This window comes from Colias philodice, chromosome 18 (genome assembly GCF_061535455.1).
Source record: "Colias philodice isolate Cphi_HAF_F1 chromosome 18, ilColPhil1 Martin Lab GWU primary, whole genome shotgun sequence".
In the NCBI taxonomy this organism is placed as follows: domain Eukaryota; kingdom Metazoa; phylum Arthropoda; class Insecta; order Lepidoptera; family Pieridae; genus Colias; species Colias philodice.
The window spans coordinates 10,015,158-10,159,336 of NC_143103.1; the positions used below are offsets into that span (position 1 = coordinate 10,015,158).

A 144,179-nucleotide genomic window follows, 5' to 3' on the forward strand; every position below is an offset into this window, starting at 1 on the left:
GCAAATAATGTATGTTTAAATGTGTATCGTTCCAGGAAACGCAACAACAAACGCTCGACGAAGCGTTGCAAATGAACGACCGCTTTGCAGTCCATACTGCACTATTAGACATTTTGGTAGACACCAGCAAGCCCCAGGAACTGGTGCAGCTGGTTGAGCTGATGCTGCGGAAGTACCGCCTCCAGGGGGTCTACGGGGTGTGTGGAACAGCGTGTTATAAGGCCGGGCTTGTGGATAAAGCCAGATATGTGATGCAGAAGGGCATAGCGACCCTGGAGAAGAAACAACGTGAGTATTGAATTTGCTGATAAGTGTAATTATTAATCAATATTTCATTTTTAAGTAATACTAGTGGTCCGCCCCGGCTTCGCCCGTGGTACATATTTATCCTATGTCCTTCTCCTGGCTCTAATCTACCTCCCTGCCAATTTTCAGCTAAATCGGTTCAGCCGTTCTTGAGTTATAAATGGAGTAACTAACACGACTTTCTTTTATATATATAGATTTGTGCGTCCGATGAAAGCTAGCAATATATTTAATGGACAGCTGGATTACAAATTAAAACTTAATAAGTATAAAAGCTTTTAGTATAGAGCTTTGATAAAATTTTATTTAATGCACTGATAACTTGCGTCTAACGCATTTAGTAAGCTTATCAAACCTAGAGCTGCGTTGAGGTATTGCTTTTGCAGTTGATACTCGCACTGTATTCCTACGTAAACAAATTATGTCAATGCAAAATGCTAATGCGCGTTTATACTAAAAACGCACAGAATACGCGTTGACGTTTGTTGACGCGAAAAATTTGCCATGTGGTTAGTTCATAATATTAAAATAGAAATATAAATAGTATAGAAAACATGTTCATCAAAAACGTGTTTTATTGGCGATAAAAAATATGCCATGATCTCAAATACATTTTTATCTATTCCAGATGTCGAGTTGCTAGTGCGTTTCGCGCAGCTCGAGCGTTTGTTCGGCTCTCGGGAACGCAGTGAAGCGCTGTTCGAGCAAGTGCTCGGCGCGTACCCGGCGCGCGTCGACGTCGCCGCTGCGTACGTGGACGCGTTGGTGAAGAGCGGTGACGCGGCGCATGTGCGGTGAGTGTGCGTTTTAGTAGTTGAATTTATTGTGTTCTTTAGTTTTTCAGTAAGATGTTTCGTTCGTTTGTTTGACCAGTAATTTTTGTTATATTGGAGTAATTTGCTGTCTCTATTATCTATACTATAATATTATAAAGCTGAAGAATTTGTTTGTTTGTTTGTTTGAACGCGCTAATCTCGGGAACTACTGGTCCGATTTGAAAAATTCTGTCGGTGTTAGATAGCCCATTTATCGAGGAAGGTTATAGGCTATATATCATCACGCTACGACCAACAGTAATGGGGCCACGGGGGTGAAACCGCGCGGAGCAGCTAGTTATAGATATATTTCGATATTCTTGATTTTGTGATATGAAAGTTTTAAATAAAATATGATATGTTTAGGTTGTAAACTGATAGATGTGAATATTACATTAAATATAAATTGTGGTGCGTGATAAAATCGTTTTCAAAATTTTGAAACATGAAAAAGATACAAGGCTTTGTAGCTACAATAAATAATATGAATATTTCTCTTTCACAGACAAGTTTTAGAACGACTGACGTCGCACAAGTTGCCAGCGCGCAAAATGAAAGTGTTGTTCAAGAAATGGATCGAAGTTGAAGAAAAGTTTGGAAATAAGGATCAAGTGGAGCTAATACGACAGAGAGCCGCAGAATATGTGGAAAAAGCAAAGTTTTAGAAAATAAAACAATGTTCACATAATTATTCTTTTATTTATCGTATATTACATCGTAAAATATGATCTATCAGTAAAGTTATTACAAAATGAACATCACTTATACAAGCGTATTTTGCTTAACGGATAATCATGGTGGGTTAAAATTAACATAAAAAAAAGTTAAGCCTTACAAAATATAATAAATAAAATAAACAGCTAACATAATACAAAAACATTGTCGACATAACCTATAAATACTTGAACATAAACGTTTTACTGGACTTGATAGTAGTTTCAGATACATTCTGAGGTTTAGGCATGGGGGGCGGCGGGGGTGCTGCTGTATCGCTTTTAATTGATGTTTGCTTTTGAGCAATAATTATGCCTGATTCCACCGCTGTGTGTACGACAGTTCCGTAAATCGAAACTGGAGCACATAAAGTATAACCTAATTTAGCGTAAAAATCTTCTTGACCTTTGGTAGATAAATGCAGCATTTTCAAGTTCAGTACCTTTTTACAATACAGCTCAACTTGCCTCATTAAAAAGGAACCAAGTTTCTTGCCTCGCATATCTTTTTTTATTACTACAGTCTCTATAAAACAACTGTGAGGAATACTCGGCAAACGAGTCAACTTAGCGTGACCTAACAAGTGTAATTGATTATCAATTAATATTAAACTAGTCGGCAGTTTGTCGCAAGATGCAGTTAAAGACATCATTCTAGCAGTTCTGCTTCTTGGCCATTCTTCATTTATCATCTCACAGCATGCCTCTAAAAATTCTGGGTGTTTATGAAGAGTTAATACTTTCAAATTTTCGTAATCCATTTTTGTCCTGAAATGAGAAAGATTTTGGCATATATCTATACATCTATACAAATATTATAAAGAGGAAAGGTTTGATTTTTTGTTTGTTTGTTTGTTTGTATGAATTGAATAGGCTCCGAAACTACTTGGCAGATTTGAAAAATTCTTTCACTGTTGGAAAGCTACATCATTTCTGAGTGACATAGGCTAGGTTTTATCCCGGAAATCCCACGGGAACGGGAACTATGCGGGTTTTTTTTTGAAAACGCGGGCGAAGCCGCAGGCGGAAAGCTAGTATACTATAATCTATACTAATATTATAAAGAGGAAAGGTTTGTATGTATGTATGTATGGTTTTCACGCATAAACTACTGGACCGATTTTGATGAAATTTGGCACAGACAATCTTTAGACCCTGAGAAAGAACATAGGCTACCTTTTATTGCGAAATATGTACCACGGGCGAAGCCGGGGCGGACCGCTAGTTTTATATAAAATAACTGATGAGAGATAGCATTAATATTGGATATAACAGAACGACTTTATGCAGTAGTCATATTTCAAAAAGTCTGTTTTAAAGTGATTTTTAAACATAATATAATATTATGTCCAATACATCTTAATCTTAATACTATTATAAAGGCGAAAGTTTGTAAGGATTTATGGATGTATAAATGTATGGATGTATGGATGTTTGTTACTCTTTCACGTAAAAACTACTGAACCGATTACAATGAAATTTAGCACACATATAGAGGGTAACTTGGATTAACACATAGGATAGGTTTTATCCCGGAAATCCCACGGGAACGGGAACTATGCGGGTTTTCCTTTGAAAACGCGGGCGAAGCCGCGGGCGGAAATCTAGTCTATAATATAAAAATGAATCGCAAAATGTGTTGGTAAGCGCATAACTCGAGAACGGGTGGACCGATTTTGATAATTCTTTTTTTATTATGTTCCTTGAAGTACCAGGATGGTTCTTATGTAGAGAAAACATAAATATGTACCACGGGCGAAGCCGGGGCGGACCGCTAGTATATTATAAATGTGATTATAAACATTGTGGTCCAATACCAGTTTAGAAATGTAATCAAAAATCAAAATATATTTTAGATCTGTATTTAATGTTATGTTACGTCATTGTCACCTGTCATACGTAATTGTCAAAATTGTGATAAAAAATCTGAACTTGTTTACTATTATTTTGTTTGTATTTCAATAAATATACTATCATACTTTAAATTTAATTCTTAAAGTAACGTACCTTAAACACTTCTTTCTAATCTCTGTAAGAGTCGCTAAATATATTTAGCATAGTTCATTTGTATTTTCTTTTCGGACGAAGATACTACACGTACGTTCCATGCTTGTAAATTTTCAAACTAACCTAACCTAATTATAGCTGTCAAGGTAAAGTGAGAAGTTTAAAAATTTATTTTCACTGATATTGTAACGATTATGGAAGAAGACGATGGCATTCCAACTCTATCAGCGGAAACGTTCGCTGCTTTACAAGAGTTCTACGCGGAACAAGACAAACGACAAGAAATTTTAAACAAATTGGAAGCTGATAAAAAGTTGAATGAAAATATTATCTTTGAAGAGAATTGGGTAAACTGAACCTTTTGTAGATTAATTTAGTTGGTATTGAAAGTAATGTTTACTTAAAATATTATTTAATTACAGCAATTGAGTCAATTTTGGTACAATGAAGCAACTATTCAAGCTCTTGTCAAAGTTATTGAGAAATCGGTTCCAGAAGGCGGAAAAGTAGCCCTTATATCTTGCCCTACTCTATTTGTTCCAGCAAAACGACATATCGGAGACACAATCACGAGTATGTAAAATTTACCAAATATTATGCCTTGTACAATAAGTTTAGAAATAATATTATTTTTTTTTTCAGTATCCTTATTGGAATACGACAGAAGATTTGAAGTGCATGCACCAGACTACATATTTTACGATTACAACACACCTGACAAGCTACCACCAGGCTTGGAGCACTCCTTTGATCTTGTATTAGCTGACCCCCCATTTTTATCTGAAGAATGTATAACCAAGACTTCAGAAACTATAAAATTATTAGCCAAGGACAAAATTGTAGTGTGCACAGGAGCTATTATGCAGGAGCATGTAGAGAAGTTGTTAAATCTGAAGCTTTGTCAGTTCCGGCCTGAACATAGGAACAATTTAGCAAATGAATTTTCATGTTATGCCAATTTCAATTTGGATGATGTTTTAAGATAATGTTAATGTGTAAATGTATTTTAAGCTATGTCTGCCTAATTTAATTAGGCTGATACTTTTTCTTGTAAAACTGTAATAAACCAGTTATTATTTGTTACTCTGTAATAAACCAGTTATTATTTTTGTAGGTGCTGTGCTGACGCAGGATTTTCGGCCGCGTCGCACAGTCACATAGCGTCGCCCTCAGTTGTCCCGTAACTCTCGCCACCGACCCACGTATTGTAGTTAATAAAATTATATATGTAGTATATTTTTTGAATTTAAAGAATGGTTATATTGAAATATTTTATTCATATTTCTTGTGTGTTATAAAATTTTAATGATGACGTTTCATACATTGCATTGTTATTGTATTGTCATAGTGTAAGAGACGGGAACAATTTTAATTATATTTTCGTATATGATTTTATTTGCATGTTAATGTACTAGGTACATGATACCTTAATATTATACATTGCGTATTTTTTATTAATAATGTTATTTTACATTATAATGTTTGTGTGTATGTAATGTTATGTTGTTCGATCGTAGGACTTTATTAGATTGTATTGTTGGCAAATGGCCACAATGATGCCAAGAGAGGACATCATAACGTTACATCAAACACCATGGCTGCAGACTATAGTAATTTTTTATATTATGTTAAGTATATTTTTTAAAATAAATGTTCGTGTGTTTATAAAAATGTTTCACCGACTCTTGGACTAATCTTGTATTATGTTTCACATTGTTATCTTTTGTCTGTCAGCAGAATTGTTAGGGTTCGTTGTGCGAGTTAGTAATATAAATAAAGATAATTTAATTTGATTTTGTTTAAAAATGTTCCACATTTTTTTTGAAAAGGGGGGAATATTGTAGGTGCTGTGCTGACGCAGGATTTTCGGCCGCGTCGCACAGTCACATAGCGTCGCCCTCAGTTGTCCCGTAACTCTCGCCACCGACCCACGTATTGTAGTTAATAAAATTATATAGTATATTTTTGTGTAATTTAGAAGAAATATAAAATTTAATTGGCCGCTATCTTTAATTTCATCTCCCTACACACAGCTACACTAAAATTTTCATACAATTGCAGTTTTAATTTTCTTCCTTCCTAAAGTAAAAGCATATTGTGTAAATTCTGGTGTGGCAGGTGCCTTTCATTTGTTGTATTAAATTTACGACTCAAAGGCAATAGGTCTATAAGGCCTTAATCATATCCATTTTTATGGCTATTAAAAATATTTGATAAAATAGGATAAGGATTGAAATAAAAAGCAAACATGTAAAACATTCCATTTATTGTTCTTAACAAAACTATTTCAGCCGGTTAACACATCTACCAGCACCATTATCTTGAATAAATAGTTACTTCATAAATATTCTCCTCTAGACCAATCATGAAGGCAAAGTTTTTATTTAAATACACAAATAGACTTGTTAATAGATAATATGATATTTTCTACAACTACTCATAAATTTCCCAAACATTCAGATATAATTTATTTGAGATGAAACATGAAATCTTAAAATACATTTTTGAAATACGAAAATAGTTAAATGGTTTTTATTTCACTATGAGGATACATATTCTGTATTAACCAGCAATAATCTTAATGTAGAAAATTTTAATTAAAATATTAACTAAATAAAACAAAATAAAAAAATTATGTTAAAATATTCGACAAAAGAAAATAAAATAGGTAGGTAATAAAAAAAAAATTAACTAGATGCGTATTATAAATTTGCTTATAAATAAAATACATATTCAGTTCATTTACATTGTCGATTACCTTAACATAGTCTACAATTAAAAATTAATTGTAATAATTAATAAATTAAAGAATGGTAGATATTATGAATTTTCCTTAAAACTATATTGCGTTTTTGTGATGAATACCTATGTTTCGAAAGCAAGACTTTAAAGTTATAATACTAACCATCAAAACTAACTGTTTTTTTTTTTAATAATATTAGAAGCCATCTCAAATGGAGCATTTTGAGAATCTGGTGGTTAGAATTATAAAAATATAGTTTTATTATTATGTATCCATTTGCGTAAACATTTCACGCATATGAAAGCAAAAGTTGCACTCTTGGTAAGTTAAAAATCAATTGATAAAATATAATAGGTATGTGCTTAGTGCATTTTGTACTAAATATTATTAAAAATTAATGAGATAATAATATTCAATAATTATTTACAAATCAACCATTTGTTTGAAATCAATAAATATATCATATTGATCACATGAGACTATATAACCGAATATACCTAACCGTTTTCATCAATTCAAAGTTCAAGCAGTACAATATATGCATATATCACGACTACTTGGGATAAGACGATATCTAATAACGTTTATATTCTTAACTTTTATTAAATTCGGTTATTTATTTACCTAACTACAAGGCCATAGAAATTAAGCCATTTGATATTTCATGCATATTTTTTGTTCCACAGCTTATATATCTTTTAATTTTATATTTTTATTAAAGGCAACGCTAAATTGATCTATCGTAAATATAAATAAAAAAAATCTCGTTAAAAAAAACAAATATAACAGGTACGCTGCTTTTGTACCTACGCGGTATCGTTATATGGCAACATTATTAATAATTGCCGATTATTTGAATAGCATCGAAACAAGTTAAAATTTTAAATATCAAAGAAGTTTAAGTACTTATTTAGGACAGTCAAAATTTTAAAATAGAAGTTGATTCATCATATTAGAGTAGCTAAAACCAGTCCGTGTATAAAAGTAACTACTTTGATATTAAGTTTTTATAATATGTATAGAATATAGATTTATTTCCACAATAGTTGTGCCTTAGTTAGAATAAATATTCGACTTAAACCTGTAATACTATATGGTTTGAAATATATATCTATGAGGATAGAGCCATCTATTTCTTTATGGTATTGTCATATTGAACTATTGGTTGACTAAAATATATTTAATAGTGCCAGTGTTAGTACTAAAGAAAATCACAACCATGACACTAATAGCTTAACTATTCATTTGGGGTACGAAGCTTTCATACAAGCTTTTTTAGGCAAAAGCTTTTAATCTTTTTCAACACACGACACGACAAAATATCGTCACACCTTGTTACTGTTTTCTTTTTAAATCTTCTTTACCGCACTCAATTTTTTTATGACTGACAGTAATTTTTTTTTATTTGTACCTAGTTCTAAATAAAAATAGCGATTAGTTTATTTATTTATGCTGTATTTAATTTTTTTTTAGAAAATTAGGCGCTTGAATCTTGTCGTGTTGAATGCAAGCAAAAAATATTTACCATTCGGTAATGGTTTTCGACGTGATAGGCTTTTGATCTTAGGCTAGGCACTTAAACAGTTACTTTACTAAATATTAATCAATCTTTATAAAACAATCCAACAAAAAAATAATTTGAGAACAGAGACATGTAGTGTTACATTTTTTACACATTTTGTTAGTCACATTTATTCTTCTAGGTTGTATTTTCTGGTTCTTTTTTATTTTAAATACTACAATAATTTAGGTAGATGCAACTTGGCATGTTTTATGCAGATAAATAATTAATTAAGGACAAAAAAAAATGAAAAAAGCGAAGGGTTATTGATAGAAATTATTAAGTTGAAGTAGAACTAAGAAAAGACGTAGTAAGTAGGAAATTAATGAGATACGTGAAAAAAAAACGAATAGAGATTATATAAGTGCAAGTACTTACATGTTTTATAGAAGTACATTAAATATCAAATCAATCATTTTCTTATATGTATATCGATAACGATATGAGATGGCGTTACGGATAACTGATCATTGAAAAATCAACTTTAACATATTGAAAACTAAGATCAAAATCGAGTCCAAAGTTGCATCTACCTCAAGGAAAACTACAATTTTAATACCTAACTACGGATTTATAATTTCAGAGCTCGTCACGTGCAAAAATAGACTTTATTCTTGGGTGCTTTACAATTTATAACAATTAGGCTTTAGAAATCTAGACCCTAGTGGGAATTATGTTGCGTGAATTTTGGAAATCTCATATTATTATGTTGTTAACTCTTGGGTTTTTTGATATTTTTTTAAGTTAATATATATACTGTTTTTGTAACAATATTATGTTTAATGTTACGAAAACAGTGTATGTATGTAAAAGCATATCAGATTTTCATAACAACATGCTTCAATTTTTTTTTATTTAGCAGTCTAGATTCCTAAAACCTATCTCTCTATTAGTTCAGAGAGATTTAACACGAGTGCTTCGCACTACACATTCCAATGGATTGTCCCAAATTGATAAAAAAGACTAAAGGAAGACTTAACAATTCCACAAATATACAGAACACAAAAGTATTTCTAAGAAATATAAATAAATAAATTAGCTTAAAACGCGATAGCAGCTTCGATATTGGCTGCTTTTATTAAAAATCAGTTTATTCATTCATTATTATTCACTCTATACATAAACAATGTTCTTGTTTGAATATGCTAAAGATATTTTTCCAAGTCCTGTTTCCATAATAAAAATATTTTTTAGGGTACAAGCCCATTTTTAATTGAAAATACCTTAAAACATTTTCAACACAAACTAATTTTTTTTTAATAATATCCAATCAGATCTATTAATTTAGAAGATATATTTGTAAATACATGAACAAATAAACTGTTTCCCGCGTTCTTAAAAGTATATTTCGCAAAAATGGAATAGTAAAAACAGGGAATGCTCAAGTCAAATCAAGTTAAGGACATCCAAAGTTCATCCACATTATTGTACGCTTTTTACTTTACTGTTTCATGGGTGTTTATAGATCTAAATTAAAGATTTAAGAAGTCATTTGATTTGTTATTTTTTATTTTCTTCACAAAAAATTGGTAATTGTTTAAAATAGAGGTAAACACTGAAATGGATTTGATCAAAATTTACAAACATTAATAGACTTTGCCAATAGATAACCACATATTGAATGAGTTTAGTTTCATCAACAAAAATTATTAAATTTTAAGATATTTTTTGTAAAAAATAACCAAAAAAAATTTGGATAATGGGAAATAATGTTTTGTTTTCATAACCCACAACAGTTTTACATAAAGAGCGTCAATAATGCGACGAAGTTACAACAATAAAGGCACCCGATAATCGTCACTGCCGCCTGCGGGCCGGGGACTTATTTTAGGGGCACTTAGCGGACTTAAAGGGGCACTTAGCAGACTTAAAGGGGCACTTAGGGACATATAGGGGCACTTAGGGAACATAGACTTTAAGGGGTCTTCAGGGATTCGTATACATTTCTTGGATTTTATTGTCTTTCAACTTGCAAATCTTTATGATTTAAATTTGATATTTTGGTATTATAAGACATAATATGTCTGTGTTGCATCTTTGTTAGGAAACATCATTTTATACATAAAACTATATTCAATAAAGTATTTTTATATAATGTTTTATCTGTTGCACCCTAACATACAATGTGAATATCATTAAGAAATAGTCTCATATAATAAATAAACTTGCTATTTCTTATCAATTAAATCCACTTAAAAGTGTTCCCCTTAACTATAACACAATATTTCATCACTAAAATCTCTTCTTAAAATTGCACAATCTTCCTGAAGACAACATGTCTCCATAACACTGCTAATACTTTCTTTAACATATCATACCCTAACATTGTGAAATTATCATCTGACTGGTCTCATCAAACACTTCTCGTTAACACTTACGATTGGTCTCCATAACAATACTCCATATTAACATGGTCACTGAATCATCCCTTTAACGCTGTTGATCTTCCCCTTAACACAACTGAATTGTCACTTTTGTAACTTCCCCTTAACACTTTAACATCACTGAATTGTCCTCTAACACACTAGTACCGTCCCCTTAACACTTGTATCATCCCCTTAACATTTGTATCGTCCCTTTATACACTTTGCACTGTCCCCTTAACACTTATATATTGTCCCTTGTACACTTTGCACTGTCCCCTTAACACTTTCACACTTGTCCCCTGCCCCGCACGCCGCCCCTCACCGGCGGTCCCTCGCCCGCACATACAGGTACAGCAGCACTAGTGCCGCACACCGCGCCAGCAGCAGCAGTGCGGCCAGCAGCACGTGCGCGAGGCGGCGCAGGTCAGCGCACAGTGCGCCCGTCACGAGCTCGGCGCGCCATCATCCCGTGCCGCACTTGCCGCTCTCGAACACGCCCTACAACAGACAATATAAATTGTTTCATAAGTCAACTTATGACTTACTCATAACCAATGCATACCGCATTAGCATAAGTAAATACTTTTACAAAACACTAATAAAAATTGCACTGTAAAACATGATTTACGCTACATTTGTTTCCCCACTCAGGGAAATCATACTTTAAAGAAATTGCTCAAGTTCAAATCGGTCGCTAGTCCCAGTTTCTAGTCTCTTGGAATTCCATACAAAAAAAGCATCAATTTTTAACCATGCCAACTATTGCTTATTATCGTTGTTTTTGACGTGACAACGTCTTATAATTCGATAGAGCCGGCTGCACGCACGAAAAAACATGACTCATGCGGCGTTACCTCGCTCTGAGGCGTTCCATGGGCTTGAAGTGCAAGCGAGAGCGCGGAACGAGCGACAAAGAAGCACAATCGGACATTGCTCAGGGTCCCAAGACACAAGTATTTCACTTAGTTTGGGACCCACTGTCGTACATTAATTGTAAATCATATAATGGACAAATAAATTTATTTCATTTCATTATTTCATTTCATTGCCACGTTCAACTATCGTCAGTAAACCGACTTTACAGACAATCAATTTTTTTTTTATTTTTTTCCCTTATATGACCAGGACTCAGTAGTGGTCGCGGAAGAATTCGAAACAATATCCCCGGTCCCGGCCCTATCATTAAAGCGGCTCGACGGAACACAGTGATGTTTTAGTTGGTAAGAATCCAACATAACCCACGGCTCCTTCCCCAGGGGTTGTGGGCATCTATGCAAGATTTCCCCGGGGGTCGTGGGCATCTATGCAAGATTTCCCCAGGGGTCGTGGGCATCTATGCATGATTTCCCCGGGGGTCGTGGGCGTCTATGCGAGATTTCCCCAGGGGTCGTGGGCATCTATGCGAGATTTCCCCGGGGGTCGTGGGCATCTATGCAAGATTTCCCCGGGGGTCGTGGGCATCTATGCAAGATTTCCCCAGGGGTCGTGGGCATCTATGCAAGATTTCCCCGGGGGTCGTGGGCACCTATGCAAGATTTCCCCGGGGGTCGTGGGCATCTATGCGAGATTTCCCCAGGGGTCATGGGCATCTATGCGAGATTTCCCCAAGGATATGCTTTTATCAGTATCATTTTATCCCTTTTCCCTAGCTGACCTTGCGGAAGAACGGCGAGAAGGCCTGCAGCCTGTCGCGCGTGAGCGGCTCGCGGTGCAGCGGGCAGCGGCGGTCCAGCGCGCAGGTCGCCAGCAGCCGCCGCAGGAAGCTCTCCAGCTGCGGCCGTCTGCTGCGCGCCAGGCTCTCGGACGACCAGAGCGCGCGGGGCGGGAACGGGATCGCTGCCACCTGGGGCGGGATAACGGCCATTTTATTACTACATAGTATAAAACAAAGTCGCTTTCTCTGTCCCTATGTCCCTTTGTATGCTTAAATCTTTAAAACAACGCAACGGATTTTGATGCGTTTTTTTTAATAGATAGAGCGATTCAAGAGGAAGATTTAAGTATATAATTTATTAGGTTTTAGACAAAGCGGGTGAAGCCGCGGGCGGTTAACTAGTACATGAATATTTATGATACAGAAGTCTACTATTACAGAAAAACACCAGTAAACGTTAAATATGTATATTTCATAATAGCCAGACAGCTTACAGAAAAAGGTCAGACCAAACCAGCTGCTCACAAAAAAACATATTTTCGAAGTGAAACTTCTTTTGACGCGTTGACAGTAAAATTTCAAGGTCGCGTTATGGCAATACCGACACGTAAGTGGCGAAGATTTTAGTATCTTTGAATCTTGCCAAAGAAATTTGTGTTCGGCACACGTGTCAGAAGTGAAACTCACGTTTTACACGTTCTTCTTTTTAATTGTTTTCATCATCAATCTATGATAGACATTTCATCATCATCATCACCATCACGTAACTCACCTGCGCGCCATACGCCTTGCGCGCGGCCAGGTATAGATCCCGGAACCGGCGGTATCGGCGCAACAGCTGCCACGCGCAGTGCGGCCCGAGCCTAACGCGCACTTCGTACTCGTGGTGCGTGCCCGCACCTGCGCCACGTGTTACCCAACCAGGGACTGATATCACCTCCGCTGTGGATGAAAGCATCATCATCAAAAACATCATTATTATTTTTATCAACTGCAGTGGATATTTATTATTATTGATACTCACAGAAATCGATGGGATGGTGAAGACCCTCCAACGTGTAATCCTGAAAGCATAAAAATCATTAATTCACACTATTAACATTATTTTAAATGCAGCTGCATGAATTTGGTCGCATTCAAAAGTGGCGACTCTTATTTGCAAATTTTATCTGGGTATGAGAGCATGAAAGTTATCGGAAGCAAATAATATATGTAAAAATCATTCAAGTACATATAGATGTTTCTTCTTCTTCAAAAAAGCAAGTTTAAGTACACAATATTTTATCTGTCTACCCTATAAATTCACAAATTTACAACTACCCTCAACCACTTACCGGTATAACCAGCGGCGTGGGGCGGTCCCGTCTACGGTAATCTTCACGGTCGTGATCGCGGTCGTTGTCAAGGTCATGGTCGTGGTCAAGGTCACTTGCGTCGGGCGAAGCGAGCGCCCGTAGCGGGTCTGGCCATGACGGTTCGGATCCGAGCTCATCGTTCGACGTGGACACGTTGTCTGATGCTTCTACGCCGTCGCTGTCTTTTAGCCTGGAGATGTTTAATATCATTTTAATTATTCGCTTGGAATTTTTTTCTAACTTTTTACACACGATTGTCTCGAGTCTCATTATACCACGTTTAATCTATACTAATTTAATAAAGCTGAAGCGTTTGTTTGAACGCGCTAATCTCAGGAACTACTGGTTCGATTTGAAAAATTCTTTCGGTGTTTGATAGCCCATTTATCGAGGAAGGCTATATCATTATTCATTACGCTAAGACCAACATGAGCGGAGCCATCATTATTAAAATAAGGAATCAAATTTTTAATGATGCGATTCTTGACACATATTTCTACCCGCTTTTTATTAATAAATCACATCACCTGTGTCGCAGCGAGTCCTGCGCGAGCCCGTCGCCAGCCGTCTCAGTGCTGACATGCATGTCGCTCTCGCTGAGAGTCAGCGACGGCGTCTCCTGTATGGGCGTCACCATGATCGTGCGCCTGCTCTGCTGGTTGTCGAAGAACGAGTACTGCAGCGCCATCTCGAGGCGGACGTACTTCTTTTGGAGCTCTTGGAGTACCTAGAAAAAGAGTTGCTTGTTTGGTAGTGCTCAAATGTGACTAACTCGAAGGAACAAATAAAAATAGAGTTATTTTGTTTGGTAGTATTCAAATGTTACTGACTCGAAGGACCAAATAAGAATAGAGTCGTTTTGTTTGGTAGTGCTCAAATGCTTATGACTCGAAGGACCAAATAAAAAATGTTGTGTGGTTTTATGGAACCACGGTAAAAGTGAAACTGTTCGAACGGTTCCGAACACTGCTTTGTGTAGCGCATGTCGCGTGACGGTCGGCTGCCGAGTAGGTATACCTACTCGGCAGCCGCGATACACGCGACATGCGCTACACAGACCAAAAAGTTTGAGACGATGTAATAAAATTTTCACTTTAATAATAGTTATTTTGTTTGGTAGTGCTCAAATGTTTCTGACTCGAAGGACCAAATAATAATAGTTATTTTGTTTGGTAGTGCTCAAATTCTAATGACTCGAAGGATCAAATAAGAATAGTTATTTTGTTTGGTAGTGCTGAAATGTTTCTGACTCGAAGGACCAAATAATAATAGTTATTTTGTTTGGTAGTGCTCAAATGTTTCTGACTCGAAGGACCAAATAATAATAGTTATTTTGTTTGGTAGTGCTCAAATGTTTCTGACTCGAAGGACCAAATAATAATAGTTATTTTGTTTGGTAGTGCTCAAATTCTAATGACTCGAAGGATCAAATAAGAATAGAGTTGTTTTGTTTGGTAGTGCTCAAATGTTTCTGACTCGAAGGACCAAATACGAATAACGTACAACAAATTTGACTTTCTATTAAAACCGATACAGTGCTCGAAGGACCAAAACCGTATGTCGTAACATAGAAACGTGTGGAAAATGAGTTTTTACTTTTTATTCACACCGACAATGCAAGAAAGAAAAATAGTTAAATAATATAACAAAAATTCTTCTATTGAAGATTGAACTTTTATTGAAAATTGTTGCCTTATGTGGTTTTAACGTTTAATAACAATATTATTTTAAAGAGCTTGCTTATGAATTGGCATAAATATCTAACCTGTATCTGCCTATTCAGATCCTCCTTAGAGCAGTCGTTCTCCAGCGATGATATGACAAGCATCTTCTGCGACGCGATGCGGGAACAGAGCCGCTGCATCGCGCGCAACGCCTCTGCTTCTGTCACTTGTCGCCCGCGACGGTCACCTGCTGTTTTTGTTTACATACATTACATACATAAAAAAAATGTCTGCGTGTACTAGTGTACACACGTAAGAAGTGAAACTTCTTTATGACCTTATTTTAAAAAAAAATTACTATATGCAACTTTACAGAAATACGTCGAATCACGCGTAACGAAAAAATGTTACACTAAATTTTTTTCGAACGCCGATAAAGAAGTTTCACTTCAATAAAAAAAAAACTTTTTAAACTGATATCGAAAGTCCTTTACTTAATTTAAAATTTTAGGATATTTCCCGTTTTATTTTTAAAAAGTTAATAGTGTCATTTTACTCATTACGTAAAGTACTTTCGATATGAGTTTAAAGTTTTATTATATCTGTAATAGTTACGGAATAATCGCCTGTGCACACTTAACGATTACACCCTATATACATACAGTGGTGGTCGTTTAATTAGAAACACGTAACACGATGAAGTAGTCATCAAATTCATTTAACATTTATGTATTAACGTATTAGAGATTAAGTATTATTTCATATGTAATAGAACACCCGTTTATCTAGTTTTATAAGAAATTGCTTAATTTTAATCAAATGTTAGCTTAAATTAATAAAATTAAACAACTTTAAGTGAAGTCTGATTTCCGAGTATTTTCAGTCTGGACAACAAATTAGAAACAGCATGGTTAAAGGGTTCCAAAGTCTAAACCTGTTGAAATGCCACCAATATTTTTTCTTCTACACATATTTGCACCGTTTTTTAAACATTCTATCTAAAAGTTTCTGAAAATTAATTTACTTTGTAGTAAAAATGGGTAAAAGTAAGATTTGTGACCCATCAACAAGAAAAATGATTTTAAGCTCACATTTTGACAAAAACTAGAGTTACAGGAAAATTGAAAATCATTTAGAGTGTTCGATAAAAATATATTCAATGCTATAGTTTATTTAAAAGAGCATGGTACTTCCGATCAAGTGCCTAGAAAAGCTCGACCATGAAAAATCACTGCACGCGAGGATAGGCAAATGATTCTTTTGGCAAAGATGGATCCATTTAAAAGTTCAAATTCTATTATTAAATTAGGTTTTTTCCAAAGATGAACCTCGCAATGTGTCGATGAGATCGATTCGCAGGCAGTAAGTCGAGGCAAAATTTTTTGGGAGAGACGCCACAAAAGTACAGCTTCTTACTAGGCAGTACAGAGAACAACGATTTTCATTTACTAAGAAATATTACTAGTGGACAGTCCGCCAGTGAAAATGTTTTATTTTGGGATGAAACTAAAATTAATTTAATCAATTCTGATGGCAAATGGATACGCGCGTCGTTCAGTTAACCAGGCCTTAGATAATAAATAAACAGTTCAGCATGGCGGAGGAAACATTATAGTATGGGCATGTATGGGGTTGTTTTTAGACTGTTATAATCTTTATAGACAACAACGGCTTTACAACGTCGTGGCTTATATTGTATGAGATTTTAAGACGTTTGCAAAAACATATTTTCTAATAGAATTGGAACCATTAAATGGATCCATCTTTGCGAAAAGAATTATTTACCTATGCTCGCGAGCAGTGGTTTTTCATGGTCGAGCTTTTTTAGGGACTTAATCAGAAGTACCATGCTCTTTTAAACAAACGGTATCATTGAATATCTTTTTATCGAACACTCTAAATGATTTGCAATTTTCCTGTAACTCCAGTTTTTGTCAAAATGTAAACTTAAAATTATTTTTCTTGTTGATGGGTCACAAATCTTACTTTTACCCATTTGTACTGCAAAGCAAATTAATTTTCAGAAACTTTTAGATGGAATGTTTAAAAAACGGTACAAATATTTGTAGAAGAAAAAAATATTGGCGGCATTTCAACAGGTTTTGACTTTGGAACACTCGAACCGTGCTGTTTCTAATTTGTTGTCCAGACTGAAAATACTCGGAAATCAGACTTCACTTAAAGTTGTTTAATTTTATTAATGTAAGCTAACTTTTGATTAAAATTAAGCAATGTCTTGTAAAACTAGATAAACGGGTGATCTATTACATATGAAATAATGCTTAATCTCTAAAACGTTAATACACAAAAGTAAATAAATTTGATGACTACTTCATCCTGTTACGTGTTTCTAATTAAACGTCCACCACTGTAAGTACATAACCTTTAGTAGAAAATATCAACCATTTGAATACATAACATTCATAAAAATATCTTCATTATAAATATCTTATTTCTTACTAAAAAATATCTCCCCTTATGAGGATACACACTTGTAACACCACTAGTGTTAGTGTTCACTTAATATCAAGTGGCCCTTGCTTATACTGCCATGAAAAAAAAGGTTTTATATCTTCGATATTTTTCCTCTAAGACGTGCAATGATTACCTATATCACATTGTTAAGATAATAATATGTTGTCAACCCATCCCTTTGGATTACTGCTCAAATTATATGATATTTCTTGGTGAAATCTAGCAATAATAATTATTGTTCGAAGTAAAAGTAAGTATATATATCATACCTAATCTCCGTCTATATTTGGACCTCTGATGTCTCTCTTCTGGCGATCGTTCTATTGAGCTGGATGACTGCCCTTCCACTATTCTACTCGGCTGAAATTAAATGAAGTTGGATTAATAAGAAAACATAAATAATAATATTAAGGATTTTAATTGTTGCGATATTTTTTTTTTATTGAAATTTTTTATTGAACTTTAGGCGCATTGAGAGTAAAATTACAATTGCGTCATGACAATTCCGTCACATCACGGAGTAACGCCCCGATTTTGGTATCTTATAAATTTGCAAAAGAAGTTTCTCGGTACACACGATCTTTTTTTGACGTGACAACGTCTTATAATTCGATAGAGCCGCCTGCACGCACGAAAAAACATGACTCGTGCGGCGTTACCTCGCTCTGAGGCGTTCCGTGTAAGGCTTAAAGTGCAAGCGAGAGCGCGGAACGAGCGACAAAGAAGCACAATCGGACGTTGTCACGTTCAACTATCGTCAGTAAACCGACTTTATAGACAACCAATATTTTTATTTTTTATATATTACCTTATGATACTCCTCCGTGCTGGACATATCATCGCTATCATCCACGCTGGCGTTTAGTTTAAACCGGGGCAGTTCCTCACTGGGTAGCATGGAGCCCTCCGTTGTGGAGGGGCTCGGGAGGGTCGACTCTGAGGGCAGCTTGGGGGAGGAGGAGGCCGTGTGGAAGGTCGGGGAGGGGGGCGTGGGGGAGGTTAGGGAGGAGGGGAGCGGGTCGAGGCTGAGGCTGAGGCTGCGGGGGGAAATGTTTTTGTGATTATTCATAGAATACTATTAATTCATAATAATTTAGTTTGCCCTATAGTTGGTTTTAGGCTGACAACTTTTTTTGCAAAAAAAATGAGGTAGTTTCAAAAAATATATTTTCCTATGCTTACGAAAATTTAATTGTGTTTTAAGGTTTATTGAAACATCACATTTATTCTACTTCACAAGTTCTGTGAAGAATGAATGTGATGTATGTTGCGAAATCGTTAATTAGGAAACTATTATGTTAGTTAACATTGACATTAAAAATTCTTTATTCTATGTGCATGATGACGTAAAAATCCCCTATATATTACGAAAATTTAATTTAATTTCTTATCTCCTACGTAATTACTAAAAGTGACAAATAAATAAAACTAAATTTCCCTCACCTAAGTCGTTTAGCTCGATAATGCTCTCTCTCATCAGCCGAGAGCGGTTCGGGCGGATCTTCATCCTTAATTCTAAGTACTAGCTCAGATTTGCTGCGTTTTACACCTTCGATTGGTAAATAATCACCTTCGCCGTCTGTAAACATGCATTCTTATTTATTACTGTACACACCAATTTAAAGTGTTTTTTTATTTGTACACAAAAGCGGAATTAATAATAGTGCAAGAGGCTAATAAATTATTTCATAAAATATAACAATTTTACTACATTTTATGGTGATTTTTTTAATTATTGATAATATGTGGTATAGATGTCCTTATGGGTGGATAAAGTATTCTTCTTATTTGACAACTAATGTTTTCCCTTACTCTATTTCGCATTAGACAGGCTTTTTCTTGAATAGACAAAGACTTGTTTATCTTTTGACGTTAAATTTATTTATTTGACTGTACGCTAATCTTACCGGGATCAGCAAGTGCCTGTGTCAGTCCACGCTGTCTCGCAGCAAGCAGCGCTAATTCAGCTTGCAGCCGTTCCACCTTCACGCGCTGCGCCGCTACTGATGAAACTCTCGCTTGCAACTCTTGCTCTAGTGTTTCTAGTTCTTTACGCTGAAGAAAAAGAAGAATTTAAGGTTATAATTATTATAGAAAAAAAGGCTAGGATAGTTAGACAACTTCGAGCATGTCTAAACTAGCTGCTATAATGGACCATACACAAAAAAAACAATGGGCAGATAGAACGTAACAGTTAAATAACTAAAACAAAACATAAAAATATAGGATTGGAATTATTCTATCATTAAGAAAAATCTAAACAACACTTCTCTAACGGAAATACATCAAGCCGTTTACGCTAAAGAGCATTCCCAAGATACAAACATACCAACAAACACTGAAAAAACATAACCCTCCTTTGATGCAGTCGGATAAACATAAATAAGAAAATAGCTGTTTTTTTAAATAAACATAAAACAAAATAAATCGGTCAAAGGAGAAATCTATACAGGCAAATAAAAAACTATAATAATTACATATAACCGGGGACAGACCTAAAATTACACACACAAGAAAATTATTTAAAAACGATTTCGGAAGTCTAAAAAATCAATAAATCGTCTTTTTTCAATTTTCTATATAATTTATTACAAATAGAACTATCAAACTGACCAAAGTTCCACCATAAAAGTTTCATCTGACTATCACTATTCCAATGAAAGTGCCAATCAAAAACTCTACATAAGTCAAACACGGATATAATCATAATGCCACACAAGAAAATTATTTTCAAATACTGAAAAAAAAAAGACGTGAGGCCCTCAGGGACTGCCGCGGTAAAGCTATTGCATGCTAGGCCTTCAAGCCACACCTCCGCGCCCGTCGGAGTGGGGAGCGTGAGGTTTTTTCGTTACGGAATTTCTCGATTCGGTCCCCGCGCTCAAGGGCCGCGATAGAAGCTATGCAATAGCTTAAAAAAGCTTTCAATCACATTTCTTATATCTATGAATAAATAACAAAATCAAAGACACTTTTGAAGTAGATCTATTAATATTCTTTACGGACCAAAATGCCGCTCAAACCCTACTAGTATATAATCCTTACATGTCTATTGACGGTGTCGGTTATATTTCTTGCTGTTTTCGGCTCGCACTGCTGCAGCAGGTGCATGAGACACTCGGTGGACGTTTCGGATGCTGGACTGTCAGGGCTTGGCGTGTGGTTCTGTGAAAGATATTTTATTTTTGTTTTTGGTTGAAGTATTTCTCACTTCGGGTGTTTTAATATGGTGCGGATTTTGTTACGCACGCGGGATAGCCCCGTACTTGCAAGTGTCGTTCATATAAATATTTATTGTAATACGTAGAAAAAAACACGCGGGGGCTAGAAAAGATTCTGTTTTAGCAATAACAATTTTCTGCATGCTGGGCAATCCTGCGTGCGTGATAAAATCAACGCTATATCAAAAACACCCTTACACGCAAATTCGCTTTAAAAAAAATATTTTTCCAATTTCTTTAACGTTAACTTTGATTGAATATAGCCCATGAATAGAGTAACATTTTTTTACAATTCGCAGCAGTAGCTTTTGATAATAAATCATTTAAACAAACAAACAATTCATCTCTTTATCATCATCATCCCAATACATAGATGTCTGTAGTGGAAACCAGCAAGATAAAATAAATACGATTTATTGGAGTGTTTGAGTTGCTAATTTATAACACACGTAGTCAAACTTTTTAGACCTATGACGTGTCACGTGCCTCCACCGGTAAGAATTTTGTTAACTTCATGCAACTTTTAAATATCCCTTGTACAGAGAGGAGTCTCAAAAAATTTTGTTTTATTTGCTTGTTTAACACAATCAAAAATAATGACACTAAAAAATGTTGAAGCATTAATAATGCAGTTATGAGCATACTTAAATTAAGCAATAGGGTGCGTGTTGATAGGAATTATCGTTTTATATTTTCAATGAAAATATAGTTAATTAGTTAATAAAAAATAGCACTAATATTACATACAATCCAAACACTTAAATGATAAAAAAACAAATCAGTTTTTACCTATTTAACATTAGAATAGAACCAAAAACGCCATAAAAGATAATTCCAGATAATTATCAAGCACTAAACTACACGAAACCACAAACCTCATCAATCTGGCAGCCCTCCGCGAGCAGATCGCTGATGCTGTTCACCACGTACTCCTCCATCTCCCGCCTCTTCCCCCCCACCTGGCTCTCTAGCTCCACGATCATACTCTGCTCTTTCTCAATCTACGGGACACGGGGGTAGCAAAACAAAATAAATATGGCACTGGATTTTCTGAATTTTTTGAACTACCCTCAATTTATTATAAAAAAATCGAGTTTTATAATAGAGTAGCTTTATGCAATTCCAAATTGAATAAAAAGGTAATTAATAAATTGCATGATTGAAGTAAGTATTTAATTAAGGTGCCCGTATGCCGAGCACGCGTGTCAGAAGTGAAACTTCTTTGGCGAGATTCAAAAATTCCAAAATCGTCGCTTTACACCATGACGTGACGGTATTGCCATGACGCGACCTTGAAATTTTAAAACACACCTAAAGAAGTTTCACCTCAAAAATCTTCAAATCAATTTAAAAAAAGACTGATTCAGAAATCCAGTTTAAAATAATACAATATAAAATAGCGCGCGAATATTACCAAGTGTCAAGCGCTACCGCCTATGTGATACGATCGAATAGTAAACGATTGTGAGAAAATAAAACAACATCATTGTATGCGTGTTTATTGCATTTGTGGTACTAATGTTACTCGATCGAAACTCGATTGCAAATTTTTATTCAAATAGTATTGCAATACAATAACTTTTTAGTGAAAGTTTAATGTTTTCAGCTTAGATTATATACGTAAATGAGAAATAGGTTTTTGCATATTTCGAATGTGACATCTTAAAACACAGACAAAATTATAATAATTAAAACATTCTCTACGAGATATTTCATCAATTATCATAATAATGAGCTTAATATAAATTATGCAAATCTTTTATTTTCATTAACATAACGGTTAATTAAAAAGCTGCATGTATTAAAACAGTATTTATATTATTTTACTAAGTTATAAAACAAATCTCGTCCGAGATTTTACTACTGTTAAAAATATTAAAAGTATATATCGTTCGAGAAACCTTAGTACCACTGCATAATATATAGGACAATGACACGTATGATTGCAGCACTAATGGCATAAATCGAGATAAAAATGAAAGGGTTTAATTAGCTTGCGGAAACACACGCAATGTGATTTATTAATAATTGTACATACTTGCTGTGAAAATGCTTTTATTATACTTCATTACGATGATAAAATGTTTTATATTTGATAAGATAACTGTACTGGGTTCGATTCTCAAAAAAAAAGATTCAGTCTCATAGAAAAAACTGGTCACCTACTTGTCCGTAAAGAAAATCGGTCAGAGAAACTCATTTTGTCAAAACGACACCAGTTTTTATTCTTAAATAAAACATGTAGCTTAAAATTCGTGATAATTTTTTAGAGGCAATTTTTAGTTATATATTACATTTCTGTGTTATTAAAACTTAATAGATTATTTTATTAGTTTATCATAGATTGCGTCGGCTGCTATGGTATGAAATATTCTAGCTACGCTTTAAGCTGTATTTAAGAAAATGTATTAAAAAAATTGTTTAGCTAAGGAGAAGACATTGAAAATAGGATATTTTTCACTCATATACAAATACATATTTTATACTCACCATCTTCAAAATTTTAGGTGTCACGATTGCTGCGCGTTGTTATATAGGTACCTCTTGGTAAGTAGGCAGGTAGGATAGGTTTTGCTCTTGATAGTTGATCGCGGGGTCGCGGTTTCAAGCTGTCGGTCTCGACTGCTTCCAGTGGTTCACATAAAGCCCACCACTCACCCGGTCGGTCGCCGCTCTCGCCGCAGCAGCATGCCGCCGCGCCCTCGCGCTGAGGTCCCGCTGTCTCGTGCGCAGCGCGCGGCGCCGCAGCGTCCAGCCGCGCTCCAGTGCGCGCCAGTCGCCCGACAGCCGCCGGCACGCCGCTGCGTACTCGCGCTCCATCGCAGAACGCTCCTGCGACAATAAAAAGACGGGTTGCACTCCGGGAGTGCCGGCAGAAGTGAAAACTTGATTATTAACGTTGAGCATGTTTGATATCCATCCGTCTTACGCTTTTTCGATCAGGCCACGTGTCCTGACGCGAGTTTAAGATTTTATACCCATTACAGAAGAAGTGCTCAACGCCGCTAAAGAAGTTTTCACTTCAAAAATACATATTATGTTAAACTTTAACACGCGCTGTGTCTTCTAGAGGTTAATTATACCTTAATAATAAAACACAATTCGACTCAAGCGCTATCAAACTCGTTTCAACGTCAACCTAAATAGCTCGTCGCTTCGCTCCTCGCCTTTGAATTTCAACGCTAAAAACTACCTTCCTAAAATAACATAAAATAACAATAACCTAAAAAAAGCATGTATGCAGCCGAACACAAGCACAATGCGAAGCGATTGAAATCAAAAAATTTATTTATTTTTTTCACAATTTTTTTACATAATTTCATTTCAAAGATAACAAAATCATCGCCTTTCTACATAACCTAACGATATTGCCATGTCGCAACCTTAAAATTTTTAAAGTGAAACTTTTATTACATCGTCTCAAACTTTTTGGTCTGTGTAGCGCATGTCGCGTGTATCGCGGCTGCCGAGTAGGTATACCTATTACCTACTCGGCAGCCAACCGTCACGCGACATGCGCTACACAAAGCAGTGTTCGGAACCGTTCGAACAGTTTCACTTTTACCGTGGTTTCATAAAACCACACAACATTTTTATTCTCAACGCATCTAAATAAATTTCATTTTAATAAAGAAATTTTTTTCCAAAAAAAATTTAATAATATGTAGTTTTTTTTATTACTTACAAAAAATAACTATTTTACAAATAAATAAATACGATTGAATGTACAAAACACGTCATGAATTTTCTTTATTACATCCTTCGTCACGGTCAAGATGGCAGCTTCTCTCTTTTTTTTAATATTAAATACACCTTTGAACTTCTTTCCATAAATTATTTTTATATGGAATTTGTTCACTTTAACACAGTCCACCACGCACCTCATCCAACTGCTTCTGCTGCTTGACCAGCTCCTCCCGCTCGGCGTGCCATTTACGTTGCCGCTCCTGCTGCTGCAGCACGAACTGCTGTCTCTCTCTCTCCAACTCCGCTCGTTGGAGGGAAATACGCTCACACCGTATCTCGCTCTCTAGGTCCCTGTGAGGAAAAAAACGCAGAATTTAATGAAGCTTTCGACTCGGTATAACATCATGTATATTAAACCCCTTATTTTAAACCCCTTTCAATGAATATCGTGATAAATATTGTATTAATAACTTACTTGAACAAATAATTGAAGTAAATCACAACTGTTAAGTGAATCAAACCTTTATAAATATCAAAACAATACAAACAAAACTTTTGGTGTACCACAAGGTTCTATCATTGGTCCCTTACTATTTCTAATCTACAAAACTGACTTTTACTCTTTTTTATGACAAAATCATAACAAATACACTAGAATACTTACGAATACGTATTATTAAGGTTCTCCGTGCTAGCCGCGAGGTCGGTAGTGGACCACGAGAGGAGGGAGAGGCGAGAGAGGTTCATCATGGAAGCGCTGCCTTCTTGGCGTAGTTTGGCAGCTTCGGCTGGATCGTTGTAACGGAACATGTTCGTGCGGCCCAGGAGGAGGATGCAACCTGTGAAAGTTACATAAAAATTAATAAGATGATAAAGATAATAATAAAAGTTCTGGTTGTGATAAACCTTCAAAAAATTAGGAAACTTTGCTTCACTAATTTTTTAAGAGAAACTTCTTTATGCGCATTGACAGTAAAATTCGCGTCATGGCAATACCGTCACGTCATGGAGTAGGGCGACGATTTTTGTATCTATGAATCTTGCCAAAGAAGTTTCACTTCTGACAGGCGTGCGCGGCACACACGCTCATTCTTATGTTATTTCGGTGATAAAATGCCACTGACCCTGGCTCAGCTTGGCCGGGCGGTCGAGCAGCACGGTGTTGAGCCAGCACTGCGCGCCGCTGGCCGGCTCGATGGTGGCCACGCCGTCGTGCAGCGCCACCGTGCAGTGCAGCGGCAGCACGCCCGCGCCGCTCAGCACTATGTCCGGCGTGGGACTGTACTCCGAGCTGCCTATCACCGTTTCACCTTCCTGGTTGATAATGTACACGGTTAGTAGCTTGTCAAAAAATAATATTTATGACAACGGTAATTTTTTTTCAATAAACTTTGACATCACAGCTCGTCATATCACCAGACTGACTTGAAATGAAAAAAGGAAAAAATATTTATTTTTCTATTTGATAGCGTTTTTCTTTAAGAATAATAGGTGTTTGTAATAGGTAAAAAAAATGTGTGCGTGTACACACGAAAAGAAGTGAAACGGAAAAATGTCACGCGTAACGAAAAAATGTTACACTAAATTTTTTTCCACCCCGATAAAGAAGTTTCACTTCAAAAAAATGTTGAATTTTTTTTTATCAAATTTCAAATTTTATAAAACAATCACGCATTTTCAATATTATTATTGTCCAATCCACTAAATCCTGCCCATCTTCAAATGATACAGCGTGACGCCAGTAGATAACAGATGCGGCAGAATGCGGTATATCCACAGAACAGTAAAAACAAATAGAAGTGCTATAATGTCATAATTAGTATGAAAACCAGTGTCGCCAAACCCACACATTTAAACCGATAGTTATACAGTACACTACAAGTAAACTATGCCTTTGATTGGACAGCTTAATTTGAGTAAAAACTGACTTAGGTTATAAATTCAGCATTCCAATATGTACCCTAACGCACCATGTTACGGTTTATTTTAGTATAACATCCCTAGGTATATTAGCTGTTTTGTTTCTCTGTTCTCATTGCTCAGAAATTCCATATTCGAAAACATTCAGCTATTCCACAACAGAGGGCGTTAGTTTTCGATAGATATAACTTTGAACCTCAATACATAGAGATAAGGTTGAAATTTGTGTCACTCAACATTAATATTTATCTGATGCTATGTCTTGAGGGATGTCAGCCTTGTTATCGATAATTCACAAATAAATATTTTTTGTGTATTTTTTTTTTCTTTCTATTATATGAGTATAGTATAATGTGTCACATTTTGGAGTATGTTCATTACTACTAAGTACGTCCTTTTATATTATTATTATTAAATAAAAATCGGAATAGAATAGTATTAATCTATATTTACAAAATACAAACAGAAAATATGCATTATTTTAAATCTTGGAACTGCCGTAGGTTTGATGTATCGGTGGCCTTTGTAAGACTGCTTAGTGATGTTCGGCATCCAGTTAACTCGTCACGTTGTATTTATCCATTTCTCTTTTAAATTAGCCTCTTTGGGAAATCTTTAAATAATTTGGACAATTGAAAGCTAAGGAAAAATAAAATAAAATTTAATATTTATAATGTTTGTCTTTTCTTAAGTATCGATACTGTCGATATGCGCCACAAGAATCACTAAACCGACATTCGTTTGTTTATTGCAATAATATTCCAGAAAGTCTTGTTGGCTGTTCAATCTATAATAGTACTAATTTCTTATGGATTAAGGTTCATTTTGACTAGATATTCGTATATAATTTTGACAAATTACGACATGCGAAGTTATAACATAAAATATATGTAAAATAAATAAAAATAAGACTTACCGATGGTATGAAATGCCTCCATTCTCCTCCATTGCTGATATTATTTCGTCTGCTATCATTTTTGCACTCTAATACCGAACAACACGTCCTAATTAATGAATAAATATGGAAAAAAGGTTTGACAGCTGACAACCGACTCGAATATTTTTCTGCGCACAACTGAGAGCAAGTTAGGTGATCTTAACTTATTATTGACACGTGGGCCACGCCCACATCACACTTCTATTTGTTTTTACTGTTCTGTGGGTATATCCGAGTCGAGCACAACACCTAGGCCACTCTTGCGCAGACCCAGCGCCTTTTGCTCGTGTAATATCTATTATTTTCTGCATTTATATGTGTTTTATCCAACTTACCTTCAAATGATACACCGTGACACCGGTAGACAGGAGATTATCGTCTATCCCCACTAAATGCGGCATATCCGAGTCGAGCACAAAACCAAGACCACTCTTGCGCAACCCAAGTGCCTTCTGCTCGTGTAATATCTATTATTTTCTGCATTTATATGTGTTTTATCCAACCTACCTTCAAATGATACAACGTGACACCGGTAGACAGGAGATTATCGTCTATCCCCACTAAATGCGGCATATCCGAGTCGAGCACAAAACCAAGACCACTCTTGCGCAACCCAAGTGCCTTCTGCTCGTGTAATATCTATTATTTTCTGCATTTATATGTGTTTTATCCAACCTACCTTCAAATGATACAGCGTGACACCCGTAGACAGGAGATTATCGTCTATCCCCACTAAATGCGGCATATCCGAGTCGAGCACAACACCTAGGCCACTCTTGCGCAACCCAAGTGCCTTCTGCTCGTGTAATATCTGCTGCGTTTCCCGCCATTTCTCCGTCCATTTCTCTGTGAGCACTTTCTCTTGTGCTTCCTTGCGTTGGAGCGTCGCGAGAACTCCGGCTTCTGTTTCTACCGGTACCTGAAATAAATACATGTATTAGTTGGGTTAAAACCCCAGGGATAAAAATCCAGAAAATAAGAGTTTCGCACATAAACTTATTTTTATGATTTTTATTAAATGTCGCGATATATGGCAAGTGAAAAAATTAACATTTTAAAACTCAACCTACATTTAATATTCTAGGAAATTTTAATAAGTACATATTTAAAGTGATGCATAGAAATCTAAATAACAAGACACTAGAAGTCGTAAGCGTGCGTGACCTTGTCGCCACTCAGGTGATTTGCACATCACCAGTGCATTCGTCACTGTTCCGTTGCTCTGGAGACGTATGAGTGTATACATGGTGTGTTTCAGCAATTCCCATTGCGGAAATTCTTCCACAAGTTGTAATTATACTTATAAAGGAATAATATTTCATCGGAAATTATTTTTTTTAGAAATAATGCCGTTTTTCCTTAAAATTATAGAATATTTACAAGTATTACGAGTGTCACCATAGTAATCGAAATAACAATGAATGACACAGTCGACCATTCTTATTATCACGTTTGTTCGTATTGGAGCAAAAAGTCTCATATACTTAGGGATGTTATTCTAAAATAAACCGTAAATTCGTGCGTTAGGATACATATTCAAAAGCTTAATTTAATAGATAAGTTAGTTTTCACTAAAATCAAGCTGTCCAATAAAAGGCATAGTTTACTTGTGTGTACTGTTTAGCTTTCGGTTTGAATGTGTTGATTTTGGCGACAGCGGTTTTCATACGAATTATGACATTATAGCACTTCTATGTGTCTTGTTATTTAGATTTCTATGAAGTGATGTGACTGGTAGAACATTTTAAAATTCCCTTCCCAAGCGACACCTTTTTATAAAACTTTTTAACTTACCAGTTATGTACAACATATATTATTAAACTTTAGACTACCCCAAAACTACTTTAGACTATTTGTTTACTTACAGAATTGTGCGTTATTTGCGCGCGCAGCTTGTCAATCTCCTCGCGTAGTTCTCGTATGAGCTTAACATTGGGATCCTCGTTGATCGTGGGCTTATTGATTATGTTCTTGGCTCTGTTCGCGTAGCGTAAAGTAGATAGCGTCTCGCCATAGTTGCAGTCCGCTGGGGATATCTGGAATAAAATTAATTAACATAGATTTGGTATTATAGGTCAGGGTTATATGAGGTTAAACCCAATAAAGTTTTTCAGATATTATCACAGATCACAGAAACTAAAGGGAGATATGGTTAGGGGGCGGGGCCGGTGTCGCAGCAATATGCCCAAAAAAAGAACAAGCTGTAGCGTGTACATACGTACGTCACTTACAATCTAGTGTGCGAACGAATAGTCGCTCTCATATTTTTGTGTGATGACACGCACACAACGCGAAGTATTGTTTTGATTTTGTTTACTGCGGTTGTGTGCGTAAATTTGTAATGAGACACGGTTTCGTACTCAGCGCAAGCGATTGGCATCTCTCTAGATCTCTATGGATATTATCATGTGCTTTCCACCAGTGAAATGTTCATTAAATATAACCCAGAAGATTTTTACATTGTGCGCGATCACTACTGTTCCTGACGGTTCTACACCTTCTTATTAAATCTTCCAAATTAATCAATGATTAATTTCACATAGAAATTAAAAAAAAAAGATTAAGACTAGTATCGGATGCTGTACTTTACGAATAATAGTACTTAACAGATATTGAAATGCACAATGTATATATGCACTATACAGGACTTTTAATAAGAATACTTACCGCTGCAATCATAATCGTCTTAGAATTTCCACCGAGCGAATCCTTTAGCAGCCAAGTGAGGACGGAGTCACGATACGGTATGAACACTTTTTTATTGTTTTTCGGTGTGCGATCTGAAAAATAATTGAAAACATTATTTTACAAAAATATTATTTGTAGTGAAATTTTGGATATTTAAAAATTATATACAGATAGTAAATTGTGTAAATATTGAGTAATTATAATTTATGCGGTTACGCATACATGCTCTACGTGTCCGTGTGTACGCGCTTGCTTGTACGTGTATTTATGCGTGTGCGTAGGTGATTGTGTGCAGTGTGCACGCATATTATATGTACGTATAAATAACCACGTACGTGTGTGTGTACTGTGTATGCACGCGCGTTTTCTGTAGTATTTGTATGTGTGAGTTATCGTATATGTGTGCGTGGCTTTTTGCGCACACATGCGCTTACGTGCACGTGTATGTGCATGTGTGTATGTTTGCATGTGTGTGTGTATACGTACTGTCGGTCTGGCTGGACTCAGCTAACGCGGAGATGACGGATCCGAGCGTGACGAGCGACTTGTTAATGTGCGCGCCCTCCACAAGTCGCTGGCCTGTTGCACCCGTAGCGTCCGCACGCTCACTGGAAGCGTACAAATAACATATTAAATCACATATTAAGCAAATGTATAATTTTGATTACATAAAATTCAAAATTCAAATTCAAATTATATTTATTTGCAAGAATGTCGTTACAAATTATAGGTGTTATAATTACAATATTATGTGGCTAATACATTCTACTCATTGATTGGGTGTGCAAATATTAAAAAATAAAGTTGATTAGTCTAATTATTTAAATGTATTCTAATTATTTTCATTTGTTTCACAGGTATAGTCAATAATTAACTATACCTGAAGATGTTGTAACGAAACTGGTCATAGTTTTTGAAGTGAAACTTTAGGCGCGTTGAGAATAAAATTTCAAGGTCACGTCATGGTAATACCGTCACGTCATGGAGTAAGGCAACGATTGAGCAACTATGGGGTTTATTGCTGGTGCATCTCCGTAGATACTGCTTTCCGAATCGGTGGTAAATGTTAAAAATATGTACCTAATGACGTTTCAAAAGTGCTTCTAGAAGAAGTCTAATTGAATAAATAAATGTTTCAGTTTGAGTTTGATTTTGCTGTTTAAATTTTTCGAAAAAAGTTTCACTTCTGACACATGTTCTCGGCTTTTTTTCATAATTACCTGCCGGCCAGGTCGACGAGGTGCACTTTGGACACGGTCTCGCTGGGCATGTTGTTGTGCCGCAGGTAGCTCGCCTGCACGAACGTGACCGTGAATATCGCGTGCGAGCGGGACGACACGTCGTTCATTTGTGTACTTGCTGTTGTGCGCTGCAGGTTTCCGCGGTGCATGCACTCCTGTACGATGAGATGACAGGAATATTAGGAGATAATTAATTGAAGTGAAAACTTCTTTAGCGGCGTTGAGCAATTTTTCTGTAATGGGTATAAAATCTTAAACTCGCGTCAGGACACGTGACCTGATCGAAAAAGCGTAAGACGGATGGATAGCAAACATGTTCAACGTTAATAATCAAGTTTTCACTTCTGCCGGCACTCCCGGAGTGTAACCCGTCTTCTTTTTTACAGGATTGGGTTGGTAGGAAGCCCGCGAACCAGCAATAGAAACGTATATTTGCTGATGATGATGGGTCGGAAGGTCAATCCTTGTATCTACATATACATTTTTCATACGTTATGTGTAAAGTGTAAACTAACAAGTGTCAATGCATTTAATAAAACGACGGATTTCAGAACAAAATTTTATCACTTCGTCTTTTTTTTGACGACAACCAATTTTAACCCTTGGCATGCCTGGTAGGGTCTGTCAGACCCACACCAACTCACGAACCGTTGTAGTTCGTTTAAATTTGAATTTCGCGCCTCACCGTTTTTAGTAGCTGGCCGTTACTAACCGCGGAATGCCCTCCGCCCACTTCCTCAGCCCGAGGCGAGCTACGAGCGTAAAAGGATGTGCTTAAAGTGCGTGCGGGTCCCACAGACCCCACCAGGCATACGGCGTGACTTTATTTTGTAAGTATTTATTTTTCTTTTTTCTTATAAATATTGGAATTTGGCGTTAAATAATATTAGTTTGTACATTACATTATCCTATTTTATTGTTTTTTTCAGTTTAATCATGAATAAACAACTAACAGACGAGGATATAGCTAGTTTAATATTCTAAGAGTTGGATGAGGAAGACTTAGTTGCATTTGATTGAGGAGGAAGAAAATGATGCAGGCTCCACCTCTTCGGATACTGAAATGGAGGTGCCTCTGTCCATCCATTAGTACATTTGTGACACAATTAGTTGTCACATTTGTCTTGACCACTCGATTTTTCCATGCGCAAAGTGTTACCAAACCAAAGCTTTACAAAGTGTAAATGCAAGCGATGAAGACTAACTATTTTGTTATTTAGATTAAGTATATGATAGTGCCTTACATTGGATTAAAGTCTGATTATGATCTCATTACTTTCGATACTAATTATATGTTAAGAAAGTTATAGTCACGAAATGTTGCTTAAAAATGTGAGTTAAAGTTTAATTTCAAATATTTTTATAAAGTTGATTAATTTCTAATGTGATTTTTATTACTATCTCTTTTTTGCCCTTTAAGCATGCGTCTTGAATCATTATATCACTTACATAATAAAATTTATAGAAAAAAATACCATTTTAAAATCGGGGTCTGAGAGACCCACCAGGCATAGAGTGTAACTTATGCCCACCAGGCATGCCAAGGGTTAAATCGACACATCGAACACATTTATCGCATTTAAGAGCCTTAAAAAAAGAAAATAACACGATTACAAGAATTGTGACTCATTAACAAAATCAGATTGAAAGATAAGAAACACCCATAGACGCGACACAATATTAATTAAAGTATGACACAGAAACAAAAAAAATCCAACCTGATTTCCATCTACTAAACTCACCTGAATATCATCATAATCCGACACCAAGTGCTTCGACAGATCCTGTACATATGGTCCCAACTTCGGGTGCTCCCGGACTCTAAGAGAGTGACCCGAATCAGTGGATAGCAGATCCTTAACCCTCTCATTGTATATCTCCAAATAACTGACTTCAGTACGGTACGATGCTCCTGATTCCTTCCCCGCGGCGACCCGGGAGAATAACTGCCTACATATCCGGGGTATTAAGCCTTGTGAATCCTGGAAAAATGATTATTTATCTGTAGCCATAAAGAGGATGCAGGCTTATTTGAGATAGCATATTTAGACAATGATTTTTGTTCTGCAAGGCTAATTTAATCAATTATTAAAGCGAATCAATTTCCTAAATTCATGTTAACATGCAAAAGTTTATATTTTTTTATTGTGCTGTTTTTTTTTCCTCAATTATTAGCACGCTACTGCATACATAGCATTTATATATCCTGTTAAACATAAGTTGATAGAAGACCATAAAGAATCTGTTAAAAGATAAGATTATAATACAATATCAAATAAAACAACATCCGATCAGACAAATCTAAAAATGCAGTGGTCCACAAAATAAGATAAACACCTTTGTTATCATTTGCATAGCATTGAAACGTGTTATGACGACTATGTTAATGACTATAATTTGCAGAAGAATGGAGACGTTTATGTTTTAGATAAAACGTCTAGATCTAAAATCTAATCTATTAAAATATATGATAGTTATCACTATAAATATGTGATATTTATTGCATTATTATTATAATTACAAAAGGAGAACATTTTCAAAGATTAATTAGTTTCATCTTTTTATAAGTCTGTATTTAAGATAACAACATCATCAATATAAATACAATAAAATGCTATATTGAAATTCGATTTGAATCAACATATTGTGAACACTAAAGACCTGCATATAATGTCCATTTTCCTTTACTTAGAAAAAAATCTTTGTCATAGCATAATTTCTTTAAAAATAGATTGGACCTTGATGGCACTTCCGAACTTTGGTAAATGTTTGTCTAAGCTCCGCGTCAACTCTGTCTGCGATGTCAGTCACTAGACTGAATACAAACATTGTAAAATAATACTATAATATTAATGGAACCGAAGTACTGAATAAAGTTCACGATTATATAATTTTTTGTATCATTTAGCTTCTAAAATATGTGTCATAACTAAATATCGCAAATATTTCCTAGGGCGGAGAAATATTTTCGTAGATTTCCACAAGTGCAAATATAATGCTACTTTTTTATAATAGCTGGAAATAATTAAAAATCTAAGGGGCATTTTTTAGAACAGTAACAATTAAAGTATATTGTTTTCTTTTTTTGGAAATTATCTGCATCTCTCCAACTTACTGGTTTAGCCCAAACAAAAATTGTCTCCAAATAACCAGCATATAACGAAACCAAATAATTTTCCGAAACATTGCAATCTGATACAGTTATCTCGACTAGTTATCAATTGGGTTTATAGAGCAGTAAAAAAGTAAACAGGTAAACTTTATCTCGGATATCACCATGCATTGATGTTTATCCGTTTATCTTCCGAACTTTATTTATTTTATTGGGAAAGATCAGTCTGTTTATTTTTTTATTTAAAGTTCATGTGATCCTTGAGGTATTTTTATATTTTAAACAAAAATGTTTGACTTCACTCAATGCGGAAAAAGCAACAAGATTATAAGGAACAAAATTTTATGCATTCCTAACATCAAAATACATACTGCATAATAAAAACGCCTGGATTAAAAATACCTAGACCTAAAAACATCAAACATTTTTGCTCACATGAAAGAATTAAAAAAAAAACATTATAACCACAATCCTTCTTTCTAATCATGATTTCCATTTCACCATACTACATAAACAACTTACAGGCGACCCCATCATGGTGAACGTCTTCCCGCTGCCCGTCTGCCCGTACGCGAACACGCACGCATTGTAGCCCTCGAATGCGCTGTCTATCACGTCCAGACCTAGGTCGGAGAATACCTGACAAAATAAAAAGAATATTAAATCTATGCTCATAGTATAAAGATGAACTGTCTGTTCGTTGGTTGAATGCGCTAATGTTAGGGAACTGTGGGTCCGATTTGACAAATTATTTTGTCAGATTCATCACGCTAAGACCAATAGGAGCGGAGCAATGCGAGTAAAAGCGCGGAGCACAGCAGCTAGTTAATTTTTATCAATTCATTCATTCATTCAATTCATTCAAACAAATGCGGAAACATTCCCCTGTTTAGTCTAGTTTAATAAATAAGCTGACTGCTGAAAATAGCTCCTAGGTTATATAGTAAAGATTTAGAATTGCTGGTAATAGAATTTCTGAAGTTGAAAGAGCAATTTTGAATTAGTTACATGCACAAATTATCTCTTTCCTCTCTTTATAATATAAGTGAAGATTAAAATTTAGCACCCCTTATTTTCCTGCTCCATATTCAAACCTTTGTGATTGTGACATTTCCCTAATTAAACTTGGGTTCCTATTACGCAAAGCATTTTCACCATATTTTGATATTTGTTGTAGATATAGTTGATGATTTGTAGATACCACTGTCTGGTGGGAATTTTGTTTGTCATGGAGGTGTCGTCACACGTTCATTTTGTTCATTGATATAATATGGTATATACTATAGTGCCGAGAGCAAAAGGGCGAAAGGTTTTTTGGGAATAGGCAGAATTAAATCAAGCTCGCTGATAGCAAGTTTATAAACTGGATTAAAACATGGTTCTTTTTATAACGGCTAAACCATTACGAAGTGGCTAATCCTGCTAATATTAGAATGAATGTGTTGTTATATCTAAAATGATTAATTCTAAATCTATTACCTAAGGATGTCTACTAATTCAGATGAAAACCTCCCTACAAAGATGGATTAAAACCAAGATCGACGAATAACGAACTGTAAGCTGGACGAAGACGAAAGCTAATAATACATTTTATCATATAAAATATTATCATCAGAAATTTAAATATTAAAATACATCTTAAAATAATACACCTTAATATAATAGATACAGAAATAGAACTTCAATTAATTATTTTTTATTAGCATAGAGTTTTATGCAAACATCGTTACGATAAAGTCTCGGGTTAATTTCTTAATGACCGATATTTAACAATATGATTGCTACATTGACTCGTTACTTTAATATAGTAATGATTTAATTTTAAACAACACTGCGAAATGGACGGAGGTTGTCAATTTAAGGCCTATTTCTTTCCATTTTTATTAGCTTCACCTAGCTTAGTACGAAGAAGCGACTGCTTTAGACTTGATTTTGATCTTTGTACAGTTATCAAGGATAGGTGACAATAATTACATGACATGACCTCATCGAAAGCGCGTTTGTTTGTTTCAAGAAGCTTAATATCTTATACACTGGAGATTTCGGTATGAACATTTGACGTGTAACAAGAAAATTGTTGTGTTTTATCACTTTCACACCTAACTTGGTATTGCCACTGTTAATACGAAGTTTTCCCAAGGCTAATATGTATGCTGTAATATTCTGTGCAAAAGGTTAGTTTTTGTACATGAGTTTGTTGATAAATTGCCAACAACGTCATTCAGAAGCATTGTTGGATGAGACAATTATTATTTAGGCTAAATAAAATAAGTATCTGAACCAATTATTAAAATGCGATACTCCCTCATTATGGGTAGTTACCATAATAAAATTGTAGCAACTCTCACTTTGACAATATGGCATAAGTGTCAAAAAAATTGCGTCGCTTCGAATATTTAAGTTAATATTGTTGCGTATTTAATAAATATTTTCCGAATATTAATAATGTATTGCATTATGAAAAATTGCAGAAGTTTTTGGACACCAAATTCTGGCCTATAATTTCACAGGCAAGTGTATATTTACGTTATTTACAATATTCCTCAATACTCATGCATTTACCTGTTAAGAATCATTTTAATGGCAAAAATCGTCAAATTTATCATCATTTTACTAAGCAATCATGTTAAATAAGTTCTTTTCCTAATACTTTCATCATTTTTCAACAAGTTTTCAACCAAAAGATTTAACAAGTAAGGTAACCATGATGATGGGTTTTTACGGATAGCGACGATAATATATTGCTAAACAATATTATGATGAACATTTAGAACACCATTTTAAAAATTTTTATACTTGTAATGAAACAACACACGACATCGGTATTGCACTCACATATTGTGGTTTGTTCTTTTTTACATTGAAATTTATACTTTTTAACCTAATATTTTTTTGTTTTACGTATTTCAGCTTTCCAAAAAATGAAGTAAAAAGAAATATATGTGCCTATCAAGGGTAAAATTACTGAGGATTACGACCCAGAAAAAAAATACTGCTATAAACAGTTTTAATTTGATGTTTTTGGCTTGAAGTTGACCCGTCGAAGTAACGCGTTTAAAAAGAAGATCTGAGTAACTTACAATTTGGTAAACAGCATCTGATGCAAAACACAACTTTCCTCTATTTACAAAGGATGTTAATGATGTATATCGGTTAATATCCAAGCTTTGTAGCCAAAAGTTATCAAGCGTTATTTAAAACTATCATTCTCTACCAATTAAAATTGTATGTCGTATAAAGGTGATAATTCTTGTAAGTTGACCAGTAATTATAATAAAAATACTGTTAAAAATATATGTCGTTATTATTTATAGACCATGATTTTTAGTTTTTTCTATTTCGAAAAATCCTGAATATACAAACCAGTGTGGTCACCCACAGAAAGAGACAAAAAACAACACTGACGTCATTCAAGGTTATATTTTCTTGTGACAAGTTAATGGTCATAGTGCAATCTCCAGTGTATTAGATATAAGCTTCTTGGTTTGTTTATTGAAGTGAAACTTTTTGAGGCGCATTAAGAGTAAAATTTGAAGGTCACGTCATGGCAATACCGTCACGTCATGGAGTAAGGCGACGATTTATCTATGAATCGATGATATGAAAGTTTCACTTCTGAAACGTGTGCTTAGCACAAAACCTCTTTTTTTTATTCTTATAATGAAATTTATAGTTTTATGATTTCTTAATTACTGATCATTATAATATTACCGTTTTTGCTAGTCAATTATTTTATTCTTGTTTTTTCCTTCCTCATGAAGTTGGCAATTTTTTTTTTCGGATATATTTCCTCAATATTTATATGAGTATTATTTTTTGTTATATGTATTTATAGCTTTAAATAATATTGCATACTATTTTATTAAAATAATACAAAACAGAATTATATCACAGTATTACAATATTATAGATATTGTAATATCGTCTTTATTAAAATCTAAGCTATTTTTTTTTGTTATTCTGACCGATGTTTTGAATTTCAATGTTATGTTTGAATAAGTTTAGTTTATTTTTAAATATTTAGAATTAGTTTTTAACAAATTTCATTTATAACTTCAATTCGTCGTTCAATAAGTTTAACCAATATATTTCTACAAAATACACCAGGATCTATTTATTACTACGACTTCCCATACATGTATTTACCGTGGGCTGATATAAATGTATAAATGACGCAAACCAGTCGAACAAGTCTATTATAATTAGGTACCTAAACCTAATCGTACAAAACATACTTATTTACTTATCTATACTACATAGTATATTATAAAGCTCAAGAGTTTGTTTGTTTGAACGCGCTAATCTCGGGAACTACTGGTCAGATTTGGAAAAAATTCTTTCAGTGTTCGATAGCTCATTCATCGAGGAAGGCTATAGAAGTATAGAGTTTAGGCTATATATCATCTCGCTAAGACAACAGGAGCGGAGCACTGCGGGTAAAACCGCGGAGCACAGCTATAGTAGCTAAGAAGTTCCTTTTGTCTTCTTTATAGGTACTAAACTTTATCATAATATTTAATGCACACATGAGGTGCATATTAAAAATCTGTTTTTAATATGCATGTGTGCTTTTTTTCGATATCTTTAAATGCTTTCCAAAATTGCTTGTTAATATTTAAATAATTGCACTAGCAAACATACTTTTTTCTTAAGTAAAAATATCTCTAAATTTGGTTTGGTGACGCCGGAACATCAATACCAGACATTTGACATATAAACTAAGTTACATTTTTTGTGTGGTGTCTCTAAATGCTAGCCAGAATGGCTTCTACATTTTAACGCGGACGCGTGGGTGAACTGAAGGTTCACCCTGGTAGCGACATGCGCAAGGGCGTCTCCCCCATTGAATGATGATGAATCGATTTTGATAGACTTTCTTTCCGTTCGACAGCTGACATAACGAAGATATTTCTCAGCTATATGTATAGGAAACAAAAAAGCCGTCTACGAGATTTGTAGACTTTATTGCAGCTTGTTTACATTTTTAATTTTTATGTATAAATTAACTTATGCTCATAACTCGGTTAGTTTACAGATTTTACGGGTATTTTGAATATTTCTTTCATCGGTCAATAGTGGCTATGTCAACAAGGTACGTCATACAATACTTTTGTCCGCGCGTACAGTGCAATTTGATAAATAATCGCAAAGCAAGGAAACATTCACACGACCTTGCCGAGTCAAGGTCGGACATTTTGGACGATTTCATATTTAAAACAAATTACAATGTAAATGTGCAGTCTATTTAATGTTATATGTCTATATCCGGTTTTATTGTCTATCTATATACTCTATAGTCTATACCTACACTACTATTAAAAAATTTTGGAAAATCCAAAAGTGCACGCCTCATAATTTTTTTTTAATAAATATTTATTAATTATTATTTTTGTTTATTTAATAACAATTAAACCACATCGAATCAGACCCTGAAAAATGAAAGGGTTCTATTCCTGAGCATACTCAAGCGTAAGAGAAAAAAAAAGACTCGATTAGTAAAGTATTTCGGTCGCTATCGTGTTAACAAGAAAAAGGATCCGCACATACAGACACACGGACGTCCAAGACAGAACTTTTTTAAACTGTTTTTTAACTAGTTTAAATAACAAAAATGACATCAAAAATATCATGAACGTTAAAAATAGTGTTTTTTCTTAATATGTGTGTGTATGTATTATCTTACAAGTGCAATGTATGATACATAAAGACATTTTAAGTTTGAAAAATCAGATGTTTTGCGCGAAGTGACAGTAGTACCCACCTCAACGCTTCGCCTATGAGGCGTGCAATAGTAAAGGTATTTAATCACATTCCTAAAGAACTGCGTGAAATGCCAAAAAATTTAGTTAACTAGCGGAAAGATGTTTCTACTCTCTAAATGAATATGTTAAATTAAGATTTTTTTTATTATTAGAAACAGTTAATGTATTTATTATCAATAAAAACGTGTTAATTTTAATCTTATTTAATGTATGTATATCTATAGTATAGATATATGTATAGATTCTATACTAATATTATAAAGCTGAAGAGTTTGTTTGTTTGTTTGAACGCGCTAATCTCGGGAACTACTGGTCCGATTTGAAAAAATTCTTTCGGTGTTAGATAGCCCATTTATTGAGGAAGGCTATAATATATCATCACGCTACGACCAACAGGGGTGGAGCCACGGGGTGAAGCCGCGCGGAGCAGCTAGTGTAATATAATGTAAGTGTGAAAAATTTGTATGCCAATTGTTTGGCGAATTGCGTGGACTATTTTATTTAAATGATGTGATCTTTTGTATTACCACTATTCTTACAAATAAATCATTTAAATTTGAATGAGTAAAGTAATAAAATATTTGTATCAAAATGTATATATAGTATATAGGTACTACAAATGATAAAATATAAGAAAAAACAGTAAAATTTTGCATGATTGTAATGGATAAACTCAAAAGAGAACTCCTCGTTGCTTCAATGTACCTTGCGCCAGTTTTCAATTCTATAACACTATGTAAATATTTCATCAGATGTCTAGTTCCCACACTCGAATTGTAGATAATTAATCAATTTAGTTGCTCGCATTTAGCGTTATATTACAAAAAACCACAAAGCTAATTTTATTGATATTTAAAATAAGGCCAATTTTTCAAAAGGACAGAAGAAACCGTGAGCAAGCTACCTTTTTTACAATGTGAACCCCTTAAAGAAGACAAAATAACATAGGGATGACAAACCTTTGCGTATCAACGTGTCATTTTTGCCAAAATAATGTTAAATAAGATCATAAATGTGCTATTAACCCATCTAATATCCGTAACACCTACTTCCCTTTTTATTTTATATTTTGTGCATGACGAATTTTGCGATCAGTGACGTGCCCAAGTCAATCGTGCCATTGGTTCGCCATCCCTAGAATAATGATTAACTCTCACCTGTTCCTGCGTAGCAAAGTTCGAGTCGGCGCTATCAAACGACCAATAGGAGTGGTCGAATGTAAAGTCTTTGTACTTCTCTCTGTTTCCATCATTCTGCTCTTTGCTATTCTGTAAAAAAAAATCAAAAGTAGAACTCGGCTAATCTAAGCATGGCATGATAATTTTATTGACTACGAGAAACTACGGAGTTTATTTCCGAATTGGTGGTAAATGGTTAAACTATGACGATTCAAAAGTGTGCCTAGAAGAAGTCTAATTGAATAAATAAATGTTTGAGTTTGACGAAACATTCCATGACCTTCGACGATTTGCTAGCCCTTGCCCTTTGATGAACTTTCCGTGTCACAATAGAACTATTTTTTTAATATATTAGTCGTTATGATGATTTGACATTTTTAAAACTAAATGACTTTTCTAAATGGTTATTGTATAAAACGGAAAAAATCGTAATCATATTGCATTATCATGATTTTACCGAAATTTTAATTATTTTACAGTATCAGTGAGTATCAGCTTATAGTAGGTGCTAGTTCAAGGTCACAGCTGTTTTTATTTAAATTATAATGTAACATACATTTTAAAATAATGGTGTTAAAAGCACACCTGTACAAATAAAAAAGACGTGTGGCACTCGGGGACTGCCGCGGCCCGCGGTAAAGCTATTGCATGCTATGCCTTCAAGCCACACCTCCGCGCCCGTCGGAGTGGGAGCTTGAGGTTTTTTTTAGTTACGTAAGTTCTGGAATCGGTCCCCGCGCTCAAGGCCCGCGATAGAAGCTATGCAATAGCTTAAAAGATAAAGTTCACCTTGATTTAATTCCAATTTTTATTTTCAAAGTATAATTCTACAGTGTGAACTTTACCTTGGAAAAGAGTATCTAACGAATTTCTTCATGATTCAAAATAAAAGTTTCGAGTTTATGTATTTAAATAATTATTAAACCTGGCAATACTCACTTTCACAGTTAGCAATCGTGTTTTCTTCCCATCCATTTGGACAATTAACTTTGCATTCATATCCTTTTCCCTGTAACAAAATACATTGATCAATTATTCATGTGTAGAAATATTTACTTCAATATGTTATATCATATATGTATAGGCCGATTAAGAAGAGCTGGAACGTCAACACATTTACACATTGCACATGTGTTTGTGAAGACGCGCGCGGCGTGACGTCATACTGCATACGCATCATGAAAAGTCTGCACGTCTCTCTCGCGAGCAAACTAGCTTATGAGGGTGAAGGGGACAATTATAGTTGGTATTTTGCAATTGTTTATAAATACAGGGTGATATAATTAAAACAAAGACGTTAGGTATACTACTAACTATATTTGACGAGATACTTCGCGGCACGCGGATTAGAACATACTGTATAGTAAAATTGCATAATAAAGTGTGAGTACTGTGAACATGCCAGCTTTTCAATCGACCTGTATTAACTATGACCTATATTATCATACCTATAATGGGTAACCATTTATCTTAAGAATTTCGAAAATTATCACTTGCTTGATATGAAAGAAAATGCATCATAAAAGCAAATGAATGCATTTGATTTGTTGATAACTATCAATTGATTGATGACTAAAACTAAAAACTATAATATCAATACTTTATTTTAAACTAGCTGCGCCCTTTGGTTTCAACCGTGGCTCCGATCCTGTTGGTCTTAGCGTGATAATATATAGCCTTCCTCAATAAATAGGCTATCTAACACCAAAACAATTTTTCAAATCGGACCAGTAGTTTCTGAAATTAGCGCATTTAAACAAACAAACTCTTCAGCTTTATACAAATACTAGTGGTTCGCCCCGGCTTCGCCCGTGGTACCTACATGTATAGGTTTTTTTCATAAAAACTATCCTATCTCTCAAGTTAGATCGAACTGCACATGGTGCGCGAATTTTATTATAATCGGTTAAGTGGTTTAGGAGTCCATTGAGGACATACATTGTGACAAGAGATTTATACTATAAATACAAATATTAGATTAGATGCAATAATATGATACAGAGATAAAATATATTTTAATCCTTTGTTTCCATTGATGACATTGTCTATCTATATGTAAAATTTTATGGAAAACCATTAAGCCTTTTAGGTGTGATTGTCTCATAAATATTTAAATGTACATATTTATGTTCAGTTATGTATGATAGGCTACTTTGATGGTATAGAATAAAATTCTGATTATCATATTATGCTTTGAGGAGATAGTATTTTGTAAGTACTACTTATACTTTTATACTTTTTGTTTATGAGTATATATTATTATATATTTTAACCATTTTGATTAATGATTAAAAGCTTTTATGAATAAAAACGATGTATTTAAATAATTATTTTTATAACTGAGTGGTTATACACATGAATATATATTTATATTACACTAGCTTCCGCCCGCGGCTTCGCCTGCGTGGTGTTTTGATAAAAGGTAGCCTATGTTCTTTCTCAGGGTCTAAAGATTGTCTGTGCCAAATTTCATCAAAATCGGTTGAGAGGTTTAAGCAGGAAAGCGTAACAGACAGACAGAGTCACTTTCGCATTTATAAATTAGTAGGGACATCAACTGTAATTTGCTTGATACACTAGTAAAATAAATTTATTTTATAAATTAATTAAACTATGATTGATACGATTTTCAAATCATCAAAATGATTCATAACTCATATTTTGCTTATGAAAGTTAACAACATAAATCAATTACTTATTTCAAGTTGATAAACAAAAAACGCAAGCACATTATTAAGTTGATAAACATTGATAACAAACAAACATAATATTTGAAATTTTTCACATTGATGAATAAATAAACAAAAAATTGTTATGGCAAAGAAATCAATTTAAATTATCTTTATTTAAGTGAATAATTTTTAGTTCGAAACTATTGGAATAAGATGATTGCTTTTCTTTAATTGCTTTTTTGTTAGACTAACAAAGGCAAGCCATGTCATAATCTTTTTAATAGCATAACAGTATTTTAGTAGGTCGATTTTTTACATATTTATATCTACTTTCGTTTTTCCGCCGAAAAACAGTTTGAGCTCTAAATGCAATCGAACCGTGAAAGCCTTCGTGACATCATTGCCTTTTTGTACTTTCAAAAATCGAATGTTCCCTAACAATAGAATCTACATTATGTACCACAATTATTAGAAAATAAAGTATTTAGTCTTAAATACAGGACCAAAGTATTACAATACACTAGCATTTGAATTTGTTATCGTAAATAACGAAAACATAATTTATTTCGATCGAGATTTGTTATGGTTCTGATGACTAATACAAGTTACCTTTGATTGAATGGGCGAACCCTTACAGCAACTTTTACAGAGGCCATTGTCACACATTATATTGTCCGCAACGTAAATTACAAGCACTTTTTGGATTTTTATTTTAATTACAAATACGACATCACTGTACGAAATGACATTATAATTACAAATTTAGTTTGACATTCAATCAGAAGACAAAAGCACAAAACAAGACGATAATCGCGACAGCCGACAGCCGATTGTTGCTAGTTATTTTTAATTTATTTAAATAATAATACATATATTTTTTATTTTAATAATTTATAAAATAATTAATAAGTCTTAAATATCTAAAAATATAAAGTAATCTGCCTTTTTGAATTTTGTATTTAATTGTTGATTATATATACTCTATTGTCTATGCTACATTTTTATCATGATGAATAGTCTGTGTAACTTTTTTAATCTATACTTTTTAATCTATTGTCTATAGCTTCTGTCGTTTAATCTGTGGTTTAATCGTTTTCAACGTAGACAGAGTCAATCAGGAGAAAAGGTAGGTTAGAATTTTAAATTTTTTCTTCAATTATTACTTCAATAATATATAGTAAGTCTCTGTTAACTTGTATTTTAACGACCACACGTCCACATAATCAATAAAACACGCAGCAATTTTCATGACTCGATTTTTAAAAACATTGGTTTGTATATTACATAATGTCATCGTATGTCCTTCGCAGCTGATCAGCCAGAATGTCGGACGCTCCAGGCCGCCCTATGAAGTACCCCTACACCTTCAGCGCTAAGCTGGCGCAATTCCCGATGAAGTTCTACTTCCAGAATCAATGGATCTGGCGCTACTGGCTCGCCGGCGGAGTTGTGTTGTCTATCCCCATCATCTACAAGATCCACAAATTAGGTAATTATAATGTTTACCACAGTTTTCTATTGAATTTTTTTTTTTATAATAATTTTAAGGCATAATTGTAGTTGCAGTCATTTATAAACACCAAATTTATTATTTTCTTGTAAGGTCTAAATTTTTTATAAATTTGTGTGCTTGTTTGCTACCTATTATTTTAAGCAGAATTATCATAAAAATATTTGGATGATTACCTATGTGCTAATCCAGACTATAACACAATATCTCTCCAGACTTCACCTAATTTCATACAGATGGTGATCAGCTGGTTTTATGTGAAAGTGTGAAAAGTATTCATATACATATATCCATTAATACTTCCAAATTACAAACTGAAGAATAAAGGAAGATTAATTATAGACTAACTAGCTTTCCGCCCGCGGCTTCGCCCGCATTTTCAGAGAAAACCCCGCATAGTTCCCTTTCCTGTGGGATTTCCGGGATAAAACCTATCCTATCTCTCAAGTTGGATCGAACTGCACATGGTGTGCGAATTTTATTATAATCGGTTAAGTGGTTTAGGAGTCCATTAAGAACAAACATTGTGACACAAGATTATTAATATAGGGCATGTCTGTTTTAATAGCATACAGTAATATCACATTATTCCCGGGTGGATAGATATAATATTTCCACAAATAGAGAAAACATGAATATGGAATGGTAATCTGTATGGGGTTATAGGGGACAGTCCTAGATGACGAAATAAAAACTCAAATACGTAAAGAAATCAGTTTAATTGTAGTTTTTGACCATGAAGTTTTTGATTCCCATCATTACTGACAGGTTACGTGGACTAGGCACCCGACTTTTTAAAAAATCATTTTTTTTTTTCATTTGAAGGATTTCTATAATATGTATTATAGTAAGTAGTGAAAGTTTATGGTTTATAGTTGCACAAAAAATAAATTAATATGCATCAAGTTCCTCGAAATTGCAAAATTATTATTTTTTTTCGGTTGTTTCTTATAGACAAACGTTTGTGATTGATTGTGTAGAGCATTTTTTTTCGTTTGTAGTTGAGCAGAAAAAATATTAAAAATTATTTTCATCTTATGCAATTTTATTTTCTCCACAAAACTAATCCGAAGAGAATATGATTACTGAAAACATTAAAAATGACTGATAAATGGCCCTATAGATTCGTAGTGGAAAAAATTTCGTTTGTAGTTAGCCAGAAAATGATTGAATGCGGTTTATTGTTAAATTCGATTTTCGTGTCGATATCTCAATAATAAACTTACGATTATAGTAGAGCCATTTTAATAGGCAACATTTGACAGTTCAACAAAATTCAACAATGTAACCTAGTAACGACGACATAGAATAACATGATATTTCGTTTTGTTAGAACTGCACATTTGCTTAACTTTTTTCAATTACGATTACATATTTATAATAATAATGACCTATACAAGTAATTTTAGGATTTGATTTTACTGATAAACCATTCTAAACATAATAAACAATTTCTGATTTAAAGAACTGACGTCGCTACAATTTTGTGTCAATAAACCTTTTTTCTTTTTAAATACCAGAGACGTTACTCTAAAAATCGAAATCTGACATCTAGAATCGAATGCATTGATTACTTGGGAATAAAAATCATCATAAATTATTGACATGTGTTTCAAGTTCGATTGACAAATGTTTCAAGTCCGTATCGATTAATTCACTTTAATCGATGTTTTTAAGCAGGTTACCACCCTATGAAGATAAAATTGATAGACGTCAAATGTTGCCTATTAAATTGGCTCGACAATAGTACTTTTGGTGCCTATAATTTTTGGCATTACTACCAACAAAATAACTTTCACTACTTACTAATACATATTCAAATCTTTCAAATGAACACAAAGGTGTGTTTTTTGAAGTGAAAACTTCTTTAGCGGCGTTGAGCACTTTTTCTGTAATGGGTATAAAATCTTAATCTCGCGTCAGGACACGTGACCTGATCGAAAAAGCGTAAGACGGATGGATATCAAACATGCTCAACGTTAATAATCAAGTTTTCACTTCTGCCGGCACTCCCGGAGTGCAACCCGTCTTTTTTTTTCTTTAAATCAGGTGCCAAGCTTACATAGTCATCATAGCAGTGTGGTTTGTACCAGTATGGCATTAGGATTTTCGGAAAGTATATGATAAACTGTATATTTGCCATACTTTTAATACAGGTAAAAATTGGTGCCATACTGTTACAAATCGGTCAAAATACGAATAAGAACTTACAATTAAAAACATTATTATACACATTCGCCTCCTCCCACAGGTATGGCATTATCACTTTCATTTAGAATCATTCAGAAGCTGTTGAAAAAAAAATTGGTTGTCTGTAAGTCGGTTTACTGACGATAGTTGTGGTTAGGGAGCCAGGTGCAAATTTGGTTAACTATTTCCTCTCAAGAGATAATTCGTCAGACGCATGAGAGTATAGTATTATAAAGCCTCGTGAACGTCAGCTGGCGCTCGGTTGGGGGGGTGAGCGGTTGTAGCCTCCCACGCACATAGGAAAAAAAATACATTCATTCATTCATTTCCTCTCAGCTAAAAATTTGTCAAATTGTAGCTAACCCAATATCTCAACGAAAAAAAATAGTCAGCTGGTTACAACATGGTGTATTATACGTCAGCTGGTGTCTCGAACATGAAAGTTAAATTTAAAGAAAAATTTATTTTCCGTTATTTCCTCTCAAACAAAAATTTACCTGATGATAGCTTATATGTAACTGTCGATAAATATATATGTCAGCTGGCTGTATCTTGGTGGAAAAACCGTCAGCTGATACGGGAGGCTACAACCGCTCTTCCCCCCAACCGAGCTCCAGCTGACGTTCACGAGGCTTCATAATACTATACTTTGATGCATTTTACTAATTACCGCTTGAGAGGAACTTGGTCATAAAATCTGCTGCTGGCTCCCGGACCATTGAACGTGACAACGTCCGATTGTGCTTCTTTGTCGCTCGTTCCGCGCTCTCGCTTGCACTTCAAGCCTTACATGGAACGCCTCAGAGCGAGGTAACGCCGCATGAATCATGTTTTTTTCGTGCGTGCAGCCGGCTTTATCGAATTATAAGACGTTGTCACGTCAAAATTTATAAATATCATTATATCGTCGACGATAAATTGCATTATATCGTCAAATCATGTTGCAGACCCCTGCAGAACCGCCATACTGTTACAAATAACCCAAAATTTTGTGTCATTATCTCCCGGCCTAAAAATAATCATGTCAATATGAATGAAGAACATCCATAATGAAAAGTGATGAAAGCGTGTGTGCCGAGCACACGTGTGTGTCAGAAGTGAAACTTCTTTGGCAAGATTCAAAGATCGTCACTTTCAGATTCTCAGTATTTATTAAATGTGCCCTGTGTTATTGTATTATAGAGATTATATATTATATTATAAGATTAATAAAAATTTATCTTGTTACAGCTAACTCTCCTGAAAATGTCGCCATCTGGGCCGAAAAGAGGAAGAAGGAAGCCCAGGCACACCACTAATTGTAGTTATAAGATAACGTCAAATCATGTTGCAATTTATTTATAAGCATAAAATAAAAGCAAGTCTTAGTTGAATGAAGTTTTTTATTTGACTCTATCCTGTCCTCTATAAAAAACGATACAACTTATATTTTCTTTAACATGTTTCTTACTGCTGAAGTGCAAGCGTTATTGTTGTATAAAGTCATGAAAAAAAGTGCACCGTGATACCGCGAATATTTTTATTTGAGCCGCTAAATGCGCTAAAACGTTTGTCTGTAAGGGCGAAAATAGCTAATAGCGCCATCTATCGGCATTTATGAAATTTTTCATTCAATAAATCATCATGAGATAAGCTTTATTGCCACATACAAACTTAAAACTACATAAATTCACTTAATAAAATACAGGAATATGCCTGGCAATCGGGTCAGAGAGCCACGCTGTCGCGTCGAGCTTTAAAACCCGAACAGCAATACAGCGCTAATTTTTAGCCTGCCCCTATTGTTTTGATTTTGAAGAAATCCAAGATCAGCGAATATTTTAAATTTGTAGCTATATCTGAATATCTCTGTAGCCTCCCTATCTTCTGAACAAATATCACACTTTAAAATCGCTCTGTTGCGACGTGAAAGTAAAATAACAATCTCTACTAGCTTTCGCCCGCGCTTTATTCAAAGAAAAGCCCGCATACTTTCCGTTCCCGTAGGATTTACGGTACAATATCCTTTCTAAATTTTATTCCTTTCTTAGATCTCAAGCTATTTCTGTACCTACCAAATCTCATCAAAAAAAAATTTCAGTGGCTGAGACCTTGTTCTGTGGCTGAGACATGAAGACCTAATTTTATAATTTAGTATTAGGTAGTAAGTAATAGCTACGGAAATAAGGATCATCAAAGTTCAAACCAAATATCTCTTTTATACATTTTCCATTAAAATTGGCTCAGGTATACGTATTATTATTATGTTGGTAGAGTGACACATAAATTAATATTTTAAATTGTACGAAAATAATTCCTCAGTCGCTTCCAAAGTTTTTAGAGCTAGCGCGCACGAGCAACTCTGTCTCCGCAACTATTTTGTCTCTCCCATCAATTTGTATGGGGAGTTGCGTCGCTACGTGCGCGCACTTTCATACTAGCCCATAGGTGGGAGAGACAAAATAGTTGCGGAGACAAAGTTGCTCGTGCGCGCTAGCTCTTAAGTTTTATTTCACATGCTGCTGATACACACACGATATGCGCATGATAATTAATAATAATTAGTACTTAATTTATTGTTTGTAGTTTCCGAGCCTGACAAACAAAGAATTAAATTTTTCCTTGTCTTAGTATAAATAGCTCATGTAAAAATTTTAGCGATCTTAAAACTGTTCATGTTAAAATTCGAAATTTGTTAGCAGTGACGTATGTAATATGTTTTGCATTTTTCAGTATCGCATATAGTGTTTCAGTGCTGTGTCCTTGTTGTGTCAAACTTAAACATTTATTTATTCAATTATGACTTCTATTAGAAGCACTTTTAAATCGTCAATAAGAATGTACATTGATGAAGGATCAAGTATGAACCATGTTTTTTGTCTTATCATATAAGCAGGATCGTTTTCTTATTAAAATAGGTATAAATAAAAAACAGTATCATTTTCGGTGCTTTATTTACTACAGTATAAATTAAAAAACTTAAAAATTATATCAATAAATAATCGCACAAAAATTACCATTATTAATGAAAGTAAAACAATGTAATGAAAATCAACATAATACTTACAAACCGATTTTCCTAAAGGAATGCAGTAAGATTTCAATCAAATGTTGCAACTTATAAAATACTGAACATAGCAGTAAAAACGATTCGTACTGATAAAATTTATAAAACAAAACAAATAAAACTTTACCTACTTTTTGGAATGAGTCAAAAATATACATTATTCGATGGCATCATGCAATCATTACAGCTAAACGGCTTAAAAACGTTAAAACTATTTTTGACCCGGAAATGCGTTTGCGTAAAACAATCAAGTATTTCTACAAAGCTCATAAGTACAATGATAATTTGCTAAATTGCTTTTTTGTGCTATTTCAAACTACAGTGTAATCATCCCATGATTGGTGCATCACATTTTATTCATATAAAATTTTGTGTCCAATTTATTCAATTATTATGCCACTTATCATTAATTTTATTTTACACATAATTTGGTTCCTTAAAATAATGAGACATTAAATGAAGATTTTCTGCAAATATGAGTAATAATCATATTCAGTCTTCATTTTTACAATTACTCCTAACATCTGGTTTCCATATTCTATCTATATTTTGCTGAAGAATTACAAGAGCAAATTTAGACCAATTACAGTCAAATAATTCAATAGATGATGGAAACCCGTCACAAATTCTTACCTTTATCTCAGAAAACATTTAAATAAGCAACATTACAATTAACATTATGTAAATTCTTAAACAACGCAACTTGTGAACCATTGTAAACGTATCAATATGAGAATAAAAAGTATTTGAATTATCGCATACAAGCGGTGATAGCAAATACAAAGAAAGCATCACTTTATCAAATTTTCTATTAAATAACATCTGAATTAAGATTAATTATAGTAGAATTAAACACATGTTAACAATTGGCTAGCAAATGTTCCAAAATAGATTTTAAATCAGCTCTAACTGAATTTTACTGGATTTTTTCACTAACATTAACTAAACTAACTTTACAATTTATACAATCAATAAGGCATCCCGTAGCAACATCATGTACTCATAAGCGCCTATACTAATGTCTTATTTCTTACACTACAGAATTTGAACTCAATTGAGGACCCATTGATTTTATATTAGCAAAAATTTTTAGAATTTGAATCAGGTATTTATTTTCGAGATACACAAACACCAACTGTATTTTCTAGCTAATTTTGTGAGAGATTATAATTTCATTTTAAATATTATTTTGGATATGGGTCGTACACTTATCAATGGCTATATTTGGTTATATTGTGAAGATATCACAGCGTTACAACGGCCAGTTAAATGCTTTGGATTACATACTTTTGACCAGCAAAAGGTACAAATGGAGTCATACATATGATAATAAGGGCTGCAGGTTATTGCATTTGCTCTTTCAATTTTTAATTTTTAATGATTATTGAACTCATAAGTCTTATTTGTTACGACAGAAGGTAGAGACAGCAATATTATAACCTGTATTATTTCAAACCCTTAACACAACTAAGTATAAAGCTTGCAATTTGTATACACATTTCATCAACGGAAAATTTACGCACACCGTTTCTTTATTTAACCATTCTATCAATTAACAATCTAAAAACAAAACTTTACTATTTCGTTTTTCCCGCAGACCTTAACAACAAATTTATTTTGATTCACATTGATTTACACAACACAGTCACTATACAGTCCATTTTACACTATCACTTCACTGCAGTTTGGATTTCTTTGATTTGGGAGCATCCTCGCTGTCTTCCTTGATGCTCCTCTTGAGAGGAAGGTCCTCATCATCTGTAGGGTTGCTCTCCGGTAGCGGGGGCAGCTCTAACTCTTTGCACCTCTTGATTATGTACTTCTCTAATCTGTAGCCCGCTCTGTAAAAGTTATAGGAAATTAAGTGACAACGAAAATTGTTCAATCATTTCTAAGGTAAATAACTGAGGTAAATGAAACAGAATGGATTAAATAAACACGAATTTAGGCGACGAAAAACACTATTATGCATCTACAGTATACATAAGTTTAATAGAACCAAGTTGGTATAGAATTGAAAGACTGTACATAGACAATACTTTTTTGAAGTGAAAACTTCTTTAGCGGCGTTGGGTATAAAATCTTAAACTCGCGTCAGGACACGTGGCCTGATCGAAAAAGCGTAAGACGGATGGATATCAAACATGCTCAACGTTGATAATCAAGTTTCCACTTTTTTTACCATACCCTAGCTAGGCTATAAAGTGCACAATCATACTTCACAAAAAGTAATAACTGGAAGCTAAGCCAACACTAACTTATCAACTTAATAACATTAAGTTATACTAACTTAGCCACGGGATGCGAGTCCTGGTTGTAAGTGTAACAGTTATGGAACACGAGGGCCACATCTGACAATACTTGGTCGTCTCTCTCATACTGCCCTGTCTCTAGCTTCTCTCGTACCGTGTTGAGATCCATCGGAGTGTCTATGACTTGCAGGTAGTCTGGCACCTGGAATGTTTATGTAATAATAATAGTTTAAAAAACCTAAAAACACGCTTTTTATAGAAAACCGAACTAAAAAATAGAAAATTTTTATCAAATTACTTAGTGTATTGTCATCGGTCCTCAATAAATCTACAAAGTTTCTAATCTGGCCGTTTAAAGTGGGTCAAAATCGCGCCCAAAGAAGTCGGTTACAAACATACAGGTGAAGCTAATATAAAGCGTGTAAAAATACATTATTTGCATGTATCTATACTTCACTATCACTACATACTATAAAACAAAGTCGCTTTCTCTGTCCCTATGTCCCTTTATATGCTTAAATCTTTAAAACTACGCAACGGATTTTGATCCGGTTTTTTGTAATAGATAGAATGATTCAAGAGGAAGGTTTTAGTATATAATTTATTAGGTTTTAGACAAAGCGGGCGAGGCCGCGGGCGGTAAGCTAGTATATTATAAAGCTGAAGAGTTTGTTTGTTTGAACGCGCTAATATCGGGAATTACTGGTCCGATTTGAAAAATTCTTTCGGTGTTAGATAGCCCATTTATCGAGTGAAGGCTATATATCTTTACGCTATCGGTATCACGCAAATTAACTTGACCAAACATCACTTTCAACAAAGTACATTTTGTATTTCAAGCATCAAGACGAAAGTTAACACATTTACACTATTAATTCCATTTTCTTTCTAAATAACCAAAAAAACTCACATCCTCAGTAGAAACAGGCTCATGGAAGGGCCAGCTGTCCTTGTGTTTGAGCGCATCCTTGAGAAGCTGCGCAAGCGCATCCGTGTGCAATACTACGCCTCGACCGCGCTTTCTGCTGCTTCTCTCTTCTGAAACATTAAAATATTCATTACTAGATTTCCGCCCGCGGCTTCGCCCGCGTTTGCAAAGAAAAACCCGCATAGTTCCCGTTCCCGTGGGATTTCCGGGATAAAACCTATCCTATGTGTTAATCCAAGTTACCCTCTATATGTGTGCTAAATTTCATTGTAATCGGTTCAGTAGTTTTTACGTGAAAGAGTAACAAACATCCATACATCCATACATCCTTACAAACTTTCGCCTTTATAATATATAATATTAGAAAAATATTAGAAATATGTATTAGAATATTAGAATTAAATATTAGATTATTAAGTAACATTTAGCTTTACCACACATACATAATTCTTTTTAATTAGATTTCTGTGATTTTATATGCTTTTAAAGGGAGTTGCCTATGGCAATTTTCAAGAACTATATCGTTTTATGTCTAAAGAAAAAGTTATTTTGAAACATAAATTATCAAAATTAATTTAAATTAAAAAAATCAATCATTTTTTTTCTACTTACCATGAACACCATTGGTGAGTGAACTCTTGCCTCTTCTACTCAAACTGTCGTTTGGCTCTTCTTTTGATCTATAAAATAATAAAAAAATATTGTTATTTATTTCAACTTAATTCACAACCATAGATAGCTCAATAGCTTATAGATTTTACAATTAAGCACTACTACATTAATATTTATTTTTTTAATCAATATCCATTCATCAGTTCCCGATAACCCGCCACACAAACACACAAACATACCTTCTCCCCCGTTTACTATTTCCATTCGTCAGTGGAGACGACTCCTTGCTTCCTCGCGACTTTCGCGTCTTCAATTTCACCAGCGCCGTATTGAATTCACTGTCCTCCGAATCTGTTTAGAAATAAATTATATTTAACACTTCTAAAGTATGATAAAGCGCAGAAAATATGTATAAAGAAAAAAGTCAGTTTAGTCAAAAGGATAAAGACATATAAAACCATACCATGTTATGAAAAGCACATAAACATGTACATATGAAGAATTTCTTAAAAAAAAAATAGTTATAGTGAATAATTCCACAGGGCATCGGAAATCATGCTGTTATTTTATGTTTGGCAAAAGAAATAAGTAGATTCTTTATTTGTCCAAAATTAGTTTCTATAGATGATACTTTAAATTTGCGATAATCCTAGTTGTTAACATGAACTATCTAGTACCTTTTAAATTATTCAGTAATTAGACAATTCAAGTTTTAATAATAAAAGTTCGAAAGTCAACAGTAAGTAACTGAATGTTACATACAATCCAAACACATGAATCAAAGTAAATAAAAAGCAAAAACCAATGAGTTATTCGATAGTAAGCATAGCCAATAAAAAATGAGCTAGCGGGTTAAGAGCCAATGAGAGTGGAGTAATAACAGCCAATGAGAGTGGAGTAATAACAGCCAATGAGAGTGGAGTAATAACAGCCAATGAGAGTGGAGTAATAACAGCCAATGAGAGTGTGGTAATAACAGCCAATGAGAATGTAGTAATAACAGCCAATGAGAATGTAGTAATAACAGCCAATGAGAATGCAGTAATAACAGCCAATGAGAATGTAGTAATAACAGCCAATGAGAATGTAGTAATAACAGCCAATGAGAGTGTAGTAATAACAGCCAATGAGAATGAAGTAATAACAGCCAATGAGAATGAAGTAATAACAGCCAATGGAAATAAGTTAGCAGAAACAACTAATTAGAGTTAAGTAATAATAACCAATGAGAATGACGAAATAATAACCAATGAATATCAGTTAGCAATTACAACCAATGAAAATGAATAATCAGTTATAACTAATGAAAATGAAGTATTAACAGCCAATGAGAATGAAATAGAAAAAGCCAATAAAAATGAAGAAATAATAACCAATGAAATTGTAGTGTGTAACGTATCATGTATGTTTTGTATGTGTGCGTCATACTATATAGTCCTAAGGTTCTACAGTTTAAGAGCAGTTGTTGTGCACTTGTAATAACAGCAGTTGAATACATTATTATACACCCTACAGTCTAGTAAAGAGTTTCATTAATACCAAAGCATTGCATGGCGACCCTGCCAGTGCTGCCTCGCGGCAGCACTGAGCTATGGATCATTTCTAGAGAGTAATATTTTAATACGAGAGAATTATATTAAAAATTAAATTTGGAAAATGGAAAATTAATATCAATATCTAAAAAAGAAAATCGACGTGAACGTAGAAATAAAGAACATACAATATAATGTATTTTATGAAGACAGTTTTTTTTAAAACAAAAAAAAACTATGGAAATTTGGAATATCATCTATTTATGAAAAATTGTGAAATAAAATTGGAGATTTGGAAGGATGCAGCTGCAGCCGGGAGATCAGCCACTGTGAATAGCAGACGTTTTCCCAAATTGACCAGAATCCCGAATGTCCCGAAATTCAAGAGTGACGACGGAATAAAAGTTTAATTTCGTGAAAAAAAAGCTAAAAGTAAAATTTAAAGTTCAAGCAGTGTGTTTTACATTAATGTAAGGTAACGAATTATTTTAGTTAAAAGATTTATTTTTTTTTTTGTCAAAAACCATTATTGTGTTATATTTTATTATACATAAATATATATAGCTATGTATAATCAAAGTACTTAGTAACAGATAATTCTATTAGTTCATTGTTTGTTTTATAAAGCGCTACCAAATAGGGAAATGGTATGCAGCGTCTGTAATTTCGTCTCATATTTCGTGCTACCGTGTAGGTAACTAGGTAGTCACAATGCATCGTTCTATGCATTTTATAAAATGTTCGTAATGAAATACGATCTTGTCAATTCAATTTAGTGTGAATCTTTAATTTTTTTTTAATTAACATTTTGGATTCGGAGGGTCACACTAATTTCATAAATAATGATTGTAATGAAACTTATAAGATTTCAATATTTAATACATGATTTAAAGAGACTAAAGTAAAAGTATATTCTTATTTGATTAAATGAATTACCATGATAAATATCTAATGATATTTGTGAATAATAGACGAAGAGAAAAAGTAAATATTTGTCGTTGTATGAATACAAAAAAAATTAAGTACTCAGATTGTTTTTTTTTTTTTTATTAGGATATAGACGGAATCTTAGCTTGATCACCTAAGTTATTCTTTTATATTCCTATCAAAAATTAAATAATGTGACATTTAATTACTCGAAGAAATAAGAATTAATATTGTATGAAAAATAAAAATAAATTAATATGTAAGCCTGAGAGCTACAATTGAAAAGTGAAATGATATGATTTATTGTTAGAAACAAGGTACACCAGGATACAAGACAGGCACGGAATCCTTGTAATTCTGATCATGATTAGGTCGAGCTACCACTCGTGAAGATAACTTGGACACAATATGGTACCTATGAATAAAGGTATGAAATATATGATAATATAATGATGTGTTAAAAGAACTGCCTGAATTAATGTTAATGTTATAAATAAATATATTTCTTGTATCTTGAATTATTGAATATAATAAGATGAATAATATAAGACACGACGGTGTTATTAATTATAATTATGAGGGAAGATTACCCTAAATGAAATTGTGTATCTTGATATTGTTGTACGTATGAGGAAGTACATAAAGAATAAAATATATGAAGAAAATTGAATACAGATAATGAATATTATGTCGTTTCTAAGTATGATGTGTAAACTGTAAGCACATAAATAAACGTATTCTATGAGGATATATTGTAAGATTTATTGAAAGATAATTATTATTTTACTCGGATATGACTATTAATTAATTACGGACTGTGACATTTTTAAATACGGATATGACGATTAAATATTTTCTAATATTGTATAATTTTTCCATTATTTTCGTACATGAGAAGTTAATTAAAATTATTTGTTTTAATCTATTTGTATTAGTTACTATGTAGTGTGTAAGCCAATGTGTAATCGTGTAGAATGTTCTTTTTTGGAGTTTCAAAAATAAGTAATTATTAAGTGGAAATCCATGCTATTGTTTTAATTTTAATTTTATTTACTCGTTTATATGATAGGTATTAAGATATGTAACCAAAAACGAAGAAAAAATTTGCATTATATTCAGCTAAAAAAAAAATGTTAAATAATATTTTTTTTTATTATTTTCTATGAGGAGAGATGTAGTGTGTAACGTATCATGTATGTTTTGTATGTGTGCGTCATACTATATAGTCCTAAGGTTCTACAGTTTAAGAGCAGTTGTTGTGCACTTGTAATAACAGCAGTTGAATACATTATTATACACCCTACAGTCTACTAAAGTGTTTCAATTACCACCAAGCCATTGCACTCACCAGATACAGCCAATAAAATTGAAGTAATAACAGCCAATGAAAATGAGTTAACAGGTACACCCAATAAGGATGAAGAAATAATAACCAATGAAAATGAAGTATTTATAGCCAATAAAAATGAGTTAGCAGTTACAGCCAATGAGAATGAAATAGAAACAGTCAATAAAAAAGAAGTTACCAGATACAGCCAATAAAAATGAAGTAATAACAGCCAATGAAAAAGAGTTAACAGGTACACCGAATAAGAATGAAGAAATAATAACCAATGAAAATAAGTTTACAGGTTTAACCAATGAAAATGAGTTAGCAATTACAACCAATAATAATGAAGAAATTAAAACCAATGAAAATGAAGAAATAATAACCAATGAAAATGAAATATTAATAGCCAATGAAAATGAGTTAGCATTTACAGCCAATAAGAATGAAGGAATAATAACCAATGAAAATAAGTTTACAGGTTTAACCAATGAAAATGAGTTAGCAATTACAACCAATAATAATGAAGAAATTAAAACTAATGAAAATGAAGAAATAATAACCAATGAAAATTAAATATTAATAGCCAATGAAAATGAGTTAGCAGTTACAGCCAATAAGAATGAAGAAATAATAGCCAATGAAAATGAGTTACCCATCACAACCAATGAGCATGAAGAAATAATAAACCAACCATAGATATTGATCAACAAACCGGTAGAACGTGACCGTTTGTGCACACTCCTCGCGTACTGGTGTATCGACGACATGGCGGCGGCTGCACACCGGCGACGGGATGGCGGCTCTTTGTGATAATGCGTACATTAGTTTGGGTAAAACTGACATACTTATATTTAGAATGTGTATAAGAAAGAGAAGAATATATTGTTGATAGCATCACGACGATGTATATTTATGAATTTAAGAGCATATTTGTTGAACATGTTTCATCACGAAACGTACAGAAAACTGGTGATTTTCATTTCAAAGTCCATGTTCAAAGTTTAAGTTATTTTCAAGGCTATGATGCGTTACATTTTTTTCTAATTTAATGAATAAAATATGGCGTTGTAGTTGAACAATTGCGCACACTATCTGGACGCTAATAATTCACCTCACCTTACTTTTCTTGCTATGCGCTCTGTCAGAGAATTCAGTCACGCAGATTTATTACCAAGTTTTATGTTCGCTGCACATACGGCGCCCAGAGAATCGTCGTACAATCAAGCACAATGTTGTCACCCTCGTACGCACGACGCTGGCAGTAGTTGCCACGCCCCGTGGAACATAATGCGGTGTGCACACACTCACCGTGGCGTTCGCTGTAGTTGCCACGCCCCGTGGAACATAATGCGGGGTGCACACACTCACCGTGGCGTTCGCTGTAGTTGCCACGCCCCGTGGAACATAATGCGGGGTGCACACACTCACCGTGGCGCAGGCACCGCTCGCACGTCCAGCGGCGCGAGGCGCGCGCGGGGCGCGGGCGCGCGCACTCGGGGTGGTGCCGCGCGCCGCACGCGCTGCACGCCGCCAGCACGCCGCCGCTGCCGCACGTCGCGCACACGCCCAGCGACACCGGCTCCGAGCTGCGCACGCGCATGCAACACGTTACAACGTTAATATAACACCAGCAGACGCTAACTGCGCATGCGCACGCACGGAATACGTAAACTAATTCCGAACTACACACGCATTTTGAGATTTGATATAACTCGCCACCGTAGGCAGCCAAATTCAAAGATAAAAATAAATTAATCAAATCGGCAAAAAAAAATTACCCGGCCTATTTTAACTGTCACATAAACATGAAAGCATGCCAATTTTCAGAGGTCGTGGGTTCGATCCCCACCCGAGACAAATATTTGTGTGATGAACATAGATAGATGTTTGCTCTATGTCTGGGTTTTAATTATCTATATAAGTATTTATTTAAAAATTATATATGTATGTTTATCAGCCATCTGGTTTCCATAACACAAGCGAAAGCTTAGTATGGGATCAGATTGTGCCGTGTGTGAAAATTGTCCTGAAATATTTATTTATTTATCCCTCAGATTGTGCCGTGTGTGAAAATTGTCCTGAAATATTTATTTATTTATCCCTCAGATTGTGCCGTGTGTGAAAATTGTCCTAAAATATTTATTTATTTATCCCTCAGATTGTGCCGTGTGTGAAAATTGTCCTGAAATATTTATTTATTTATCCCTCAGATTGTGCCGTGTGTGAAAATTGTCCTGAAATATTTATTTATTTATCCCTCAGATTGTGCCGTGTGTGAAAATTGTTCTGAAATATTTATTTATTTATCCCTCAGATTGTGCCGTGTGTGAAAATTGTCCTGAAATATTTATTTATTTATCCCTCAGATTGTGCCGTGTGTGAAAATTGTCCTAAAATATTTATTTATTTATCCCTCAGATTGTGCCGTGTTTGAAAATTGTCCTGAAATATTTATTTATTTATCCCTCAGATTGTGCCGTGTGTGAAAATTGTCCTGAAATATTTATTTATTTATCCCTCAGATTGTGCCGTGTGTGAAAATTGTTCTTAAATATTTATTTATTTATCCCTCAGATTGTGCCGTGTGTGAAAATTGTCCTGAAATATTTATTTATTTATCCCTCAGATTGTGCCGTGTGTGAAAATTGTCCTGAAATATTTATTTATTTATCCCTCAGATTGTGCCGTGTGTGAAAATTGTCCTGAAATATTTATTTATTTATCCCTCAGATTGTGCCGTGTGTGAAAATTGTCCTGAAATATTTATTTATTTATCCCTCAGATTGTGCCGTGTGTGAAAATTGTCCTGAAATATTTATTTATTTATCCCATCAGCCGCTCGTCATGCGTTCGTCGCGCAATCACAAAATGCTTCACAGGATGCAAGCTTTCGTTTCGCAATACAATAATCGTCAATTGACGAAAGTGTTCGCAGTGACATTCCTATATTCTACATACTTCTATTTCCAGTAAAATATTGGAACATACATTTGAATATAATATAACTATCCAGTGCCGGCGTGAGGGCCACTGAAACCCCGGGCGAAACTATTGTGGCGCCCACTTGAGGGAAGCAATATCAAGTGTTAGTTTTTTGCCGATCCCAAGTAAAATTATACAGGGTGGAAGGTTAAGATGGGGCATGAAGGGCAGGTACCTTAACCGTTGTAGCTACATGAAAACGTTCTTAGGAGACTATCCTTAAATTCTTGAGAAATTTTAATCTGCATTCACAGATTTTAAAAAAAATGTACGGTCAGCAAGGAAATCGGCAGTTTTCAAAAAAAATTTTTTTGATGCCAATCGATCCAGTTTCTCATGGGGATCAAAACACTCTAAAAGACGAACTGAGGTATGAGTACTAGAAAAGTTAGAAATCGCGAAAAACTATTTCCACACATTCACTAAGAAAATAAGTGATTCAACAAAAGATGCGCTAATAGAAAACTCATAAAATCATTATCTCTACTAAATTTGCCCCGTAACCATCTGCAAAATGCAACTCTGCGTGCATAGTCCCCAGATTGCAATGCTTGGACTAATCGCCCATGGCGGTAGCATTTGTAGCCGTATTTCTTCCATGTTTTTAAAACTATCCAGTGCGAACAACCAACTTAAACGGCAACTTGTTTTGAAGAAATTTCGGGATATGCTTCCACAATTAGTGCCAAAATTGCTATCACCGTATTCTCATTCAATACGCGTGAACGACGCGGACGTGTCAAGCTTTTCTTAAATGAGCCACTTTCTGCTAGATTTTTTACAAGATTCGCAATTACCTTTCGCGTCGGTACATGTCGCATTGGGTATTTATTCCTGTACCATTCCAATGCAACTGTTGGGTTTTTATTATTTAAAAAGTAAGCCTCTAACAGATCTAAACGTTCTAAATTATTTAAGGACATTTTTAGTGAAGACAGAGTGACTTCTGGTAACTTTAGTTTTCTATGTGTTATTGTTTACATAAGCCATAAAAATGTGACGTGTTCGTTCGATATTCAAATTTAAATAATTTTTCATCTCGTGCACGAGCTGCCAGCCACCGCCCGCTCACGCCCCCGCGTCGCTGGCATGTTATGTTGCTGTGCCTTTGTCTTTTTACTTGTTCATGAATGAAAATAGTTTTTCGCGATTTCTGACTTTTCTAGTACTCATACCTCAGTTGGTCTTTTAGAGTATTTTTATTCCCATGAGAAACTGGATCGATTGGCATCAAAAAAATTTTTTTTGAAAACTGCCGATTTCCCTGCTAACCGTACATTTTTTCAAAAATCTGTGAATGTAGATTAAAATTTCTCAAGAATTTAAGGATAGTCTCCTAAGAACGTTTTCATGTAGCTACAACGGTTAAGGTACCTGCCCTTCATGCCCCATCTTAACCTTCCACCCTGTATATTAAACCTCGACCACAAACCCTCAAAAAATTCATGTAAAAAATCTCAATAAAAAATATGCATATGCACAGACTTCACAACTTCAGACCTTAGCGCCCCCCAGAATTTGTCGTCCTGGGCCACCCCCCCCCCCCCCCAACGCCGGCACTGCAACTATTTCTCCATCTCTTAGGGCGAGGCCACAACACTACCGTTGCGGCGTCGCGTCGCAAAAATAACATCGCACAGCAATGCGATGCGATGTCGCAACGCAAAAATTTCATCGGATACGACATCGAACGAAAAGACGCTAACCAACGTTTCAGTTTCTAGTGAGACATGGACCGCACTGCGCGTGTTCTACTGCTGCTTGCGTTAAGACGTATTAAGAAAAAGAAACAGAAAAGAAAGTACTGGGTGCACCCATTACTATTTAACTCCTCAAAATTTGAATATAAACTTGTACACACTTCCCTCCATGCTTCTGTTTTTAAAAATTTGTCTTTGAATTCTGATATAGTTTTATCCCAAAGGACGGGACGTTCGTGAATTAAGGATATCAGGTAGTCGACATCGTACTCCGCCATATCGCTTAAAAAACGCGTGCAGGTCGTTCAAAGTATGGACACCGACTAAACGGCAGCGCGTCGCCGCATTACGATGCGCCGTCGCATCGGAAATTTCCACGATGCATTCTGCGGCGTCGTAGATTTTTACGACGCGACGCCGCAACGCAGTGTTGTGGCCTCGCCCTTACCTTTCATCCAATTCATCTTCAATCTCTTCATCCGTGTACAGTTTCCTCCGCTTTCTGGGCGTCTTCTCTTTTGGCTTACATTGATCACAGAACCAGTCGCCTTCTGGTACTTTCTGTAATCAATTTATTTAATGTAATAAGTTATATATTTATTTGTCAGTAACATGCATCGTAAAAAGTGGTACCTGGTTAAGACAGACTTCAAACAAAAGAAATAAAAAAAAAACGATCCTCAACCAGTATTTTTCTTTGTAAAATTTCACCGCAACTAAAAGCAACCTTATCGTATTGAACATTTGGTCCTTCGAGCCGGATCAAACTGCACCAAATTACGATAAACTGGTATATTTTTTTTAATAAACTAGAAAAACTAATCGCAACACAATCCAACTACTACATGAATTTTTCTTTTTCTTTTATTACCTTTATCGGCTGAATTCCCGTCTGATGCGTGAAAATAAGGAATATTGCTGTTATTATAATTTTATTTAAAACATTTCTAAGGTTCAACATAACATAAAGATAGGAGAGAATACTTCAAAAGTATTTTATCCCCCCCCCCCCCCACGGGGATCTCGAACCTCGACTTGAGCTGTCGCTTGAGTGGAGGAGGCCGGAAGGGCCCTAGTCGGACGGGGGCTGCTAGATAGCGTGAACCACGCTAGCTGACTAGATTAATCGCCTTCATAACTAAAGACGGTACAATACTGGTACATTACCACTAGCTGCTGCTTCCTGTACAGTCAGCAACTGGTGACGAGGCGGTGCAGCACACCCAGCATGTTTACGAGGTCCATAATCACTGCTTGAAGGAACTGGTACATACCGCGAGCGGCGGCTTGAGGCAGTACAGGTGGTGGCCCTTGTTGCAGCCGTCGCACAGCAGCATGTTGTCCGGGTCGGTGCGGCGCCGGCACAGGCGGCAGCTGGCGTGCAGCACGCTGGCCGCCCAGCTCACGCTGTGCTCCAGCGCCAGCGCGTGCAGCGTGAGGCCGGCCACGCTGCGGCTGCCCATCAGCGACACCTCCCAGCGCTCCAGCGCGTCCAGGTCCAGCGGTTTGTTCTTCGCCTCGCGGTCCTTGCGCTCTTTGTCGTCGAGACCTGGAAGTGGTTATAGGGTGGCGGTGGTTGTGTGGAAAATGGCAAACAGTATAGTGTATGATCAGCTTTTTACACATTTTCACAAATTATAAATAAATTATTTGATTTTATTGAATTCACGCACGCATGCACACACGCGCGCACGCACGCATGCACGCGCGCACGCACGCACACAGTAACATTCAAGTAAAAAGTTTTAAATTTTCTATAAATTCTGTAAAATACATACTTTACTAATTTTTACTATTTTTTACTCCCGAAGCATTATGCTGTCATTAACAAAATTTTATTTTAAAATGAAAGCATATATTATAAAATGTTCCGCCTTCTTTGAACTTACCAAGCGGCCTCTTTAGATATTTATGATGAATCCCCTGTGAAATTTGTAACAGCGCACTCGCAAGACCACGTATAACTTCCGGCTTGGTCTCATAACCTTCACTCGGTTCGAGTTTCACGCCGTTCGGTTTAGCCGTATCCAAGTAATAGCCGGGATCGCGATATTTATTTTCTAGGATTTCTTTTGTATCTGGATCTTCTGGATCTTCTTTGATATCTGGAATATTTTAATACAATTATTTTATTACTTAATATATTTATTTATATTAAATTTATTTGCGATTTTCTCGAGTATATTTTGTTTGCCTAAACCAATTTAACTTGATCTTTCATTAAATAATATACAACTTTATGACGCAATATACATGCCCCCAATATTATTTATTACTATAACAAATTTTACTAACCTCCATTAGTCACTAATCTACCATCAGGCAAATGCGTGTCATCCCGGAAAGCCCCATTAGGCCCCCAACTTAAATACTCAGCTTGTTTGTCGTAACTTCGCAACATTATAGTACCGCGCCACGCTTCGCGGTCCTGTAATTTATTAGATTAAATTTAATATTTAAAATAATTATAGGCAATCTAATTTACAAGTACATTCTAAAATGTGAATAGAACATTGTTTGTTGTACAAATAACTACATTCACGTCCGTCAGTCTGAAGCAAAACTCTGCCTACGTGTACAAAAGCAGAATTTTCTAATACGCGATACAAAAGATTTTGAACATTATTGCCACGAAATAAGGTGTTTATTTCCATGAACATTTTACATAACGGACATTTTTGACGACGCTTGAATATGGAATTATTAATCTAGTTTGTTCATAGTAGGACAATGCCAAAACCCCAAGATCCGTAATTATCCCTTTATCTATACAAAATCCTTAACAATCTCCTCACCTTAACCTTCAACGCCCCCAAACACCCATGGTGTATCTTCTCCTCCAACTCAAGCAGTTGGTCACGGAAGGCCAGTTCCAGGGCCTCCGCTAGAGAACAGTCTTCTGGCACTACTAGTGAGGGTTGAGGCCCTCGGCGACGGGTCGCTGGTTGGGCTACTGGACTTGGCTGGAAAATAGAAGCATGAAAGGCTTAGAAGGTCATAAATTTCATAATTTGCTCGTGAAACCTGGTAAAAAGTTGCTGTACCTTTCGTACAGATCCGATTGGCTTAGAAGTGCATCTCAAACAGTACAAAGAAGCAAGATGGAGAATTTCTTCTATGTGAAAACTGCTTACCAAACAAGGGGTAAATGGTAAATAAATAATAAATAAATATTAAAGGACATTATTACACAAATCGACCTTGTCCCACAGTAAGCTCAATTAAGGCTTGTGTTGTGGGTACTAGGCGACGATAAATATAATATTTTATAAATACATATATAGATAACACCCAGACCCAAGAACAAATAATTGAGTTCATCACACAAATATTTGCCCTGATCGGGGATCGAACCCGGGACCGTCGGGTCAGTAGGCAGTTACTTTACCACTGCGCCAACCGCGTCGTCAGTCTCAGTAAATCTATGCTATGACGTGTCAAAAATCCTTTTCGAAGAAGTTTGAGTTGAGATTAAATTTTCCTCAGATTTACGATGAAAGATTCCACTTACCTGTGGCACAGTCATATTGAGTGCGTGCTATACGCGCGAAATGCGCACGCAATCCATCTCTCTCTGAATCTAACGCGTGACATAACTCCGCTTATTCAGCGCTTGCATTAGCACCTCCCCTACTCCCCAGTATTAAACCATCTCAACTATTAACCATTAATTCTCACCTGTGGTACAGTCATATTGAGTGCATGTAAAGGACAGCGTGCTAAGTGCGCACGCAATCCGTCCCGCTCTGAATCAAGCGCGTGACGTAGTTCCGCTTCCCGCGCACCGCGTTTATTTAGCGCTTGCATTAGAGCGTCCAGTTGCTCTTCCGTGTTGTACACCCACCAGGTGGGGCCTTCGTTCTGTGAAAAAAAGGTTTATTGAAGAAAACTGCTGCGCCTCAAGGGCACATTGCTTCATTATTGCGTTAAAATAATTATATTACAATAAAAATAAATAGGATTTTATAAGCGTTGTTTTTTCTGAAAAATTTATGATAATTTTTAATCCTTTAAATGCCTTGCACATAATAATCGAAAACTTTTTTTTATGTAAAGGTAAAATGAACCTTAAATCTAGGGAATAAAGTTCACATTACCGTGCACGTAAAAGGCACATCGCGTCGACCTTAATATGAACCTTAACATGAAGCAATAGAGCTCACCCTCCCATGCCCATAGACCGTATTACATTCGATTGACATCTCAAATAACATAGAAAAATATAGACCTTAACTCGAAGCACTAAAGCTCACCTTCCCATGCACATAGCAGGTATTCACGTCCGCCGTGCAGACCATCAGCTCGCGCATATGCTGGATGCTGTCTGGCGACATCTTGGTGACTCCGTTAACATTGGTTAGGGGTTTCTTGGGCGAATTGCCGCGCGAATTCGAACCGGACTCGTTCTCTTTGTCACTGCCCTCTGTGAACATATGAATAAACAAACTTTAGATTTTCACATATTATACCTAATTATGAAATGGCCATTTCATCTTGTTGCAAATATCAGAGGACAAAATTTTAACTTTAAGAAGATATACAGATTATTTTAAATTTAGCTATACGTACGTACGGATGACGTATGCCATATGACGTGTCACATGTTACGTAACTCAAAATATGTTACCATATGTCAGGAATTCCGTGTAATTTATAATGCAGGCCGTGTCCACGTATCTTGCGCCTGTGTGTCGTGTCGTGTCTCGCACTTCGTGTTACGCATGTTTGTGTTAACATGGCGTGTGAGGGCCGGCACACGCTTGGCCGCACTCACCGCGCTCGCGGCGCCCCGCGTGGTACAGGTCGGTGACGTAGGCAAGCAGGTCGGGCGCGTCGGCGGGTGCCCGCGGCGGTCGCGGCACGGGCTTGGCGCGGCACGGGCCCCGCAGCGGGCCGCACACGGCCTCCACAAACAGCCCGCCGACCCGCCGGGACACCCAGTAGCGGTTGAACGCGCGGTCCATGCCTATGGAGATACGAGACACATGAATACAGTGACAGATTACGTTATAAAAGCGGTGGCCAATAAAAAAGTTATAAATATCAAGCAAACTATAAACAATAAATCTTGCACATTATTAAATAAAAAGTCCTAATTACTAACACTTGATGATTAAGAAAGAAAAAAATAAAACTGACATTCAAAACAAACAAAATTTAATTATTGATTTGACTAAAGCATTTGATAAAGTGGATCATTAGCTGATCTTTAAAAATTGTCAGGAATTTGCATTTGTGGACTAATGTTACAGTATTTTTCAGTGGCTTGCAACATAATTATGCAAAATTAGGCAATAGGCCGCTACAAGTGACAGTTAATGGTTACGAATAGAAATCTTTTACTTCGGGTGTTCCACAAGGCTCACACCTGGCGCCTATTTTACATTTTATTTACGACTTATCATATGAAATCTAGCTGTTACGAAAAGGTACAAAGTACACTGAAATTTTTACGTTCTCTTCATCACCTCGTGCCTAGCGTCACTTCGCACAACATTTCAGACTCAAACAATTATTAATTCATTGAATGAAAGCGCTTCTAAACTGATAAAAAGATTGGAGACTTTGCAATTTAGATCTTTAACTCACCTATAAAATTAGTATACTCGAACAGCTGCATTTGCAGCTCTTTCGACTTCTTCAAGTACTCCTGCTTCTTGGTCTCGTTGTCCTTCATTAGCTTGTCGATGTCCACCTTCACCTGTTCATCCAGCTGCTTCGCTTTGTCTCCTGTTAACTTCTGTTCTTCCTTCTTTGCTGCTGCTTCACGCTTTACTTCCATCCGTGCTGATGATAATTGCGGTTCGCGCTTGCGTTCGTTTATCTGAAGTTTTAGTGTTTTTTAATGTAAGTAAGGTATGAAAATTGATCGTATTAAAATGTAGAAGATTTTTGACATTGAGAAATTAACTCTATTATTACTTAAATAAAGATTATTTTAAATCTATTTAAGCGCACTTAAGATGCTGCATAAAACGTTTCTTATTATCGTATTTTTGTGCTATTTTCACGATGTTAAATAATATTGTTTTACCTGTAAAGTTCTCAACGCCTGTTTGAGATTCCTGTGTTCTTCCAGTCTCTCTTCCACCAAATCACGCACCGTCGCATAACTCAATACTTGACTCATTAGACACTGTAATATCGCGAACTTGTCATCTGAAATTATAAATAGCAGGCTTTTTACATAGGTATTTTAAAATGCCAACTAAGGATAACATGTTTCTCTTTCTTTTTATTCTTAATAATAATAATTAATTTATTCAAGTAACCAGGATTCATTTTGTTAGTAACAATTAATAACTTAAAAACGATTAATGCTTCACGGTTCGATTTTCTTTAGAAGGGTCAGAATCTCTATTTCTCGAGTTTTTCTTCGTATAATTTTTCTAGTAAAACTACATAGGCACGTTGAGAGTAAAATGTCAAGGTCGCGACATGGCAATACGACGCCGTGACGTCGTAAAGCGATGATTTCGGCATCTTTGTATCTTGAAGTTTCACTTCTGACACTCACCTATGGGCAGCGCGGCCACGTGCGCGGTCGCCAGGCGCCGCAGGAGCCCGGGCCGCTGTAACCGCAGCCGAAGCCCCGGGTCGTCCGCCGAGCTGTAGCCCCCGCGCTGGTGGCACCGCCACGCTATACAGCGCCCGCCGGCTTCGCTCCCCGATGAGAGGAGGTGCAACCTGCGAAGAATGCAAAAAAAATCAATATAATAGTATTGAAATATAGACCAAAACTGAGCAATCACTGAAGAACATTTTGAATCTAAAAATAAAATAAAAATGTATGCGTGTACTAGAGTACACACGTAAGAAGTGAAACTTCTTTATGACCTTAAAAATGTCACGCGTACGGCGTAACGCAAAAATGTCACCGTACGGCGTAACGCAAAAATGTTACACTAAATTTTTGTCCAACCCTGACAAAGAAGTTTCACTTCAATAAATTCAAAAACCAAGTGGACCGCATCTGCACTTAATATCAGGAGAGATCACAGTCAATTGCCTGAACAGTTTTTTGAATTAAAAAAAAAATAAAGCTTGCTTCAAGCAAAAAAAATAACAGGATGAAATAAGATTCGAAAACTAAAAAATACCTAGAAAATAAACTACTACAAATACAATAATTAAAGACGGTACCGAGCTAACAAAAACAGTTCAATATAAATAATCAATAAAAAAATCTTACCGTAAAACCTCGCTAACTGTACTGGGGTCTAGCGGCAGTTTAGCGAGCGGCGTGCCGAGGTACGTGTGCGACCACTTGCTGGCCTTAGTAGCTAACTCTATCGCACGGTTCAACCCCATTTCCGTGTCTTGCTGATCCTCTGTGGATCATTCAGTATACATTAACTGATAATTCAAGTAATTTGGACTCGCTCAATAAATAATTCAAAGAGATTAAAGTTACTTTATTGCATTATGATAGAGCTTTTTTATTATTTTAAAATGCTAAAAACCAATTTAAAAAAGTTAATTTAATTGCACAGTCCACCTCCTAAAGACAAATTATTACGATTGACTTGTAGAAAAATTATTGTTACGATTAACTTGTACACAAATTATTGTTACGATTGTAACATTTACTACTTGCGAATAGAAAAATTATTGTTACGATTAACTTGTAGAAAAATTATTGTTACGATTAACTTGTAGAGAAATTATTATTGTTACGATTAACTTGTAGAAAAATTTTTGTTACAATTAACTTGTAGAAAAATTATTGTTACAATTAACTTGTAGAAAAATCATTGTTAAAATTAACTTACAAGTAGAACAATTATTGTTACAATTAACTTGTAGAAAAATTATTGTTACAATTAACTTACAAGTAGAACAATTATTGTTACGATTAACTTGTAGAAAAATTATTGTTACAATAAACTCATAGAAAAATTATTGTTACAATTAACTTGTAGAAAAATTATTTGTTACGATTATCTTGTAGAAAAATTATTGTTACGATTAACATATGTAGAAAATTATTGTTACGATTAACTTGTAGAAAAATTATTGTTACGATTAACTTGTAGAAAAATTATTGTTAGAATTAACTTGTAGAAAAATTATTGTTAGAATTAACTTGTAGAAAGATTATTATTACGATTAACTTCTGGGAAAATTATTGTTACAATTAAGGTCTGAGTTTTATTTTTGTTTCCAAAATGTAAAATTTATATTCAACATACCTGTCGACTCTTGTATGCCACCCCTCTCATTATATTCCTCCGCTTCATCTTCTTGCAGCGAGAATATTGCGCTCAAGAACATCTGTATCAGATCACAGAAGACACCCGCAGATTCCTTCATCGTCAGAGCCTTCCGGAACATCTCCAAGTCCAGGTCGTTTGGGAAAACGTCCTTGGCTTTGAGCACTTCAGAGAATGTGTGCACAAAATCGAGAACTGAGAGTAAATCTCCGAAATGCTTTGAATCTATACCGTCCATTAATATGGGAGTGCCTTTAGGAAGTACCTGAAAGATATGAAAATATGTCTAATAAACACTTTTCCTCCAAAATTGTAAATGACTAAATGAGTGTTGAGGAATGAATTTATTTTTTACTTTTTACATCTGACTTATCATAACAAACAATAAGATATTTGAACTGCATCAAGTGGTTAAATCTTACACTCAGTACGGTTGACTCTACAAGTATTACACATAGAATACATTCACATTTGATACATTGCAAATTTTATCAAATTGTTTCAGTTTTACACAAGACCAAAACATTACATGATGTTGGTTTTTAATTATTGCAAATTATAAATGATTAATTTATTTATTTATAGAATTTTTCCATCATCTTTACCATATATTTCAAGTCTAGCTTCCGCCCACGACTTTGTACGTGCATCCCCGTTTTTCCTCGTTCCCGCAAGAAATTTCGGGATATCCTTTCTTAGCGGATGCCTACGTCCTAACATCTACCTGCATGCCAAATTTCAGCCCGATACGTCCAGTGGTTTGGGCTGTGCGTTGATAGATCACTATATCAGTTACCTTTGAGTTTATATAGATTATATAATACCTTATGGTCTTCCAACTCTAGATCGTCTTTGACCTTCTGCCACTCTTTCATGTACGCCATAACGCGCGCTGTCTTTTCTTTCTTCTTTGCTTTTTCCTCCTCCTTTCGTAACCGCAGCTGTTCCTCTGCCCTCCTCATTTTGTCTGCTAGATCTTGTGCATTCTTCTTCGCTTCTGGATTTATTGTTTTTGTTTTGTTTACTGTAAATGGTAAATTGTCTGATAATATAACATTGGCGCATTTGGAGAATTTTGGGATTACATTCAATTCAGATAATGATGTATAACATTAACAATAAACTTTTTTTGGAGAATCTGGGTATTATGTTTATGTATTTCAAAATGTTTTATGAATCTAATAAAAGTGAATGTTCACTCATAATTATTGTTAGTGTATTAATTTATAAATATAAACATTTATTTAATATGCATATTTTAATACTTTCTAATAAGAAAATAGACTGTTTAACTGCTTTTTAAACATATTTCCTATTTTTAAATATGTATTGAAATAAACTGTTGCAAAATGATTTACCTTCTGCCTTATCTGTTTTCTTAACAAATTTGTCCATTGATTCCTGTCTTCCTTTCTGCGGGCTGATTTTCTTCACTGATTTATTTAGTTTAGAAGCTGATCCTGGCTTCACTGACGGTGACATGCTCATCTTGAGCTTTTTAGATGAGGGGAATTCTGGTGGACTGCCCGTGAATATTTGGTCAAAGTGGACTTTGTTGATGTTGTATTTATCTATTGCTGATGCCTGAAAAACAATGAAATGTTTAAAATAATTTATGCTTTAGTAAATTTTGAAAATTCTTATTAGATAAATATAGGTACATATTTAAAAAAATATTTTGTTTAATTTGATATTTTTGGTTTTATGGCATTCAAATGCTTTATAAATATAAATTTATAAAATAAAAAATAGAACAAATTCGATCATGTGGTGGGCCTCGAACCCGCATCCTTTCATGCCATTGCCTTTTTTTGTTTATGAAACTTTTTTGTTGACTATTTAAATTTATTTTTTGAAAAAAAAAAGGACAAAATATAGATCATTGATATTTTTGTGTGATTTATGTGGTTATATCAACAACACACCTTAATAACAATAACAGGTCCCATTTCCACAAATTGCTTCAAGAAAAGCCTGTTTTTATCCCTCGAGTAGACACCCTTGCGTCGTCGTATACGCTCATACGGCGCGGTTCCGATCTGTCCCACCGCGGTTGCGTCTGATTCCTCATACTGTTCCACCTCATAGCAGTATGCGGATGGTGGTGGTATTTCTTTGCTGTAAAGTTGTGGATTTGTGGTTTATATGAATTAAAGTCAAGTGGTAATTCAATTGGACTACATATAGACATGATTTTGGATAACATGTACATATGTAGTCCAATTGAATTAAGTAATAAACAAGTGATAAACATCCCAATGCTTTGGCCATGGATTTAATGAAAAACGACACAAGATTCCAAAGACTTAAAAGAAAAGCTCCCATAGATTTATAAGAAAAGAAAAAAAAAAGTAATAACGGCTGGCATCACTGGATCGCTCGCCCTACAAGTCTCAATACATTCATAACCAAGTGCTGAATGTTCTATGAACAGATTGCATTTACACATACATAAAAAAAAAAAAAAAAAAAAAAATATAACAGTAAATGAAATACAAAACTATTATATCTATACTAATATAATACAGCTGAAGAGTTTGTTTGTTTGAACGCGCTAATCTCAGGAACTACTGGTCCGATTTGAAAAATTCTTGCGGCGTTAGATAGCTCTTTTATCGAGGAAGGCTATAGGCTATATAACATCACGCTAAGACCAACAGGGGTGGAGCTAGGCGGATGAAACCGCGCGGCGCTGCTAGTATGACATAATATTATGTATCTGTTATATTGTATCATACAAAAAGATAATAATTCATCAATAATATAAAACTTGTGTAACCTAAAGAATATTCTTAAACTTTCTTTTGTGTAAGAGTATGGCCAGATGAGGTTATTGTTATGTAAATTATTGTATGTATATTATGTAATTTACATTTTTGAATTGTATTATATTGTATAACATCAGTATTTATTTTTTAAATAACAATTTTTATACAATTTACTTATAATCTTCTTATATATAAAAATGAATCGCAAAATGTGTTGGTAAGCGCATAACTCGAGAACGGGTGGACCGATTTCGATAATTCTTTTTTTATTATATTCCTTGAAGTACCAGGATGGTTCTTATGTAGAGAAAACGTAAATATGTACCACGGGCGAAGCCGGGGCGGACCGCTAGTTGCAGATAAATAAAAGTCTCAAAACCTGTTATTATGTTTGAGCCTTGAATAATGTTTTCATGAATTAAACTTGTTAAGAAATACTTATCTCTATGCTTCAATTTTAAATTTTTGAATAATATAGTATTTATAAAAAAATAGGATTCCTACTTGTATAATATAATATTTTAAAATATTAACTTTATAATCACAACAAAAATTTGAGATAAGTATTTAGGACGTACAAATGTACATTATAATTATTTTCCTGCTATTTTAATTAAAGCCAAACCACTTTATATTATCCAATATTTAAGAATGTATAGATAAAGGTTTAATTTTGACAATGTAAACATTGATTTTTTTATATATTATTGTTTTAATTTTTTTTAATATCAAATATTTTTAAATAACTATACTGTAGATTTTTGTAGTTTGAAAATTTTCTCTGATAAGAAACAATGATGTTTGCCATTTAACTGTTTTTGAATTTTAATTTTAATAATTTCATGACATTTTTTCCAAATTTTAAAGGAAATGTGAAACTAGATTGTGAATTTGTCCTGACTTTTCGTATCATTGATTATAACAAGGATATAAAATGTAAATTCTAATTAGCAAAATATTTATCTGATTTAATAAAAAATAATATTTATCACAGATGCTTGTGTTATCTCCCAAAGTTCATTCACATATGCTAAATAGCATTTAACAATTGATTTATAAAGCTAGTTTTGTGTTAGAAAATGAAGTGTAGTTTTAATGAATGATGTAAGAGATGTACTTACTTATCCGGGTGTTGCTTCTGAGCAGTGACTGATAGAATGTGAGCTTCCCTCCAAATATCACCCTCCAAGCAGGCCTCTACACTCTCCCCCACAAAAAACCTCTCTCTCACGAAATTAAATACATCTTCAGACATCTCTGCAAATGAACTCCTCTTTGTTTTTGTAGCAAGATACAATATTGGTATCCTGAGCTCCATTGGGAAGTCCTTCAGCGACCTCCTTGCTGCTTTCTCACTTTCAAGGGCTTCAGAATACGTCAAATTATTCTTTCCCGTCATCTCACATGTCCATACCATCGAATTGACGAGAATAATCCGTTCACAATACTCCCTAAAAATACGTTACAAAAACTTTATTAGAATCATCAAAATTCGGATACAGCGTGATAAAATTGTGAAACATGGTGTCACGCTCGCGTAACTATATGAGAGGCCGCACGGAAACAATGTCAACGGCGTGTTAAAGTGATATCCACGAAAGGGTCTAAAAAAATGTAACAAATTGCGCGAAAATTGTTTGCAGTAAACAACTCACTCATAATCCTTGAAAATCTCGTCGGTGATCTCGCAGTGGAATACCTCATCGTCGTCCCGCAAGAACCCTGACGCCGTCGATTTTTCAAAGGCTTTTCTTTTCAAGAGAGGCATGTTTAGAGTTCGCGGGTCACAGCGGTGGGAAAACGAAATTCAACGAGATTTTAATAGCACTGCACTTTTAATCTATACAACTTTGTACGCCGCATTGATAAATATAATTCTCTTGGTTAACATTAGCGAATTAATAGCGTTTATCAAGATTAGAAATGTGAAAATTGTTGCGTGGTTTCGGTTGACAAGCCAAAAAACGGCGCGCTAGGCGCTTCTATCTACGCGGTACGCCAGAAACATATGAACCAAAGAGTATAGTAATATAGAGGGAATGGGAGGGAGAGGGAAAGGGATATGAACTGGGATACACTCCTTCAAAAATCTACCATGCCTTGTGTGATGTATACAAAAAAAATAATTGAAAATGTTTTAATGATTAATTAATGTTAGACAAAATGTTAATTGTGTTACCTAAATAATTAATATTGAAGAGTGTGAAATACTTAATTTTATTGTTAAAAAAAAACTAATTAATTTACCATTCGTTACGGTAATAGAAGGTTATAGTAACTAGGCATTCCTGTTCCTGCGATTAAAATGACAATAAACGATAATTTCCTATTTATACCATTATACTTTATTGTTTTTTTGGATACCTAACTAGAGCAGGCTCCAAGGAGATGTTCGTTTGCAAAAATCGCGGACCTAAATCTGACTTCTGATATATATTGTATAGATCCCAGACATCCTATAGACGGATGCAGTTGCCAACCAGTTTTGTGGTCCCCCTGCCCGCACCCCGGTAATTAAATATGGCATACAAAGAAAAAAATAAAAATTTCCAAAACATGCCATGTGGGGTATCAAATGAAAGAGCTTATTGAGTAGATCACGAATATATAGATTGAAAACTCATGAATATATTTTTTAAATTATTATTTTAAATAATTAACAACAGTCCATTGTTTATGATTCAATAGTTCGTAATATAATATAAGTGAGCTATGTGGTGGATTTGATGAAAATAACTATATACTATATGAACTTGAAAATATACTCGCCATCTTTGAATGCTCCCCCCACTCCCCCATGCAACTATTTCACTGTACGAAATATTGAATCGTAAACAATGGACTATTGTTAATTATTTAAAATAATAATTTAAAAAATATATTCATGAGTTTTCAATCTATAGTGGTTTAAAGTTAACTCAAAAATGGACCATTTTCGTAAATTTTCTAAAAAATCTTAGAGAAAGTGTAAGAAATGTATATAGTATGCTATATATTCGTGATCTACTCAATAAGCTCTTTCATTTGATACCCCACACGGCATGTTTTGGAAATTTTTATTTTTTTCTTTGTATGCCATATTTAATTACCGGGGTGCGGGCAGGGGGACCACAAAACTGGTTGGCAACATCTGTATATAGGATGTCTGGGATCTATACAATATATATCAGAAGTCAGATTTAGGTCCGCGATTTTTGCAAACGAAACTCCACTGAGAGTCCGGTCTAAACTGATTTTGTTCTAGTCACGTTCTAGTAACACAGAGCAAGTAATATATAGGTTCCTAATTTTTTCGAATAGTATAGAGCGCGTGTATTGCACAAATTGCATAGTGCGCATCGTAGGCAGATGAGCTATAGATACTATATCGATGTGTGTGTGACAAATAGGGATGGGTAGGTATCAATTGCGTGTTGAACTATCGATAAGTTATGTAAATAAATATGTATCATAAGTAAATTTTATGTTCAATAAGTTATTAAAGGAAAAATATATTAATAAATATGTAATTTTAAATTTGTTTACCAACTGAATTAAGTTTGTTTATTCCATTTGAATATTTCTTCTCTTAATTATAAGTACTTTAAAAAAATATGTTTAATTGGAATATCAGAAAAACGTGAGTACTTTGCAAATAATAAAGTTAATAAAATAAAAGGTCGGGTTTAGTGCTATTTCTTTAATAATCAATCAAACAATAATAATAATGTTTTAAAAATGTTAAATAAAAATAAGAAATAATTAATAATTTAAAATGATAATAACTATAATAAATAATATTAAAAAAAAAATTATTTCATTTTATCCATTCTACTATCAAAATCTTCAAATTCAATTTAGCGGTTCAGAAAATATACCTATCGTAAAATTACATACTTTACATTTACACTATAATACATTCGCATTCATAATATTAGAAAGTGTATCATACAAAACACACCACAAATTTATTTATATTAATACATTTTTAAAAGAGTTTTAATTTTAACGTTAAAAATAAATAATTTGTTAAAATATAGTTCTTCTAGTAAACTTTATATCGAGTAAAGCGTTGATCAGGTCACATCACTACGATAACATCAAAGAATTAATAACATGGCGGCAGTGAGGCGCGCGAGCGAGCCTGCGTGTGTCCACCTCCCACCTCCCCTTCACCCCCGCGATGCTAGATTTATTTTCATAAAAAAAAGTATAACAATCGACTTACTGATGAAATGTGATACTGGATTTCATTTTTGTGTATTTTCTAGTATCGTTTTTGCAAGATAGAACTGCACATATTTCACCATGTTTATTCGTAAATATGAAAAAAATTCCGGAGCCACGCACTTCGACAGCACTCAACCACGACTACGAGCGCTCGCGGCGGGAACGTCGTGTTGTTCCCACCTGTGCCTACTGTTCCCACTTGGTTGTTCGCACTCTATAGATATACTATACTCTAAGGTTCTAAATATTCTGTTGTTGTACATGTTGACTGCACTTGACAGTTGACATTTTCAAAATACGAACTGAAGTTCCTTTACCTATGGCCAAACACGAAAAATAAAAATAAAAACAAGTAGGAATGAAATAAAATCTTACGCCTACAAATATTTTTCAGATTTACTATATGTTAAAGTGCCTGAAATATGCCTAAAGAACAATACCGTGAAACATATGTGGGTAGAAAGATGTAAGTGAGGTTATGTTTACAAAATATTTATCTTGATTTTTATTAATAAAGCTTATAAAATATTTACATACAACGCAAGCCTTTAAAATAGTATTATTTAATAAAAAAAAGTATCATGCACACAGTAAAAAAGTGTGGGAGAATTCGGTACCTTACTTTTATAACCTGCATTCACATTAATTCTGTTGTTTTGGAGTCGAAACTCAATATTAGAAAAAATATTGTAATAATAAAAATTTGTGTAGATAGAAATAACATTTTAACAAAATTTCGCATCTATTATAAGTTTTTTCTATACTGCATTATGCTCTTAATACATTTTTCAGATCTCAAGTTACCTTCAATGTGGACAGTGCATCGGATATACAGCTGGCTGCTAACATACAAGTGATAACAAAGAACTTATATGCTCAAGATGGGCAAAGAGTACCAGCTAGTTATGGAGTCCTTGATAGGAGAATGGTAAGTTTATAATTAACAAAACAATGTTTAATAAACTTCTAAAAATTGGAAGTTCTACATTCCAATTATTTTTAATCATAAGTAGGTTAATGTGTTTGCCATAATCCAAGCCTGTATTAATATACTAATAAGGAACTGGCTTCAATGCTAGGTACTGGCAATATTGTTATTGGAATACTAGCGGTCCGCCCCGGCTTCGCCCGTGGTACATATTTACGTTTTCTCTACGTAAAAACCATCCTCGTACTTCAAGGAATATAATAAAAAAAGAATTATCGAAATCGGTTCAGCCGTTCTCGAGTTATGCGCTTACCAACACATTTTGCGATTCATTTTTATATATAAGATATAATTATAAAAAAAATTGTTTTCATCAAGTGCCTTCTTTTACATTTTTTATTTAGTACCCTCTAAAATAACCTTCATGTTATATACAAATTTAATATACACAAAATACAAATTTATTTTCAAGGGGACAAATCAAAAAGACGCAAACTGTGAGACCTGTGGCCTTGGTCTTGCAGACTGTGTGGGCCACTACGGTTACATCGAGCTTGCCTTGCCTGTATTCCATGTGGGCTACTTTAGATCTATAATCACCATTCTGCAGACTATTTGCAAGGTAAGTGGTGTTTGTAGTTTTCCTGTAGGATTCTTATTATGTATGTATTTGTATTAATATTCAACAACCTAGGAGTTTGCACATAAAATTGCAACATGGCTCTAGTTTCAAACTTTGCTGCAGACTTAAATAATTAGATGTTTTTTGTTCTTACGGTTATGGTTGTTATTAAGGGAGAGTAAAAAGTTTAAAGACTGAATTTCTCTTATTTTTTTAAACAACAGAAAATCCTAACAATTTATCTATATTGTATCATAGGAAACATAAAACAATATTTTTTTACAGAACTGCGCAAAAGTCATGCTTGCTGAACCACTAAAGAAGTCATATCGCCGCAAATTCATGAATCCCGAAATTTCGTATCTACACAAGAAGAACTTACGAGCTGCTGTCTTGAAAAAGGCGAAGACGTGCACCAAATGTCCCCACTGTGACTCTATTAATGGAGTGGTCAAGAAAAGTTCAGCGGGAATCTTGAAAATTGTTCATGAGAAGTATAGGAATAAGAAACCAAGTGACCCGTTAGTTAGGAGTGTTCTGAGCGAGTTCAATGAAGCGAAAGAATCTAATAAGGAACTGGCTTCAATGCTAGGTACTGGCAATATTGTTATTGAAATGAATCCGTTGGAGGTAAGTCCGAAAGCTTTTTACGTATAATAATACGAGCTGTGCCGCGTTTTTGTTCGCGCACGCATAGGACTACAGATGGACAGAAAAAAAATTGAAAATTGTTTTATTTGGCCTGTTTTACTTGTCTAAAAATTCCTAATCGATGCTATTTCAGATATTTAGAGTCAAACATATTTCTCTTTTAAGTTTTCTATTCTCATATGCAGGGTATCAATATGAAGAAATACACTAGCCTATTTTTACAGTGATTCTTGTTTAATTCGAATAGTTAAAAAAATTAATTTATTAAATAAAAAATATTTTTCATACTAAAAAAAAGACTCCTACAGGTAATCAACCTATTCCGTCGCATCCCGGAACAAGATATTCCACTCCTCGGAATGAACGTCAAGAGTTCCAGGCCCGAGGATCTGATTCTCACGCGTTTGCCGGTACCGCCGCTCTGCATCAGGCCCAGTGTGGCTTCCGATATTAAGGCGGGCACGTGAGTTACCTAATTTTTAAACCAATTGATAGGAAAAATGCGAAATGTCTGCCGAATAATAGAATTAAAATGAATGCTACACAAACTTTGCCTGGTTAATAATAAATTTATAAAAGTTATGTTTTCTCCAATTTTTATATTTTTGTTTTCTACTACTCTATACAAATCTCCGTTTTGGATTTGCTATAAAACAAATCTCCGTTTTGGATTTGCTATAAAACTAAGTATTCTGCATAAATACGTAAACTTTTCAACTGACGCTCATAAAGATCTTGCTCCTGCCAGAAGCCTTTATTACCTTAGAAAGATGAACCAATACAGAAATCTATAAACTTGTAAACTCCATCCAAATAGATCTAATAATTTACCCGTGCCGTTCCAACAAAAATTACACACTATAAGAAGTAAAAACAATATTCTAGCAACGAAGACGATCTAACAATGAAGCAGTCCGAGATCCTGCTAATCAATGACGTCATAGCCCGCCACGTGGCGAGCGGCGGCAAGTCGGAGCTTGTACAAGAGGATTGGGACTATCTACAGTTGCACTGTGCATTGTATATCAATAGCGAGATGTCGGGGATACCGCTGTCTATGCAGGTAAAGTATGGGGATGTAGTTGTATATAGCTTGGATAGGTAGGATGGGAAAGAGATAGATAGAGAGCTAGATGTATAGAATTTAAATAATTAGCATATTGACATACTATAAACAAATAGACTCATGATCATGTTTAAAAATTGTCAGATGAAAAACTCTGCCTATGTGTGTATTAAGCAGTTTTCTCATGAGCGATACAATAGACTTTGAACATTACTGCAACGAAATAAGGTGCTAATTTGAGTGAATGTTTTATACAAGGCCGCCCGGACATTTTTTGACTCTACGACGTTTTAATAGTAGTAATTCTTTTCCCACATGTTTCGCTATAATATCTTTACCGCATATTATATTTTAAGCCAATATGTCTTTTTATCCTTATCGTGATTTTTCATTTGAATCAAACAATAAAGTACTTGAAAATAAAATTTAATAAAACTATCTATTTCTCTCTCCCCACAGCCAAAAAAACCCGGTCGTGGTCTAGTCCAACGTCTCAAGGGCAAACAGGGCAGATTCCGGGGCAACCTATCAGGCAAGCGAGTTGACTTCTCCAGCAGGACTGTTATATCGCCCGACCCCAACTTGCAGATACAGGAGGTATGACGTTATGCGGGACAGTGGAGTTATAGTATTGGTTTGGTTTTTCGGGTAAAAAATATTTTTGCAGTGAAACTTCTCAGTGCTCAGTGCTCGGCAAACACGGTCTTTTTTAAATTTACACTGTTTTGTTAGACGTGGCAACGTCGCGTTATTGGCTCATTGTCATTACGCGTTCGTGTGCGGCGCGGCAACGTCGCATCATTCACTTATTTTGCGTTCGACGTGCGGCGTGGCAACATCGCTTCAATCACTGATCATGCGTTCGACGCGCGGTGCGCGCGGCTAGATGTGTATTCGACTGACTCTAGAGACACTGTTGAAAGGAAACTGAGGCGATTTGCGAGATTGATGATATATGATATGATATAATATTAAATATGCAAAATATACCTATCGTCGTATATCCCTTTCCACCCGGCCGAAAAAAGTTTCGAATTTCGTAAAAAAAACACATGGAGCCAATTTATGATACCTAATAAGCTCTAAGAAAAATAAGGAAAAAAATCGGAAAAGCACAGTTTCCCGGAAAATGACATGCACGATCGTGCATTTCAGGAATAAGTTGCTATATGCATGATCGTGCATGTTCGAAAACTTGAAGGAATTATAAAACAGTTTTATCATAGAATCAACATTTATTAGCAAAAATCAACATCAATTATCAAGAACCAACATTTATTTAGTAATATAAGTCTTAATTTTTTTAATCAGCCTAATCAGTAACTACAGTTTTCATCAACTTATGTCTAATTAGGAACATTTTAGGAAAATCACTATCAAAATACTTAGGTCTGCTTAGTATGATAATCTTTGAAGCAGTTTTGGTTGCGTGCGATGGAAAGATATGTGTTGCATTTGATGCAATGTAAAAATGTATGTTTGCAAGTCTCATTTTAACAGAATCTTGGCGATTTCAAGTCATCTGACATTGGTAGATGGTCGTAACCATCATAGCGCAATGTGGTTGCTGGTTTCATAGCCTTGCGGTGCTTTTTAGGTGCGACAACCTCTAGGATATCATCATCACCAGATTCGCGACGTCTCTTGTGAGGTGTCCTTATCAGAACATCTCCTATTTCCAGACGGAAATCCAGCAGGTCCATGGTATTTTTTCGAAGCAGATTGTTGGCTTGACAGTCAATTTTGTACGCCCGCCAAGAATTTACCAAGGCGAGATCGCAGAAATGTATCAGAACTTTGAGAGAAACCTGATCGCCAGTACATTGAAAGTCGTGGATATGGAATACAGCCCATGATTACATGAACCCCGATCAATTTCATTATCTCAGTCGTTTTCAGCTCTCTTCCAGTCTTTCGAAGGATATAGTTATTGGTGCATACACTGACATGCTCAAAGAACTGATCGTCAAAGTATTCCATGTAGTAATCCATGGGATCTCGAACTGGCCTAACAGGAGTGTCCTCATAATCATGTGGCTTGTCTTGGAAAGACACCGCTTTCCAAGTGTCAGGGCGAGAAGACTGAGGCTCGGATCTAGCTAGTCTAGCTGGACTACTTTCTTGAGCTGAAACATCTGCTACAGCCACATTTCTAGATTGCCTTAGTTGTATATATACCAATCTGGAAGATGACTTGCGCCTGGATGAGCTTGAGGAACTAGGTCCAGGTTGTGCAGCTACAGCATTGGTGGATCGTGTTGATTTGGGTCCGGAAGACCTGGATCTAGCGACAGAAGGTGGGCCCGATGGAGAAGAAGGTCCCGGTCGAGATTCTTCACGAAGACTAGCAGACGTGGGTCTTTTTTTATTTGTGGAAGTCCTAGTTACCTTTGCAGTTGGCCTGACGCTAAAGACGGGCCTTGAATTGCTCCTGGGTTCCATTTCAATAGTTGAGTCAGGGATCCCCTCTTTGTCAGCCTCATCATCATCTTCGTCACAGTCATCATACATCCTTTCGAAGAAAGAGGGATCGAATTGGGGACCTTCGCAATCCAAATCAGTAATTTCTTCTATTTCTGAGTCATTTCCATCGCCTAAAGTCTCCAAAACATTCGAAATCTGGTCTTCGTTCAAGGAGATGCCTAAAAACAAAAATTAAAGTAGAAAAAAAACATAAAACAACTTAAATTGGAGGAAACAAACCAAATAACGGAACCACACACTTTCAATCTATACCTCCGGCCAACAACCGAAGGCACACGAATGTGCATATTTAAGTTTCGGCCCTAGCCATTGCTTACTACTGCATGCTTTTATCGTACAGCCATTTTATTTTATTAGATAGGATCTTTGTCTATGGAAAAAGCCAAAAATAATGCCTATTTACCGTACAAAAACAAATAGTAAAAAATACTTACGCGAGGCGCGCTTCCCACCGAAAAACGCAGCCATCTTTGAACGAAGCTGTGGTCAACTGGCCGGTCACGAGGTCATGGTAATCTTTTTTACGTTGAAGTACATAACATGCACGTTCGATCGACGTCGGTTGCGTCGCGGAAAACCTGTTGGTGTGTGCTCAGGATTTTTTCAAAGTCAGATGCACGATTGATTCAGCTCGGGTGGAAAGGGATATCGTAATCTATACTGATATTATAAAGCTGAAGAGATTGTTTTTTTGTTTGAACGCGCTAATCTCAGGAACTACTGGTCCGATTTGAAAAATTATTTCGGTGTTAGATAGCCTATTCATCGAGGAAAGTTATAGGCTATATATTATCATCACGCTAAGACCAACAGGAGCGAAGCAATGCGGGTGAAACCGCGGAGCGCAGCTTGTACAGTGAAACCTGGTTAAGTGAGACATCAAGGGACCTGCAATTTCGTTTCACTTATAGAGGTATTCCACTTACCCAGTGTCTCAGATATACAGGTATAAATAAATATCCGTCTCATTTACAGAGGGTTCCAATAATAATTTGACATTTTTCAAATAAAAATCTGTATGATAGTAAAGTGAAACTAAAACTGAAGGTAATTGAAGCTCAAAATTTGTACTTACGTACTTGGAATTACGTGTGGAATTTGTGGGTAGAATAAGAATGAGTAAACAAACAATGTTATCTCAGTTACAGAGGTTTATGCATATAAAATTTACTCGCTGTCTCAGTTATAGAGGTAACTATGATGATAAATCGAAAGAACAAATCCCAGATATAGAGGTTTACCTCGTCCCACTAACAGAGGTAATTCAGTGCCAAAGTGTTGGGACCTCAGCATGAGTTCCAGTTATGGAGGTTTCTCACTTATCCAGGTCCCACTTAACCAAGTTTCACTGTAGTATGTTTTAGATAAGAAGATACAATAAGGTTGTTGATTTTATTTTATTTTACGTTATTCGTTCAGGTGGGCGTGCCGGTCCACGTGGCGAAGACCCTCACATACCCGGAGCGAGTGTTTCCCGCCAACTTGCGCTGGCTGCGCGCGCTCGTGTGCGCGGGCCCGGATGCACATCCGGGGGCGAATTATGTGCAACAGCGTGGGCTTGCGCATAAAAAGTACTTGAAGTACGGGAACAGGGAGAAGATCGCGCAGGAGCTTAAGGTGGGTGGTGGAGATTGGTGGGGGAAATTGGTTTTGAAATTCGAATGGAATTCAGATTCAACTCATATCCAATTTCAAAGTCAAGTTAAATTTTAAAATTTTAAGTTTTTTTTTATAAGTCATAAAAGACATACTCTATCTCGTAGTGCGGAGACATAGTAGAGCGCCACCTGGTGGACGGTGACGTGGTGCTGTTCAACCGGCAGCCATCTTTACACAAGCTGTCCATCATGTGTCATCGGGCTAAGGTCCAGCCGCAGAGAACTTTCAGGTAATAAGATATTATATACAGTTTATTTGCGAGCTTTCATGCGAATTTGTACCTTATTGTATTTAGAATAAAGTCTATATTTTGTATTAATTTAAAACAGAGTCAAATTTTCTAGTGCATTTTTTACTGTAAAGGTCCATTATCTATTATTGCTAAGATGAAATTTTGTATAACCATGACTTGGGGGTAAAAACTGTAATGGCCAAATTTTCACCGTCCTCTGCTAGAATAAAGTCTGTGTTATTTGATTTTAAATCGCAGTTTTTCTACTTTATACAATAGATTCAATGAATGTGTGTGCACGCCATACAACGCAGATTTTGATGGAGATGAGATGAACATGCATCTTCCGCAGACTGAGGAAGCGAGGGCCGAGGCACTCATACTTATGGGAGTGAGTTTATTTAGATGCTCCTTTTTTAAGTCGATAAAATGTCAAATCTTAAAATACTGATAGCTGGAAATTTACTACATCTGCCTATTTGTGATTTTACTTCTTAATATGAGGCTTAAAATGGCCAAGTGTACCACTTAAAAAGTCAATTATTGTTAATTATTGTGTATTTTATTTATTTAATAAAGAGAAAAAGTATTCCTGTTGCTTTTTTATTACGAGCATGAACCTTTGTTAGCTATGCAATGTCTTATTACTTTTTTCTTACCCTTTACACAAAAATTTACACATTCCTTTCACCAGAACAAATCGAATCTTGTCACTCCTCGGAACGGTGAACTACTCATAGCAGCTACCCAGGATTTCATCACCGGTGGCTACCTCATCACCCAGCGGGACTCGTTCTTCACCCGCGAGGAAGCCCAGCAGCTCGCCAGCTGTCTGCTCGCCGGACCTGATGCCAACATGCGTGTGGATATGCCCCCACCGGCTATACTCAAACCGAGGAAATTGTGGACCGGGAAACAGATTTTTAGGTAGGAAAACAGGATTTTAGGTAGAAAAGCAGATTTTTAGGTACATAATTATTATGTGTGGGTTTTGGAAGTTAGTCGATATTTAGGTAGGTTTAAATGTGTTTTGAAGTTGCGTGCGGAGAAGATAGTCCTTTCTATTTTAAAATAAAATAATGACAATGTTTTGTATGTTCTTTTCAACAGTATATTTTTTGGCCATAGCTCTTAAACCTAAAGTAGTGAAACACTTTAATATTTAAAGACCTTTTTTTTTTCAGTTTAATAATGAAGCCCAATAAAGAGTGCAAGGTGAAGGCGAATTTAGAAACAAAAGGCAAAAACTACACCAGTAATAAGGACATGTGCGTGCAAGATTCATGTGAGTATCACTATCACTACATAGTATAAAACAAAGTCGCTTTCTCTGTCCCTATGTATGCTTAAATCTTTAAAACTACGCAACGGATTTTGATGCGGTTTTTTAACGTGATAACGTTTTTAAAATCGTTTTAGTCGGGTGATATGTTCAGAAACTTGTGTCACACCAAAACCTCACGAGCGCGATCGCAGGTATAACGAGAGAGAGACGGACCGATCTCCCGTCTCATCTCGAGCGCTGCCACCAATAAGACGTTATCACGTAAACATCTCGATCGTAAACCTACTTTACAAACAACCAATTTTTTTAATAGATAGAGTGATTCAAGAGGAAGGTTTTAGTATATAATTTATTAGGTTTTAGATAAAGCGGGCGAAGCCGCGGGCGGTAAGCTAGTAATTTATATTTTTAAAATAACGAAAAATATTTAACATGTATTTTAACTCCAGATTGGAATTTTGTTGCACAACTTTATCTCGTGCGCATAAGTTTGAATTTACTTTGGTGTGTATTGGCCAGTTAGTTTAAGCCTGTAATATTTATTGCTTTTGGTACGTTTTGTGAAAATAGCTTAAAGTTATGAGTTTTATGCATAATGCTAGTTCCTTACGACATCAATTTTATAACCATATTTGGAGACAGTTTTAAGTTTTTGTATGATCGCAGCACGTCATGAAGTATTTCGTCTTGTGATGATTATTCTGATATTATAATTGACATAAATTTTTCGTAGATGTGATAATTCGTAATTCTGAACTGCTCTGTGGGTCTATGGATAAGAGCACCCTAGGCTCTGGTACGAAGACCAGCATCTTTTATATTCTGCTAAGGGATTGGGGAGAGGAATATGCTGTTAGAGGAATGTGGAGGTAAATATATAAGATATATTTATATGGGTCTAAAATACATTACCTTAAATTTTTTTTCATTGTTGAGTTCTGCTTTATATTTCTAGATAGTTCAGCTTTCAAACTGTATAAGATTAATTGGGGATCTTGAAGTCGGTTACATAAAAATAAAAATAAAAAACTATAATGGCCAACTCTTTTGTCTATTTTGCAAAATATCTATTAATCAAAGTATAAAATGTGCTCACCTTTGGAAGTCGCTTAAAAACTACTAAATGTTTTTATCTTATTTATTTGTTATATAGATTGGCTCGTATGGCATCTTACTATATGATGAATCGCGGCTTCAGTTTTGGAATTATTGACGTAACGCCGGGCAAGAAGCTTATAGAGGCAAAGAATAAACTGCTGGAGTCTGGGTATGTATCATACATTAAAAAAAAACTTATTGTATATTTTATCATCTTGGCCTTTACGTGTTGGATAATAGACTTAAAATGGGCAGAAACTGCAAGAAACCAAATAGGCTGATGACAAATATTATAGTAATAATTGTAAATAATGACTGGTGAAATATTTTAGATTTTTCTTCGTTTCCAACTGTTGTTTATTCATTACGAACCTAATAAAAAAATATCAAAACCCATCATATTTTATTATACATAATATTCTTTACCAGGTACTCCAAATGCGACGGCTACATCCTGGAAATGGAGAAAGGCACTCTCCAGTGTCAGCCCGGATGCAGCATGGAGGAGACCCTGGAAGCTGTCATGCTGAGCGAGCTGAGCAGCATCAGGTAATATCTTAAACTTGGAGTAACCTGGTGCTTATGACTTATTAAGTTCTAATTTTAAAAAGCGTTTATTACTTTTTCCTGGTATATTTTAACTAGCTGTGCCCCGCGGTTTCACCCGCATTGCTCTGCTTTTGTTGGTCTTAGCGTAATGATATATAGCCTATAGGCTATAACCTTCCTCGATAAATGGGCTCTAACACCGAAAGAATTTTTCAAATCGGACCAGTAGTTCCTGAGATTAGCGCGTCCAAACAAACAAACTCTTCAGCTTTCTAATATTAGTATAGATATGCTTGAATATGGGGTGGGGGTAATAGGAATAGCATTTGAATTGCATATTGTAAGGGTTTGAAAATTGTATACTCATTTATAATTTTGTGTACAGAAAAGTGAGACCGCTTGCTTCCTTGTGCAATAGTTAACATTATGATCACATTTTGCCTGTAAAGGGCTTGAAGAATTGCACATCTCCCTCAAAGGCACATTAGTCTTAATTGTTTACAATCATTTGACGACGTATTATATTCTTTCTTCTGAAAGTTTTATTTTATTACAGAGAGTTGGCGGCCAAAGCGTGTTTTAGAGAGTTGCATCCGACCAATGCTCCACTTATTATGGCTCAAAGTGGATCTAAAGGTATTAATAACAAAATTAGGAATGTGTTTATGTTAGAAAAGGATGATAGAGTTACTGATTATGTTATAATTCACAAGTTTTTTTATAGTAGGAATCTGATTGTCACCTGTTTTTTTTAAAAACGTCTTGTTTATTTATAAATATTTTTGAGCTATATTTGTTGAAAAGGAATTCAATGAGGAGTCAATAGTGACTAATAAAAAAAAAGAAAAGAAAAATACTTATTAAATTATTTTTATAAATAAATTAAAATATTTGTTTACAGGTTCGAACATTAATATCTCTCAGATGATCGCGTGCGTGGGCCAGCAGGCTTTGAACGGTAAAAGAGTGCCGAATGGCTTCGAAGATAGATCGCTACCACATTTCGAGAGACACTGTAAGTAGCATTGGTTATATTCTACAGAATTCAGAATTTTTATTAATCATTCTTTTTAAGTTGCACTATTGAATTGTAGGTTTATTTCTTGAATGTTTATACCCTACTTCACTTCGATTTTTACGCCCGCGTAATAAATTACCAAAGTATATCAATTCTTCAATGAGTTTCATAATTAATGTGAATGAATAACATGCAATGCAATACACGAAATTTATTCACGAAAATTATTCAGGAAAAGTCTTTTTTTTAAACTACTGTCAAATAACTGGCAACAAACTCGGATATTTCAATCCTTATCTTTTTTCTCCAAACAGCAAAGATCCCAGCGGCTCGTGGTTTCGTCGAGAACAGTTTCTACACAGGCTTAACACCGACGGAGTTTTTCTTCCACACAATGGGTGGTCGGGAGGGGCTCGTGGATACTGCTGTTAAAACTGCAGAAACAGGGTACTTGCAGAGGAGACTTGTGAAGGTAAGGGGTAGTCGTAGTAAACAAACTGACAACAATATTTTTATTGTGCCAAAATAATAGTAACAAAATTAATTATAAGAAAGACAGAGTCGAGCTAAATAGGCGGTTTATCGCTAAGACGGAAAATGGAACGAATTGATCGACCTTAAACTCATACATTTATTTATTTAACTAGACTTTGTTTAGCGCTTACCATAAGCTCTAACAAGAAGGGACCTAAAGTAGCTCCCTGCGGAACACCAATGTTAATTGACGCACCGCTAGAACTTTCTCCATGAACAACGACGGTCTGTATCCTATTATGAAGATATGAGGCTAAGAGGTTCTGAGCTTGTTCTTAAATTCTATATGGTGATTGAGTTAAGGTTGATGTTCCGACCGTCCCTCCATACATTTTTGATTACCTCTAAACACTTAACACAGACACTATTTCTTTAAAACTAATCATTTTATCACTTCTCTATAATGAAATGTGTGCGCGTTCGACCTTTTTAATCAATAATTTACAATATTTACTTAGAAAAACAACAGTAAAATACCGGAAAAATTTGACACTTCTACAGTAGTGTGCGTGACTTTTGCCAAGCGAAACACGACATCTAGCGCATAGACTATATACTTATTACAGATCTAGCGCGTCAATGTCTAAACGAAAGGCGATGTTTAGACATTGACGCGCTAGATGTCGTGCATTCGCGTTCGTTATCTTATGCATAATGAGCATAATTCTAATAAATCAAAGTTCTGTGTAAAAATTGAGTAATTTCATTTCCAATCGTTCAAAGAAAATAACAATAAAATAAAATAAAACTAATGACCTTAGAAACTATGTTTTTTTTTATTTATTACTCATTATTGTTCGTCCGTCGTAGGTCTGTAAACTGTATTGTACACTGAAGGTAAATGGTACTGTAGGTACTTTAGTTCGGCGTCGTCGCTCGTCGGCTTGATATAAAATTACATTCTTGATTTCATTGACACGCGCTATGATTTGCGCGCGGAATTTCTTGTGTTGTGAATTTATTTTTGTATGCTATGCATTTTAATTGATTCAAATTGCAATGTTTCTCTAGTATGCATTTGAGACTATATTGTAAATTGTAATAATTGATCGTGGGTATAGTAATTAATTATTCTAATAACGCAATTAGTAATATATGTATTTTCGGTGGGATTCAAAACAAAAAATTGGCCCGTGATTTTTATGAAATTTCACCACATTGCAAATCACATCAATCATAGTTCATACACATGTATGACGAAAGTGATTAGTATTGTGGCTAACATTGACTCATCAGTTCATCACTGAAACCAGTGATAAATCAGTACCTATATCATATTGTGTTTGAATATTTTTAAACAATGATATAAGTATACAATTATTATAAATCGGTAAACTATCAAAGTAATCACAAACTTGCAAACATTGGTAAAATGTCCAGTAGTTTATGAGCCTATTCATTACAATCAAACAAACAAACAAAGTTTTCCTCTTTATAATATTAGTGTAGACAAACAATATGAATACGATCACGAATGCAAATTCGGGGATTTTCTAATTATTGCTAAATAATAATTGAATTCGTTTTGAAATACTCTATAATTTTTAGTGTATAAATAGACATTTATAATGTGGTGCTCATTTTTTTTGTACTGCTAACGCTATTGTAGGTACCTATTTTCGTTGTTTTATTTCAAGTGAACACGGCCATACAATTTTGTCACGAGCCGCCTATGATTGTAGGTACTTTTGTTAGGCTCCTTCGTCGTCCGCGTCGGCTCGAAAGTTCTTGATTTCATTGTCACGCGCTATGATTTGCGCGCGGATTTTCTTGTGTTGTGAATTTATTTTTGTATTATTATTATTTTTTATTTATTTTTTTATTTTATTGATTCAAATAAAATATTTCACTAGTATGCATTTGAGACTATATTGTATTATGTAGGTATAATTTATCGTAGGTATAGTTATTCTTATAACGCAGTTATATTTTCGGTGGGACAATTTGACCCGTGATTTTTCTGAAATATCACCACGTTGCAAATCACATCAATCATACACACGTATGACGAAAGTATAGTGGCTATAATTGACTCATCAGTTCATCACTGAAACCAGTGATAAATCAGTACATATATCATATTTTATTGTGTTTGAATATTTTTTAAACAACGATATATACAATATTATTATAAATCGGTAAACTACCAAAGTACTTCCGAATTTTCAGACAGACAAACAAGTAGTTTGAACACGCAGTTTTCTTATACTAGTAGCAAAAATCAAAACCATAATATTATGTTTCCCTACTATATTTTACTAAAAGTCGAGTGCGTCGAAATCGTAAATAATAATATGTTTTTCACCTTCCTGGTTATTTTCCCATAGTAAATAGTGTTTTAGGTTTGTTGTTGTAGGTAGGAATAATAATAATTATTCTTACATGTTGGTTATGAAATGTATATTGAAATAATTTACTTTTACAAATCATTAGTGATATAAGTTTTGAGTGAAAATGCTTGGATCAGCATAATATTATATGGTACTTCAAATACATGTTTTGATAAAAAAAACAATAGTGTAATAAAATAAAACTGCGTTTTATTGTAATCAATGTTGACAATTTTAAATTCCAAAATTATTGATCAATAAAATAGTTTACACCAACAAATATAACTTTTATTTTTATAACAATCGTTCATAATATAAACCGTAGCAGGTGGCGTTTTGAAGTTCTGTCTACTCATACAGAAAAATGGAAAACTTGTTTTTTTTGTAAACAATTTATTACTCATGTTGTTTGGCAACTCGAAGCGTGGTCGTCCGTCGTAGGTACTTTTGTTCGGCGTCGCGTCGTCGTCCGCGTCGGCTTGATATAAAACATTCTTGATTTCATTGACACGCGCTATGATTTGCGCGCGGAATTTCTTGTGTTGTGAATTTATTTTTGTATGCTATGCATTTTAATTGAATCAAATTGCAATATTTCTCTAGTATGCATTTGAGACTATATTGTAATAATTGATCGTGGGTAGGTATAGTAATTAATTATTCTAATAACGCAATTATATTTTCGGTGGGATTCAAAACAAAAAATTGGCCCGTGATTTTTATGAAATTTCACCACATTGCAAATTATATATTATACAATTACAATTACAATTATTATAAATCGGTAAACTATCAAAGTAATTACAAACTTGCAAAATATGCTTTTCCGAATTTTCAGACAGACACACAATTTTATTAGTTTGTTTTAGCAAAGTAGGTACCTATACCTATACGCTTACGTCGCGCGTCGCGTCGTCGAAAACGGTGCGCCCAGAAACAAACATTTCAATTCAATTTTTCAATTCAATTTCAATTCAGTTACAATCATGTTACAATCCTTTTTTTGTTCCGTAATTTATTGTATTTATTCTAATACGATTTTTTTTATTCGTCGGCCAGTTCTACTAGGTATAAAAAGATAAAATTGAAATATAATTATTGTAGCGACAGCCATATTATGTTACTATGTTTTCGTAAATATGTTTTTCACCTTCCTGGTTATTTTCACATAATCTTATCTTATACATATATAAAAATGAATCGCAAAATGTGTTGGTAAGCGCATAACTCGAGAACGGCTGAACCGATTTCGATCATTCTTTTTTTATTTTATTCCTTGAAGTACGAGGATGGTTTTTATGTAGAGAAAACGTAAATATTATGTACCACGGGCGAAGCCGGGGTGGACCGCTAGTATATATATATATAAATGAATCGCAAAATGTGTTGGTAAGCGCATAACTCGAGAACGGCTGAACCGATTTCGATAATTCTTTTTTTATTATATTCCTTGAAGTACGAGGATGGTTCTTATGTAGAGAAAACGTAAACATGTACCACGGGCGAAGCCGGGGCGGACCGCTAGTCTTATATATAAAAATGAATCGCAAAATGTGTTGGTAAGCGCATAACTCGAGAACGGCTGAACCGATTTCGATAATTCTTTTTTTATTATATCCCTTGAAGTACGAGGATGGTTCTTATAGCTAGAGAGCTAGTTAGTTTAGTTTTAGTGCAGTGGCAGTGTAAATGTTGTTGTTGAGGTTATGTAAATTTAACACTTTAGTTAACTACCAAGATATAAAGAAATGAGGATAGGACACAATAACTATTGGTTGAGGTATTTATAAACTCATAATATACTTTTAAGAAAATCACGTTTTAATAAATTTCTAGAATTAAATTAGAACAGCTGATTCAAAATAGCCTAAAAAATCTTAATAATAATAATTACGCTTCACAGCAAGAAGAAATGTACCATATGTACCCGCACAAAGTCGATATTGTGTTGCCTACCGTTCGACTCAATGGCTAGGGTTGTAACTACCTTTAATAATTATTACCAAACTAATAAACCGAGTGATGCGAAATAACCATAATTCTTTTAGAGTTTGATAAAATGATCAGGCAGGTATTTTCTTTAATCCTCTGAATTCTCGGTTACTAAATTGTATCGTTGAAATTATTCTTAATCGCGTAAATTTAATAAATAATCATATGGAAAACACTTTTCATTTGTTTTTTTACTTTCACGCCCAACTACTATACAATAATTACGTTGTTTCGGTATTTTGACGAGAAAACGCAGGAAACATCCGTTGTATCATTTTAGATAGATTGTATATTTTGTATCTGTAGAATTGAAATCAAAGCTATGTATATGTTGTCTCCATTCTTTTCTTATCGGATTGTTGATCCCAATGCGAATGCGTCACTTAAATTTTATAAAAGACAATTAAGAACATCAAAAATAAAGTGATACGTAAATATTTCACAGTGCAATATATTATGTAATTAATAATAATTATATATTTATGAAAAAATAATTACATCAGATTTAATAATAGCAATTGTTTTGAATGTACATAATATGAATAAATGATTACATCATAATAGTAATAATCACAATTGTTTTATTTCCCATTTGTTGCAACCCTAGCATATTTTCATGTAGCAGCAGAAGTACCTACACTGGCGGCGCGGCGGCATCGTGCGACATCAAAGGCATTGCCTTACTAGGTAAGTTTATAATGACTCATTTCTTTTATTATATAATTTACGTTTTACTTTTACAGAATCCGATTCAATGGATTATGAAGACGAGTCACACAACGCCATACGATAGTGATGATGAATGAACATTTCAATAAATGCATGCGTGTTTTTTTTATGTTGTTTTGTAATTGTTAATTGTTTCTTAAATAAAGAAATAAACTAAATATTTAAATGATGATTTGTTATTTGCAACACAACTTTATATTTGAGATTCTTTACAAATGTATATTTAGTTTTGTATCATCAAATTTATAAATTTTATTCCATAGTTTTCAAAATTAAATGTAAATGACCATAAAAACATTAATAAAGTAAATCATTGATGTAAGGTCAGGGAACGTAATACATATATACATCTGACCATGTAGAAGCTAAGTCTTGTTGACTGCTGAAGTCTGTAAAGTTTTGTTGTCTGCTGAAGTCTGTACGCAATGAAAATGTCTGCCGTTTCGAAAATAAGTTTTTAAGACCCTAATAAATAAAATATATGAATGGCAGATCTGGTCAAATACTTTCAAAATTGTATTTTTTTCAGCACTTTCATAAGTGTCTGCCAGAATGTTATCCGCGTGATAATGGTCTGCCATTGTTATTTTCCGATAGTAATAATAATCTATTTTCAAATATCAAAATGGCAGACGTGGTCAAATGGTTTCAAAGTTCGCCAAAAATTTCCACCTGTCTTACCTAAGCGCGCGCCCCGTCCACCACTCTGGGCTTAGTGACTCCTCATCTCATGTATAGTAGGTATAGGGGAATCAACACACAAAAATCCAGGTCTGGTCAAATACATACAGGTAGCTTTGCGCTAGCTCTCTAGCTTCTTATGGAGAGAAAACGTAAACATGTACCACGGGCGAAGCCGGGGCGGACCGCTAGTAAATAATAAAATAATAAATAGTGTATTAGATTTGTTATTGTATCTTGTATACCTACGAATAATTATTCTTACGTCTTGTTGGGAAATGTTCAAATACCTACCTATTGAAATAATTTACTGTTACAAATCATTAGTGTTATTAGTTTTGAGTGAATAGGCATGGATCAGAAATTCAGAATATAATATGCTACTAACTACTCAAATACATACATGTTTACACAACAAACACCACTGACCTCTATAACTATAAGTTATAGAGGTCAGTGACCGTCAGTGACAAACACTATGGATACCTACGCTCGCGAATGCAAATTCGGTGATTTACTAATTATTGATACCTAGTCATTGAATTCGTTTTGAAATAGCCTGTACTTTGTAATTTTTAGTGTTATAGACATTTATAAAATGTGGTGCTCATTTTTTTGTAATAAATCATCCCGAACGCTATTGTATTTTCGTTGTTTTATTTCAAGTGAACACCTATACAATTTTGTCACGAGCCGCCTCTGGCCTCTGGGTGAAATAAACAAGTCAAATGATTTTTGTTCTAATTGTATTTTGGTAGTAGTTTGTTTAGAATTTACATTACCATTGTTTAATTTTTATTTTGTATTTGCAGTAAAATAAAAAGATGAAAAACTTCATTAGGTATATTGTACGACACCTCACTCTGAATCGCGCTAGCGAAATTTTTTCGTTACAGAGCACATATACAACTTTCGGACAATCTTCATTGAGGCCGGCCGGCAAATCGAGTATGTCGAGAAACTTCACTTATTCGATGGAGGTATTCTACCTTCCTTCCTCCACAGTTGTGGGACCCCGACGTGCATTGAACACGCAGCTTTCTGATACTAGTAGCTAAAATCAAAACCACAGATATGTCTGTGATCAAAACCATAATAATATTTTTACCTATTATTTTACTAAAAGTCGAGTGCATCGAAATCGTAAATATGTTTTTCACCTTCCTGGTTTTTTTTCCATAGTAAATAGTGTTTTTGATTTGTTGTTGTATGAATAATTATTCTTACTTGTTGGTTATGAAATGTATTTTGAAATAATTTACTTTTACAAATCATTAGTGATATTAGTTTTGAGTGAAAATGCTTGGATCAGCATAATATCATATTTGCTACTTCAAATACATGTTTTGATAAAAAAAAAACAATAGTGTAATGTAGGTAATAAAATAAAACTGCGTTTTATTGTAGGTAATCAATTTTGACATTATTTATTTCCCAAAATTACAATAAAATAGTTTACGCCAACAAATATAACTTTTATTTTTATAACAATCCTACTTCCTACTAATGCGAAAGTTCATACATGTTTCAAAAGAAAAACTTTTACTTTTACTATTATTTCAATTTATCCGGTTTAATTAAGACTTAATATTGATACATATGATCATTATAAATACAAATAGGAATTAACAATATAACGAATACGTGGCACAACTAAAATTTTACCGATACCACCCGTGGTCATTCTCCTTTGTGGGTCATTTGTAACAGGATGGCGGTTCTACAGCGAAAAAAGAAAAATGATGGTCAGAACGCTGATACCGGATACCTTAAGATACTGTAATATAAAATATTACTAGATTAGATAAAATATTATAGGTAGTATCTTCACCGTGTGTGACGCGCTTTACATTCACGCCATCTAGAGTTAAATCTTTATCATTTTTGTATACGTCTGTGTGTGTAAACGACCCTGTATGCAATGACAGATGTTAAAACGCATAATTTTACCGAATTGGGTGGATTTTAAGGCAATGATATAACATATTTCAATAAAATATAATATTCAGTAACCGCCATGACTATTCCTAGGTTTGATGACTATTCCAATTACGCAAAAACTCAAATAAACTAGAAATGTAGAATTCAGCGCCATCTAGCGGGATATTGGCTGGGAACAGATCGTTGCAATCACCTTAACGCAATAAAGTGAAATGTTCTACGTAGTGAAATGCCTTAGAGAGGTCATAAAATATCCCCTAGGAACTGTTATGAGTTTTTCCATGCTTTATTTGATGCAAAGAAAGTGACTAAAGTCCGGTCGCGGAGCAGGAAGAATTTCGTACATTAACCTGTTATTAGCTGTCACTGTCACTCCCGCGTAAAAATAATGTGTCTTGCTCGCACATGTGCAATGACCGCCGTCCTTAGGGATTGTAAACCTTTAACCTGAGAGCGTAAGGTTTGTGTTTGCTTGATTGGTGTCAGGTGTTCAATTATGATTTTGTGAATTCAAAATTTATAAGAATAAACCTCAAACTCTCTATGTCCAATAAAAATCCGCCTATATCGAAATCGCGCGTTAGACTAACGTATTTCTGTAATATTGTATATAGTAAATTATTTTTTGAAAAATAAGGTCATAAAGAAGTTTCACTTCTTATGTGTGAACACGCACACTTTTTTTTATATAATATATCGTGGTTATTGAAAAAGTTAAAATGTAACTAACTAATAAGTATTGTAAATGAATAAAGGACATTTATTTAATCGAAGTGTCTAGTCGTCCGCTAAACGGACGAATAAAATAAATTAGTCGTCCGATTACCGGACGAATAAAATAATTTAATCGTCCGATTACCGGATGAATAAAATAATTTAATCGTCCGATTATTCGGATTAATAGATAACCTTTTAACACTAAAGCTAGTTGGGTTGGACTAAAGCAAAGGGGGCGCAGGACTTCGAAAATTTTTGATGGAGTTGGTGTCATTATAACACCTATTTATTATTATTTTATCGTAAAGATTACGCTAATATAAGCATGTTTTATAGGAACAACTTTTCTCTAAAATCAAAAATGGCCGAGATATTCGCCCTTAATTCGTTAGGTTAGGTTTAGGTTAGGTTAGCCTTTAGGTTAGGTTAGGTTAGGTTTCTTAAAAAAAAACTACACAGAAATAGGAGCCCCGCGAAGCGGGGCTCCGTCGACGCGCAAAAAAAAATCAAGTTTAGGTTAGGTTAGGTTAGGTTTCTTAAAAAAAAAACTACACAGAAATAGGAGACCCGCGAAGCGGGGCTCCGTCGACGCGCAAATAATAATCAAGTTTAGGTTAGGTTAGCCGTTAGGTTAGGTTAGGTTTCTTAAAAAAAAAACTAAACAGAAATAGGAGCCCCGCGAAGCGGGGCTCCGTCGACGCGCAAAAAAAAATCAAGTTTAGGTTAGGTTAGGTTTCTTAAAAAAAAACTACACAGAAATAGGAGCCCCGCGAAGCGGGGCTCCGTCGACGCGCAAAAAAAAATCAAGTTTAGGTTAGGTTAGGTTTCTTAAAAAAAAACTACACAGAAATAGGAGCCCCGCGAAGCGGGGCTCCGTCGACGCGCAAAAAAAAATCAAGTTTAGGTTAGGTTAGCCGTTAGGTTAGGTTAGGTTAGGTTTCTTAAAAAAAAAACTACACAGAAATAGGAGCCCCGCGAAGCGGGGCTCCGTCGACGCGCAAAAAAAAAATCAAATACCAACGTGTGCCCTCCTCCCCCCTCCTCCCCCCACAAAAAACCTATAATACGTGCGGCAGTTCTCTAAAGAAACCCTGATAACCTAACTATATAGATAAATAGATGTTATCGGACGATTAAATTATTTTATTCATCCGGTAATCGGACGACTAATTTATTTTATTCATCCGTTTAGCGGACGACTAGCTTTGTCCTTATTTAATAAGTTAGTAAAAAACATTTTCTCCTCCAAATATTTCATGTAAACTGCACTTCATTCAAAAATGTTTGTGACCACTGTCAGTAGGTAAAGAGGTCATTGTACGAAATTCTTTCTGCTCCGCGACCGGACTTTAGTCACTCAAATAAACACAACCAATTTTTTCTAACGTTCTGTAGGGAGTTTCGTCACTATTACTGTGGTAATATGATGTTTTTCGTCTCGTCTCTTATAGTAGTGAGTTTTTCATAACTACGACAAATAGTTCAGTCCAGTCCGGGTAGTTCTGTTATGCATTTTTCTTAGGGAGGTTATAAAATGGCTGAAGATATGATATTCGATTGTCAGTTGATAGAAAACTTAGCTGCTACGACATAATTTACCTTGCCTATGTTCGTGATAGTCGCTGGAGGACCTAGTGCTGCACTACGACATAATTTATATAGACTATCATGTCCGTGACAATCGCTCGAGTACCTTTTGCTGTCATTACGACATAATTTATCTTGCCTATCATGTTCCTGCCAGTCCCTCGAGGACCTAGTGCTGCACTACGACATGACGGTACGCAACGCGACGGGCGAGGTGGTGCAGTTCCAGTACGGCAGCGACGGGCTCGACCCCAGCTGCATGGAGGGCCGCGACCGGCCCGTCGACCTGCCGCGCGTGCTCGCACACGTGCGCGCGTTGTGCCCCGCCAGGTAACTACGACATGACAGTACGCAACGCGACGGGCGAGGTGGTGCAGTTCCAGTACGGCAGCGACGGGCTCGACCCCAGCTGCATGGAGGGCCGCGACCGGCCCGTCGACCTGCCGCGCGTGCTCGCACACGTGCGCGCGTTGTGCCCCGCCAGGTAACTACGACATGACAGTACGCAACGCGACGGGCGAGGTGGTGCAGTTCCAGTACGGCAGCGACGGGCTCGACCCCAGCTGCATGGAGGGCCGCGACCGGCCCGTCGACCTGCCGCGCGTGCTCGCACACGTGCGCGCGTTGTGCCCCGCCAGGTAACTACGACATGACAGTACGCAACGCGACGGGCGAGGTGGTGCAGTTCCAGTACGGCAGCGACGGGCTCGACCCCAGCTGCATGGAGGGCCGCGACCGGCCCGTCGACCTGCCGCGCGTGCTCGCACACGTGCGCGCGCTCTGCCCCGCCAGGTAACACGTAACAACGGGAAGACGGGTCATATACACTACACAGAACACACACACAAATAAAGAAAAATTAAGTCTAGTCAAGATACTAACATAATGCTAGAAAACGCGAACACTACAATTTTAATGAAAACGTTAGCAAACACACATATAAACTAAAAAATCAAATAAAAGAGATTACATGATAGCAAACATTCACATAACATAGAAAGAAAGAAACGATATTACATAAATACGATAGTAAACACACCCACGAACTATTCCCCTGTCCCAATATTAGTTACCTTACTCCTCCAAAACGGCTGGGTTGATTCTCATGAAAATTTGTGTGCATATCGAGTAGGTCTGAGAATCGGCTGACATCTATTTTTCATACCCCTAAATGATGAAGAGTAAGGCAGAACAACGTTTGCCGGGACAGTTAGTAAAAGATAAAAATGATTTTACATGAATACGACAGCAAATACACACACGAACAGAAGAAAAACTAATTCTATTTTCATTTAAAAATTGTTAGATCTAATTTACCGATTATTAAATAACCACAGATAGCAATATAGATTTTCTCGATAAATGAGCAAAATCATTATTTTTTATAGAGAGGAAGAACCTCTGGATGCAGACAGGATACTGGAGGCGGCTGAAGAAACCCTTGCTTTGGATGACTTCAAGACGTGTACCCAGGAGTTCAAAACTGAGCTATTGTAAGTTTATAGTATTTAATGTAGTGTTACCGCTTATCGTTTCTCTTACGATACCACATCGACTTCTGTTTCCACTTGTCATGTCTCAAATAGCATAAATTTACTTATGTTTGCACCACTACTATTTCTACACTATTATTTCTCAAACGATACCACATTCACTTCTATTACCACGGATTATTAATCAAAACGATACAAACTTGTCTTCTACACCTAAAAAAAAATCATCCCCACAGAACATTCCTCAAAACGATATCAGCGAAGGTGCGCAACTTACGCGCGCGCTACGCCTCATGCGGAGCCCTAGCGCTCCAACTGGAACGGCTCACACTGCCCCAGCTCGTGCTGTTCCTACGCGTGTGCCACGACAAGTACCAGAGGAGCGTCATAGAACCGGGCACTGCGGTGGGCGCGCTAGCCGCGCAGAGCATAGGCGAACCGGGTACCCAAATGACCCTCAAAACTTTTCACTTCGCGGGCGTAGCCTCCATGAACATTACCCAAGGTGTGCCCCGGGTGAAGGAGATCATAAACGCTAGCAAGAATATATCGACGCCGATCATCACGGCAGAACTGGTGCAGCCTCATGATCAGGAGTTCGCGAGACGGGTCAAGGGCAGGGTTGAGAAGACGACACTGGGAGAGGTAGGTGATCTAGCTTGATGTAATTTGTAGGATTTTTTTTTTATTTTTTTTTATTGTAAACTAGGGGAGCGCTTGGCCACAATCTCGCCTGATGGTAAGCTGAGATGTGGCCTAAGATAGAGCGCGCTTCCCTAGAATGTACCTGTTCACTTGAAGACCTCCAAATTGTACTCATCGGGGAACACAGATTCAGGAAGCATGTTCCAGTCCCTCGCGGCTCGAATAAAGGATGGAGTTAGATTCATGTTTTCAGTTGTATTTATTTATGTAGCCTGTTAAACTGCGTGAGAATGATCTTTATGGCTATACTAGCTTTCTTTTGTGAGATTTCCGGGATAAAGCCTATTCAAATAAATGCCAAATTAAAAAGGCGGGTATAAAATGCAAAATTTCATGAAAATCGGTTCAGCAGTTTTTGTATGAAGGAGTAACAATCAAACAATTCATCATCATTTTTCTGGATATATTTTTGAATTTATTTATTTTTGAAAAATTTTGATTGGTCCTCCATGTCTCCAATATGTCAGTTTTCCATAATTTTGTTTAGATAACTACATACATCGAAGAGGTCTACTTGCCCACAAGTTGCTTCCTCCTAATAAGGCTGGATGCAGAACGAATCAGATTACTTTGCTTGGAAGTTAACGTGCACTCTATTATATATTCGTAAGTACTCTTTTTAAATATTTCGTTGTTAATCTATATCTATGGTTTTTTTTCAATTGAGTAATAGTATAATAAAAAGTAGTAGCAAAACCAATCCATACTAATATTATAAATGCGAAAGTAACTCTGTCTGTCTGTCTGTGTAAAAAGGGAAATTTCTATAAGCCAGGAAAATGTTTATAAGTCCGGAAAATTTCTATAAGACTATAAAATTTCTATACGTGAGGAAAATTTGTATACGCCAGGAAAAATCCATAAGTCGGGAAAATTTTTATAAGCTGGAAAATTTCTATAAGAAAGGAAAATTTCTATAAACAAGGAAAATTTCTATAAGCCAGGAAAATTTGTAGAAGTCAGGAAAATGTTTATACGTCAGGAAAATTTCTATACGTCAGGGAAATTTCTATACGACAGGAAATATCCATAAGTCGGGAAAATTACGATAAGTTAGGAAAAATTTCTATAAGTCAGGAAAATTTTCATACGTCGGGAAAATTTCTATAAGCTGGAAAATTTCTATAAGTCAGGAAAATTTTCATACGTCGGGAAAATTTCTATAAGCTGGAAAATTTCTATAAGAAAGGAAAATTTCTATAAACAAGGAAAATTTATTTACGCCAGGAAAAATAATAATAAGCCAGGAAAATTTCTATACGTGAGGAAAATTTCTCTTTGCCGCAAAAATTTCTATAAGTCAGTAAAAATCCATAAGTTCCGTACACTTTAATTTGTTGTGTAGTTGCAAATTTAATACATAATATGTTTAAATATTAATTACATATTAATTTTTCCACAAAAAAAAATAATAATTTAATTGCAATTTTAACATTGTTCCGGACTGCGGACAAGGTTGCAAAATGAGATTTATTGTCGGTCCAATGTACCATTCACTTGACCTTAATTTGAAAACTTTTTGAATTATTGTGAATTGATTGTCTTGACTGACTGGAGTAATTGGTCTAAACCGTTGTTAGGCGATTGTGAAGATAATATTATTATTTATTTAATTAAGTATTTAATTTGATAGATCAAATTAAAAAAAATAATCAGAGAGATAATGTAAAAAGCAGTTTTAATCCTACTAATATTATAAATGTGAAAGTTTGTGAGGATGTGTGTGTCATGTGTGTGTGTGTTTGTTACTCTTTCACGCAATTACTACTGAACTGATTACATTGAAATTTAGCACACATATAGAAGGTAACTTGGATTAACACATAGGGTAGGTTTTATCCCGGAAATCCCACGGGAACGGGAACTATACGGGATTTCCTTTGAAAACGCGGCCGAAGCCGCGGGCGGAAATCTAGTTCTATATAAAACTCATGATAGAAACAACAGTAGAAAGGCTTTGAAATAAGATCTGCGGTGAGTTTGGTGGTACTTTAAGAAATTGACAATTCATAAATAGCTCTAAACATTTACATGAGAAAGTTTAAGTTATGATTTTGAGTATAATAAAACAAATTTTCTACAGGATATGCACATCAAAACTCAAGATTAAACCGAGCAACATAGAAGCAGTATCCGAATGGGCGATTAAGATCTATGCGGAGGGCAGCAAGCATGGCGGCTGGCTAAACGTAGCGCTACAGCAGTTGGCCAGACAGTTGCCAGCTGTGGCTGTCAAGGGACTGCCCAAAGTGTCCAGAGCGGTTATAGCGTGTGATGATACGGGTGGAAAGCCTAGGTAAGTATCACAAGGAAATAAAAGAAAGAGGGTATAGGTATTTATCGCCAAAACACTTAAAAGTTTGGTACATGTACATGGTGTACAGCAGCTCGCGAGTTTGTTACCAGGTATGCGAAGAAAATCTCATTTCAGGTGTCCAGTCGTTAATAAAAATAAGAAGCAAAATAGGTCCCAGTTGTGAACCTTGCGGAACACCCCAAGTGATACGATCCATAAAACTTATAACTATCGTTTTCAATGTTCCTCAACCTTAATAAGTTGCAGATTACAGCTATGCTGTACTATTTATAGCATTATTCAAACATTAAATTATTAATTTTAAGTAGTAGCAAATGAGCAACCTTATCAAATGCCTGACTAAAATCCATGTATTATATTGAATCTATATCTTGATATCTATCGACAATATGACACAAATCAGCGTGGTGAGTTATGGCCTAAGCCGTGATTAGAGATATACTTTGTCCTCTGTTCCGCTTATTGAACTGGTCAAAATTATCTGTCAATAGATACAAGCTCTGCGTGGAAGGCGAAGGACTGAGGGATGTGATAGCGACGTACGGCGTTGAAGGAACTAAGACCACTTCTAACAATATATTGGAGGTAGGTTACCATTACTTATATTTTTTATTTAAAATAAAATGTGCTAAATAAAACTTCAATTTTTTTTCTTTTTCATTTCTTATTTTGTCATTTATTCTTTCATTTTAATTCATGCATCTTTCAATCACTTATCAACCGATTAACATTAATTCATTTTTTTATTACTTTTTCATTCATTAATTCCTTCAATTCATTTATTTATTAATTGAATTCATTCATTTACTCAGTTCTTTCATTCCTTCCATCAATTCATTCATTTATTGCGAATTTATTGAGTGAAGTGAAGCTAGGTGTAGATCTAAAGCTCGTTGTGGTCGCAGGTGTACCAGACGCTGGGCATCGAGGCGGCCGTGTCGACGATCATCAGCGAGATCCAGGGCGTGATGGCGGGACACGGCATGAGCGTGGACCGGCGCCACGTGGCGCTGCTCGCCGCGCAGATGTGCGCGCGCGGCGAGCTGCTCGGCATCACGCGCTACGGGCTCGCGCGCATGAAGGACTCCGTGCTCAACCTGGCCAGCGTGAGCGCACACACACCCGCACACACACATGAGCGTGGACCGGCGCCACGTGGCGCTGCTCGCCGCGCAGATGTGCGCGCGCGGCGAGCTGCTCGGCATCACGCGCTACGGGCTCGCGCGCATGAAGGACTCCGTGCTCAACCTGGCCAGCGTGAGCGCACACACACCCGCACACACACATGAGCGTGGACCGGCGCCACGTGGCGCTGCTCGCCGCGCAGATGTGCGCGCGCGGCGAGCTGCTCGGCATCACGCGCTACGGGCTCGCGCGCATGAAGGACTCCGTGCTCAACCTGGCCAGCGTGAGCGCACACACACCCGCACACACACATGAGCGTGGACCGGCGCCACGTGGCGCTGCTCGCCGCGCAGATGTGCGCGCGCGGCGAGCTGCTCGGCATCACGCGCTACGGGCTCGCGCGCATGAAGGACTCCGTGCTCAACCTGGCCAGCGTGAGCGCACACACACCCGCACACACACATGAGCGTGGACCGGCGCCACGTGGCGCTGCTCGCCGCGCAGATGTGCGCGCGCGGCGAGCTGCTCGGCATCACGCGCTACGGGCTCGCGCGCATGAAGGACTCCGTGCTCAACCTGGCCAGCGTGAGCGCACACACACCCGCACACACACATGAGCGTGGACCGGCGCCACGTGGCGCTGCTCGCCGCGCAGATGTGCGCGCGCGGCGAGCTGCTCGGCATCACGCGCTACGGGCTCGCGCGCATGAAGGACTCCGTGCTCAACCTGGCCAGCGTGAGCGCACACACACCCGCACACACACGTGGGCGTGCTCGTGAGCACATGCACGCCTAAACACACATAGACTTGCGCGCTCAAACACAAACAAACATACACCCTCACACTATTACCCCATCAGGTTGCAAAAAGTACGTTTTTTCTACACAAAAATTGTGCAATATCTTTTGCATTGCCCAAATTCCATTAAAATTGTCAGTCATAAATCCCAAGAAACATCACAAAATAAAAAAAAACTAAAAATTAAAATTTCATAAATTGCAGTTTGAAAAAACGGCAGACCACCTGTTCGACGCGGCGTACTACGGACAGCGGGACAGCATCGAGGGTGTCTCCGAGTGCATCATCCTCGGAGTACCAGCGGCCATTGGAACTGGTCTGCTGCAGCTGCTGCATCAGCACCCTCACCAGAAACACCAGAATAACAATAAACTGCTCTTCGATGACCCAGAGTTGCATAGTTCGATATGGGAATGATTTGGAAATAAATTATTTTGTTAAATCTGTCTTTTATTGTGTCGCTACACCTACCTAACCTACCTACATTCATATAACATGAAAAAAAAGAGCAAATGGACATTGGGAAATATTCAAAAATAGTTTTAAAATACAAATTACGATGTGAAATATCAATAGTCCTCTCCCGTACATAATAAAAACATAATATTATAATGCCCAGTAGACATTAAATAATTGGCAAAAATATTAACGAAAATCGCCGAAGACAATTTTTTCGGAGACATTGTTAGAAATAAAATGTCTTGAAACTCTTCAAATTAGACTTTTTGGCTTTTAAATGTCTATTGTTATCTAATTTATGTTTGAACACTATGCTAACAACCTGATTTTGTGGAAATAAAGGAATAAATATTATAAACTTGTATATTTTCATTCGGTACTTAAATTCAACAAAACTGTTGTCAAACTTGATGTTGGAACAATGTCCGAAATTACTACTCAACTGATTTTGTTAGTTAAAAAAAATGTTGTGTGGTTTTATGAAACCACGGTAAAAGTGAAACTGTTCGAACGGTTCCGAACACTGCTTTGTGTAGCGCATGTCGCGTGACGGTCGGCTGCCGAGTAGGTATACCTACTCGGCAGCCGCGATACACGCGACATGCGCTACACAGACCAAAAAGTTTGAGACGATGTAATAAAAGTTTCACTTTAAAAACTTAAATAAGCCGACCGGTAAGAAATCTTTTCTTCGACATTATGAATAGGTAGAATTTCATTTCACTACCAACCGGCAACCTACAGAATATTTTAGTGGAAATACCGCTATCATAATTCATAAAGCTTCATTCGTTCTAGAAATCCTAACACTGAGAACTAACGAACCCGATTAACCGAATCCATCTTACACTTTATACCTAACAATCATAAGCTTTTCTCAACTAGTTTCCTGCGAAAAAAATAATCTATCAAATTCAAATTTATTTATTTGCCAAAAAAACATGGTATACATAGATGTTAACAATTGAGTTCCAGCATGTTCAGCCGTCTATTTCCTATTCATCATATTTTTTCAGAGCTATCGCCATATAACATTCCCCAAGATTCCAACAAATGCAAAACGTTTTATTCGTGTAGCTAAACTTTGAAAGGTTTATGAAATGTAATTTTTTCAACTTCCTATCTAAAAATAAACCAAGAATCGGAGAGAAATTCAATGGTTAGGCTTCAAGTTCACAATTGATACGGTGATACCCGGAAAATTCGCGTTAAGTTACTTTTGATATTTCTCCAAAAACCACGAGGAACGAGGAATCATACATACATACTATATACTCTGCATGCTATATGGCCACGGTGTACCCAATATCGTCTACTCATCACAATCATTCAAATTCGAACACGCACTTTCGGGGTCGGTTCCATCTTGTGTTTGAGGCCTTACTCTTTTTGTAGTAGGTCTAGCTCAATTTAACAGAATTTGCTTCAGCTTAACTATGTCATTGTTTTGTGGTTTAGACTTTAAGTTTAGAGTTTTTACTTTTCATGCATTTTCATCATCAAGTTACGCGTTGATGGTTAGGTGTAATGAAAAATGAATTTTGTATATTGGGCATCAATGAAAATTGTTGTTATTAGATGACGCTTTTGAAAATACAAAAAAACCTATAACTAGAAAGCATTGCTGATTTTCGCAAGCTTCCTTTACGTGTACTGTTGAACGGCCGTTACAAAATTGCGAAACACTACTTATCTAATAGAATTTATCTCAGTATTTCTGTTACTGTTTTTGTCAGTAAATGTGAATTGTATATTAATGTTATGTAGAATTGTTCCATTATTTCTACTATTTAAAATTAAGAAATAAGGAAGGGTTCAAAATGAGACACATAAATCTTATCAATTATTTATTCTAAATAAATACACTAAGCACTAAACAACAAACACTAAATGCGAGCACTTAACATAGGTACACTTCTTTACACATTAAAAGCTATATTTTCATATAATTTATTTATTCCGCCATAACTTTCTGTAAATCAGCCTTATGTTCATATAGTCTGGTCCACCGCTCGCTGACCTTCCACAGCCACATCGCTAACTCGTAGTCTTGTGCCTTTTCTGATAATTCCGCTGGTTTCATGTCACTGAAAGAAAAAAATGCTTTTTATAGATTGAATTATTAACGTGATAACGTTTTTAAAATCGTTTTAGTCGGGTGACATGTTCAGAAACTTGTGTCACACCAAAACCTCACGAGCGCGATCGCAGGTATAACGAGAGAGAGACGGACCGATCTCCCGTCTCATCTCGAGCGCTGCCACCAATAAGACGTTATCACGTAAACATCTCGATCGTAAACCTACTTTTATTATAGGACATTATTACACAAATCGACCTAGTCCCACAGTAAGCTCAATTAAGGCTTGTGTTGTGGGTACTAGGCGACTTTAAAAACAACCAATTTTTTTTTATTAGATGAAGAGTTGGGAGATATTTTTGGTGTCTCATTAGTTTTTGTAACGAATAAAGGGAAGGAAATTAATGATAAAAGCGACTTTTTAGTCTTTATTATCATTTAGATTTTTTGCTAGATATGTATAGACAGGATCTTTTAACATTTTTTAAAGACACTATTTCCCAAAAACTCTGACTGATATTTTTTGCTTTAAAGACTTTCGGATTCAAGAAGGTTGAAATGTTCTTTATTCGTATTTTGGTGCATTTTTTTGTATTTTAGCTATAAATTGAACTAGCGAAAACACTCCAACTCACACAATATCAACTCAAAGCATTTTCGTAATCTCTTTTCCAGTGCAAAATACAGCACACTCTGCTACTCTGGGCTATTTTGGTCAACTCTAGACAACTTAGGTTACTATGGGCCGATTTTTCAATCCTTGGTTAAAATTTATCCGTCCAATAAAGTATTACACGAACATATTAAAATGTCACCTGTAAACTGTCAAATACGGACAATAAGAACATATTTTTGAAATGGTAGATACGTTATTCGATGAATAAGTTTTAACCAAGGATTGAAAAATCAGCCCTAAAACGTAAATAATACTGACACAAAATAGTCCCCCTTGCACCTCTGCAGGGCTGGTTCCAGTGCAGCATGCAGCACGGTCTGCGCAGCAACCCTGGGCTTCTTCATCACCGGCCAGAACACCGGGTACACCACGAAGCGGGTCAGGCTCTTGCTCATGGCCAGGTTTCGGGAGAGTTCCGTGTCTGCGAACCCTGGGTCTACTGCTATCACTGCTATGTCCTTTTCTGTTGGGTTAAATAAATAAATATATCGTTTATTTGCAAGTAAACATGGTATACATAGGTGTTAATAAGAAAGAAAAAAAATATATTTATGTTTGAATATGAAAAACAAAGGAAAGAGCTAGTATTTCGTTTATGTAAATGCTTGAAAGCTAGCTTATAAGAGTGACGGTTACTGTTTTGTCAGTTTTTGTGTGGTTCTCATATTAGGTAGATTTTAAGACAAGATGAGAAGTTAGTCAGATTTAAAGGAAATTGCGGTTGAAATTAATGTAGATTATAAATAAATAAAGATTTGATTATGAAGTATGTTTAGTTTAGTAGAAAGCTTTGGGCAGGCAAGGTTTTTGGTACTGATAATCGTAAAGATACAAAACTCTACATAAAAACGCAAGGAATTTTCGAAAAAGCTGAAAAAATATCTAAAATACAAACCCAACATCCTCCTCCCCAGTTCTCTAGCGAACAGGGCATTAGCCAGCTTGCTCTGATTATAAGCAGCTGCTGCATCATACTGCTTGGAGAAGTTCAGGTCTTCCTTGTTAATGTCTCCCCGGGCGTGTGCTACGCAGGTCAGCACTATAACTCGGCTGGGGACTGATGCCTGGATACAAAGTTATCTTATGTTATTAGTCAATTTTTTTGTAATATTTCGTTTACTATTTTCGCCATGTTCTACTGTCTATAGTTCGTCATAATGTAGAAATATGTTTTCTCATCGTTATCAGGACAAGAGGAAACAGGAATGGTAAATTATTACTATTTTATTGCTTTAAAGGCAGCATCTAACACGCGTAACAAAATAGATACGTGAAAATTAAAATCATTTGAAACAATAATATCGTCTAAATATGCAAATATTTAAAAGCCAAACTCCCTTAACAGCATATCTTCTAATTTTGGCTAAGTAACAGGCGCATTAATTAAACCGAAAGCGGTAAATACCCTCAAAACTAAAAGTACCACGATCCAGTACGAAGAATGTGGTCTTGTCGCGGTCCTCGACAGCAATAAGAATCTGCTAAAAGTCTTTTGACAAATCAATACAATGACCTCCTGCTCCCATGCTCCCATGTCAGGTGCAATGGTTGGCTCAGGGGTTAGACCTCGAAACGAAGAATCAAAAGTTCGACGACATGTGAAATCCGCCAACCCACACTTGGCCAGCGTGGTGGATTATGGTCTGTACCCTCATAGGAGGCCCGTGTCAGCAGTAGGAACGTATATGGGCTGATGATGATGATGATGATGATGATGATGCCATACCTATTTCCACTAACATTTAGGGCTCCATGAGTTAGCTGACCCACCTCGAGCGTGTCCATGAGCAGGTGGGTGAGCAGGAAGTGCCCCATGAGTTAGCTGACCCACCTCGAGCGTGTCCATGAGCAGGTGGGTGAGCAGGAAGTGCCCCATGAGTTAGCTGACCCACCTCGAGCGTGTCCATGAGCAGGTGGGTGAGCAGGAAGTGCCCCATGAGTTAGCTGACCCACCTCGAGCGTGTCCATGAGCAGGTGGGTGAGCAGGAAGTGCCCCATGAGTTAGCTGACCCACCTCGAGCGTGTCCATGAGCAGGTGGGTGAGCAGGAAGTGCCCCATGAGTTAGCTGACCCACCTCGAGCGTGTCCATGAGCAGGTGGGTGAGCAGGAAGTGCCCCATGAGTTAGCTGACCCACCTCGAGCGTGTCCATGAGCAGGTGGGTGAGCAGGAAGTGCCCCATGTGGTTGACCCCCAGCTGGGTCTCGTAGCCGTCGCGCGTCACCCGCTGCGGGGGCTCCATCACAGCCGCGTTGTTCACTAGCACGTGCACGTGGGGCTCCTCTGATTTGAACCTACAAATTTATCATACACATATGCTACTCAAAAGTGCGGGCTCATCCTGATACAGGAGTTCTCGAAAACTTAAGCATTTTTGAAGTGGTGATCTACGACAAAGAAGAATCTGATGAAAAAGGCAGATCTTTTAAACTTCTTCCTTCAGAGTAAAAAGGGAAAACCTTATCATTTAACCCAATCATACTGATTGGGTTGTCCAATACCACACTACGATCAGGCATTCTATTACATAAATATAAACCTTAAAAATAGATTTTTTTTTATTTATAGTCCACCTTACCTCTCCACAAACTTCCTGATAGACGAGTTATCAGCCAAGTCACAGGGCCGGCAGTACACATACTTATTGCCAGTCTCGAGAACTATGTCCTTTCTTACTTCCTCGCACTTGACCATGTCACGGCATGCCATGAACACCTATATTTTTTTGAAGATACAAAAGATTTATTGAAAGTGAGAATAGTGGGGTAGTTTAATATTCGAACTTCGAGAGCCGTATAACTTGATTCTAACTAAAATGTCCTATGATTACGTTGCTTGTTCAAGATGATAATGATTTCTACCTTAGCACCGCGTTTAGCGAACTCCCACGTGGTTTCCTGTCCGATCCCACTCGTCGCGCCTGTGACTATGATCGTCTTTCCATCCGCAGATGCCTCCTTTATATACGCTTTTCCGCCATACAGGTCTCTGTATTATAACATTTTTTAATGTAATAGATAGGTAGGTGTGTAATGATATTTAAGAAATTCAGCAAAAGTTGAATCCAAAACAAAAACTATTGTCGTCCCACTTTTTGTAACACCGAAGATTATTGGTATTTCTCTTCATGACATATTAATTTTGGTCCTTCAATGTACAAATATACTTATTTCAAAAAATAAGGTTCGCGTAGAATACCTATAAGTATAAAAACTTACTTGAATAAGCTGAGGAGGCCCGCGCCGGCTGCTACTCCGGTTAGTATGGTCAGGGGCAAGTTGGGCATCCACATCCTGGAAAACAAAGTTAGGTATTGATGAGCCGTCGCGTCGTTTCTATTTTCTACTTTTATATTTATAAACACAACCGATGTTGATAATTCAGTAATAGATGCTTTTTTTTATTCATGCACCATCGGTATTTTTTTAAATAAACGTACTTCTTACCATGTGGCAAATAAATAGTAATATTTATATAAATAATATAAGAAACTAAGTAGTTCCTATCCACATTTTTTGTCTGATAGCAGATATCTAAATAAAAATGAAAGGTCCTACTGCTCAAAGTTTACCTTGCTTTAAAGTTTGATGTGATTCAACTTACCCATATTATCACACCCCAGGCTTACAACCTTCGTAGTTAGAGCACCTGGGACTAGACATTTTATCCATTCATATGTTACTAATAATTTCAGTATTAAATACCTACTTTAAGTAGATATTGCAAGTGAATTTACAGTCGACCTTTTCCAATTTTTAGATACGGAAAAGCCACAGTACCTACATTCTTCAAATCAGTTCTCACACAATATAGCATAAGGAAGGCAGCATTATTAAGGCAAAGGTATCAGATACACATTTTTATGTTGGTGAACATGTTCATCATTACAAAAAAAATTTGCCGAGGAATATTACAAATTGAATAAAAAATTCATGGATTAATTTTAAATATTTATATTTCTGTTTTATGTTTACATTTTCATTATGTAAGGTTTGTGATATTACATTTACAGTGCGCGCTAAATTATTTAGACGACCCTTTGAATTCCGTTGTAGAAATATGTGAAAATACAAATAAGCATGAATATTCGTTTATGTTATATATAGTAAATAAATATAAATATAATCTGATTTTATAAAGTTGAAAAGAAATTGAAACATTAGCTCATCAATTATACAGTTCATATTATGTATAAAAAATGTTTATGAACAGATGGAAAAAGAAATGTCACATATTTCCTCTATATTCTTTCAGTTCATTTAATTATTTTATTAGATAAAAAATTACAAGTTTTACAATAGGCACTATAATTAGTGGAACCTGGCAAGAATAATCCAATAAGTTCAATATTTCAAAAAAAAAAAATTATGAAATAAGTATATTTGAACAAATACAATTATTATTAGCATATAATCATGGACGTATAAAAAAAGACGGACGCCGTATTACGAACAAACAACGTGAAGCCACCATAGTAAGCTAGCGATCGTGTAAAGACAATAAACACGCACACACTCTCACCATAGTAAGCTAGTCGGCCGCCATTACGTCGTGAACTACCGACTGATTAACTGCGTCACTGTTTCACAAAAAATATTTAAAATGCCGTCTTGCGTGGTTAAATGGTGTCGCAACAGTACAATTTTAAATAACAAAACACAAGGGATTACATTCCACAGGGAAGCAAGTTATTTCTTTTATGTTTTAATGACAAAATTATTACGGCAAAATTTATAGAAAAAAATACAGCCACCATTGTCATCAGGACAGCTGTTGCCATGGCATACACACATGGATGTTTCGCCGCCATTACTAGGCTTCACTCAATGTTTAGGCGATATACCGTCCGTCTTTTTTTATACGTCCATGCATATAATGTTATTTTTTTATTTTATGTATTTATCATGTTGAAACGCAACGCCAATAAATATTGAATTAAAATCAGCGCTCATCGATGCCCTATGTGTGGGAGTGAGATAGCATTCAGGTGATCTTTATGGTGCAAAAGAGATGGCATGCATTCGCTGTTACAATTCAATTATTTATTGGCGCGGATTTACACAGACTTGAAGCTCACAAATTTAAATTAATAATAATACTTTAAATAAATCAAAACCATAACTTTTCTGAAGTCGGTTCTGAAATAAAAAATTATTTATCGGATCTTTATTTTAAATGCAATCTGGTTTTAGGTCCAATGCTGGGAACTTTATAATACAATATATACTCATAAATAAATTGTTCAATATCACATGTGCCTCGCTAAGATTTGTGCACAATTTTTTTACATGTTAAATGCACATGTGTGAGTGGGCGACAAAGTACATCGGGATGAGGGCAAATTATTTACAAATAACAATAAATATGGCCGATTTCATTACTTGCTAATAGTGTATGTATTTTATGTATATATTCAAACACTATTTTTCATTTTGACTGACTGATCAGCTAAACAGAACATATCTAGAATCTGGAAACTGACCATTTTTAAAATATATCACTAAAAAAACAAAAATACACATTTGTTTGGTGCATGTTATCAAATTTTTTGATGTTGGTTTGAAACAAACTGTTAACTTAATTTAGGTCAGACATTGTGATGATTTAAAAGGCTTTACAAATAATATCCGTGTCTAAATCTATTTATATTGTCATTTTATTAAACATAAGTTTAATCTGCAGTATTTTGTTTGTTTGAGTTATCTCATCCCAATGCATTTACAATACTTTAAAATCACAAACAATACTTATTTTCAATGGTTGAAAGCTTTTTATTTTTTAATACATCTGGGCCCTGACTCTTCAAATATACAATTAATTTTGAAATAAACCATTCATTTAAAATCTCACATTCCAATTTACCATGCAATTTAAGAAAATCACTAGGAACATAAAGCCTTCTTCAGTAAGATGATTTAAGGGTCCCAAATATACTGTTACATAGTGAATTAATATATTTAAATATTTCAAACGTGGGATTAGGCCCCACCACCATAAGGCTCAAATTACTTACAAAGTTAAAATTTCGTTGGATAACACTATCCTTAGTAAAATTTAAAAGAATTTATATAAATTATAATTGCTCCCTTAGGTTAATGTCTACAAGGTTGGTTCTAGTGTCTAAATACTGAGCATAAAAATGCAATTACTGTTCTTATTGGTTGAAATAAATACTAAATTCTTTTGAAAAGTATTAATTAATAATAAACAAGAATAAATATTTCAGGACAATTTTCACACACGGCACGATCTGATCCCATACTAAGCTTTCGCTTGTGTTATGGAAACCAGATGGCTAATAAACATACATATATAATTTTAAATAAATACTTATATAGATAATTAACACCCAGACATAGAGCCAACATCTATGTTCATCACACAAATATTTGCCCCGGGTGGGAATCAAACCCACAACCTCTGGCTTTGAAGGCAGGGCCTCTACCAACCAAGCCGGTTCAGTGTCACAGAATAAAAATACAAAACATAGTTACAACTGGAAATTATTAAATAAGATTTCACCTTATAAAATTGTAGGTAACTTATAAGATTCCAAATCTTATAAAATAATACAATTTTATATGATTCACTTAGAATGGATCAATTTATTTATTTATACAACAGAGTTATTGCATTTTAACAAGGAAATAATAATTATAAAAGGACAATAATTGCATATTTAATACACAGCTCATAGTGTAAAGTTTCTAATGCCTATACTCATTAAAAAATAGCTTTTAAAACCTATTTTTTAACATTTTAGATCTTATCTTAATGCAAAGTGGTGTTCTCAGTGTAGTTAGTTACATTATTATTACATCTAGATATATTTTAGTTTGAGTCAAGACACTTCTTAATGAAATTTAACTGATATCCAAAATGTATGCTAGAGTAAATTTATTGTTACCATGTCTATGAATTAATTATTCTTTATAAATAAGAGATTGTATTAAAATCTACATAAACATATCTAGAGATAAAATTCTTTTTTACATTATGCGTTAAAATTGTGCATTATAAAAGGATGAGTGACCTAAATTTATTATTAAATACCTAATAAAGCGTAGGTTATTATTGTATTATAGATATCTAGCTCTGTTTTGATATATCAATTCAGCACTTAAACTTGTGACCTCAAAGTACAATAAATATGATTGATAAAAAAAATCATAATATTTCTTATTATGAGTTAGAAAATAAACACTTTTCAAAAACTTTAAAGTGATTAAAGTAATAATATATTGGTACTTCCAGAGTTGTGATATATAGTGACAATTTAGCAGATCTTAACGCGTTCTAAACGCAAGGTAAATGCTTAGCTAAGCGTAAAGTAGATATGGTTATTTGACTAGTTCTACCACAGTGGATTTCTTTACAGAGATTAACTTGGTTTTTCTGTTAGGTTTGTTGTACTTTTTGACTTAGTGGGCTCATGGGAAGGCAATGGCCTCGCTATGCCCACACGAACCATCCCTCTCGGTGCTCCTTTTAAAGCTTGCACAGCTTGGTCCAATGTTGCATTCTTAATACTCACACCGTTAACAGACATCACTCTATCTCCTGGTGATATTTCACCGTTTTTCTCGGCCACCCCACCAGGAACAAGGCTTCTTACAACTATCACAGTTCCATTTGGATCGGTCGGGTCTTGGTAATCCAGGATGGAGAAACCCAGGCCCTGATCGCCTTTAAAAAGTTCTATTATATCTTCTCTACTCTGCCACATGGCCAGTCCAGATACACACTCAAGAGATTTCGACTTCTTGGACAAGCCTGATTGGTTTGTCAATGTTGCAGTACTAGAAGTATTTATGGAGGTATCAGATTGTGCTTTCACAAGGGTTGTTAAGTTATTTAAGCTTCCAGAAATGATCTTTCTTGCTTCAAAGCCCTCTCTATCTTGTGCCAAGTTGATTACTGGTCTTGGGCCACTGTCCACGTTGCTACGTGCACAAACTAAACGCACGCGATTTGGTAATTGTTTCAATATATTGACTACTTCAGTATGAGTGAGACCATGCAACCTGTATTCATTAACTTCTAATAACTCATCACCGGCAAGAAATGTGCCTTGTTGTCCCACTGGACCCTCTGGAAGTACAGAACGGATGTAGTGATGAGGACGAACTTCTAAACCACCTTCCACATCGACTGTTCCTTCTAAACTGATACCCAAACCTGATAGCTTATTGACATCAGCTATTAAAATCTCCTTTTCTGGGCCGATTTCCGTCTCCCACCGTTTCTTTATCTCTTCAGTGTCTACACTGAGTATTTCATCAAGGCGCTTGTCTAACTCTTCCTGTGTGGGCTCTTTATCTTCACCAACTTCTAATACACTAGAATCTATTGTTGTATTTGATTCAGGTTCTGGTTCTATTTCTGTTACACTGTTTTCAGCTTGGGAAGGCACTGGGAACCATGTGAGGGTTGTAGTTGAGGGTGTAGGTGACGCAGGACGATCCTCATTAAATATTGCCAGTTGGAGATGTTCAAACTTTGGACCTCTTAAGTACCTTTCTAAAACAAGATGTACAGATATCCCTGTATTCCTTAATATCTCCACAGCCTGAGGATTGCTCTTTTCAGTTAATGATATACCATCAACTTCAATTATCCTATCATTAATTTTTATTTTACCACTTTGTTCAGCACTGCTACCTTCTATAATACTTTTAACAAAAATGCCTGACAATTCCTCCTTTTCACAAACATAGCCCGCTACAGTGATACCCAGACCATACACATTTTTATTTAAATCTACATGAACAGTTTCCACTTCAGGTAGCACTGGAAGCTCCACTGGCTCTGTGATAGTGATAGCTGGTGACACTGCATCAATTATGATTGGATGGTCAGCTAGTTGCTGTGGATTCTCTCCAATAATACTGACTGCGGCTATAACATTCTCCACCTCACCATTTTGTCCATTTATGTATTCACTATAGCACTGAGACAAATCATACACTGCACTATATCCCGTTTCAATTAAATGACGATCCAAGAGCTCAGGATCAGCGAGAAGTTTCGTTGGGACGAGCGCAGTTCCAGGAATCGGAGCTCGTAAAGCGGTGGCAGGGTCGGCAGGTCGCGCGACTAGTAACCGTACTGTGGGCCCAGCTTGGCGAAGTACAGCAGCCACTTGCTCAGATGTGAAGCCTCGTAAGTTCACTGAACCAACTTGTAATACATGATCGCCGCTCTGAAGCCGACCATCCTTATCAGCGATCCCACCGGGAAGCACGTACTTTATCACGACGCCGGTGCTCCGACCGCCCACCAAGTTGAAGCCGAGACCGTTGCCGTCATTCGTTAACTCAACCACTTCAACCTGCGCCCACTCCGTACTCAGAACCATCGTCTTCTTGACCATCGGGAACCTTTCGATGTTACGTTATGCAAACGACTAGGTTATAACTGTGCGTCACCCTCATCGTTAATGTTAGACGTATATAACTGATATTTAATATTAAAATTATTATAAAATACGTTAACGCGCGCTAGATAACTGCCGATTTATTATTACATTAAATAAAAAAATGACATTAACATACTTGCTGAATCGGAGACAGCGAGAATGTGGCCAGCTCCCAGCAGATGAACACACTAATTGTAATTTTTAAATGGCAAGAGCTACAAAAAATATTATTTTAATCATCACGTTTCTATGAAAGCTTGATGATTTATTTTTTCACGTTAAAATTCGACCGAAATTAAATAGGTACAAAAATATACCTATACATAATCATAATATACGTATTAGAAAATTCAGAATTCAAAAGCATACCGCGAAAATAGAACCATAGACTATTGAGATATTAGACAGATAAAAAAAAATTAATCATGTTAGTGTAAATCTTGGTGTAAATATAACATAATAGATGTCGCTTTATTCAATCGTGTGTTAAATATTTTGTTCACCATGATAGGTAATATTTTGTGTCTTTTTCCATAGATGTCTCTGTAAATTACGTATAATAAATCATAGATGGGGACACTGAAAATGTTTTTTATGGTTTTTTACGATCACGACCTTTTTGTTGTGGAAGTATTCTGTATTTAGTACCTTATTTTATTAATTACTAGCGACCCGCCCCGGCTTCGCACGGGTGCAATGCTGATACTAAATACACTACAGAAAAATTGTGAACGTTGTATAGGTATAAAAATATAGCGGCCCGCTCCGGCCTCCGGCATCGCACGGGTATAAAATACATAGCCGGGCGGCCGCAAACGCTACGTCCTGCAATTTTTAAATCCGTAATATCTTCGAAAATATTCACTTAAATCATACGGTGTAAAGGGCCATATAGATCTATATTAAATGAACAATGTATCCATGGTATTTAATTGGTTAAGGATTAATGCTGTATTGGTTAAAATCGCTTCGAAAATTAGCCATTATTTGTCGTAAAAAGTAAATGACAAAAAAAAGTTATTGTGGGTTATCCATAAGAGATAGACATATACCATCGCGGACTTTTCTGTAGACCTTTTCAATGTGTATAATACTTAGTACATTATTTTGATAAAACTCGTAGGGTTCAGCCTGCGTTTGCAATGTAAGCGGAATAAATGTAATTTTTTACGACATCACATTAGAAACCTCAAAAATAAAAGTACTTCTCCATTACTTAATGGATCTTATTATACATATAAACCTTCCTCTTGAATCACTCTATCTATTAAAAAAAACCGCATCAAAATCCGTTGCGTAGTTTCAAAGATTTAAGCGTACAAAGGGACATAGGGACATAGGGATGTAGGGGCTTGTTATGTGCGGGTGTAATAAAAGATGGATAACTACGCAAAGGTTATATTTCGTTAACTACATATATTTATTCGGTATGTAATTAATATTCGACCTAATGCGACCAACCCGCGTCCCGACAAGCCCTTAACTGTTCATGCATAGCGCACGAACTGTTTATATACGAGTTACCGTGTGAACCTATGGTGGGAACTTTCTTAGTAGGTACTACACTTGAAATATTTCGGTAACTCGTAAATTGGCTTGTCGTCGCTACATCATTCCCCCCTTAAAATAAAAAGGGTATACAAGTAAAAAAATCTTACAATAAAATTAAACAATAAACAAAGGGGTATATATAAAGTGTCGCTATATAAGATTACAAAATGTTTACAATATAAAGTATAAAAAATGTTCACAATATAAATCAATCATAACGTATACAAGTGGTTAAAAATTAACACCTAATTTCGTTAAACTATTTATGTTATTATAAAAACTTGGTTGGGTCTTCTAAGTGGCGTGCGATAATTGTTACACGTCATCTAACACTTAGTAACATTAACATTTCAAATCCCAATACGTTCTTTACACTTGTATCGTTTAATATTACAAAGGCTACTACTAAACACTCAAAAGCCATAAATCAAAAGTACTTAAATTTCTAAGTAGTAAACATTTCAATCAAAACTCAACACAAACATAAATTTGAAATACCATACTTAAAACGTTAAACAATGAATAAAAAACTCGTTTCAAATTTACTTAAGTTTATTATTTATTAAATACGATGTGTTGATTACTAAGTATTTTTATACATTTCTATGAAGTCTTATGAATACTTATAATCATCGTAATACTAAGAAATATAAAATAGTTGAAACAATTACAAATACAATACTATTACCTAAATCGTACCGGTAATCGTATAGCTCTTCCACTACGCGTCTATGTGTATTAGGCAATTCGCTACTTGGAATTTGTAACGGAACCTTAGTATCTGCCCCAGATGTCGTATCACTATCATCATTCAAATAATATGCAGGTTTTAGACGGTCTACTGATATTCTAACTTTCCTGCCAGTCATTTGAATGTAAAATACCTTTTCCTCTCGACTCAACACACGATAAGGACCGTCGTATGTTGGTTATAAAGGCTTACGTACTGCGTCGTTTCTTACAAAAACATAATCGCACTTTTCTAAATCGGGGTGAATAAATATGTTCCGCTTTTCATTCTGCCTAATAGCTACTGACTGATATTTCCTAATAGAGAGATCGCTTGTTAGCCTTTTCGGACAACCAAAACGAGAGATCCATCCTTCATATATTACACGCGAAACCGTTTCAGCAGTTATATCTCTCGTAGGAAAACATTCTGACCATCGCGTCCCCCTGTCACTATGGTTAGGCAATACGTCCTAAAACCTTCAGGTGAAGTGGGTAAAGGTCCAATTAAATCAACATGAATATGTTCAAACCTATCGCACTGCAGAAACGATCCTAAACCTGACATTGTATGTCGATTAACCTTCGATCGTTGACATTCAATGTATGTTTTAACTCTTAACCCATTGGCCAACGTGACGATTCATATTTGGCCAATAAAAACGATTTTGAATCAATTTGCGTGTAGTCCTTATTCCGGGATGACATAAATTATGTACACTATCAAAAGCAATACGTCGAAATTTATCAGTCAAATAGGGTCTAATTTTAACATTATCTAAATTACAATAAATAAATGTACCGCTTTCAAGTAACATTATTTTCTTTGACCTATTATTAGCGTCTTTCGAATTAGATAATTGTAACATATAAGAATCTTGTTGTTGATTCTAAGCAAGTTCTGCGTAATCTATTACAGTGGGACAACTTATTGTTGCGACTCGTGATAACAAATCTGCAACGACATTATCTTGCCCACTAACGTGTTTCAAATCCGTTGTGAACTCACTAATGAATATCAAGTGTCGTGTACGTCTGGGTAACTCTTTCTCGCTATTTACTTTAGAAAATGCATAAATTAACGGTTTGTGATCCGTATACACCGCTAACTGTCGTCCTTCGACTATATTCCGAAAATGACGAATAGCCAAGTAAATTGCTAATAACTCCCTATATACGTACTATACTTGCGTTCAATCTTAGATAGATTCTTAGAAAAATAACCTACATGAGTATCCGATGCGTCCGTCATAAGTGCGAGCGATGCATCGGCCCTAGGGTGCTAAAAAAATCTGCACTTTATAAACAAAAACATAGTTTGAAATACCTCGGCGATAAAAAATAATGACCATTTATACGGTCGCCGTAAACTAAGATCTAAAGTCATTAACTTAGTACCAAATGTCTTAATTACACTAAACTACACTTTATAATCACTACACAGTACACTCACTCGCGGATTGGTTATTTTTCGACACTGGTAAAATTATTAAAAGTCGGCTCTCCTGCTGCTTCTGCCACGCACAAGGTTGACGATAGTACAATCTGGCGATATGCTTAAAGCAGTAATGAAAAAACATAGCCAATTGGGATTTTTCTGTTTCGATATCCCTGCACGATCGCGACTTCGGGATGCGGAGCGATGCGTGCGATTTCCGTACTTTCGACCGCTAAACGATTTGCCTCTCGAGCCTGCACATTCCAGCTGGTTTACCCGCTGCTTTAGTTGTCCTAACTGTTCGAGAAGGTTTAACTGTACCGACGAAACTGCTCGAACTGGAACTGCCGGATTCATTTTTAATTGTTAACAAACGATATCTATGCAATTCACTAATATAATGTTCACTCTTCGTCGGGGGTCACCAATGTAGGGGCTTGTTATGTGCGGGTGTAATAAAAGATGGATAACTACGCAAAGGTTATATTTCGTTAACTACATATATTTATTCGGTATGTAATTAATATTCGACCTAATGCGACCAACCCGCGTCCCGACAAGCCCTTAACTGTTCATGCATAGCGCACGAACTGTTTATATACGAGTTACCGTGTGAACCTATGGTGGGAACTTTCTTAGTAGGTACTACACTTGAAATATTTCGGTAACTCGTAAATTGGCTTGTCGTCGCTACAGGGACATAGGGACAGGGAAAGCGACTTTGTTTTATACTATGTAGTGATCTACGTTTCACACCGTATAAAGTTTTACCTTCTCTTTCAAAAATATTTAAATATCAAAGTTAGCCAAATCGGTCCAGTTATTTTCGAGTTTCAGAAACGATAATGATGATAAGTAAAATAGACGAGAGCGACCACAAACAGATAGTATTTTTTATATTTTTTTATGGATTTCCGCCCGCCCGTGCCTCGGCGCAGCCGCTTCGCCCGCCTTTTGAAAGAAAAACCCGTATAGTTCCCCTAAATTTCTGAAAAAAAAATAGCCTATGTCTTATTCTGGGTCATCCGTCATCAGCTACCTTCATACCAAATTTCATTCTAATTGGTTCTGTAGTATTTGCGTGAAAGAGTAACAAACATGCACTCATCCTCACAAACCTTCGCATTTATAACATTAGTACCTACCTAACTACATAGTTGTATACGTAGTATCACAGACTAATAATAATATACTAGTAAGTAGTATATTATCATTAGTCGGTGTTAGTAGGATAAATAAATATAGTAGGGTGCATCCAACTAATATTATAAATTGGATGCGATGCGATTTGCATTTTTAATTTATAAGCAAACTGATTTTTTTATAGGTATTACATAATATGATTATTGATCTTTAATAATTTACCAGAGTAACTAAGTAATAATATTATTATTTAATTTATTTTTCTTCATTATTTTTATTCCGATGTCAAAATAAGTATATACCTACCTACCTACCTAGGTACGTAAGTATGTCTTTGTCTGTCTATGTCTATACCTACTCGGTTTATATGTTGATACATCAGCATTACAGACGTGCGAAGCCGGGGCGGGTAGCTAGTATACCTACCTATATATATATATATATATATATATATATATATATATATATACTAGCGGTCCGCCCCGGCTTCGCCCGTGGTACATGTGAAAAATAGATGTTGGCCGATTCTCAGACTTACCCGATATGCACAGAAAATTTCATGAGAATCGGTCCACCCGTTTCGGAGGAGTATGCAGACTAACATTGTGACACGAGAATTTTATATATAAGATAAGATTAATATTTATGGGGGTTATTAATATTATAGGTAATTTTATTGATCGGTTTCTCTATGCTGCACTAAGTAAGTGCCTAACCAAGCCATTTGCCCTTTTTTATGTACCTACTCTAGTACTCTGCCAGGTAGGTACTTTTGATATTTTGTGTTCACCAGGAATCGAACTAATAATCGATTCCAAAATGTATTTCATTCATATAATATTATGTAAGTACTAGCTTTCCGCCCGCGGCGTCGCCCGCGTTTTACAAAGAAAAGCCCGCATAGTTCCCGTTCGCGTGGGATTTCCGGGATAAAACCTATCCTATGTGTTACTCTCTACCTAACTATATGTGTGCTAAATTTCAAAAATAAATTTCATTGTAATCGGTTTAGTAGTATTTACGTGAAAGAGTAACAAACACAATACACATCCCCACAAACTTTCGCATTTATACCTAATAGTAGGTAGTAGGATATTAGTAGCACAGTAGGAAGTAGGATGTTGAAACTTGAGAGGAAAGTCATATATACAATATATGAGACTAGCGGTCCGCCCCGGCTTCGCCCGTGGTACATATTTCGCAATAAAAAGTGGCCTATGTCCTTTCTCGGGTATCAAAATATCTCTATACCAAATTTCATGCAAATTGGTTCAGTAGTTAAGGCGTGATTGAGTAACAGACAGACAGACAGAGTCACTTTCGCATTTATAATATTAGTATGGATAGCAGAGGGAAATGAAACAAACTGGTAGAGAAAATGTTTTAATTTTATAACATGTTCAAAATAAGCTATCAGAAGAAATTAAAGACTTTTTGTATTGGCTATTCCGCGTTAGATTTATTATTTTTTCATACTTTTTAGGTAAGTAGGCGTTAAACTTAAAAAAGTCTAATTGTAAAATGTAACTTTCCTTTATTGATATTTACAAACTTACCTAAACTGAGTGTAAACGACAATTATAGGTACCTATAATAGGTATAAAACTACTTACTTATACATTTTTAATGATGTTCCTAGTGTAGACTAAAATTAATTAAAAATATTCCATTAGTAACATAGCCAGAAAACATTAATTTGAAATTTTCATGATTTTATACAAAATATAGATAGAAGTTCTCTCTTCTCTACTCTAGTACACTTATACATAATAATTAACTAGATAATAATATTATTATAGTATATAATATACCTACCTATAGGTACTCCGCGCTCTACAAAATAACAGAGCGGCGTTGCCACACTTCTCTCTGCAAGATTACTCAGTGTTGCAGTGAATGAATAACCATAAAATGTCAAATGGTAAGTTCTATATTTTAGCATGTATTTATAGTATGTATCCCTGTGATATATTATCTACATTTAGTCGTTATGGGAAAAATTAAAAAAAAAATATTTAGTCCCTGATAAGCCTGTCTTCAATAATTATTATAGGTAGTTCGTCTTATCACCTACACCTACACTACTGTACAATTTTGTACATAATAGATATCTGAATAAAATTAAGTTAGTGCTGTAGGTACCTACTGTAACTAAGAAAACAAAAATTATTAAAAATATTGTCTGCACTTCGACTGATCTATTTTGACGGTTCTTTAGACCGGCAGATGGAAGAAATGCGGTCGGAAACACTTTTGAAAATTAGGCAATTGAAAAACTATGGCTCTCACTCGCAAATAAACGCTCACATTTGGCAAGGACAAAAAGAGATGCCGTCTGAAAAGCCTAAGAAAAAGTCAGGAAAACAAAGACTCTTTTGCAAAAAAATCAATGCTTTTAATAAATATTTTAATTTAAATAATATTTTAATTTGATTTATATTAAATTTATTAAATATTTTAATAAATTTAATATAAATCAATTAGGTATGATTCAGGGAGAAAATACACGAGAGCGTTTGCATGGACAAAACTGAAAACACTACCTATCTATATCGAGCGTGAGTACCTACATGGAGTAGGTAGGTAGTAGTAGTTTTATAAAGACCAACAAAAGTGTATTTGACCGCATTTCCTCTCAGACACATTAGGTAGGTATAATTAAAGAATAAAGTAGGTACGATTAACGTTACATAATTAATTAATTAACACATTATACCTACTTATACCTCTGTAAGTAGGTACCTAGGTACTATTACCTAGGTAGGTAGGTATAAAATACATAAGACAATAATACCTACCTATTTTTTTTTATTTGAAACTTACATTACACACAAACATTTCTTATGTAACCTATTTAGGCACCTTATAGGTAGGTTCTTATACCTATTTAGGCACTTTAGTACCTACAAACATTTTCATTCTATCTACACGATTTTTTTTGCTAAGCATTGGTATCTAGGTATAAAATTTAACATACGTAATAATGAAAAATTATTTTATATTTTTTATTATGTTGTAACTTTAAAATGTATATTTGCTTTTAACCAAATTTCAAGATTCTGTGTTCACGGGAGTGTGAGTGCCTACTGCCTACCCAGTAGGTTTTGCGAATGTCAAAATTTTCGAAAATTTGAAGCATAAACTTCTGTTTCTTTTGATTGCATTGGCTTATAAATTTGTTTTTTTCACAGCTTCAAGGGACCGTAGACTTGAGTATTCAATTTAAATTTCAGCTTGATATCTCCACGCGTTCAGAAAAAGGGTCTTGACAGACAGACAGACGGACAACAAAGAAGAAACTACACTTTTTTAGGTGATGCCCGTGAATTATGAAAGTTTATTCCCTACCTAATAAGTAGGTACCTACTCAATATTACAATGCATAGTATTTTCTAGTGTTAGATTTTACGCGAGTAGGTACCTACCTATTATACCTATCTATATTTAGAAATTGAAGATTTTTAACGGATTTTAAACGCGATTTATTCATTATATTATTTTCCCGACGCGGACGTTTCGAACACTTTGCAGCCTGCCCGTGACCACGCTCTTTTCAGTCTGCCCGTGACCACGCTCGCTGTAAACTGTAAAGTGTTCGAAACGTCGGGAAAATAATATATGTATAATGAATAAATCGCGTTTAAAATCCGTTAAAAATCTTTAATTTCTAAATTACAATGCATTGCAATTTCATCGCTATGTAACAAATACTTACCTAAATATAAGTAGGTACCCATTAGATAAAATATTACCTAGTTCCTAAAACCCTTGATTTCTGCCAAATAAGTACCTATGCAGCTAGCAGCACTATAGGTAGGTCGTAGGCACCTAATTTGGATATATATTAATTATTAATTTGGTTTTACTACACGCTATAGATACGATTATTAAAAAAAAAACATACTTAATCACAAACACAATTCCAATTTTAATACAAAATCTAAGTAAGTAGGTATCTACCTACCTAGTGTAAAACTTACTGCAGCTGCCTCTACACTATTTACATATTAGTTTTTAAAGTGAAACTTTTATTACATCGTCTCAAACTTTTTGGTCTGTGTAGCGCATGTCGCGTGTATCGCGGCTGCCGAGTAGGTATACCTACTCGGCAGCCGACCGACACGCGACATGCGCTACACAAAGCAGTATTCGGAACCGTTCGAACAGTTTCACTTTTACCGTGGTTTCATAAAACCACACAACATTTTTATTTTTTTATTATTGTCAGTTCAATGAATAATGAACCAAAATAATTTCGCGTTAGTTGCCTGGTAGAGATCACTTGTTTGTGATAAGACACACACTTGCACTATTATACTTACACTTGTCCAATTCACATTTCCAACTAACAACATTTTTTTAAATAGGTAGGTAGATAGGTACCTATCAAAGAATTGAACAAATCAAATAATTTACACCGAAAGTTGTCTATGTAAGTAGGTAGCCTTTTTAAGTAGATTTGTATACTTAAATTGATTATTTAACTTTATTTACCTGTTTACTTATTTAGATACATCACAGAAAACTAACTGAAATAAGTAAATAAGTCGTTACCTGCCTACTTACATTATACATAGGTACCTAGGTAGTTAAGTACCTACATGATATCGAAAAACCAAACATTAGCTATTAGTTATATAAGGTACTTATTATAATACCTACATATTCGTGTCATATCAATATTAATAATTACTAAGTTATGTCCGTGATAGAGCTCCAACACAAAAACACAGAAAATTGTAATATCACTGTATACATTAATTACCATAATCACAATAACAACGTCCTATATTCCCTGCACGCCTATACGAACTCGATTTTCATTGTCAGAAACCGAAATAGCAACAAAAGTTCACATGAAACACCGCAGTCGGTATAATTAGCGCGCGGGGCCTACAGCGCGGGGCTCCGAGCAGCGGGTCGCAGCGGCGCGCGGCGCCCCCACCACGCGGCCGGCGCGCACTGCCGCTGCGGCCCGGTGCCGCGCGCCGCCCTGCGCCCAGCGCCCGGCCAATGGGCGCGCGCTCCCCGCCACGGGGCGGCGCGCGGCGCGCCGGGCGGGGCCCGCTGAGTGGCCGCGGCCCGCGCCAGGGGCTCCGGCGCCACTCTCGCCCCGAGAGCCACTAGAGGCTGAGCCGTCGAGTGGCGTCGAGTGTCGATCGGATGTCCGCGGAGGGCGGCGGCTACTCGCCGTGTCCGGCGGAGGCGCTGCCGGAGCTGAGCGCGGCCGAGCTGGCGATGAGCTTGTCGCCCAAGTCGGCGCTGCTGCAGCAGAACCTGTCCCAGCTCCAGCTGCAGCATTCCACCCCGTTCTCCGTGACCGACATCCTGTCGCCGATCGAGGAGTACCGCAAGTTGGAGTTGGCGAACAACCCGCCGTCCCCGTACAGGTGCGTAGATCGATTCGGAGTGGGGCGCCCTCCACCCGCTGATTTTTCGAGTGGGCCGAAGGTCTCGAGAGCACTCGAGCGCGCCTAGTCGAAGGATATAGTTGGTGACGTTTGTTTGTGCAGCTTTATATATTGTGATCGGTCAAGTGATGATGCGATGTGATGTGAGGTCAACGATGTGCTCGCTGCTCGTTACGTGCGGACTTGGACTTGAATGTTTCGCGTTACGTATTGTTAGGGAATGCCACTCGAAGCGACAACGTAAACAAAATATTAACGTGATAGATAAGGAATAGTAAGGGACTTAGGACGCACCCTTGGAATACCCCAACCAGTACCGCCTACCTAATGAACCTAAATGAATATTATGTATGTATCATCCATTCATATTATTAATTTATGGATTCCAGTTTATATTATTAAAACTTAAAACCAACTCTTTTAATTATAAATCTAAATTATTATTTTCTTTTTCTTTTATAATTTATATTTTAAAATAATTTAAACAAATAAACAGTGCAGTTTTTCAAGATCAACATTAATACAAATATTAGCTATTACCTATTTTTTTATAATCTCGGAATACAAAAATATTACGGGCCTATAGTTAATATTTTACATAATTAAATAACGGTAAATAAGGCGACTCTACATCTGTTTAACTTTAAACTCTACCTAACCAAACGGTACAACTTCAACTTAACTTACCTACGGATAAAAGTGTTATGTATTCTAATGGATATATGTACAGGTAGGAATATTTTTCATAATTTATTACCTAACGGCTAACTAATTTTCAGAATTAAAACTCTAATCAAGGTTTTATTTAATAAATTAGTAATTACCATTTACTTACCTATTAAAATTGGAATAGGTGTTTCAATCATTATATTTTATGTAACGTTATAGGCATCTTTTTTATATGATTGTTGATAATAATAGGTTATTTTTTAAAATAATCACATCCTATTACACTAAAGAAACATTCATACCCACTTATCAACATAATAGGTTGGTAGAATTAGAAATAAGGAGAATAGAAATAATTCGAAAACGACCACTGTTTGGAAAAAATATATTTTTCTGATTCATTTGAAAATGTCAAATAATATTTCCTGCATTAAAAAATATTTCTTAAAATAGGTAAATAATGGTTCAAAATGAATAAAGGTTCAAAGACCCGACGGGTAGACATTGTATTAGGTAGGTACTAGGTAGGTACCAACCTAATCGAATTTTGATATTCAATGGACTTAAAATAAACATAACAAAGAATTACGAAAAACATCGCGTTAAATAAAAGATACCTAATTAAGATAATTTTATAATAAACGAATCGCGTTTAGGTCCTTGATAAAATATTTCCATTCAAAAGTTAACCAAAAATTGTATATTTTTTTATAGTCTGTAGCTAAAATGTTTTTCTTTATAATAGGGGAAAGGGGCCTAAAGTGGGCATAGAGCCTAAAGAGGGCACTCAGTATAGTATCGGAATTTTAAATAATGGCGCGCGCGCGACTCGTGAGCACGATCCCCGCACCCCTCCCACCTCGCGGCAGTCGTTGGATTCGCTTGCGAGCACGCATTTACAAGCTGCAACAAATAAATGTTTTTCGACGATTTTTGAAAAATATTGCAAGGTATGTAATATGTGTTCTTTTTATTTTGGTGTTTACAATCCTTTAACCAAAATTTGTTAGTTATTAAGTGACTATCTGGCCATATTTTGGTACCATAAAAATCCACGTGTCTAAAAATTTTGAGGTAGAATTTCGTCTGAACCTTTCAAATGTCGAAAAAGGCAAAGCGGGCAGGGTAAAGCGGGCACGCGCCCGCTTTGCCCCGTCTGCTAAAATGTTACATTCTTTTGTTAATTTGCTTTTTCCTTTCAGATGACCGCTTATAACCGGCGTCAATATAAGCGTAAAAATTCACAAGCCTCATGGCAACGCTCAACTATGCAGCAAGCAAAACGAGAAGTGCAAGAGTTAGGAAAACCTGTCAAAAAAGTAACAACTAAATATGGGATTCCAAGAACGACATTGCAGACATCTTAAATCGGGTTCCTGTAATGTAAAGCTTGGTAGGTTTACTACTGTCTTTTCTACGGAACAAGAAATGGAGCTTTTGGAATACTTATTCCACATGGACTCTTTATTTTACAGGCTGTCTAAACAAGAATTTTTGGAATAATTTCCAGAATTACACTATTTTAGGATTTATAAATAAATAAATATATAAAATAATTGTATCGCTTATAAGAGACTAAATAATGATAGACTGTAAACAGGACGTTATTTTTTTAAATATTATTTCAGATATATCTGGAAATATTGTACCTAAAAGTTTAAAGCTCCTAAGAAGTGCCTTTGTTTCATATTATATTCATTTAAAAATAATTGTATGACTGTTTGAAATACATAACTTATAAAATATTTTTGTGTCTTTTACTCTATTTATTATTGTATATATTATTTGTGGCTCAGTGGCTGTATATTTTGAAATCTACTATTTAAATCCAGACCTGCCCGCTTTACCCAACTACTGCCCGTTTTGCCCTAAACGAAAGCCCGCTTTAGGCCTCCCCTTCGGGCAAAGCGGGCAATCGTAGGCTTTTAGTAATCTGTTAATAATTATTATATACTTTAACTTTTGACAAATTTAACCACTTAGCATTCAAAAGTATTTATTAATGGAACTTTTGGTAAAAAAATAAATGGATTAACTTCTTTTCAAACTTCATTTTTTTTAATTTTCCCGTAAGGTGCCCCCTTTGGGCCCATCTCCCCTAATGCTTGGGTTCCGTAAACGGTTTTATGTAACAAGATGGATGTTTACATTCTTACTTGTTACCTATTAATTATTCGAAGATTTTGAAATTCTAAATTGTACATAGGTACCTAACTAGCCGCTAGTCCAGACTTCGCCCGGATTGAAAAGTTGATAAAATATTGTAAAAATAGAGAAGCTTAGTAAATTGTGATGTATATTTTCTGATCGGGTAGGGTTGATTGAAATTTTATACAAACAAAAAAGAATCGAATCGTTACTCTTTCTGATATTGGTTTAGAAACATAAATAAATTAGATACCTATACCTGATAATGAATACTGGATAATGTTTCTGAAATATTTCTTTAGAATTTTCTACTAACATCACCCGTAGGTGAAAATTAGGCATTATTCAGGTCCAAAATAATCTTCTTTTTACGAAGAACTCCAACGATTCACTAGACAATTTTTTAAACTGTGTATTCAATGATGTACCTAAATATCATGGTATACCCATAGTATACCTAATAATGAGTAGACATGAAGTAAGTGGTAGTGAATAGGAGTCGAAAAAATGTCCTTAATTTATCTTACACCCTCGTGTATCGTATATCGTATCGTGAAAGAAAAAACATCCATCGCTAATCGTTATTTTTTTATCAATGTACTAGCTGCTCCGCGCGGTTTCACCCCCGTGGCTCCACTCCTGTTGGTCGTAGCGTGATGATATATAGCCTTCCTCGATAAATGAGCTATGTAACACCGAAATAATTTTTCAAATCGGACCAGTAGTCACATGAGTAGAAAGTTCTACTCAAGTGCAGTAGTTCCCGAGATTAGCGCGTTCAAACAAACTCTTCAGCTTTATAATATTAGTATAGATTTCATTATGGTTATTTTAATAGGAACTAGGTATATTAGACTTACGGTTTCTGAATTGAGTATTTGACGTGACGAAAAACCAAACCATACAAAAAAACACACAAACAGAAACCTACCAAAAAATTAAAGACCATTCCTAAATGCTGCTTTAATATTTTCTTGTGCTTAAGTACCTATAAGGTAGGTATGTGATATATTTAAGCTCAAATCAATTCACAATACAGAAACCGGCATTTATGCCTACTAGGTATTTCTTGAGCAGTAGTTAGCAACAGGCACCAAATTCGAGTACTTCTGCTAATTAATCAACACAGTATACTCTATTATACTATTTTCAGTGCAAACCTATACATAAAAATAAAACAGATAAGAATTGATATTGTCTGTAGAAGAAAGTCTTAAGGCCCATGTTGAAAAAATTATGGGTCATTTGAACCACCAGGTGACCTATCTTGAACGATATAAGAGCATAAAATAATAAGATTCAGCACTATGCCGTCACTTGTAAGCTGTCCAACTGAGTGCAGATGAGAATTCGAAAGTAGAGGTAGAGATTTTTTCCCCTTGTCTCCATGATTTTTGTACGGCGTTGCGGAGTAATGGATTAAAAGCAGTATAGAAATATTTTATGCTCTTATATCGTTCTAGATAGGTCACCTGGTGGTTCAAATTACCCATAATTTCCCTTTCCCTTTGAATTGAACACAAGCCACATTTTGTTCAAAATTTAACCGCTAAAGGCTTAGCTAATAAGCTAGTTTATCACGTGGTTTTGTCTATGTATGAAACCATTCTATCTTTAAATCTTAGTCACTCTCAACCATTTAATATTCAGACACAACGTTCCGTACGAATTTAGAATTTTAAATGAGTGTAGTTCTGCGCACGAGTGTGCAAACACTACAAGTGGTGATGGACTCACGCCTGCGCACTATTTGGCAAATGTAGATTTACATCTTGACAAACAAATTTTTCTATAGTTATTTACCGGATAAATGGCGGGAACTACTTTTTACCAAGATTGTGGCTGTGATGATGTTCATTGTAGGTATGCTTCATAGTTTTTTTTACAGTTTATTCGAACTTTTGTGATACAATTCAAAATTTTAGGCATTTTTAGGTATGCTTAATAATTTTGTGAGTATTAACAAAGTCGCTTTCTCTGTCCCTATGTCCATTTGTATGCTTAAATCTTAAAAACTACGCAACGGATTTTGATGCGGTTTTTTTTAAATAGATCTAAGAGCGATTCAAGAGGGAGGTATTAGTAGGTATATATAATTTATTAGGTTTTAGACAAAGCGGGCGAAGCCGCCAGCGGTAAACTAGTATAAAATATATTCGGGTTGTTATGGTTTCAAATGAGTCCTCAACAATTACTATTTAATAACGTAATAACTGAACTTGTATCAGTATTCCGTGCTTGGTCTAGAAAAGAACCTGATGGAAAATACAACATCTATAAATCGGAATTTTTCAAATCGGACCAAGTAGTTCCTGAGATTAGCGCGTTCAAACAAACAAACAAACAAACTCTTCAGCTTTATAATATTAGTAGGTATATAGATTACTAGTGGTCCGCCCCGGCTTCGCCCGTGGTACATATTTCGCAATAAAATGTAGCCTATCTATGTACTTTCTCGGGTATCAAAATATGTCCATACCAAATTTCATGCAAATTGGTTCAGTAGTTTAGGCGTGATTGAGTAACAGACAGACAGACAGAGCTACTTTCGCATTTATAATATTAGAAAATATTAAGCTTATATTTTGCGGTAGACCCTAGAGTGCTGATCCGATACCTAATAAAATATATTCTGCATAGGTATACCTAATTCTGCATATATTTGGATATCTCTATAATCTCTACGTAGGTAGGTACGCTACGCTCGTTTCGTCTCGAAAAAATTTAAGTCAAAATGAAAGAAAGACAAATTAACCACTATGGAATTTGGTTTAAAAATTGTAATGGATTATTATTACTATAACTATAAACATATAAAAAGTTACTTACTTACCTACTCACTGTTTCTTTTCACAATTCGACCTATTTACAGTTAATAATAATTAATTTAACAAAATTAACACTCCACAGCAAAGATAACATTTTCACCCAATAAAATTACACAAGCAATTAATTCTAAACATTCCCGCCAATTTGATTATGTCAAAATTTCATCTACCCAGTAATGTCTATGACACCCCATGTCACCATAGATAATAATTATATGTCACAGACTATAGAGTTATCATTCTAAATGGCCGTAAAGCTTAAAATCCTGTGAATTTATCAATTGAATGAAGTGAAGATAGGGTAGCGAGGGATTATATTGTGTAAATAGGGATTAGGCAGATAATCTGGGGTTTTGTTCGGAAGTGACGTGTTGGCGCCGTTGCTTGCGGGTGGCATATTTGGGTCAATTTGCGATAGAATCATGACTAAAGACAAATGACTGGGAATGTCCTGATTCATAGGGCGCGTTCCCACTATGTCGTAACGACTAATTTATCGTTCGACGACTGTCATCTCTACCTGCCCCCCTATGCAAGTGGCTTTCTGTTAGCGTAGCGTTCAATAGAATAGACTACGAATGTATGGGATTGACGTAAGCTATATCTACAGCTTACGTCAATCTCATACATTCGTAGTCTATTCTATTGAACGCTACGCTAACAGAAAGCCACTTGCATAGGGGGGCTGTTCCCATTATAACGATTGTTTGTCGTCAACATTTTTTATCGTTGACAAATTTGACAAATATTTTAGGTGGCAACATTTTTTTTTTTAAATATGTCATAATCAATCATAATCATAATCATTTATTCACCATAAATACAAAATTAAATACATAGAAATAATTATCTTAATTAATTAAACATAAAAATACAAGGATATTATAATAGGACCTGATGATTAAAAAGATAATATGACCTGCAGACCTACACTAAGACAGCTTGTATCGTAGGCCTGCAAATCGTTTAGCGACTGTCGTATCTAGCTGTTCCCATTGGATCGCGACGACATTTTATCGTTTCCTGGCAGTCGCTTTGTCGTTTACACATCATAAGCAAGCTACAAATCTAGTCGCCTCTGCGTTCGCTTGGTGATTACTAGTGCGTTTACTCTCCTGAGTTCAATGGACGCCATAGAGTTGCCGTCCACGATTTTTTATCGTTTTACGACTGTCGTGTTTGCCGTTCCCACTGTCACGACAAAGTGTCGTCACTGCAAAAACTGTCGTAGACGACAATAAATTGTGTCGTTCTAAATGTGAACACCTCCATTTAAACATATAAGCCACGACACTTAAAACTACACGATTATCTGTCGTCACGACACGGTGGGAACGCGCCCTTAGTAGATAACATTTTTTATGAATGAACTTTTGAAAGTGACTTTGGTATTTTTAAATAAATAAGTACAATTATTACATAATCACAAGGGTCGGATAGTTGGTATTTTAGTTTCATGTGCGTAGTCATGACCGAGAATTTCCTGCTCCTTAGGTAGTAGATAACTTTTTATATGAATGAACTTTTGAAAGTTGCTTAATTTTTTCTTTGTGTTATATCCAGGCTTAGTTTTATAATATCATTTATTCACAATATGTGGCTTTGCATCACCATGGATTTAATATGTGGTTTATATAATATGTTTATTTTTATGAATAATACTACTTATATCTACATAATATTATAAGCTCACAGGTGATCTTACAAACCATCTGATCTGATATTGAGATTCAACTACTATGAACTAGACCTTCAATAACATCAGAATATTCCTATTCCCTCAGATCTAATAGCCCTGTTATTACTTTAAAACCTATAGGTATTTGTTTCCATTTCTACTACAAGTAGGTATGTTATGAGATCGCAACTCAAGCGGCAAGCCTTATCCATTTTTCATTTAAACCTTTAAAAATTATGTGGGTACACACGTTTGATATGCTAACTTTGAAAAACTAACTACTAATGATTTTAACAAGTGAATAGCCAAGATAAATGGCCTGTCTATAAAAAAATTTATCTATACTCAAATCAAAATGAAACAATCTTGGATAGATTTGTTTTATTCCTACTTTCCTATTCTTCATCATAGGGCATAATGTTGCAGTTATGTACCTACTTTATAAAAAGTCCTTATTCATTAGCACAGGAATAATGTAGATCGCAATACACTGCCCTGTGGTACACTTAAAATGATGTAGAGTTTTAGTATCGTACTATGTTGATTTTCATATTATAAGTTTACGAAATGGCAAAAGTGACAGTGTCGAAAGCCTTGATCTAATCAATATTTATTGTCAAGTAATGCATACTTAATATTATAAATGCGAAAGTAACTCTGTCTGTCTGTCTGTCTGTCTGTTACTCAATCACGCCTAAACTACTGAACCAATTTGCATGAAATTTGGTATGGAGATATTTTGATACCCGAGAAAGGACATAGGCTACCTTTTATTGCGAAATATCTACCATGGGCGAAGCCGGGGCAGACCTCTAGTTTATTATAAAGAAATGGCTTACGCGACTATGAACTGCATGTTAGATCTAATCTACCTAGCCAATAACCATATTGCTGAGCCGAAGTCCGAGGAGATTAAACTTTACGATTAGAAATTTGCAGTCTTCTAATTACAAAATTAAAGTAACAATTCGGAGCATCTCTAAATTCATAATACATTATGAATAATATGATAAAGACTTAATGATGGAAGTAGCAGGGTTCCCATGCAGTTAGTATATTAGGTACTAGATTTGATAATACGAATCACCACGGATATTTTCAAATAATTACTCTGCAATAATCTCGTAAGCCGCTTGTTTAATATGAAGTATATTATGCAGTATGCTATATCAGATTCAATTAGGAATACCTAATGCTGGAGATGGTACCTACTAATATGAAATATGAAGCAGGATAGGAAGAATAAGATTAGAATAGAATAGAATAAGAATTTATTCGCAGTAAAAATCAAACACATAACCTAAACAAAAAAAATACACAAGAAATATTATTGATATGGATAGATCGCTAATTTTCATTTGAGTCTCTGCACACTGTTTAGTTATGGTCCATGGTTGTAGCTACCAGAAAACAATCAATACCACATTCTAACCCACAATTCCTTCCAGATCAAACTCATCGGGTAGCAGCATCAACTCGCCGCTGGGGCCAGCAGCCTCGTGCGGGATGGCTGCGAACCCCTACGCCGTGCCATTGTACGGGGGCGCGCCCGTGCAGGGCTACGGCTGCGCCCCCGCGGACCTGCCCCACTACGGGGACATGCGGGGCGCGAGCTGGTACCCAGCGTCCAATGACCCCAGGTTTGCCAGTGAGTCGGTATTTTTTTTTTCATAGAAGTATTTTTTGACACGTGACATTTTTTAGGTGTGTATTGAATAACAGAGTCTAGAACGGAAGTTAGTATAGATAATGTTCTTTTGTGTATTAGACTTTTATAATGAAAATATGGAGTAAAAAAATATATGGGTTAGGATCATATAAATTGTTTACTTACCTACTTTGTCTTTATCGGAATACCGAATAAGCAAATTTGAAATTACCATGTACGGGCATTCTGTACCTTCTCTTAGCAGGACATAGGCAGAAATCTAAAAATTATAAATACATATACAGGGTGTAATCGTTAAGTGTGCACAGGCGATTATTCCGTAACTATTACAAATATCAAAAAACTTTAAACTGATATCGAAAGTACTTAACCTAATGAGTAAAATGGCCATAATAAATTTTTAAAAATAATACGAGAAATATCTAAAAAATTAACTTTAAACCCTCCCTTTTAGTATGAGATAGTATGAGATATGAATATCCCATGTACATGGGTTGATCCAAAAGTAATGATAATCAATATTAAACAAGGTCATTACAGTTAAAATAATTATGTATTTCTCTAGATAGTCTTCTAACTAGATAATATACTTCGATATTTTTTTTCCTTAACTTAGAAAAAAAAAACTTTGACTTTATCTACAAAAACCCCTCAAAATCACTTCATCACTTCGCTGTCGTCTTAAAATTTCTTGTATCGACGGTGTTTCTTGTGCCGAGGTAAGAGATAGAATTAACTAGGAGCTAGATCTTACAAACAGGGTGGGTGTTCAAGCATTTTCAATGCCGATTTTTGATTGGCAGCCATCGCAACTGACGCTTTGTGATCTGATGCGTTGTCTTGGTGAACCAACATTCAAGACCGAAGTTTGCCATGTCTCTTTTTCTTACTAACCTACCCGCAATCTTTTAATTTGGTCTGTGTAGTAAGAGCCCTGTGTAGTAGTGGCTACCTTCTTAAAATATTCCACATTTCTTCAGCGTCCCAAAAAACTACGGCTTTAATCTATCCCACTAATTTTCACTTTGAAAATCTTCACCGTCACTTTGGAAGCTCGCATCCAGGCCATTGATTGTTTCTTGGTTTCAGCATAAACATGGTGAACCCAGGTAACGCCCATGGTCACAAATCGTGACAAAAAATTATCCTGATCTCATTAAAAATTTAGAAATTCACCCTCTAAATGTCGAATCGTTGTTTCTTCTTTTCGTCGGGAAACATTCTGGCTCGCACTGTTCACATTAAAATTAATGTTAATACTTGGAAACGTGGCCTGTAGATATAATTTTTTTGTGATAACTTAGTGATTACATGAGCAAGCATAAAACATTTATTTTATATTTTTATGTGCACAGGAAATACCCAATTATCATTACTTTTGGATCAACCTATACATTTAATATGAAAGATTTTAGCTTTTTTTTTTGTTTTTTTGGTTTTCTGCTTTAATTACTTCGCAAATTTGGAGGGAAGTTCATTTAGAAACTGTAAATAGACCTCCTCATTGTATTGCACAATAAGGACGTCACTTCGAAAATCTACTATGTATACAAAATGTATGGGAAATAAATTGTATGGGAGCGTTTAATGTAACATTTTTGGTTATTTCTCGTTTTATTTTTAAAAATTTATTATGGCCATTTTACTCATTAGGTTAAGTACTTTCGATATCAGTTTAAAGTTTTTTGATATCTGCAATAGTTACGGAATAATCGCTTGTGCACACTTAACGATTACACCCTGTATACATACCTATGTTTATCTATTATCTAAATAAATTTGAACGAAAACAGCCTAACTAGGTACCTATGTAAATATGTAATATAAAAAATCACGATATGTAGAAGCACAGACTAATAATAATATACTACGTAGTAGAAGTAAGGTTCTTGTTTCTTTAGGTAGGTAAATGTCGAACAATTTAATTAAAAATTTATTAATCTAGAAAAAACAACTGCAAAAATATCAATTTGCCCTATCCAAGTAGATATAAATTTAACATTGTTCATTAAAATGGCACCATTAATTAAATTACAAAAGACAACACCGAAAATTAATGAAATAATGAAATTAATTTACGCTACTCGTCTCCCTGTCCACGCAAAATGGCGGCGCGTCAATAAATGCGCGCGCACGGAGCGGCTCCACGCGGCTGTAATCACACGTAATATCGTATTTTGTTGCGATGTGAGACTAATAAAGCACGTTCTGTATTTAAATTTTCTTTTTTTTTTTACTTTTTTCTTTTTTTGCTGCCTGCTGCTGCTGGCTGGTTTTGACATACCTATCATTTAAAAATGGAACGTGATAATAATGCGATAGAAAAGAGATGTAATCTTAGGATACAATAATAATATAGGAGACAATTAATAATGTCTGTACTCTGTACCTAGTAAACGGGTTCAAGGTTAATTAAAATGCATTTATTAGAAGGTTTTTTGTGTTAATAAGGTTAGGTTTTGTTTGTTAGGTCAGGTTAGGTAGGTAGGTACAGTGGATAGTTGAAAGTCCTAAAACATTTCTATACCGGCCCAAATAGGTATTTGATGAAATTAATTTAATATGGGTTTATACCTACTACCTAGGTCCAAGGACCAAGACATACGAATGAATAGGTTCGTACTAATACCGTAGTTAATATTGTGGGTAAATATTATAAAAATACAAAAAATCCTCTCTCATTAATGACTTCTCTTTCACGGTCAATCTTTTTCCGTCGATGACGCACCTCGGTACCGGTTTCCAATTAAAACAAATTTCTAGATTTTCTTTACTATCGTTAAAGTTATACCACATGACGCAGTTCATACATATTCATACAAAAAGACATAATATAAGTGAGTAATACTGGTATCTGGTAATGGTAACAAATGGTTTTCCCCATTAGGTACCTAAAATTTGTCCAATTTTTCTAATTTTTGGAAATGATTATACTTACAATCAGACACTAGGCAAAAATAAAATTATAGGTATATAAATTAGGTATAACATTAGAGCTATAAGCATCTTAATACCTGCTTTATTTTGTCAAAAAACTTTCGAGGGTTTATTAATTTTTGTTAAATAAAGATTTAAATTATTTGAATATGAAGGATTTTCAAGTTCCAGATAATATGATCTTAAATGACGCACACAGCATACGGTATTTAACAAAATAAATGTCTCAAATTGCGGCTTACCTTTCAGCAAACACCATTAAGCATTAAAATACTACGTGCGACGCTTCCATCACAGCGACTTTGTAACCTTAGACTAGCCATTCCGTAGATGTAGCAATACAAACATTTTAATTAAATCTCAATGATTTTATGAACTTTTTAAAACAAATATGGGTTCAAGGTCACGTGAGCTTTTTCAAAAATGAGGCATAAAGTAGATTACTGTAGGTAATTTTTAAGACAACAAAGATTGTACGCGAACAAAGCCACGAGTTGAATGCTAGTTTTCATATATGTATACCTAAACTAACTGTGCCCTGCTTCAGCTTTATAATATTAGTAGGTACCTATAGATATAAAAATTAAATGGAGCATCAATATCAATATTTTTTGTACCTACTGCATTATTATTCTATTATTTTTTAAAGGTAATAAGGTTCAACAAACCATACCAAATCCATACTAATATTATAAATGCGAAAGTAACTCTGTCTGTCTGTCTGTTACTCAATCACGCCTTAACTACTGAACCGATTTGCATGAAATTTGGTATAGAGATATTTTGATACCCGAGAAAGGACATAAGCTACTTTTTATCCCGGGAAATAGGATAGGTTTTATCTCGGAAATCCCACGGGAACGGGAACTATGCGGGTTTTTCTTTGACTGCGCGGGTGAAGCTGCGGGTGGAAAGCTAGTATAATATAAAATCGGCTTATCGTCATTACTAATACCTATTAAGTAGACCGTATTAATATTAAACTATTTAGAAAATATTTGGCCTAAAAGCGCTCTCAGAAAATCTTAATTATACTAGACTTCTATTCACTTGATAAGCCAAATTAATTTTAGTTGGGAAAAAGGAAAAGTCATACTAAAGTTCTTAACAAACAATTTTGATATGAGAACCTCATCTAATATTATTTAATGTAAATATTTTTTGTTAAGTAATTTGAAATGGATAAAACTAGAATTATTTAATCGATTTAGAAAATTCTTTCACCAGTATAAAGGAATATTGTTTCTAAATAACCTATAGGTAATATAAAAATGAATCGCAAATATATATATGTATAATAATTCTTTTTTTATTATATTCCTTGAAGTACCAGGATGGTTCTTATGTAGAGAAAACATAAATATGTACCACGGGCGAAGCCGGGGCGGACCACTAGTATAGGATAAATATAGGTACATATATATTTTATTAGCCTCTATCCATAATGGAGCTGTTACTTTGTAATACCTTAATCCTTAATGCCACATCTATTCTTTATTCTTTGATCGTAATTTGATATAACTGCGCTCGGTGGGTACAGGTGGCATGGCATTCACCTAATTGATACATTGAGACCCGACGGTGTATTGTTTTTTTTTGTATGAAACGTCCTTGATTTAATGCAATTTATTATGACATATTATGTACTGATGATCTACAGATGAGTGATAGGTTAAAAAAGAGCGTGTGTGCCGAGCACACGTGTCAGAAGTGAAACTTCTTTGGCAAGTTTTAAAATGACCAAAATCGTCGCCTTATTCCATGATTTGACGGTATTGCCATGACGCGACCTTGAAATATAACTCTCAACGCGCCTAAAAAAGTTTCTATTCAAATAACAGTTGAAAAAAAAGACGGGTTGCACTCCGGGAGTGCCGGCAGAAGTGAAAACTTGATTATTAACGTTGAGCATGTTTGATATCCATCCGTCTTACGCTTTTTCGATCAGGTCACGTGTCCTGACGCGAGTTGAAGATTTTATGCCCATTACAGAAAAAGTGCTCAACGCCGCTAAAGAAGTTTTCACTTCAAAAAAAACTAAGTAGTCGTTTTTCATAAAATTACAAACCAGTGATATTATGTTTAACCAAATGAAATATTATAATTCATTGCCTACTAGGTACTTAATCATATGACGTTTACCGTTCTTATGGACTATCCTGGACTATCCAAATCAGAATATAAAGATGAAGTTTTTGTTTTAAAAGATAAACATTTACAAAAACCTTCGCGGAATAAGATGGAATGAGTTTCATTAAAAAAACTTTTAGCTTCATGCTTTTCATTTGGCCTACATTTAACCTACTTAAGAAGTTATAATTCATCGTAGATTTATTTTTAATTTTTACATAGTGATGATACATAGGTATTCTTATACTGTTTATTATGAACTTTTCTCTTATGGTTTTCTTTTCCTTGCGTTACTTAACGTTATTTATCAGCTGTGAAATTATTTTCAATTTCACCTCGTATTTCAACATTTTCAAGTCCTTTTTTTACAATGGGTATCTACCTAATCAGTCGTCTAT

At 35.3% G+C, this 144,179-nt stretch overlaps 9 protein-coding genes across 14 annotated transcripts in view; 5 read left to right on the top strand and 4 right to left on the bottom strand.

Moving 5' to 3' along the window:
- Rrp5 (Ribosomal RNA Processing 5) overlaps nucleotides 1-1,799 on the top strand; it is a 13,258-nt gene extending 11,459 nt beyond the window's left edge. Inside the window, exons 18-20 of the mRNA XM_089706901.1 lie at nucleotides 36-288; nucleotides 935-1,100; nucleotides 1,627-1,799. Coding sequence (XP_089563027.1) covers nucleotides 36-288; nucleotides 935-1,100; nucleotides 1,627-1,786 — 579 coding nt within the window. The 3' untranslated portion in view covers nucleotides 1,787-1,799. The remainder of the gene's footprint in view (nucleotides 1-35; nucleotides 289-934; nucleotides 1,101-1,626) is intronic.
- Nucleotides 1,800-1,818: 19 nt separating this feature from the next.
- Nucleotides 1,819-3,951, bottom strand: Naa80 (N-alpha-acetyltransferase 80). The gene is made up of 2 exons (XM_089706903.1): nucleotides 3,842-3,951; nucleotides 1,819-2,602 (listed from the first exon to the last, which is right to left on the bottom strand). The coding sequence occupies exon 2, from the start codon at nucleotides 2,593-2,595 to the stop codon at nucleotides 2,014-2,016; it is 582 nt and encodes a 193-aa protein (XP_089563029.1). The 5' UTR covers nucleotides 2,596-2,602; nucleotides 3,842-3,951; the 3' UTR covers nucleotides 1,819-2,013.
- Nucleotides 3,739-4,905, top strand: LOC149480721 (EEF1A lysine methyltransferase 1). Its single transcript, XM_089706902.1, has 4 exons — nucleotides 3,739-3,865; nucleotides 3,980-4,188; nucleotides 4,264-4,414; nucleotides 4,484-4,905. The coding sequence occupies exons 2-4, from the start codon at nucleotides 4,036-4,038 to the stop codon at nucleotides 4,825-4,827; spliced, it is 648 nt and encodes a 215-aa protein (XP_089563028.1). The 5' UTR covers nucleotides 3,739-3,865; nucleotides 3,980-4,035; the 3' UTR covers nucleotides 4,828-4,905.
- A 5,334-nt stretch (nucleotides 4,906-10,239) lies between these two features.
- Klp98A (kinesin-like protein 98A) lies at nucleotides 10,240-44,887 on the bottom strand. Its single transcript, XM_089706239.1, has 27 exons — nucleotides 44,687-44,887; nucleotides 42,345-42,414; nucleotides 41,385-41,495; nucleotides 34,988-35,104; nucleotides 33,096-33,335; nucleotides 31,333-31,508; nucleotides 30,599-30,720; nucleotides 30,092-30,204; nucleotides 29,290-29,460; nucleotides 28,104-28,343; nucleotides 25,692-25,881; nucleotides 25,232-25,406; nucleotides 24,762-24,918; nucleotides 23,539-23,712; nucleotides 21,756-21,881; nucleotides 20,705-20,824; nucleotides 19,567-19,714; nucleotides 19,103-19,238; nucleotides 18,468-18,696; nucleotides 17,929-18,019; nucleotides 15,286-15,434; nucleotides 14,048-14,247; nucleotides 13,500-13,710; nucleotides 13,190-13,229; nucleotides 12,938-13,107; nucleotides 12,166-12,354; nucleotides 10,240-11,009 (listed from the first exon to the last, which is right to left on the bottom strand). Exons 1-27 carry the CDS (start codon nucleotides 44,731-44,733, stop codon nucleotides 10,974-10,976), a joined length of 3,948 nt encoding a protein of 1,315 aa, XP_089562365.1. The 5' UTR covers nucleotides 44,734-44,887; the 3' UTR covers nucleotides 10,240-10,973.
- Nucleotides 44,888-45,144: 257 nt separating this feature from the next.
- Nucleotides 45,145-49,150, top strand: roh (reduction of Rh1). Of its 3 annotated transcripts, none has more exons than XM_089706447.1 (3): nucleotides 45,145-45,168; nucleotides 45,388-45,566; nucleotides 49,008-49,150. In XM_089706447.1, exons 2-3 carry the CDS (start codon nucleotides 45,401-45,403, stop codon nucleotides 49,073-49,075), a joined length of 234 nt encoding a protein of 77 aa, XP_089562573.1. In that variant the 5' UTR covers nucleotides 45,145-45,168; nucleotides 45,388-45,400; the 3' UTR covers nucleotides 49,076-49,150. The 3 variants fall into 3 exon arrangements, with proteins under 3 accessions (XP_089562573.1, XP_089562574.1, XP_089562572.1); XM_089706448.1 differs by lacking the exon at nucleotides 45,145-45,168 and adding an exon at nucleotides 45,188-45,207; XM_089706446.1 differs by lacking the exon at nucleotides 45,145-45,168 and adding an exon at nucleotides 45,188-45,203.
- A 3,145-nt stretch (nucleotides 49,151-52,295) lies between these two features.
- On the bottom strand, nucleotides 52,296-76,054 carry Acf (ATP-dependent chromatin assembly factor large subunit). Of its 3 annotated transcripts, none has more exons than XM_089706454.1 (25): nucleotides 75,723-76,054; nucleotides 75,189-75,518; nucleotides 73,225-73,417; nucleotides 72,658-72,883; nucleotides 72,124-72,323; nucleotides 71,279-71,564; nucleotides 70,279-70,417; nucleotides 69,604-69,773; nucleotides 69,121-69,245; nucleotides 68,676-68,910; nucleotides 67,861-68,052; nucleotides 67,340-67,509; nucleotides 66,765-66,947; nucleotides 65,882-66,049; nucleotides 65,382-65,514; nucleotides 64,976-65,182; nucleotides 64,361-64,635; nucleotides 63,535-63,647; nucleotides 59,833-59,990; nucleotides 59,117-59,206; nucleotides 54,855-54,966; nucleotides 54,616-54,683; nucleotides 53,986-54,113; nucleotides 53,114-53,277; nucleotides 52,296-52,664 (listed from the first exon to the last, which is right to left on the bottom strand). In XM_089706454.1, the coding sequence occupies exons 1-25, from the start codon at nucleotides 75,833-75,835 to the stop codon at nucleotides 52,499-52,501; spliced, it is 4,344 nt and encodes a 1,447-aa protein (XP_089562580.1). In that variant the 5' UTR covers nucleotides 75,836-76,054; the 3' UTR covers nucleotides 52,296-52,498. The 3 variants fall into 3 exon arrangements, with proteins under 3 accessions (XP_089562580.1, XP_089562579.1, XP_089562581.1); XM_089706453.1 differs by having other exon boundaries at nucleotides 64,976-65,191; XM_089706455.1 differs by lacking the exon at nucleotides 59,117-59,206 and having other exon boundaries at nucleotides 64,976-65,191.
- A 2,504-nt stretch (nucleotides 76,055-78,558) lies between these two features.
- Nucleotides 78,559-107,260, top strand: Polr3A (RNA polymerase III subunit A). The gene is made up of 26 exons (XM_089706790.1): nucleotides 78,559-78,742; nucleotides 79,069-79,204; nucleotides 79,677-79,826; nucleotides 80,112-80,456; nucleotides 80,786-80,940; nucleotides 81,363-81,540; nucleotides 82,003-82,140; nucleotides 85,447-85,644; nucleotides 85,791-85,915; nucleotides 86,198-86,309; nucleotides 86,613-86,845; nucleotides 87,103-87,203; nucleotides 87,937-88,072; nucleotides 88,357-88,470; nucleotides 88,731-88,850; nucleotides 89,407-89,486; nucleotides 89,752-89,865; nucleotides 90,183-90,340; nucleotides 100,537-100,709; nucleotides 101,768-101,872; nucleotides 102,109-102,517; nucleotides 103,065-103,183; nucleotides 104,661-104,873; nucleotides 105,386-105,479; nucleotides 105,800-106,000; nucleotides 107,023-107,260. The coding sequence occupies exons 1-26, from the start codon at nucleotides 78,699-78,701 to the stop codon at nucleotides 107,233-107,235; spliced, it is 4,164 nt and encodes a 1,387-aa protein (XP_089562916.1). The 5' UTR covers nucleotides 78,559-78,698; the 3' UTR covers nucleotides 107,236-107,260.
- Nucleotides 107,261-109,111: 1,851 nt separating this feature from the next.
- On the bottom strand, nucleotides 109,112-119,674 carry LOC149480726 (retinol dehydrogenase 13-like). 2 transcript variants are annotated; one of them, XM_089706791.1, is made up of 8 exons: nucleotides 119,587-119,674; nucleotides 113,251-113,325; nucleotides 112,894-113,020; nucleotides 112,611-112,747; nucleotides 112,170-112,326; nucleotides 110,929-111,097; nucleotides 110,292-110,496; nucleotides 109,112-109,364 (listed from the first exon to the last, which is right to left on the bottom strand). In XM_089706791.1, exons 2-8 carry the CDS (start codon nucleotides 113,322-113,324, stop codon nucleotides 109,232-109,234), a joined length of 1,002 nt encoding a protein of 333 aa, XP_089562917.1. In that variant the 5' UTR covers nucleotide 113,325; nucleotides 119,587-119,674; the 3' UTR covers nucleotides 109,112-109,231. The 2 variants fall into 2 exon arrangements, with proteins under 2 accessions (XP_089562917.1, XP_089562918.1); XM_089706792.1 differs by having other exon boundaries at nucleotides 119,281-119,609.
- Nucleotides 119,675-129,474: 9,800 nt separating this feature from the next.
- Nucleotides 129,475-144,179, top strand: part of LOC149480727 (thyroid transcription factor 1-like) — a 47,201-nt gene continuing 32,496 nt past the window's right edge. Inside the window, exons 1-2 of the mRNA XM_089706788.1 lie at nucleotides 129,475-129,701; nucleotides 138,494-138,693. Coding sequence (XP_089562914.1) covers nucleotides 129,475-129,701; nucleotides 138,494-138,693 — 427 coding nt within the window. The remainder of the gene's footprint in view (nucleotides 129,702-138,493; nucleotides 138,694-144,179) is intronic.

What these genes read in the sequence shown, in the direction of transcription:
- Naa80 (XM_089706903.1), bottom strand. Translation starts at nt 2,595, where the DNA reads ATGGATTACGAAAATTTGAAAGTATTAACTCTTCATAAACACCCAGAA.
- LOC149480721 (XM_089706902.1), top strand. Translation starts at nt 4,036, where the DNA reads ATGGAAGAAGACGATGGCATTCCAACTCTATCAGCGGAAACGTTCGCT. An exon ending in TTATCTTTGAAGAGAATTGG is followed by an intron (nt 4,189 to 4,263) that starts GTAAACTGAACC and finishes ATTTAATTACAG; the next exon opens with CAATTGAGTCAATTTTGGTA. An exon ending in TATCGGAGACACAATCACGA is followed by an intron (nt 4,415 to 4,483) that starts GTATGTAAAATT and finishes TTTTTTTTTCAG; the next exon opens with TATCCTTATTGGAATACGAC.
- Klp98A (XM_089706239.1), bottom strand. Translation starts at nt 44,733, where the DNA reads ATGGCCTCTGTAAAAGTTGCTGTAAGGGTTCGCCCATTCAATCAAAG. An exon ending in AGGGCTGCCAGATTGATGAG is followed by an intron (nt 20,825 to 21,755) that starts GTTTGTGGTTTC and finishes TATCTTTCACAG; the next exon opens with AACCACACGCCAAGCCCTGA. An exon ending in ACAGGCACTTGCTGATCCCG is followed by an intron (nt 19,239 to 19,566) that starts GTAAGATTAGCG and finishes GCATGTTTACAG; the next exon opens with ACGGCGAAGGTGATTATTTA.
- roh (XM_089706447.1), top strand. Translation starts at nt 45,401, where the DNA reads ATGTCGGACGCTCCAGGCCGCCCTATGAAGTACCCCTACACCTTCAGC. An exon ending in CTACAAGATCCACAAATTAG is followed by an intron (nt 45,567 to 49,007) that starts GTAATTATAATG and finishes ATCTTGTTACAG; the next exon opens with CTAACTCTCCTGAAAATGTC.
- Acf (XM_089706453.1), bottom strand. Translation starts at nt 75,835, where the DNA reads ATGCCTCTCTTGAAAAGAAAAGCCTTTGAAAAATCGACGGCGTCAGGG. An exon ending in GACCTGTTATTGTTATTAAG is followed by an intron (nt 72,884 to 73,224) that starts GTGTGTTGTTGA and finishes ATTGTTTTTCAG; the next exon opens with GCATCAGCAATAGATAAATA. An exon ending in GACTCGCATCCCGTGGCTAA is followed by an intron (nt 52,665 to 53,113) that starts GTTAGTATAACT and finishes TAACTTTTACAG; the next exon opens with AGCGGGCTACAGATTAGAGA.
- Polr3A (XM_089706790.1), top strand. Translation starts at nt 78,699, where the DNA reads ATGCCTAAAGAACAATACCGTGAAACATATGTGGGTAGAAAGAT. An exon ending in TGCAGAGGAGACTTGTGAAG is followed by an intron (nt 90,341 to 100,536) that starts GTAAGGGGTAGT and finishes TGTTCCTGCCAG; the next exon opens with TCCCTCGAGGACCTAGTGCT. An exon ending in CTTCTAACAATATATTGGAG is followed by an intron (nt 105,480 to 105,799) that starts GTAGGTTACCAT and finishes TTGTGGTCGCAG; the next exon opens with GTGTACCAGACGCTGGGCAT.
- LOC149480726 (XM_089706792.1), bottom strand. Translation starts at nt 119,405, where the DNA reads ATGGTCAAGAAGACGATGGTTCTGAGTACGGAGTGGGCGCAGGTTGAA. An exon ending in AGCACCGGCGTCGTGATAAA is followed by an intron (nt 113,326 to 119,280) that starts GTACGTGCTTCC and finishes TTTGTTTTCCAG; the next exon opens with GATGTGGATGCCCAACTTGC. An exon ending in TGCAAGGGGGACTATTTTGT is followed by an intron (nt 109,365 to 110,291) that starts GTCAGTATTATT and finishes TTTTTCTTTCAG; the next exon opens with TGACATGAAACCAGCGGAAT.